At 43.3% G+C, this 144179-nt stretch overlaps 3 protein-coding genes and 1 long non-coding RNA gene across 8 annotated transcripts in view; 1 reads left to right on the forward strand and 3 right to left on the reverse strand.

Moving 5' to 3' along the window:
- Nucleotides 1-543: 543 nt before the first annotated feature.
- Nucleotides 544-75103, reverse strand: Kdm2a (lysine demethylase 2A). Of its 5 annotated transcripts, XM_034495672.2 has the most exons (22): nt 74485-75103; nt 71361-71461; nt 66948-67089; nt 48329-48467; nt 47516-47594; nt 47074-47120; nt 41809-41987; nt 37857-37963; nt 37321-37414; nt 36156-36309; nt 34527-34642; nt 30888-31014; nt 27781-28175; nt 15148-15231; nt 12726-12995; nt 12264-12395; nt 10942-11031; nt 8545-9257; nt 6563-6726; nt 5238-5396; nt 4564-4779; nt 544-3766 (listed from the first exon to the last, which is right to left on the reverse strand). In XM_034495672.2, exons 1-22 carry the CDS (start codon nt 74629-74631, stop codon nt 3585-3587), a joined length of 3837 nt encoding a protein of 1278 aa, XP_034351563.2. In that variant the 5' UTR covers nt 74632-75103; the 3' UTR covers nt 544-3584. The 5 variants fall into 5 exon arrangements, with proteins under 5 accessions (XP_034351563.2, XP_076771244.1, XP_076771240.1 ...); XM_076915129.1 differs by lacking the exon at nt 66948-67089 and having other exon boundaries at nt 74485-74600; XM_076915125.1 differs by lacking the exons at nt 66948-67089; nt 74485-75103 and adding an exon at nt 73778-73866.
- A 24386-nt stretch (nt 75104-99489) lies between these two features.
- On the reverse strand, nt 99490-113763 carry Rhod (ras homolog family member D). Its single transcript, XM_034507714.2, has 5 exons — nt 113541-113763; nt 106210-106297; nt 105462-105571; nt 100435-100569; nt 99490-100033 (listed from the first exon to the last, which is right to left on the reverse strand). The coding sequence occupies exons 1-5, from the start codon at nt 113670-113672 to the stop codon at nt 99866-99868; spliced, it is 633 nt and encodes a 210-aa protein (XP_034363605.1). The 5' UTR covers nt 113673-113763; the 3' UTR covers nt 99490-99865.
- Nucleotides 113764-113857: 94 nt separating this feature from the next.
- LOC143434853 (uncharacterized) lies at nt 113858-119801 on the forward strand. Its single transcript, XR_013104666.1, has 3 exons — nt 113858-114114; nt 118426-118472; nt 119507-119801. It is a non-coding gene; the product is annotated as an uncharacterized LOC143434853 (long non-coding RNA).
- Nucleotides 119802-120589: 788 nt separating this feature from the next.
- Syt12 (synaptotagmin 12) overlaps nt 120590-144179 on the reverse strand; it is a 28057-nt gene continuing 4467 nt past the window's right edge. Inside the window, exons 2-8 of the mRNA XM_034507692.2 lie at nt 143520-143576; nt 136785-136978; nt 131681-132073; nt 128024-128239; nt 126357-126477; nt 125020-125153; nt 120590-122393 (exon numbers count right to left, since the gene is read on the reverse strand). Of these exons, the coding sequence (XP_034363583.1) occupies nt 122220-122393; nt 125020-125153; nt 126357-126477; nt 128024-128239; nt 131681-132073; nt 136785-136978; nt 143520-143553 (1266 nt within the window). The 5' untranslated portion in view covers nt 143554-143576 and the 3' untranslated portion in view covers nt 120590-122219. The remainder of the gene's footprint in view (nt 122394-125019; nt 125154-126356; nt 126478-128023; nt 128240-131680; nt 132074-136784; nt 136979-143519; nt 143577-144179) is intronic.

Here is a 144179-nt window from a genome sequence, read left to right on the forward strand (position 1 = left end):
ACATCCATTAAAAAGTTTGCTTTTGGGGTGGGGATGGGGGGGGGGGGTTGTATAGATGGCTCACTGGTTAAGAGCACTGGCTGCTCTTCCAGAGGTCCCGAGTTCAATTCCCAGCAACCACATGGTGGCTCACAACCATCTATAATATGATCAGTGCCCTCATCTGGCATGCGAATATGACAGAACACTCATATACATAAAAGTGTCAAAAACAGATGCCTCCAAGCTGCTCTCTGACTTTTACAGGGATAGAACCCCACATGGTTACAAAAGCAGACTCCTCCAAGCTGCCCTCTGACCTCTTCAGGTCAGAGGTATACCATGGTATATGTACATGCCTGCAATCACATTTTAAGTTAAACTTCATGGAGCAAGTGAGTGTTGCTTTCTGACATTAAGAAAGCTAGTAAGTATTCAAACTGGTACCACAGATGATTCTCAGAGAGTGGGGCCAGCACTCCCTGGTTCTAGCTAGATACCAGCATGTCTGTATGACCTTCTGACATCATCTTAGACATAGACATACACCAAAGGAGAAAGGGGTTAGTTTTTGTTTTTAAAGTCTTTTTATTTAAAAACAAAAACAAAAAAGAAAACCAAATCAAAATATTTCCCATTGGAGGCTATTTCTTTTTTTGTCTTTTAAAAATTTTATTACACAAATATCTCCCATTCCCAAGTGTCAGAAGAAAGACATCTTTGCGCTTTCTAAAACCAAGTGGGGAATTTTTAGAAAACAAAGTCCAACTAGCTTTCTTCCTTCCCTGACCCAGAATAATGCCAATGTGTCAGCTGGTGCCTAAGACTCATTCCCTTAATGCTTACATTTAATTTAAAAATCTTAGCACAACATTGGAGATCGACTCTAAATAAGCAACAAAAAATATATATTTACAATATTTCCCACCCCCCCCCAAAAAACCAAACCCTTTAAACATAGTGACTTTAGGAGTTTTATTTATTGAGCAGTTATTTTTTAATCACCAAGTGATTTTATATTATATATATATAATTATATATATATAATTTTCTTCCTTTCCTTTGTGGTTTTTTTGCCCCAGTACGTGGAAAGATGAAGGCAGAGGTCTGGTCCTGCAGTCTGAGGCCAGGCTCTGGCAAGACCACAGCTAAGAGTAGATGCAGGACTATGAACTTGCATGTTCTATGTCCTCAGAGACACTTCTCTCTTTTGCAAGGACCAACTCTCACCTCTAAAAACCATTCTCCCTCATAGTCCTAAAGAAAAGTAAGACCCAGCAAAGGCTTCAGTCCATCTGCCACCATCCTGAGCTCCCTTTTCAATCGACAAATTTCTGTGCGGTAAAACGCTGTTTCTTCTAAATCCAAATGCAAAGACCAAAGCCCAGACAAGCCATCAGCTTAGAAATTTCTGTGGATGAACTGTCCCAAAGGTCAGAGGCACTCTCCCGGCACAATCCCTGCTCTGAAAGGGTCTCTCCACCTCCCCTTTCATAAAAAGACAACAAACAAAACTTAGTAATTTTAGTAATTTCCACAGGAGCAACCAAAAAGAAAAAAAAAGTCAGGAAGCTTCTAATTATAGGTCATTAATAGTATTAATAAGGTTTTTGCTCAACACCCAGGGTTCTTTACAGAAGTTCCCCCAACTGAGGCACTCTGGAATAAGTCACTGGCGTTTCCTCAACATTTCAGTCCCAGAATTTTGGGACCCGAAGACCAATGGAATGGCAGAGGGTCAAGGGAGCAGACTGCCGTTTTTAAGGTGCAGCCAAGAGAAATCAGTAGATTGGAAGAAACAATGCCACCCCTTGCTAGAAACCCAGTTTTCCTGGAAAAAGTCTGGTTACTGCCAGGGTCAAAGCTGGGTGAGTGGCAGAGGGGACACTTCTGCCTCTATTGCTTTGGCAGTGGCAAGGGTACAGTTAGCATCTCTCCTTGGGCGGTCACACTTCAAACTCAAATGGTGCCCGGGATCTGTCCCCTTTTGATGGAGTTTAGGAAAGTCTGAGGCTAGATTACAGGAAATGGGGTGGGAAGTTGGAAGGGGTATGTTTCAGGTTAAGAGAAGGCGGGGCAAGGCTGTGCTATCAATTATCAATCTCCTATAGATGGGGAGCAGAGTGCAAATTTGCATGTCTCACTGACAAACTCTGGCCACAGGCCTCTGCTGAGCATCTCCTCATACTCTAAATATTGACCCAGAATAGCTCCGACCGCTTTCTTCTTCCTTTTTTCTTTCTTTCTTTCTTTCCTTCTTTCTTTCTTTCCTTCTTTCTTTCTTTCTTTCTTTCCTTTTCTTTTTTCTTTCTTCTTTTTTTTTTTTTTAAAGTGCAAAAAGCTCTCTGCTGCCCTAGAGAGAGGATCTTTGGACAGGCCGTTCAATGCAAAGTAAAAGGGGGCAGCTGATGGGGCTTTTAGAAGGGCAATGGAGGAGTGGGAGACATCACGCTCCCCTCCTTCCCTGCACGTATGTGCAGCACACTTACTCACACACACACAGAGGCACATGCACACACACTTCCAAGGTTGCAGGCAGAGGGTAGGTTTTCAATCAGGACTCCCCTTAAAAGGCACCAGGTCAGTGAGCTGCTAGGTTATACACAGGCCTGGGCTCAGAGGGCCATGCTAAACCAGAGCCCAGAAAAGCCTGGCTTGGAGGCAGGTGGGGATTTGAGCAGTCTCCCGTTTCCCCCACCTGGAGAAACATGCTGCTCCTTCTTTCTGAGGACACAAATTCTGGAAAAGCCCTGCTCAGGCAGGAAAAAGGACAAATGGAAAAGGGCAGTTGGTGGGCAGCAATGGGAAGGAAGGGGTAATGATGCCTGTCTTAGAATATGCCTGGGTAGCAATGATATGGGCATTTCTGGGGGCAGAGTCCCAGCTCCTCCAAAGAGCTTTTGATAACCCCAAGTAAGTGCAACAATGGGCAAGTGGGTGACTAGTGGAAAAGTTTAGGAGGTGATGGCAGAATGGGGACTGTATTATATGAATGAGTGTTAGACAGCATCAAGCTCAGGGACAAGAAAAAAGGGCTATCACAGACATGGAACAAAGCTTCAGACAACTCACAGCACCATTGAGACCTGCCAGGCCTGGTGTTTCTAGAGCCGTTGGCTCTTCCTGCAGAAGCCGGGAGAGTTTAACGGAGGAGAGATGCGCAACGGACACCATGAGGAGAATCTGGCCATGGAGGCAAGGACGCTTTCCTCCCTAGAGTTTGCTCAGAACCAGGCACTGCTGGGGACTATGGGTGAGAAGGGAGGGTTCTTGGCCCAGTGCAGGTGAAAGATGCACAAATTCCCCCAAACTGAGAGCCCAGCTTCCTAGCTGGCAGACAAGCAAGCAAGCAGGTACTGGGATAGCACAGCCTGTGCTTTCTCCTTGATCAACCTCTCCTCTCTTTTCCTTGGGAGGGAGAAGAGCAGGCAATAACCTTGGTGTCCACCAACCTCTCTGCCCCACCTGTGGGAGAAGGGCTCAGAGAAAAGAGAGCAGAGAGGGAATGTGTCGTTGGCTTCAGAGCCTGCGCAGGGTCAGGGAGAGACTCTCCTTGGTGGGAAGGCAGGGGAAGATTTTCCTGTTCAGTCCGGGCTAAGCATGTCTTAGCTAATCTTCTGAATCAGTTTCTCATCAGACAGGCAGTAGAGGCTGTTGATGGACAAGTCTGAGATGAAGTGCTCACAGGCTTTTCTTGTGATCTGTTTGCATCCTCGAAGGTCAATCAAGGTGACATTAGCAATTCGCCTTAGGAAGAACAGGGTCTGGTCTGTCAATTTATTGCAACCTGTAGGCAACATGGCCGAGAGAACAAAGATCACAGAGATCACAAACAGCCACAGAGGCCCATTTCTGCTACTCTGTTATCTCAGTATCCTTCTCAGTGTTCTTTCTGTCACCATGCAGAGATACCAGGGTTGCCATTAGTACTGTGGCCTCTTACTGCCTGCCTCTAAGGACCATAGGCAAGTGAGCAGCATGAGGGCCATTTGGCTGACCAAACTACAGCTGGACAGCAGCCAAACATGCAGGCACCTGAGTTTACTTCCCACCTCAGAGCTCTTTGGTTAGAAAAAGAATAGAAAAAAAGTCTCTTATTCTCATGTAGATACAACTTTCTGATTTTGAGAAAGTCTCTCTATGAAGTTCTGGCTGGCCTTGATCTTACAGAGATATGCCTACATCTGCATCTCAAGTGCTGGATTAAAAAAGGTGTCTGCCATCACAACTGGCCAGACATAAATTTTTAAAATTTATTCTATGTATTTTTTTTTGAGGCAGGATCTCACTCATAGCCCTGGTTGACTTCAAACTCAAGAAATCTACCTTCCACTGCTTCCAAAACACTGGGATTAAAGGTGTTTGTCACCATGCCCAGCTGCAAATCTAAAAAAAAAAAAAAAAAAAAAAAAAAAAAAAAGTTGTTTTGTATTCATGTGCGTGCATGCTGACATTAGATAGTGTCAGTCAGATCCTTAGGCACTAGAGTCACAGATGTTTATGACCCAGCTCTCTATCCCCATGCAGATACGGACATGGTTCAGAAATCAGGGACATCACCTCATATAAACAAAGACAGCATACCTGCCATATTGAGCTCTGTAAGGGAGTATCGAGTGGAAGACCCCACAGCAGTTAGTAGGTTGGAGGACTGATCTGTAAGGTGGCTGCAGTGACTGAGGTCAAGTCGAGACAAAAGGGGCATGTGGCGAATGATGAGTCGGAGAGTAGCATCTGTGATGTCAAGGCCTGCCAGCCGGAAGTCAGTCATGTTCCGGAGTTTGCTTCGATTGTCTTGACCTGTACAGGCAAGAAAAAAACTTAGATCAAAACTTTGAATTCTCTACTAAAGCCCAAGTGGCAGCAGCTATGCACTGGTTAGGACCCCCTTGACAGGGTTAAGTAGAAGTGCCCACACTCAACCCTTCCCAGTAGGGAGTGAACAAAGTATAGGGATGTTTCTAGGAAACAAGTTTTCAGTCTTCTTAGTGCCAGAGTGTAGCCTCACTTCCAAAGTGATGTGTGGAACGGGTCCTCTTTCCTCACAGTCCTGACTCTGGTAACATCCAGCATTACTTTTTCCTGTTTGTTTGCCGAGTTATTTGCTTGTACACAGCCAGCTCTTATACATGGACTGCCACTGCATTTTAGCCTTATATACTTCCACTCTTTCATAGTTTAATTCTGAGACCTTAAGTTTCAAGCTCCATCTAAAAAGAAAGGTCAAGACAGGTAAGTGAGGCAGGCCCAGAGCATACCTGGTTTATCTGTGGGTGGAGTCAGCAAGTCTCGAATTTGTGGGTCTTTAATTCCTACTGCCCACCGAAGATCAAGGGTCCTGAGAAGGGGGCAGCTGGAGGTGCTGAGGGCAGATACTGCAGACCAGGAACAGCCTGCTAGGAGGAGGTCTTTTAATCCTGCAACAAATGGAAAAAGACGTACAACATACTCTACTTATAAAGAATTCCAATCCTCAGTTACCAGATGTTCTGAGCAAAACGAATGGATCTCTAGCCTATTGGGAGAGGACTATGTTCTAATCTAGTATCCAAGTCTAAAGATTCTCATGGTGTCAAAGCCTCCAATTTATAACTTTTACTTTGGTGTTAAAACCAATCTGGAACACCAGATGGTAGTATCCCACACCTTTAATTCCAGCATTCAGGAGGCAGAGACAGGCAGAAAACCTAGTCTACAGAGTGAGTTCCTGGACAGCTACACAGAGAAACGCTGTCTGGAAAAGACAAACAGACACACAAACACAACAAAAAACCCAAATGCTGGAATTGAGTGTGGTGGCACACACTCAAACCCAGCACTCAGAAACAATAGGAAGGCTGATCTCTTTTGAGTTCTGAAGAGATCAAGGCCACAAAATGAGACCATCTTGAAACAATACACACACACACACACACGCACAACTGCCAGGCACTTTAGGGAGATGGCTAAGAAATTATAAGTATTTACATTCACTGAAAAGACCAGAATTCATATCCCCAGAAACCATATAATGCCAGGTGGATGTGGCATCCTGCCAGTAATTACAGCATTGAAAGGAAGAACAGGGGATCTTCACAAGCTGGATAGTAAGACTAGCCATATCAGATGCAAATTCCGTGGTGCCTGATAGACCCTGCCTCAACTTTTGAAGTAGAAGGTCCCTAGTATATAAAATGCACACTCGCCTACATTCATACACATGAAAAGAAGGAAAATAAAGACCCGGTCACTAAGTTTCTACTAAAGCATTAGATGCTGTGTAGCTTTTGTCTTTCCAAGACCTTAAGATGCTGAAGGGCTAACAAAGAGCTAATGAAAGCAAAATCTGACTCAAATTTCCTCTTCTATGCTCAGGAAATGTGCAGGGCTGGCAGCAGCAACCTAACCTCATTCTCTCTGTATCTAATGTAGTCACCAATCCAGTAATGCCTTACATACTGGCAGTCACAATGGCCAGCCATGGTACAGGACTACTTCCCCAAACTGTACTGCATCAGTTCTAAGCAGTACTGATAATAGCTTATAGTGTTTCCTGCTGGTCCTCTGGGCCCTAGGATAGTAGCAGGTCTGGCTGTTCACCTACCTGGCAGCCTATTGACCAGCCAAGTCAGCTGCTTTTTGGAGATGTTAGTCCAACTAAGGTCGAGGCTCACTGGCTGCCGCTTGATGATGCCACTGAGAGCTTGGGGTACGATGGCCTTACACCTACTCAAGTCAATTTTTGTCCAAAGTCGTTTATCACAGCACCTGTAAGAGGGGAAAAAATTTAACTAACTTGATATTCCTGTCAAAGATGCTCCCCAAGGCACCCTGCTACAAGGTTTCTGGTAAAGGTTCAATACCTGAAGGTCATTCTTCTAAGTTCTCTTATGAAAACCAGAAATCATTGTCACCTTTTTTTTTTACCTCAGAGTCAGGCAAAAACTGCCCCTCCCCCTTAAAATAACTAGACACTTGGCAAATCAAGGCTAGGTTGGGCATGGTTTGGCAAGTCTACACAACAGTATCCTATATTCTCTTCCTTTGTACTAAAATGGTATGGTTCCTATTATACAGTGTACAGAAACATTTAAACAATTTTTAGAAATTGACTTTAATCTTTAACTTGGTTTTAAGATTTTGACTTCTTACTGCCTAGAATTTCTTAGCTTGCTTTTTTCCCTTGTTAGTTATAGTTACAGAGAGCTAAAGGAGATGAAGGATGCTACCCATCACCCAATCTTGCCTTGAGCCCATTACTGTCTCAGGGCAAGTGCAGCTCTGTATCAGTCCAGACAGCTCTCTTCCACCCTCAGGCATTTGATTCCCTGCTAGCTTAACATCTAGCCAGTCCATCCAAAACTGAGAAGCCTCTCCACCACACTCTATAATGTTATTGTCTCTACCCCTGAGCTCAGCCTGCCTTGCAGGACTCAAGGAAATATGTATTGGGAGTCTTATATACCTTAGCCTGGAAACCAAGGATCAGAGACTAGGAAGCCTACTTGCTTGACAAAAACAAATTAACATAATCTGGGTAGATCACATAAATTCTAAGTCAAAAAGTAAGATTTGTACTGGCAAAGGTATTACAATTGACAAAAATCTGATAGCACACCAAATGTGGATGGTAGGAGTCCTTAAATAAAACAAACAAACAAACAAACAAACAAACATATTACATCTCACAGTACACTGCTAGACCCATCCCAGAGGCTCTGATTTAGTAGGCCTGGGGATCTGCTTTTCTTTTCTTCTCATGCTTTAGCACAGATTGGTCTGGAGCTACACAACCTTTGCTCACCCCAAACTGTAGATCTTCCTGTGTCTCTTGAATGCTGGTATCATACATGTAACACCACACTCTGGTGTTAACATACTCTGACAAGTTTCCAGACATATACTGCTAGTCAAGATGCCAAGTTTTGGGAACAATAGTAATACTGTGTAACCAAAATAAAAATTATACAGCCTTATAGAAAACCTCACAATGCTCCATAGCAATCTCTCCATTCATTAGCTCTAGGGAATTTCCCACTAAATGTCTGTTGAACTGGAGGAGTAATGTTCCATTAGGAAAGATAATTAAGTCTCAGCTTCAGGACTGGGCTCTGCTTGTTGAATAAAGGAATAATTCAAGTTTGGGGGATAATTAAAACTGGAAGCTAACACTGAAGGGGAAACCAGAGTACTAGAACTGGAATATTAGGAGCATCTTCAAATTCATTTTGGAAAGTTTGCCCACTCCTCTTGGTGCAATCATAGCTTGTCACAGACTCTTCACCAGCAAATGGTAAGTCAGGGGAGGGAAGACAAGCTTACAACCTATAAGACCCTAAGTTTTAGCACAAATTGTACAAATCCATCCCTTAAATTGGTTCCCTTCCCCCAAGCTGAGACAGGGAAACAAAGGGCAGGCAGAAGAGGCAAAGGCTCCAATTCACCTAACATCTGCAGGTACAACAAACTACATCTTTAACAGCACCCAAAGAGCAGGTCTATTTATGCCTGCCAATATCAAGGTGCACACAGGAGCCCTGTCACCTACCCCCTGCCCCTGTTCCTGACCCCTGCATCCCTGCTCACCATTTATACCATGTCTTGCACACTCGCATACATTCACAAAGTTCTCTGCGGCTGAGGTAGCGGAAGACAGACATCCAGACCTCCCGCTGCATCCAGCTTTCGTCTCCATCCTGAGCCCAACTGCCCCGGCCATTCAGCCTGGCCGCACCCCCCTCCTCTGCACTGTCATCTTCCTCCTCCTCCTCCTCCTCTTCCTCCTCCTCTCCCCCGAGCCCCTCCTCGTCCCCACGCTGGGGGTTTCGGGCTGGGCAGTGCTGCACCAGCACTCGGGGGTTAGGGCGAAGGTTGGCAGAGGAGGCCGTGATGGCCTGCAGCTTGGGCACAATGGATGTCCCGTGGAGCTCTTTGGTGGGCCTCTGTAGCGTGACAGTGAGGTACGATCCCCGGATCTTGGCTTTTTCAACTTCAGACAGCTCCTTTTTGCCGCTGGGATTGTTCTCCTTTTCCCGTACCATGGTGCGCTCTGTGGCTTGTAGCCGCAGCAACTGCCGCCGTTTGAAGCGTTCATCACGGCTGGCACTGTGGTGGTCGCTGGGGCCAGCCCCAGGGGATGACCGAGTCACCATACCCCGGGGAGAAACCGGGTCGTGGATGAGCTGCAGCATGGAAGTAGGTGAGTGAGGCGGCGGTGTGAGGGGCTCCTCACAGCTCCTCAGGGGCCTTAGGACTTTGGCTTGTACAGCTTCTTCATCACTCTCTTCTATTTTCCGCTTCTGCAAAATGCATAGAAAAGAAACACCAATGCTTTTTTTTCCCTAAACCCTTTAAAATAATAAGTAGACCTGAGAGAAGCCAGGCCACTGCTGCCTAAGGGGGCTGTTTCCTCAAAGCTGGTGATTCAGACTGCCAAGAAAGGTTTGTGGCCGTGTACAAAGAAATAAAATCTAGAATACAAGGCTCCTTGATTCTACATTCTATCATTTTCATTGCAACTCAAATTTTGGGTAACTCTTTGGTATAAAGGCTATTTTAGCATTACAATTCTACCACTTGTGTAAACTCTGCAGTATCTCAATCCAGTTTGGTGTCAGGAGCCATGCCACTGTAGAGACCTCATTATGATTATGGGTGAAGAATCCTGCAAGGCCTAGACCTCATCCTGTAATACCTGTGCTTTCCAGAAACGTCTCCTTTCCTGGGACTACCCTTGGCTATGCTGAGACTCAGTCAACATATGCACTAAATATCCTATTAGTAAGTCAGGTTTTCCATAAGGAGATATCCCATCACCAACAACACTCTTGGTCTGTGTTTCTTTTGTTCTTTACACTCTTGGTTAATATTGAGGCAATGACCATCTTTGTACTGGAGGCTATTTTGCACAGAATATTAAAATGTAGCAAAACCACAGCATCTGCCATTCTTAACAGCACCAGTAAAGACAAATTAAAAAGTTGCTAGTCCAAGAATGTAGAATGAGAACTCTGGTAGTAGTCATCTCCACTAACCCTCATTCTCAAAAATTTTTCAACTGGCTAGGCATGCATGGTACACACACCATCAGCACTGGGGAGGCAGAGGCAGATCTCTTCGAATGGCAGGCTGATCTACATAGTTGAACTGAGTTCCAGACCAGCCAAAGTTACACAGAGTTTGTCTCAAAATAGCAAACAAGAAATCTTAACTAAAAATTCAACTGCCCCAGAGCCCAAGTGGAAGAAATTAAGAAGATAAGCAATTTCCTTTAGGCTTCTTCCTCATGCCTGTACAGGGTCCTTGAACTGACAGGAGACAACCATCTCCTGGGTCTGTGCTCTTAGCAGATCTATCCTTGCCAGCTTGAGTAACCAGAGTCCTTTTGGCATACTGATGCTGCTGGTGACCATTAGGGCAACAACCTTAGCTGTCCTGGGCTAAGGTCATGAAGCTGGTCTCCACTCTCGTAGAATGGCTGCTTCTGAATTGCACATTTGGGTGAGTGGGGCAAGTAAGGACAAAGAACTAAAGTTGACCAAAAAAAAAAAAAAAAAAAAAAAAGGTAAACCTGCTTAACTGGAAACTCTAGTATATGAATCCAGTAAGTAGCAGCACCACAGGCCACGGCTGGCTCCCCTCTAGTTACATTCCTCAGGATAAAGTTGCATACCTAATTCTCCAACTCAATAGCCCAGGGATGGTTCCTGCCTTTCTACCCTAAAGAATAAAAAGGACATCAGGACTCCCAACAGTTATTTAGTAATATAAAAATCAAAACTAACGACAAAACAAAAATACAAAAGCAAAACAAACAAACAAACAAAACCCCAACAAACTGAAGGGGGAAAGGGAATAACCAAAATGGGAGGATAAAAATGTCAAATAAACAAAACCAAAATAATCTTGGGTCAGAGAAAGCCCTTGGATACAAATTGTAAAGGCCAGTGCACAGCAACCTACCAGACTGAACATTTCCCTTACCTGGGCTTTTTCCGAGCTGTCTTCCTGATAACACTTTGGACACTCCCAGCAATTTGGCAATTCCTCGTTAAGCAACCCCTCTCCATCCATCTATAGGCAAGATAGAGATGGTTTAAAAAATTAGTTTCTTCTGCCTCCTACATTACACAGTAAAACAGGAAAAAATTGAAGACTCATCCATTTCTAAACATGGGGTCTACATGGGGAATTAAAGACTAAGAGCTAATGAGCAACAAACAGTGCTAACACTGACTTTCAGCCACCTTGATTCTTGGCTGCTTGACCAAAGCTAGGCTCCCTGAAGAGACTTTTCAGGGTCTGGGCCAGTTTAGATTTGAGTTTCTTCTCCTAAATATCCCATGTTAATGAACCAGACCTGACCTTGCTATTTGGGTAAATTAATGGGATTCAGAGATCAATATTTCGTAGTTCAGTGTTCTCAACTGTAAAAATGTAAATTCATGCAATAAGGTATCAACTCAATTGCTTGACATATAATAACACAAACCCTGGTTTGTGGTAAGGACTAAGTTCAAAGTGTTTATGGCTAGACACAGTGGCATTTGCTTGTAATTCAACACTTGGGAGACAGAGGCAGGATTATCTCAGTAAATTTAAGGGCAGCCTAATTTACAAACTGAGTTCTGAATGAGCCAGAACTACACAGGGAGAATGTCTCAATATAAAAGCATATGCACACACCCACCCAACAACCTACCCACCTTTGAGATGGGGGTGGTGGTGGTCTTACTTACTATGTTACCAAAGCTGATTTCAAACTAAAGGTATTTTTTTCCCTCAGAGTAACTGGAATACAGGCATGTCATGTCAGTCACTCATGTACCTGAGACCTAAATTTGACAGATCCAATTTCACAGGCATGTTCCACCTGGGGCACTTTAGGAATATATAATTTAAGCCCTATCATATGATTCCACCTTTGAGGTTGCTTCTAACCAACCCCCACCCCAACCACCTGTGCCACCAACCCTTTAAGCTTATATACAATGAGGGATGTAGCAGACACCCCTAGAAGCTTGAAGCATCCTCAAGCACGTCTTCATTACAAGTTTCATTACAGTGGCCTGGAGACTTCCAACACACTGTCCAGGGCCCTCTGGGACATGTCCCATGGTCTATTTTGTATACCATTCTCTCCTTAAAAATTATTAGACAGTCTGATACACAGGAGACACCTGAACAATGGGCTACTACTGTTCTCCTCTGTGACTAGGCAGCTGAAACTCCATAGTAGGGATAGTAACAGCCTCTATTGACAGGTACTCCACTCTCTTGTCAAGGGCCTTTAGGCGACTATTTACCTGGAGGCAGCCAGGATGAACGATCTCGTTGCAGATGCAGCATTCCATGAGTTTCTTTTCGAAGTCCTGTGTCTCTTCATTCTGATCTACTTCTCCACAGAGAGAACACGTAACTGAATGAGGCAGTCTGGGCTACAAGAAGACAAAGATCAGAAGACCACATTTTGAACCTTTAAATTTCATAGTCCCTTTTAATGAAGATAGGAGATTTGGTTCACTTGGGATGTACAAAGACAAGGTAGTAAGCAGAGGGGGTTTTGGTGCAGAAATGACTGACAAAGACTTAACTGCCTAGGAACTACAGCATCAGAGGCAATTAATTCACTCTTGGCTGGCTTGTCTTTTCTTATTAAGGTAACTTCTTTCTAAACCCATCTTAGCTGAGTCTCCCTTACTTTACATATACACAATTTCTCTGGCACCAATACCATTCCCTGCAAAGTTTTTACCCAGCTCACTTACTGCTAAGCACTGTCGGAGGACACAGGATTGCTTCATTCGTCCAGGCCCACCAAATTTCTTCATGTCCCTGCAGTAGTGGCAGACTCCACATTCTCCTTGCACACACGCTTTGCATTTCCTACAGCGCACTCTTCTCCGCCTGGCTCCTGACACAATGGGGGAGGCTGCAGCAGGCCTTACTGGTGTTAAGCGTGGAGCTGGCTTCATGGTGTGAGGCTTTGTGATGGGAATTGTAGGAACTCTCACTTTAGGCCTGGTAGGGAATTTAAGCTGAAAAAAAAGTAGTGAGGTCAACCATATTCAGTTGCTCTAAAACTGAAGAGGGCAGATCACATGGTAATGTACCTGGCCTAGGACTTAGCAAAGAGATGTCTGTAGGCAAAACTAGTCACAGTAGATTTTTTTTGTTTTGTTTTGTTTTGTTTTGTTTTTCGAGACAGGATTTCTCTGTGTAGCCCTGGCTGTCCTGGAACTCACTCTGTAGACCAGGCTGGCCTCGAACTCAGAAATCCGCCTGCCTCTGCCTCCCAAGTGCTGGGATTAAAGGCATGCACTGCCCGGCTCACAGTAGACTTTTATAAATAATTCTTTATAAATAAATTTTTATTGGAACAAAGCCATGCTCATTTACTTATGTTATCTAAGGCCATTTTCAAATGCTATAGAACTATGGACAATTTGACTGTGTGGAATACAAACATACAGAATCTCAACACTGACAGCAAAATTATCTCTTTTAATTTACAGAGCTTGCTCCTCCCCAAAGTTTTCTGGGTTAAGTGTTGATGGTACTGATGGTAACTCAGAATAAGCCCCTAAACAGGATGACAAAAATCCTAGCAGGTGAAACTAGTCTTATTCATTTATCATTCTAAATAGAAGCACACATGACTTGTTATATTGCATCTAATAAATTTAAGTGTAGAATAAATTTCAATGTTTATGATTTTAACATGTGTTTATTTACCTTGTTAGAAACCTTTTCAAGGATATGAACCACACCATATTATTTTTTTAGTTTCTTATTATTTCTTTTTTTCTTCTTCTTCTTCTTTTTTTTTTTTGGTTTTTCGAGACAGGGTTTCTCTGTGTAGTCCTGGCTGTCCTGGAACTCACTCTGTAGACCAGGCTGGCCTTGAACTCAGAAATCCGCCTGCCTCTGCCTCCCAAGTGCTGGGATTAAAGGCGTGCGCCACCACCGCCCGGCTTCTTATTATTTCTTAAATAATTTTCTAAGATGAAATACCCAACAGCCATAAATAACTGAATTGTTCTGAGACAGTCCCTCATGACAAGTGAGATTCCTTCTCCCAGGAAGAGGGAGGTGGCTCTTTAAAGATACTATTCAAGCTAAATAGGTGGTGGGGGCCCAGAGGCAAGTGGATCTTTTGAATTCAAGGACATCCTGGTCTACAGAGTGAGCTCCATGACAGCCAGGGCTACACAGAAAAATCCTATTTCAAAAAACCAAGAAGATATTCAACCCAACACTTTTAACATTCTGTCTAAATACCCCCAGAATGTTAAGGCTTCGTAACTTTCAGGTAGGAAACATTGAAGAAAAGCCTTATTTGGCTAATGGTCACAGACAGCAAGGTAAAAAGTTATACAGGAAGTAAACTACGAAGGTATGTGAAAAAAGGAACAGACATTTTATTTGCTGATGGAATTTCTTTTTAATCTTAGCTGGGTGTGATAGCAATCTACCTGTAATCCTAGCACATAGGAGGTAGAGGCAGGTCATGAGTTCAAGGGCAACTCTGTAAACTTAATGAGACCCTGTTTCTTACCATAATAATAACAACAACAACAAAAACCTTCTAGTATTAGATACATATGTACAGGTTTAAACTAGCTTTCAATCATATTTAGCTAAGTTTCTGGGTCAGAAGAATAACAATATCTACTTTGGTCAACAATGTATACCAAAGCATCTGAACCTGATGAGAACTCCAGCATGATAGTTTTGTTAAGTCAACTTCAAAGAGAGACAATTACCCTGAACTATGAGTCAGAACAAAACCAAGTAATGATTAACCATTGGTATTTTATTTATTTCCTCATTTATTGAGATAGGGTTTTGCTATGCAGCCCTGACTCTAGCCTGGAACTTTTAACAATCTTCCTCCCTCTATTTTCTGAGTGCTGGGATCAAAGAAAGGCCTGTACCATCCATATGCAGGCCTATTAAGTTTTTGTGAGACAGGGTCTCACTCTGTAGCTCTGGCTGCCCTAGAGTCACAATATAGATCAGGATACTCTCAAATTCACAGAGATCTACCAGCCTCTGCACAACCTTTCCTGACTATCAAGGCATCAACCAAAGCCCATCTGTGTCTAGCTGTCTTTTAATTTTAGAATGGTAATGATAAATTGGCAATAAACTTAAGTGGCTTGAAGATCAAGCAGAGGATTCTCTTACCTTATCCCTTTTTGGCCACTGTACTATAGGGACTCCAGTGAGGGCTAACTTGGGATCACTACTGGCAAGTTCTTCCAGCAAAATCTAAGGATCAAAGAGAAGAAGAAGCTGAGTATGGTCAACACAAAAGCCAAGCACTCTCAACAACATTCAGACTCGGCCTTACCCTTGCCCTGTGAACACAAGATGGACAGGTTGGCTGCATTTCCCCCCTTCATACAGACTTAAGGCAAATCACATACATCAACAATGAAAAGAGAAACTTCAGACTACTGCTATCTGCTATTGAAACTTTAAACTTCAAACAACAATGATTCTAGGTTGGAGGAAACAGATCTAGTCAGCTCCAGGCCAGCCTGGGCTACACAGTGAGGCTTTATCTCTAACAATGATAGAGATTTCTTTGCTCTCAACACAGTATCTATGTATTTCTAAGAAAAGGAAGCAACCAGATACTATAGTGTTACAGTGTTACTTGTCAAGCAATTCTATACAGGTACAGGATAGTAAAACTTTTCATTACTTCTGTACTTTTCTGGGTTTTTGTTTGTGTTTTGCTTTGTGTTTCAAGACAAAGTTTCTCCACATAATTCTGGCTGTCTCGGAAGTCTCTCTGTAGACCAGCCTCAACCTCGTAGAGATTCTATTTGTGCCTCCCTGTTTATGCTGGAATTAGAGTGCAGCTTCTTCTGCACTTTTCCATAGCAGCAGTTATCAGTTTTTGTTTTTATTTTGTAGGTGTGGGCAAAGGGGCATCAAAATGAATGGCTAATATTAAATTAGTAGGACAGTATAACCTTAACGTCCTGGTTCAACAGAAGACTTACTTCTGGGGGAGAAGAGGAAGCAGTACTGGGGAGTAAACCCACAATCTCACACATGCACATTCTAGGCTAATGCTCTACCAATGGGCTATATATCCCCAGATACAGACTTGTTCCAATGCTGATTACAGCTGCATGCCCTCTGGGAGTTGACAGTACACGCGCACACACACACACACACACACACACACACACACACACACACACACGCACACACACGCAGTTTGCTTTGCATTTATAACTACTGATAGGAAAGAAACAGTCTTAGATCAATGGTTCTTATGACTTTTTAAATAAAAAGTTTGATGGCTTAGGAATAATGTGACGGCACAATGCTTCCAGTGAATCACATTTGGTTGGCTTTATTTTGAGACATTTTATGTCTGAAAGAGATTCTGAACCACAAACCACCTTATAGAATAAACATCCCCTTTGACTACAAGAACCACAAAGCAATGAATGCTACAGCAAAGGAACATAACAGAAAGGTTGGCCTTTTGAGTGTATATGCTAACTTTCAGCAAATACTAAATTTTGACCTAGAAGGATTAGTGCTTGGGTCATCTTTAACAAGCATTTTCAAAATCAGAACTTTTAATTATTTTTATCCTTAACCTACAGATTATGCTCTAAATTCCAAAATTAGGGCTCATAAAACCTCTTTACATTCTGAAAGATTCCTCTATTAAGATTCCCTTTTACCAAATCTCCAGATGCCTCACACCTTCCCCCAAACCGATCTCATTTTCAGTCATTTTATTTACTTCAAGTTGCTATGGCACCCTATTCTAGAGCCTCATGCTAGCACCATACTGTGTGGGGGTGAAGAGGCAGGGTGTGGTACCATGTGGGACAAGGTTCTGGTCCCAGCTCCTAATCTCCCTAGGGTGAAAAATTCAGGTCCATTCAAAATGTGCACTGAGGAGTGTATGGCTCCCCTCCCCCACTTTGCATACTGGAGGAGTAGGACTCTGCCCATTTCCTCTGCGGGAGAGAACTGAGCTGTCCACAAACAGGGACTTTCCACTTTCAGCAAAGCAGACTGCACAGAAAGACCTATGATTAAAAGTAGAAAAGGAACTTAAGTTCACTGGAACAGTTTAATTCCACCTGCAAGACTTTTGTAGGGGGCACGGAGAAGGGCAGAGACAAACTGTGTGGGCTGTGTTGGGTGGGGGCAGCTAACATACACACCACTCAATTACTGGGGTATGTGTGGGTGTGGAGGGAAATGCAGATTTCCTTTCCAGCCTAATTCGGTGGGGCCAAGTCCGCAACGATTTCATTTTAAAAACAACAACAACAAAAAAACTGTAGCTAAGGTCCTAGGAGTAACCATAAAAAAGCCACCACCACTCCCCAGTGGGGATTTAGGATCAGGGAGGGGGGGTGGGGTGGGTGTGGGTGGAGTGCGGAAAGGCTCTGCCTATCTAGGTTCCAGGCATTTGGGAGAACATTCAAACACAGGCCCACACCCCAGAGAACACAGGAAGGGAAAGAGAACGGAGGGCCTCTGACCAAACAGTAAGTACTCCCCAAAGCCAAGCAACCCAGTTTCAAAGCACATCCCACCAGCTAGAGAACAAGTGTTAACAACGGCTCAAACAACACAAGTAACACACACATTGTCCTGGACTCGCCCAACAAGCAGTTCTGCCTTTTGCAAGAGACAAAGTCTCTACAGTTATACACACCCCAAACCAGAAAGGGCTTGCCAACCGACCGCCTGACCTTGCATTTCTTGTTGCTCTGGAGCTGCAGAGGCTCTTGGGTGAAGTTTCCCCAGCGCCTTTGTTTTGTTTTCTGTGTTGAAGTTGTGCGGCAGGAGTTAGCTTTTCTGCTTCTAGGAAAATCCTGATTTTCGTGAAAATCCTGAATCTCCCAGAGCATGTAAGGTAGGACAGTCCTGTTGTAACCTTTCAGGATACTCAGAACAGCGTGGAGCACTCTGAGCTCCTTCTAAAGCCCTTCAGCTCAGCCGCGGCTTCCTGTGCCTGCGAACAATGCTGCTGCGTCACCCACATGCAGCTCCCAGAAATGCTTTGCAACGGAAGATGGCAGGAGGGGGAGCGCAGCTCGAGTGAGCCAGCTAGGCAGAGGGCCTGGCCGTTCTGCTGCAGCACCCGGAGGGGAGGTGTTTGGCAGCCGCTCACCTCCTCGTGATTGGAGGAAGCACAGCCGGGGAGGGAGCTTGGCCAGCTCCGGCCCCAGATCCTTCCCTCTAACACTGCAACAGGAGAACCCATGGCCAGCACAGGGAGAGCTCTTGGTAGCAGACTTCAGGAGGCGCCCGTGGAAGAAAAGGCTTTAACCAGATCCACAGACTATATGTCTTCGTACCCGTACAGTAGCCCCACATCATTTCCACTCATTGTCACTTATTGTTATAACTAGGGCTCTCATACTGATGGTTCACAGATTTCTTTCCTCTCTGGGATCCCAACAAGAGTCCTGCCTGAGGAGGAAGCTGGCAGCAGCGTGCTTTTCCCCAGCCCTTCCTGAGTCAACTGTCTCACACCTGTCCACACTCACATAGCTCCATCCCACCAGCAAGTATTTCTATCAACACCTTCAGAAATACCATATTACAGGTAACATAGAGGTAAAATATGGCTGTTCCCATCAACCACACATACAGTACATGCCCACTTTCGGTTGTGCAAGGAACCATCAGCACATTAGAACTCTATATGCAACAGTCTTTTAGCAATTCCACTGTGAACAAATCAAGCTACTCCGGTGCAACCTAAGGTCAGAACACTTTATCCTCTTGACTCTATAAAAGGTATAGGGAGGGAGTCAGGGAATAGGCCTTCCTCCCAGCTGCACTAGACTCCTCTGCTCATCAGAATGCCTCACACTCTGCCAGATTTCTGTTTCTAAATGAGCTCTGCCTGCTTCATTCACAACCCTACTGCCTGAGTTTTTTGGTGCAGGAAATATAGGTGTGACTATCTTATCTTCTTATTGATATTCTCTATAAAGCAAACAGCCCTTTATCCTATTGACACTTCAGTGTCATCTATTCCGTCTAGAGGTTCTTGAGCCAAGGTGAAGCTCAAAATTTGCTCATATATTCATTAGGCTACTGTGGAATGGGTAGATTCACCCAGATCAGAGGCCTACAGGTGTATCAGCATAGGAAGAGAAGCTGAGCAGGAAAAGAAGGCTAAGGAGCAACAGAATTTGCATTTTCCAGATCCTCCTAATATAATTGTTGATGCTGCTTTGGCATAAACATCTGGCTTTCACTACCATTCTGTTTTTTTTTAATTAAACTTATTTATGTGTGCATGTGGATGTCAGAGGACAACTTTTATCATATGGGTCCCTGAATGGAGGTTGTCAAGCTGGGCAGTAGGCACCATAATCCTGAGTTTCTGGAATAGATATAGTAGCCTAATAGGCTTTCTTGGATCTGAGCTGGTGTCAAGGGCTGTGTTTGTAAATACGCTTTCTGCCAGACTATTTCCCTCCCTATGTTGCCTACCCAGGCTTAGCTCTAACCTGTGGGGGCTTAAAGTGATCCTCCTGGATTCTGAACATGTGGCATGTACTTATTTTCATAGTAGCTTACAGAATGAGACACTTCTGTGTTCTTGACAGTTCTTCCAGGAAATGCTTACATAGTCGTCCTGACCTCAGATTGCTCCTCTGCACTTCTATTTTAAGATTTCAGGACCAAGTATATTCAGTTTATTTCATATGAGAAGTTTTGTTTAACAGTTATCTAGCTGGGTCTAGAGAGGTGGCTCAGAGGTTAAGAGCACTGACTGTTCTTCCAGAGGCCCTGAGTTCAATTCCCAGCAACCACATGGTGGCTCACAACCATCTGAAATGGGATCCAATGCCCTCGTCTGGTGTATCTGAAGACAGCTACAGTGTGCTCATATACATAAAATAAATAAATTCTAAAAAACAAAAAGCAAACAAAAAACCCCCAGTGATCTAGCTATTGAGAAGTTTCTTTAAAAATGCTTATCCTCAGTGCTCTCTATCCTAGAGTACTTTAGAAAAACACATTACCTCAAGGAAAATTGGTTATTAGCAAAATCTACCAAAAACAAAACAAAACAAAAAAAAAGAAGAAAAAAAGAAAAGAAACAAGAAACAAGATATGCCACTAATATATTTTCAAGTTACATATTAAATGGCCTAATTTGACCTCTCCTTTAATTAACTATAAACCTTGGCTGACAAAAAAAAAAAAAAAAAGTAAACTGGACACGGTGGCAAACACCTGCAATGCTAGTATTTAAGAAGATGAGACAAGAGAACATAACTTCAGAACCTACTTAGACTTCACAATGAGACCCTATCTCAAAAGTCAAGGAGGAGCCAGCAGTAGTGGCTCACATCTTTAATCTCAATACTTGTGAGGCAGAGGCAGGTGGATCTCTATGAGTTCAAGGCCAGCCTGGTCTACCTCGCTGAATTCTAGAACAGCCAGGACCACATAGAAAAACCCTGTCTTGGAAACAACCACAACCACAACCACTGCCACCATAGTCGTCGTCGTCACCGTCACCACCACCACCACCACCACCACCACCACCACCACCACCAAAAGCCAAGAAGAATATGACCTTTTTATAACACAGCAAACCTGCAAGAATCTCATACTTTAAAACATAACCTTATTTGACTTAAAATTGAGTTATTGAAAATTTCCTATTATTCAGTTATAATGTGGAGAAATGTGAGCCAAGTCTGGTTAGTAGCACCAGTATCAAGTGGCTCACAGGTTGCTTTAACTCCAGCTCCATCTTATGGCCTTTGAGGGAACCCTCAGACATATGGATAACACATACATAAACACAAACGCACAAGTTTAAGTAAAAATAAAAAGAAGACAAGGCATGGACTTCATACCTTTAATTTCAAGCATTCAGAAAGCAGAGGCAGTGGATCTTTATGATTCGCCTGGCCAACCTGGTCTACATAGCCAAATTCTAGGACAGCCAAGGCTATGTACTGAGATCCTGTCTCAACAAACAAACATACATCAAAATAATCTTTTACAATCCTAGGGGCTGGGGAGTAAAGTGCTTGCCTTGCAAGGATGAGGACTCAAGCTCAGTTTCTGGCACCCATGCTGGGTAGCTTACTCCAGCTCCACAGGATCTGCTATCTCTGGACTCAAAGGGCACCTGTACTCTCACATCCATATAGACAAATAGTCTCAAAAAACAAAAACAAACAAACAAACAAAAAACCAAAAAAACCAAAAACACAACTTTATCTGGGAAGTTGGTGGTGGGTGCCTTTAATCCCAATATTTGGGAGGCAGAGGTAGGCAGGTCTCTTTGAGTTCCAGGCCAGCCTGGTATACAGAGTGAGTTCCGAGACAGCCAGGGCTACACAGAGAAACTATGTCTCAAAAAATCAAACCAACTAACCAACAAAAACAAACTCCCCAAATCTTTTTAAAAAAACACCCAGGTCAATAGATAAAGTCAGTAAGCACTGAGCAAAACCAACAGCCTGATTTTGATCCCTGGAATTCACAAAAAGGTTTAAGGAGAGAACCTATTTCACAAAGTTGTCCTCTGTACCATGGTAGGCATGTACCCACTTAGGATACTAATCAAAAGCATTGTTTTCAAAGTGGGGGGCATCTGACAGTCCAATACCTGAGGGCCATCTTCTGGGCTTACATACGTGCATGCATCCAAACACCACATAGTATCTTGTTAGTAAAAACTGCAAATGAAAATTTATTGTATGTTGTTTATTTTTATTTTGTGTTTGCATGCTTTCCCTGCATGTATATGCACCAACTGCATGCCTGGTAACTGAGGTAAATAGAAGTAAATTAGATTCCCTGGAATTGGAATTATAAGTGGTTGTAAGTTGCTTTAAGGGTGCTGGTACTGGAACCTGGGTTATCTGAAAGAGCAACCAGTGCTCTTAAAAAGTGAGCCATCTCTTTAACCCCAGATAACTACTATTTCTATGCTTATTTGCTACCACAACTCTGATTCAGTACTATTATACTTCTGGGGTGGAACTTAGTGCAAATTTTTAGGTAAAAGATAACATTTTAAAAGCTTAGAGCATGGATTTATCGCACTACAAAGAATGATTTCCCAATTAATAAACTGAAAGCTGTTAGCATTTATAGAATGCTATTATAATAAATTTGTTTCATCTAACAGGACAGTTTTAGCTGGTGAAAATGAGAAGACTGGCACATTCTCCTTACTTAGGATAAACTCTCTCATTTTCTCTCAGAGTTTGCTGAGCCCTGTGCATAGGAAATGCACAATGTATGTACTTACTTAGTCTACTTCAATGCCCATTCTACAAATGGACTCAAAGGTCCTAGAGACCAAGACTAATAATGGAGTAAATGAATTTCATATATTTGTGACTAGCTACTATGTTACCACTTCTTAATGACTAACAGTAAGATTTAAATTTTTTGGTGCTAATATGGAAATACATTCTCTGTCACTGAACTCCACTTCTAGCCCTTATTATAACAATTTGACATATATAAATGCATATACACATATATGCATATATATGAGGAAAGTATAAGCTTTCATGTTTCTAGTAACTTAATGTTGCAAAGTATGATTGGTTCATAAGTGTATATACACTAAGGATTCTTTATCAGCGAAATAAACCAAAAGAGATATAAACAAAGCAATAAAGTCCAATTAAATTCTTCCAGTTGATTGTCATCACTTTTATAGTATCCTGTTCACAACAGCTCAGAATGTCCTTTCAAGAACCAGTTGCAATGAGCTACTTCTATGAATGGAACTATACTATACACAGTTCACCTTCTGCCTTTCTATTCAATATATATTAAGTTGCAACTCTTCTACTTGAGAAACTAAGAATATCCTATAGTAGAAATACTATCTTTATTACATTTTCTTAAGCAGTCAAGGTTACTCAAATGTTTCCAGTATTATCCATGATGATTCACTTTATCAATAAACTCATACTCTTTAAATGCTTTATTTTTACTTAATTGCATTCTAATTTTATATTCTGATTCTTCAACACTGTAAAACTTAACATTTTAAAATGTTGAAAGTTCTTTATCACAGCACTAAAATGGACTTTTCTTTAAGGAAATATGTAGTTATGGCTATGTCATCTCATCATTTTTTTTTATCTGTCCTGCTCACTATTTCTTTTTTTTTCTTTTTCTTTTTTCTTTTTTTGGTTTTTCGAGACAGGGTTTCTCTATGTAGCCCTGGCTGTCCTGGAACTCACTCTGTAGACCAGGCTGGCCTCGAACTCAGAAATCCGCCTGCCTCTGCCTCCCAAGTGCTGGGATTAAAGGTGCTCGCCACCACTGCCCGGCTCACTATTTCTGAGAAGCAGATAGACTGTAACAATATATATAATTCCTTTCTGCATAAAAGAATAACCTCCTTCCTTTTGTCCCCCAACTGCAACTTAGCCACCAGCACATAAGTGCTAAGTTCTCCAGTGTTCAGAGTTCCCATCTGTGTAGTGATCTGACACCTACCAACCTAATTGTTCTAATTTTGTTAGTAGTGTTGTTTGAGACAAGGTCTCACTCCAGCGCAGACTGGTCTCAAATTCGACATTATTCCAGCCTTCTGAGTGCTTGGTATTTATAGGCAGGAGCTATCACCTTGCCTTAAAAAGAAAGGGGTGAGGGATGGGGGCACTTTACTTTTAATTATGTGTCTAGGGGCATGTGCACGAGTAGTAGAGCGTTTAGGCCAGAAGAGGGCACCAAACTGCTAGAGTCATCATTAGCGTGAGCAGGAGTGAGCCAATCAACATGGATGTTGACTACCAAACTTGGATCCTCTTGAAAGAGTGGTGAGTGCTTTTAACTGCTGGGTCACCAATCTAGCCCTTTACAATGCCTTAAGAAAGGGAGGGTTAGACTAAAACTCTGCCAGGCTGTTCTTAAACTCACAGAAAAAGACCAGGCCCAATGCTTTTTTTGTTGTTACTATTGTTCTTGATGCTCAGATTCTTAAATTTAAGCTCTGAACTTTGTAAAACTCTCATTACACATAACTGATGGAATGTAGCTGTTCTCTAAGACTAGATTCAAGCATTTTATTTTTATTTTTGAGAGGGATCCTATTTTGTTGACCAGGCTGATCTGGAACTCCTAGGCTCAACTGATCCTTCAGCCTCTATCTACCTTTTGAGTAGATGGTGCACGCCTTTGATCCCAGCACTTGAGAGGCAGGCAGATTTCTGAGTTCGAGGTCAGCCTGGTCTACAGAGTGAGTTCCAGGACAGCCAGGACTATACAGAGAAACCCTGTCTAGAAAAACCAAAAAACCCAAAACCCAAAACCCAAAGCAAAACAAAACAGAGAGAGAGAGAGAGAGAGAGAGAGAGAGAGAGAGAGACAGAGACAGAGACAGAGACAGAGAGACAGAGAGAGAGAGAGAAGGTATGAATGAAGTTCTGAAACAAGAATCTAAACACTGTTGTCTATTCAGTCATAGGCCACTAGGTTCCTCATGTTCCAACCTGTGCCACAATGTCTTAGCTAGTAATTCTTGATAAATAGAAGTTCTGTGTGATTTTCATACGGTTAGAGTCCTTTGGAAGCCTCCCCTTAACTCATCTGCCTGCCTTACTGCTGCTTCCTTTTCTTTTTTTTTCTACATTCTCTCCTGGTAATCTCTTGGACCACTTTTTTCTTTAATCTCCGTATAGAGGCCAAGCATGGCAGCTGGTACACACTTGTGATCCTAGTACTTGGGAGACTCAAGTAGGAAGATTCCTAATTTGAGGTCAGTCTGAGTTCCCCAGCAAGATTGCCTAAAAACCAAACCAAACAATTTTTCTTTATTTAAGCTACATTAAATTGCTTACTTAAGCAAGTTTTTGTATTTCTAGCAGAAATTTTGACCTTGAACAATAAAATATTACAGTATAATAGGGCATCTACAACTGGATTTAGTTAAAATTAGATATATAGACATACTTAGATATACTTAGAACTGAAAAAGACACTCATTTTTATGAACTAGAAACACACAGACCAAAGAATGTTGTAAGATAATCTTACGAATTGTTTCTTGTATAGATTTTCTAAAGACAATTATTCAAATTAAACAAGTCTCAAAAGTCAAAATTTATTGTTTCCCACATGAACTTGTGATGGAATAGCTGCAAAAAAGAGGTTGTTGTAGATACAGGTACAGACACCTAATTTCTGACAAAGGCATTAAAATATACATTGGAAAAAGACAGCTCCACCAAGTGATGTTTGGAAAACTAGCTTAGACTATATCTATGTAAAAGGTTAGACTTTTTTACTCTAAACAAAAATCAATTCAAAATGGGTCAAAAATCTGTAACATCAAAATTGATAGAAGAAAACATGGATGAGGGCTAGTGAGACCATTCCGTGGGAAAAGAGCACCTGCTGCTAAGTCTGGAGACCTGAGTTTGATCCCTGGAACCCATGTCATGAAAAGAGAGAAGTAATTCCACACTAAAACAGTATGTTGTTTGCTTTTTTTAAATGGAAGCTGAGTTTACCAGCAGATACCTTTAATCCCAGAACACAGGAGGAAGAGGCAGAGGTAGATAGCTATCTGTGAGTTTGAGGCCAGCTTGGTCTACATAGTCAGTTCCGGGATAGCTAGAGCTATGTAGAGAGATCCAGTCTCAAAACCAAATATACCCCTGAACAACAGGGAAGGGCCTGGGGGCTACAGAGATGGGTCAGTGGTTACAAGCTCCTGTGGCTCCTTCAGGACAGCAGTTTGGTTGTTCAGCCCATTGGACATGGCTCAGAAACACCCGTAACTCCAGTTCCTCTGGCCTTAATAGGCACACACATATAAAGTAACATTTTATTTTATTTTATTTCATTTCATTTTGAGACAGGGTATCTAAAGTAGCCTTACAGCTACTTTTTGTCCTGTGATCAAGCTAGCCTGGAAAGGTGCTGAGTCATCAACATCACCCGGCTAAAATACAACATAACACACTTCAAGATATATTTGTAAGTCAGGTATGGTAGCATAAACCTTTAATCCCAACAACTAAAGAGGCAGAAGCAGGAGAATATCTGTGAGTTTAAGGCTAACCAGGTCTACACAGGGAAGTCTAAGATAGCCAAGGCAACATAGAAAGACCTGGTCTAGAGAGATAACTCTGTGGTTGAGAGCATGTATCACTCTCCAGAGGACCAGAATTCAAGTCCCAGCATCTGTATTAGGCAACTCAAAATACAAAAACTTCAGCTTTAAGAGAATCTGATACCTCTGGCCTCTTTAAGCACTTGTACTCATGATGTACATACCCCACACAAATACACACATTATCATTTATTAAAAAATGAAACAAAGCCAGCCAGGTGGTGATGGGGCTCATGCCTTTCATTCCAGTGCTTGTGAGGCAGAGGCAGGCGGCTCTCTATGAGTTTGAGGCTGCTTTGGTCTACAGAGTGAGTTCTAGGACAGCAAGAAATACATAGAGAGACCCAATCTCAAAATACAAAACAAAACAAAAGAAATACAAATGCTCAATGACTATCTGAAAAGGTGTATTTAGTCATCAATACCAAGTAAACTAAAGCTGCTGTGAGATTTCATCTCACTCTGGTTCAAATAATTACAGACGACCAATGACTGGAGAAGGCTGTAATAAAGAGTTTGCTGTGCAACTCTAAGAACCTGAGTTCAATCTCCATCTCACTGCAACACATATGTCTCTGTCCAATGATAATAATGATAATAAAGGAAAAAAAAAAGAAAAAAAAATCCAGTGATAATGCTAGTGAGAACCTGTGTAAAAAGAAATTTTTATACATTTCTGGTGGAAATGCAATTTGGTACAGGAACTGTCAAAGTCAGAAAGACAGTTCCTCAAAAAACTAAAAGACAAAGCTACTACATAATCCACCTACAATACTGGGTATATACCTGAAAGATTCCAATTCACCATACCACAGATATTTGGATAGACATTTTTATTGCTGGACTATTCATAATAGCTAAGAAAGGTAACCAGCTGAGGAGCCTATTAAGATAAATGGATAATGAAAATATGGCACATACTATACAATAATAATTGTAAATAATAATTTCAAAATGGTTTTGAAAAGTAAAACCATGGCATTTCAAGAAAATGGGTGGAACTACAGGATATTATGTAGAATCTATATTTGTGTAGGGGAGGGAGGATGGGATAAAAAAGAAACCATAAGAGGAAAGAAAAAAAAAGAGGAAAAAACACAGGGTAAAGAAATATATGTGACATACAGGCAGAAAGGGAGACTATTTGGGGTAGGAAGGGAACCACAGAGAATATGGTTAGGAAGGACAGAATCAGCTTCTGGCCAGTTTCCTATCTCCTATCTCATGGTAGGGATGTTAGGATGGACACCACTGCATTAAGTTTTGCCTTATTTATTTATTTATTTTTGTTCTCTCTTTTTTTTTTTCTTTTTTCTTTTTTTTTTTGGCTTAAAAATAAATACAGGCCCTGGAAAGTAAATCAAGGTCCTCATGCTTATGCAGCAAGGAAATGCACCTGCTATACCATCTCCAGGAATCATACTCAGGTCATCAGGTCTACTCACTGAGCCATCTTACCTGTTCCCCTCACCCCTCACCATTTTTAGTGGTAAGCTTCAAGTTTTTGTCAACACTAAATACACTTATGTTCCTATTTTCAAAATGGTGACTTAATGTTACTCTAGAAATTGAAATACTGGGCAGTACTGACACAGGTACATATTAACTTTCCTGGAGTTGAAATATCCATAATTCCTGTACTTTCTCCCTCCAAATCAAGAAACTTGACTTTCCTACTCATATCAATGGCTGCTTACCTTTACATCAGCAATCAGAGCATCTTCATCTTCTATCCCTGTGGGGACACACTTCTTGTGCAGTGGCAGTGACTCTAACTTATCTACAAGACATCGAAGACCTTCAAGTTCAAAGTGGGTCAGATGTACTTGCCTATCCTTTCTAGGGCTAGGCTGGGGATCCCAAACTTGGCCATTGTGGGATCCCCGGCTAGAATCTGAAGATGAGTCTCCAGACAAAGTTTTCTTCAGACTTGGAAGACTTCGGCAGGCTTTGCCAAGTGTATCATAATCCAGGTTGACTCCATTAGCAACAGGGCTGGTAAGCACGGATCGCTTACTGTTCATGCGTTGGGCTTCTCTATCCACCCCTTCTTCATCACCATTTCCAGACTCCAACTCATTTAATTCCATATCTACCAATGCAAAGGAAATAAATGCTAGTTGGCTAGTTTATCAACAAGAGAAATAGCACAGTACGTTCAAGTTTATAAATGATAAGGCCAATGTTTCTGAAAATCATAGTTACAAACAGAAATAGCCCTATATGAATTGGGTGGAGTGGTGTACACCTTTACTCCCAGTGTACTGACAAGGAGAGTAGAAGGATCTCAGTGAGTTCCAGGCTAGACTGGTCTACATAGTGAGTTCCAGACCAGCTGGAGTGAGACCCTGCCTCAAAGAAGAAAAAGAAAAATGTCTATGAAACTACCATGTCGAGGCTGGAGAAATGGCTCAATGGTTAAGAACACTTGGACCTGCAAAGGATCCAGGTTCGATTCCTAGTAACCACAGATGGTCCACAACAATTTAGAACTCTAGTTCCATGGGATCTGATACCCTCTTCTAACCACTGCAGGCACCAAGCACATATGTGGTACAAATACATTCATACATTCCCATAATAAAAAAATTTTAGAAAGAAGATACTACCACTGATACAATTAAGCATTTCTTTTGATAACAGGTAAATGTTAAGGCACAGAACTTAAACACAAAGAGATTAGAGTCTCATCAGACTAGTCTAAGGGGTCGCTTTATCAGTTATTAACTATAATATCATAAAAAAATTTTTTAAAATCTTGAAGGTTCAAACTCGCATTTGTGCCAGGTGATGGTGGCACATGCCTTTAATCCCAGCATTTGAGAGGCAGGTGTAGGGGACTCTGAGGATTCTCTCATTTGTGCCAGGATCAGAAAAATAAACAAACAAAAAGACAAAGCTTTAAAAAAAAGGTTTCTCATTTGTAAAATCAGGCTAATTATATCTACTCACAGGAATATGGTTATATTACACATGCATGTATCATATGTAATAAGAATTTAAACTATATAAACTACTTATTAACAGAAGATTTTGACTACTTGTATATAATAAAACATATTTAACTGGTCAAAGGTTTGAATGTTCAGCCCTAAATGGGAATCTATATATCACGTCTTCCAAGGCTCAAGAACCAGAGAGACAGAAAGAATATAGTGGCTGAAAGAAGGGATGGTGTACTAGTCAATGCTACATTCCAGGAATAAAACAGGAATCTTGAATTTTTGCTTTAATTGTTTATGATGCACAAAAACTGCATAAAATTGGGCCATCAATTCCCATCATAGATGGGAGGGCATCATAAGACCCTGAGCCTCACATAAGTCTATGGACAGTTAGGTACTACTAGGCAAGTATTGCTCATAAGTCCTTTTCCTCCCTGGATCTTTTGGAAGTTCCTGGTTGTAGGGAGAGGGAAAGAAATTTTCTTCAGTGCTGTAGCCACTTATTGCCCATGTCTATAAATATCCTTTATACAGGATTCTATGGTAACTCTAACTGTATTTATTAGTTGATAATCCACTAAAAGAATTATAGAGATAGCTCAACAGTTAAGAAAATTAGCTGCTGTTCCACATGACTTGTGCCCCCCCCCAGACACGAACACGCGTGCACACACACACAGTCTATAGCTTCAGTCCCAGAGGCTCTTCTAACACCCTCACATAGATATGCATGTATGCACCAATGCATATAAAATAAAAATGAATTAATTAAATTCTCTATTAAAAAAAAAAAAAAAGAAAAAGGAAGAAAACCTCCCTTTAAGAAAATCAAAGTAGCCGGGCGGTGGTGGCGCACGCCTTTAATCCCAGCACTTGGGAGGTAGAGGCAGGCAAATTTCTGAGTTGGAGGCCAGCCTGGTCTACAGAGTGAGTTCCAGGACAGCCAGGGCTACACAGAGAAACCCTGTCCCGGAAAAAAAAAAAAAAAGAAGAAAAAAAAAAAGAAAGAAAGAAAGAAAAAAGAAAATCAAAGTAGACAGGGACTAGATAGGAAAAAGAAAGAAGATCTGTATGCAGGAGAGATAAGACTTGAGAGTGATGAAAGACAGAAGTTTGAATATATCATAAGAAAAAAAAAATATATATATACACACACACACACACACACACACACACACACACACACACATACATATATATATGTTTTTTTGTTGTTGTTGTTTTTTCGAGACAGGGTTTCTCTGTGTAGTCCTGGCTGTCCTGGAACTCACTTTGTAGACCAGGCTGGCCTCCAACTCAGAAATCCACCTGCCTCTACCTCCCAAGTGCTGGGATTAAAGGCGTGCACCACCACCACCCGGCCAATATATATATGTTAATAAAAAACCAAAAACAATGTATCACTTATCTTGAGGAGATGAATATAGCAACCTAATCAAGGATTAGATCACAATATTTCATTCAGCCCCATAATTCATATCTGTTTGTGTATTCATATATGTTTGTGATTTGTTCAATCACAGTAAATGAATTTGGAATTTTCAAACAGACAAGTACCAAAACAAACCAAAAAAGCCCAAACTATAACTACAGTATATTGTCAGCTCTAGTGTGTCTTAAATGTTCATGGAATCAGGGCTAGAGAGATGGCTTAGCGGTTAAGAGCACTGACTGCTTTTCCAGAGGTCCCAAGTTCAATTCCCAGCAACCACATGGTGGCTCACAATCATCTGTAATGCCCTCTTCTGGTGTGTCTGAAGACATCTGCAGTGTACTCATATAAATAAATAAATAAATAAATAAATAAATAAATAAATCTATCTTTAAAAAAAAAAAGTTCATGGAATCAAGATACTTACCCATGCTAAGGGATTCTTTCTGAAATTCCTTAGTTAGGTGGGATCGGTTGGTTATGCAGTATACATAGCGCTCCAACACATACCAGCACATTTCATAGTAAAATGGGTAACGGAATTTATTTGGAACCTACACAGAAAAAGAATAATGAGAAAACAAGGCAATGACAATTTTCAAGGGAAGAGAATATGAAAAACAATCTCTATAACTACAATAATCAAGACAGGAAAAATTCTTTGTTAGTCAATCTACAAATTCAAGCTGGCACCTGAGGCCAGAACTCAAGTCAATCTCTCAATTTTGAGAGACAGGAATGGAGTTTGTAACTGAAATCCCAGTACTCAAGAGGCAAGAAGCAAGGTCAAGGCAGGCTTGGACTACACAGAGAGACCCTGTCTCAAAAAGGAAAAAAAAAAAAAAAAAATACTGCCTTAGAGTTAAAAGTATGAAGGCATTCCACCCTTGGCTCTGTTTTTTTTCTGACTCCAGGAAACTGGACATCTTTTGAACTCTATGGGCATCAGACACGTATGTGGTGCACATATATATATGCGGGCAAAATACTCATACATATATAATAAGCTAAAAATTTTTAAATGAATATATTTTTTAAGAGTATGGCCTGGACGGGCGGTGGTGGCGCACGCCTTTAATCCCAGCACTTGGGAGGCAGAGGCAGGAGGATTTCTGAGTTCGAGGCCAGCCTGGTCTACAGAGTGAGTTCCAGGACAGCCAGGGCTACCCTGTCTCAAAAAACCAAAAAAAACCCCAACAACAACAACAACAAAAGAGTATGCCTGGAGATGACTCAGAGGTTAAGAGCACTGCTGCTCTTCCAGAGGATCATAGCACCTACACAGTGGTTTATAACTGCCTATAACCCCTGTCCCAGGGGATCTGATGTCCTCTTCTGGCCTCCACAGGCATAGTGTGCATGTGGTACACAGACAAAACATCCACACATATTAAAAAAGAAAAGAAAAAAGAAAGAAAGAAAAAAGCCCGGCAGTGGTGGCGCGCGCCTTTAATCCTAGTACTTAGGAGGCAGAGGCAGGTGGATTTCTGAGTTCGAGGTCAGCTGGTCTTCAAAGTGAGTTCCAGGACAGCCAGGGCTACACAGAGAAACCCTGTCCCGAAAAACCAAAAAAAAACCAAAAAAAAACCAAAAAAAAAAAAAAAAAAAAAAAAAAAAAAAAAAAAAAAAAAAAAAAAAAAAACCAAAAAAAAACAAAAAACCCACAGGATAAAGAACCAAAGAATGATAAACAGGGCATAAAGTTACACTTATAGTAAGTCTATCCCTGTATGTATGAAATTATAATTTTAAACCATTCTCAAACAGTATGATGTTTAGAAGACTGAGCCTTTGTCCAACATCTACCTTGAGTTTCCCTGGGTTGTGCTTTGTAGTACACCCTCCAATCAGACTAATCTGTGTGGTTTTATCTGTCACTATCTTTGTAGCGTGAGCACTCTTTCTAATTCAAAGCATCTTAAAAATTATTTCAGAAATATAAAGAATGCCCCTTAGATATATCATTGTCAAGGATAAAATAAATTACAATTATCATAAATCAATGAACAAGGAAGATGAATGCCAGATGCCATTCTAAAATATATCTGCTACCCTCTGGCTAATATCTCTAATCCTAGAACCCAAGGAGCAGGGACAAACAGATTTCTGTGAGTTTGAGGCCAGCCTAGTCTACATAGTAAGTTTCAGAACATCCAGAATTACATAGAGAAATCCTGTCTTTTTTTTTTTTTTTAAATACTATTTATTTATTTATATGAGTACACTGTAGCTGTCTTCAGACACACCAGAAGAGGACATTGGATCCCATTACAGATGGTTGTGAGCCACCATGTGGTTGCTGGGAATTGAACTCAGGACCTCTGGAAGAACAGTCAGTGCTCTTAACCTCTGAGCCATCTTTCCAGCCCGAGAAACCCTTTCTTAAAAGATAAAATTAAACTAGGCATGATGGCCCACACCTTTAATCCCAGCAGCAGGGTCCCAGAGGCAAGTGGATCTCTGAGTTTAAGACCAGCCAGGGTTGTTTTTGTTTATTTTGGTTTTAGTTTTTTCCAGCCAAGGCTTCATGTAGCCTTGGCTGTCCTGGAATGCTCTCTCTGTAGACCAAGCTAGCCTCAAAGTCATCTGCCTTTGGGATTAAAGGCATGAACCAGTACCAGCCGACAGCCAGGGCTGTTATACACAAGAGAAACCCTGTCTTAAAAAAAAAAAATTGACATCCATCCATCCATCCATCCATCCATCCATCTATCTATCTGTCATTCTCTTTTTAGAAAAGCTACATATTAAGGCCAAAATCCACACTCCTATGATGTGCTGCTGTCTTTGTGATTTTAAAATGAAAAGGGATTCCTTTTCAAATCCTTTTCCCAGGTCACAGGGTATCATTATGAAGCGAAGAAATCACTTTATCATTAGACAAGAAGCATACAACCAATGAAGCATATGACCAGACCTGGGTCTCTTATATGATTATGGCTTTAACCAGAAGTTTCTTCTTTCTCATTTAAAAGCCAATTTCTTTCTGGCAAAAGAGTAGAGAGCTAAGAAATAACAGGCATTGGGTCTCCTTTTTTTTGGGGGGGTTGGGGGGTGGGGTGGGGGGAGGGGGGTTTCCTTAAACTAAGTACAATATACTATGCTTCTCCATTAGCCTTTGAAATATATTAATACTTTTTGGGAAAGTTCTTGAGGAGTTGAGATCAAGTATAAATTATATTTTAAAAAATCTCAATAAATTTGATGAGAGCTGATTAATATTGACACTTATGATGGGGAGGAAAGGGCTCAACAAGATGGCCTTTGCCAATGGTTAAAGATGAATGCTGTCAAGCTGGATGACCTCAATTACATTCCTGGGACATGGTGAAAATAAGAGAATCTGACTTCTACAAGTTGTCTTTTAACCTCCACTCATGTAACTTGACATAGCAAAACAAAATACAATGTACACAATAAATAAAATTTAGTTTTAAAAAGATGCTTGTATTTTTACAATGGGAAAGTGAAGAAAGGGAAGACTGGTAATCAAAATAAAGGCAGAAAACCTCAAAGTTGTGGTCTGAAGTGATCATCCCCATTCCACAAATTATTCATGAGCATAGAAATAAAAACATGTTTCAAGGGATTATACAAATATCCAGAAAGCAGCTTCACAGACTTAGAAGTCCCTCAAAACAAGAGTCAAGTGTCTAGTAAATTTTTTTATTATGTTCTCAATACATGAAAACTTAATGAAAAAACAATGTGAAAATGTGACAAGTTATCCATAAATCCCTGATTCATTTAGTGATTTGTGGGGGTGGAAGATAGCAGTGTATGCATATGAAGGTTAGAAGGTCTGCCCTCACACCATGTTCATCCTGGGGCTTGAACTCTGTCATCCAATAGCATCAGTGTCTTTACCTGCTGAGCCATCCCATCCCATCTCTTTATTAAACCTGTCTTTTTCTTTGATCTTGCTACATAGGGCAGGCTGACTACTTAAACTCACAGTCTTCCTATCCCTGAGTGCTACAAAGATGAGAGGCATGTGTTACTAAGTTCACCTAACATCTATCTTAAATGGGGAAACATCTTCACATATAATTGTTACATTACTCACCCGTGTTCGATCTTCAATGCTATATATCTTTAATTGCATGGGGATGTTGAAGCTATGCAAAAAATTGCCTCCAAACACTAATGTGTCTGTAGGAGTATACACAGCATGAATCCAACCTGGAAGACAGGGAATAGAGTCAGGATTGAAAGCACATACTGCAATATAGTTTCTTCAGAATAGTACAAGACTTGTAGATTATATTCTTCTCTTTTTTTTTTAAGAAACAAGTCCTTGATGCATAGCCCAGGCTCCTTTAATGGTTGGTCAAGTTACTTATCTCTCAAAGCTTCAATTTTCTCTTTAAAATTAGAATAAGTTGTATTTTATATGGTAGTGAGCTTTGAATGAATATATGTATCTAAGGAACAAGTTTTTTTTTTTTTAAGACAGGGTCTTAAAATGCTGTCCATGCTAGTCTCAAACACATGCAAATAGCTAAAACTGTAAGTGTATGATCCCACACTCAGTAAAAGATGTGTGGCTTTTTAAATTTTTTATTGCTAGAGATAAAGCCCAGGGTATTATGCATGCTAAGCAAGTACTCTACCATCATGTTACTTCCCCAGTGCAAAAAACTTTTAATAAATGCTGTTACCATTTTTTTTTTTTTTTTTTTTTTTTTTTTTTTGGTTTTTTGAGACAGGGTTTCTTTGTAGTCCTAGCTGTCCTCAAACTCACTCTGTAGACCAGGCGGGCCTTGAACTCTGCTTCTGCCTCCCAAGTGCTGGGATTAAAGGCGTGCGCCACCACTGGCCAGCTGCTGCTACCATTTTTTGAAGCACCAATTATGTGCCAGGTCCATACAGGATAGTTTAATATTCTTATGTAGTTTTCTTAAATAAAAACAGATTTAAGTATTTGACCAAAGTAGTACTGAGTAGGAAAATGCATAGCCAGAATTCTCAAAAAGATAGGGACTCCAAAATTTATACTTTTTATATGCATTTATTTTACAATTAAGATGCAATGAAAATATTCACAGTTTAGTCATGCTTGGTGGCATACATCGTTAATTACAGCACTCAAGAGGCAAGGGCAGAGGCCAGCCTGTTCTACACAAGAAGCTCCAGGACAGCTGGGGCTACACAGAGAAACCCTAGCTAGAAAACAAAACTGCTGATTCAGCATTCCCCACTCAGGTGAGGAAAGTTGGCTCTCCTCACTAGAGAGGACACATCACAAAGTTCTGAATTACTGGGACTAGTATATTGTCTAAATGTATATACTTGAGAAGCGTTGTACCAGTATTAAGCACTGCTTTCATTATTTTTCAAGATTTACTTATTTATATGAGTACAGTGTAGCTGTTTTCGGATATACCAGATGAGGGCATTGGATCCCATAACAGATGGTTGTGAGCTACCATGTGGTTGTTGAGAATTGAACCCAGGACCTCTAGAAAAGCAGTCTGGGCTCTTAACCACTGAGCCATCTCTCCAGCTCTTCTTATGTTTTTAAATACATATTCTCTCTGTGTACTCCATAAAAACAGGAAAACACTATTGTCTGCTGCTGACTGTATACTCATGCACATCCATGCCTTGCTGGACATTGAATTCAGAGCCTTGTGCATAATCAGCTTTCTTTAAGAAGCCTAGAAAGCAACCGACTTTCCCCCACTTCGCTTACCTGAGGGAATAACGAAGGTATAGCCCTGCTTGAGCTCAATTCGTTGGCAATCTGACACCCGGTCACCCAGAAAGATGTCTCCCTGTTTCCCTGATAGCAGCCAATTCTCGTACAGCTCCAGGTTGTGGGCTGTAGGGGGGATGAGCCAGAAGACCTGTGAGTTAAAAAACTTCAGTCTGTTAACAGCTATTGACATGATCCAGTCGTCTCCCTCAACTGATAAATAGGCACAAAGAGGATTGGAAGGTAGATTTGACTATCTGGGTAGTTCAGGACCCAAACAACTTTCTTGCCAATCACTTGGTCTGACTGAATCTAGATTTCCTGGGATTGTGGCAGTAGAAGAACCCTGAACACTAAGAGAAAGAGGCTTATTATGTGGGTAATTCCTTAATAACTAGCTAGAGGCTTAAACAGCCCAGTTATTTAGATGTAATTAATCAACTCTAAGATATTGCTCTAGGCTGCTTTGTCTCAAGGTAGTAACTAAGATCAATAGGACAAAATTATGATCCCATCTATACAAATATAAATAAACAAAAGAACTTTGGATACAGAGGTATCCAAAGCTGTTTCCATCCCAGCTCTGTTTCTGTTAATAGATATAGTTCCTCCAAGTGGAGGAATGGCTAACACTACAAACCTCTGCTTTTAATTCTAGACTGCAATTCTAATATACTATTTAAAAAAAATCATGAAAAGATGAAATATATTTTATTATTATTAGAATACAACTCTTTTATGATTGAAAGTACTTTTTCCAATCCTCAAAAAGACTTAATATTCCCTTTGGTCACATTTCAGAACAGTATCTCTAGACAGGGAGAGCTGCATTTACTGGACTTTTGGTTAATAGATCCAAAACTTATGTTCCCTTTCTCTACGTTACTTTTCTTACAGATACAAAAATGCTATTGTCCTCCTAAAATTACCTCTTCAACTTCACCTAGAAAATTCCTGCTTTAAGAATTGGCCAAAGATTGGTAGAATGACACTGACCTACATAAATACTAAAACTCCAACGGAATAGCTACAAAAGTTAACAGAATCTATAATTCTCTTCAGATATGAATGATGTTTCTTAATATTATATTACTAAGTTTCCAGATTATATTAAACATGCAAATCATATAATTTCTAATTCCAATCCTAACTATGACCATACCTTTCCACCTTGGTGGATGTGATACCAAACAGAAGTACCTCCAAAATCCACATGGAAGTCAGTATAGCAGCCTCGAACACTCATTAGACAGTACCTGAACCAAAGAGAAGCAGCAGCTTTAATTAGTACACTAATAAAGAGAAACTACCCACTAAAAGGACATTCTCTTCCCTAGTGAACCCTTTGGCAACTAATAAACTTCTAGTAGGTTTTCTTTCTTTCCTTTTTGAAGGGTTTGAGGCAAGGTTTCTTGGCTGTCCTGGAATTTGCTACTTAGAGCAGGCTGGCCTTGAAACTCTGCATCAAGTCATGGAACATCATATCTTGCTAAAGGAATGCAGTTCTATGTCACATTTCCAGGATCATATAGTCTTTCCCTTTATTATTAGATCATGCGCTATCTAATTTCTCACATATTCTTCCTTATCAATTTGATGATTTAAAACAGCAAAGCTAGAAAAGGGATGGACTGTTCTTGTTGTCAATATTAAACCTCACAGGACACTGAGGAAAGTATACAAGAACAAGGAACTTACTTTTGCACCTTAGGGTACTGCATCTCTAAGATGGCATTTGTTGATTCAGTCTGACTTTCTTTCAAGTGCCTTGGCCACATGTTATCTACCCAGTCAATGAAATCCACCTTTTAAAAAAAAGAGAGAGAGACATTTAGGGTCCAAGAAAAGCAGTGGGGTTACAAAGAATTTTAAGGTCAAGAAAGTAACTCCTTTATAAATGTACACTGCACAAAATAAAATTTAAAAATCTGTGAGCTTTAGAGTCAAAAGACAAACATTCTGTAAACAGATAAAAAAGAGAAGTGGTTCCAATAACATAACTGTACAGCTAGCTCTGGTCAAAATGGATTCATTAAAGACATTTTACAACTAGAAACCTTCTTCTGTCAATATTGGTACAGTAGAGGTTGAAAACGTGTTTATGTGTAAAATTTTTAAGAGGTAGTCTCTGAAGATACAAAGTTGATAGTTTGATCCCTATGTCTTACATAGTGGAAAAGACAACCAATTCCCTTACACGTGTACCACGATGTGCATATGCACACACACTTATAAAATAAATGTTTCAAAAAATGATATATCAAAAAAGAAAGAAAAGAAATTCAGTACGTGGCATAGAAACTACTGAGTTCCTGATTTATCAAAAATTTGAGATCAAAAGGACAGTTTGGTGATTAGCTCTATTCTTTGAAATGGCTGGGTGTGTTAGTGCACACATTAATCCCAGCACTCAGGAGGTAGAGGCAGGAGGATCTGAGTTCCAAGTCAGTCAACCAGGTATACATAATGATTCTTTAAAAAAAAAGAAAGAAAAAAGAAAAAGAAAAAAAGAAAAAGAAAACAGAAAAGTCAAAGAAAAAAGAGGAGGGGAAGAACAATGAAGGATGGACAGACAGAAAACACAATAGACTGTATAATGGTTAAGGGCACTAGGTGTTCTATACCTAGCACCCATATTGCAGCTCACAACCACCACAACACAAAACACTTGGACCAAACACCCATACACATAAAAATAAAATAATTAAAACAAAACAACAGTAACAATAAAAAATAAGAGCCAGACAGTGGTGGTGCTCACCTTTAATCCCAGCACTCTAGGAGGCAGAAGCAGGTGGATCTCTGTGAGTTTGAGGCCAGCTTGGACTACATACAGAGTTAGTTTCAGGACAAGGCTATGCAGAGAAATCCTGTCTCCAAAAAAACCACACCAACCAACCAACCAAACAAACAAAAAAAACTAAAAAAGCCAAACCTAGGGATACTCAGAATAGTACAAGGTAGACTTCATATATGGTTTTAATGTTCCATATTTTTAATAATCAAGCTCTATATTTATAGCAATCATCTTTAAATTACAATTTTAGAACTATTATAGAATACATTTATAAAAAACGTAACTGTAATTCTCATGTTTTCTGATGTTTTTTGAGACAAAGCTTACTCTGTCTAAAGGCAATCCTCTTGTCTCTACCTCCTAATGTTTTTGTTTTGTTTTGTTTTAAGATTTATTTATTGTGAGTACACTGTTGCTATCTTCAGACACACCAGAAGAGGGCACCGGATCTTGTTACAGATGGTTATTGAACTCAGGACCTCTGGAAGAGCAGTCAGGGCTCTTAACCGCTGAGCCATCTCTCCAGCCCCCTTGTCTCTACCTCCTAAATGCTGGGAATAACACACAAGGACCATCAGGCTTTGGCTTCATGTTTCCTTTTACTGAATTCTTTATTAAAAATGAACATTATTAAAAATGATTAGTGGCATAAACCATTATCTTAGCACCTGGGGTAGGTGTATTTATGGTAACTAATATAGGAAAGATTCTTGTCATTCTTGTGGGAAAGAAGCCTATTTTCATGAAAATCTCTGCCTTTAGCTGAATATCTGGTCCAATAATACACAATGACAAAAGCTGGGCATAGTGGCACATACCTTTAATACCAGCACTTGGGAAACAGAGCAAGCAGATCTCTGAGTTTGAGGCCAGCCTGATCAACATAGTGAGTTCCAAGAAAGCCATAGCTACACAGAGAGAACCTCCAAAAACCTAAAGAAAAAACTAAAAACAACAACAAAAAATATACACTGACTCATCAAACTAGCAAAATACTGAGTTATTTTTCTCTTTGCTATATAGACCAATAAACTATAGTCATAATACTGGAAATTACCAGCTGTACTCTATGTAGAGTGAACATATTACTAGCAAATACCACATATTAATTTTAGAAAGCAAAGATCTTCTTTAGACTTCCATGTAGCTGGAATCACCATACCTGGCTAGAATTCATATTCAGGAATTAAGGGAGAAGAGACTTCAAAAGATATAGGTACATGTCAAAAGTGAAGCCAACTCCACTTCCTGAACAGCTTTCCTAACAGAGTAGACAGCCAGTACTTTACCCAAAAGATAGATAAAATGAAAATTAACTTTAGGATAGTAGGGTATCAAAAACCAATGAAACCAACCCATTCATCACTACTATTTACCTACTAAAATCTACAACATATTACATAAAATTCTCATCTAGCGAAGTGGATAGATTGGGGGTGCAAAAATTCACCTTGCCCTAAACAAAATTTACCTTAATTTTTGTTCTTTATTTTATTTTTTGCTCGGGTATCTTTTATACAGCTCAGGCTGTCTTGGAACTAGCTATGCAGACCATGCTGTCCCAAAACTCAAGAGATTCCCCTACTTCTGTCTTCTGTGTACTAGGATTGAAGACTTATGCCACCAAACAAAGCACACATTCCCAAACCTAACCCAATTAATTCCCTTAAGTTCCTTAGCAAGCACAAATCCATAGGACAGAAATTCTTTTAAGGCAGTTTCCCAGTAACATTTTAAGATTCTTATCTATCATTGAAAGACCAAGTTCCCAATTGAGTTCTTGGTGGTATGAATCAAAATGATTCCAATGAAAATGAAATGATTTTGGAAAATGAATTCTTCTAAAAATGAAAGTTACTGTTATCCAATGCTCTTTCCCACATTTAGCTTAATCTTGGCATGTACAAAGCTATAAAAAATTTTCCAATATAAAGACCTTCTATTAAAAATGAGAATGTAGCTCCCTGCCCTGACCACCTACAACAGTAAAGAGAGTTGGCTATGTCCCTTGCCAGCTCCAGAGATCAGGCCCTGCACTTCATCAATGCCTGTGGTTACCTGCAGTAGTCAGTAATTAGGAGAGTTGAACCCAAGGGCTTGAGATCAAGGACTAGCCCTGCTTCCTCACTGACAGGTGAGCCAGCCCTGAGGATATGAGTGAGAGAGCTGATCTATTCTCTCACGGGCTGCAGCATTTGGGAGAATGGGCTCCTCACCCTGACTGGGCAGAGCAGGCCAAGGGCATGAGAGCAGGAAAGCTGACCCTGCTTCCTGATGACAGCATTGGGTGGTCTAGCTAGAGCAGTGCTAGAGAAAGCCTGCACACTGACGAACTCAGCTACCACCCAAGACCAGATTCAGGGCTCTGAGATGGCCCAAAATCTTTACCATCTGCTAACAGATGGGATTCATAAAAGGGCCAGTCCTGCTGATTTAATGGTGCAGGATCTCTATGACACAGGGAGACAACAAGATAGCTGGGAGAAGTCCTGGTGAAGATCCAATATTGATGGTGTCACAGAAGCCGGAGATCTTGAAACAGACAAATGACTTATTGCAATGAACATTTGTAAGTGAAAATGTGTGGACAGAGGAATATACTATAGAACACACTGTGGCTGTGACATACTACAGGTTCCACAATAAGTTTTCTTTGTCATATTTTGTTTTTTTTTAGAAGGGAGGTTGCAAGGGTGAAGGGCAGATATGAGGAGATGGAGAGATGAGTAAGACTGGGGTTCATGATGGGAAGCACACACACACAAATCAGTAAGTTTAAGAACGGAGGGAGGGAGGGAGGGAGGGAGGGAGGGAGGGAGGATAGATGTATGTGGGAAAATGATAAAGACTAACCGTAGAAGGCCGCTGCACCATATTCTCAAGCCTGGTATGGCTAAACTCTAGGCTGATAACATTATAGAGTTTTTCTCGCTCTTCCTCTGGAGTCTCATAGTATCGTGTCCATTGTGCCATGGTCATTTCAATCCCCTTCTGTGTGTTCACATCCATGACATCCACCATCCGACGACTCCCTACATGAAAAGGAGTTTGATTAAGCCAAATTACTCTTAAATATATTAAGTAAACAAACCACAAGTCCAAATTAAGAAACTATCCTTTCTTAAGATAATTAGTAATACTCAAGGAAATTACTTGAGAAGGATAATCATAATCACATCAGAGAATGAAAAGGACAACAGGTGCAGTTAAAAATACTCATCAGTCCCTAGGCCATGTTTACTATACTATCAAGTGCTGGTTCTCTTATTCAGTACCTCACTTAACCCTACAATTCTACATGATAAATGTCAGTATTTATTTCATACATGATATAACAGGTATAACTTGCAAAACAAAAGACTTACTGAGATACACTGTTTCAGTAAAGGTTTAAAGACTGATCTAATCTGTCTCAAGAGTATGAATTAAGAGTTGTGCATGGTGGCATACGCCTTCAATCCCAGCACTTGGCAGGCAGAGGCAGGTGGATCTCAAGTCCAGCCTTGTCTACAAAGCAAGTTCCAGGACAGCCATGCCTCTGTTACACAGAGAAACTCTGTCTTAAAAAACCAAAAATAGGGGAAGGAAAAAATAAAATAGAAAAGAAATGTGAGTTAGTGAATACCAGTTTAAACTTCTCTATTTTCAGTTCGTTTCTCCTATCAATAATTTTTAATATAAAACTTCTTTACATTTAATCCATATTTACAGTCTGATAAAATTACTATGTAAACACAGTGTCAGTCTTCTTCAAACATAATAACAACAAAACACAGTATGCTGCTGAGTGTGTTGGTGCATACCTTTAATCTCAGCACTCAGTAGGGTGGGGCAGGAGAATCTCTATAAATCTGAGGCAAACTGCTCTCTCTACACAGTTCCAAGCCTATGACACACAGTGAGATCCTGACAAGAGAGGCAATGAGCAAGTGCTGCCCAATGTTTAAGACTAAAGCTTACTAAATAAATATACCAGGTAGCAGAAGGAACAAAGCTATATGCTAAAAGGTTAAAATAGTTCCAATTCCATCACTAGATGAATGAATAAACAAAATATGGTAAATTATACAATAAATGGATATAAAAAGAATGAAATCACACAAACGAACATGGAAAGTATGCTATGTGAGAGAAGTCACAGATGAAAGGCTACTATTATATAATTCTAGATATGTGAAACACAGATTAGATAAATCCTGATCTAGAAAACATGAGATCAGTGGTTGCCAGAGGCTACAGGGAAGAATGAGAAATGAATGATTGCTTAACAGACTTTTGGGGGATAAACTCTAATAGTAGATAGTGGTAATAGCTGTACAGTGAACAGGAATTAAGGTCAGGTTGTCAGGTTTTTTGGCAAGTACTTTTAGACACTGAGCCATCATCCCAGAGAATTAACTGTCCATATATTTACCTCTATTAAGTTTTTTTTTCCTACTCTCTCCCTTCCTCTCTTTCTTCTAATATTCCCAAAATATCATTAGTCTACTTGATGCTATCTATCCTTGTCATCTCTTGTTTGTGTAATGTTGCTGTAACAAAATATTAGTCTCATGGTCCAGGGTGCCTGAAACTCATGTTCATCTTGCCTCTCAAATGCTGGGATTTTTTAAGAATGTAAGCCATACTTGGTATATATTTACGACAGCTTCTTTTTAATCTTACTGCTTTCTCTGTGTGGGCATTCTCTGAATGTATGCCATTGTACCACTATGCCATTTTAGTTTTTTTTTTTGTTTATCTGGAATTTTTTTGGGGGGTGGGGCGGTGGGTTTCAAGACAGTGTTTCTCTATGTAGCCCTAGTTATACAGGAACTCATTCTGTAGACTAGGCTATCCTCAAAAAACTCAAAGATCCAACTTCCTCTGTCTCTATCTCTGCCTCTAGAGTGCTAGGATTAAAGGTGTGTGCAGCCACCATAACCACCAGGCACCTACCAGTCCGTTGTGTTTGTTTTTTGAGATAGGGTTTCTCTATTATGTTCTCCCTGTGCCACCACATCTGGCCTTTTAGCAGCCTTTTAAGTCCTACGAAGTCACTGGGATCAAATATAAGGTCACTATAACAGCTTAGAGAGACAGTATAAAAACAGCCCCCTGCTCTTTTGTCATACATTTTGATAGAATCAGAAATCTGCAATCATAGCACAAGTGTCAAATATTTAAATGACAAGACTTATCCTGGCTCCTTAAAGCTATGTGTTATGCTTTTGAAAAAACATGCACATCTGCATGGTGAGGACTGGAGTATGTAGAAAAGTGGTTATTACTATAGTAAAACCTGAAATTAACTTTATTGTCTGAATCTTTCCTTGGAAGTTACAAGCCTTCAACAGAATTCCACAATAGTTATGTCAGATAGACTCTGTCAGGGCAATAATCAAGTAAATGGAGAATGTTCTCATCATCTTCCCAGAATCCTCTCTTACATGAGTCTGTACTTTAAAGTCATCATAGATGACTCTTGCGGAGGTCACTGGTGAACCACAACCAATAAGAATATAAGAATATCTAAGAAGGGAGCTAGAGAGAGTTTTGGCAGTAAAGAACAGGGGCTCCTCTTTCAGAGACCCAAGTCTACTTTCAGTACCTGCAGCCTGAGCCACCCCACGTTTGGGGGCCAGAAATGTTGAGAACTGCACTACCCCACGTTTGGGGGCCAAAATGTTCTGGGCCGCTCTGTCAATGTTTGAACCCGCACTGCCAAAAGCCTTGGGGGCTAAATTGTTAGAGCCTGCACTGACCCAAGCTGCTCCAGTCCACAGATCGGGGTTTAGCAATTGAGAGAGTGAGGACACCAGAGTGTGATTCAATCCTGTTTATTCTTCAGTCTCTCTTCTTCTCTCCAACTCCCAAGTCTTGAGTTCCTAGTCCCTAGTTCCTAGTCCCTAGTGCCAAGTTCCATGTTACTTCTTTTAAGTGCTAAGTGCCTAATGTCTAAATCTAAGTTCTTCCTCCAAGTGCCTAATATCTAATAATCCTTTTTCCAAGTTTTCTAGTCCAAGTGTCTTCTTCCTCAATGCCTAATTCCTGACTCCAAGTTGTACTCCAAGTTGTACCCTCCTAATGCCTAATTCCTACTTCCAAGTTGTACTGCCCAAGTTCTTCCTCCAAATTGTACTTCCGAGTGCCTAATAATCTGTTCCCAAGTTGTACTCTAAATTGTTCTGTCCTGAAGTGTCTGATTCTCTGTTCTCCAAATTGTTCTGAACTCTCCTGTCTGCCTCTCGCCTTTTATATGTCTCACTTCTAAGCCACGCCTCTAAGTCATGCCTTTAATCATGCCCTTAGGTCTTGTCTCTAAATCTGATCTCTAAGTCACACCCTTAAGCCACACACCCAAGGGAAAATCCTGGGTATCTAAAGCAAGATGTTATCAGAGTGTGCTCAGCTGTTGCAGGCTAATGTAATCAAGTCTCTTATCAGGGTATATGGCTCAAGATGGCTGCAAGGATGATAGCCACCTTCTGTCGGCTCCCCACAAGTACCCATGTGAGGTGGCTCACAACTACCTGTAACTCCAGAGGATCCAACCCTTCTTACTCTGTGAGCACGTGTATTCATGGAAACATAAACACACGCACATACATGTATCACTAAAAAATAAGTCTGCTAGGTGTGGTGGTGGCCCACAACTTTAATCCCAACACTCAGTAGATCTGAGTTTGAGGCTGGCCTGGTCTACAGAGGGAATTCAAGGACAGCAGCCAGGGCTACACAGAGAAACCCTGTCTTATGAAACAAATAAAATAATCTTAAATACCAACACAGGAAGCTCTGGCTGTCTACTGCCTTATGGATCTAGGAAATTACGTTACTGAAGGTTGACTAAGAAAGAAATGAAAGTCTGAAGACATAACCCAGTTGCTAAAAGAAGTTACCTAGCGTAGATCCCTGGATATGATCCCAGCTCGACATAAGCTGGGTATGGTGACAAATGCTTGTAGCTGAAGCACTCAAAAGGTGGGGACAGGGGCTGGAGAGATGGCTCAGTGAGTTAAAAGCACTGGCTGCTCTTCTGAAGGTCTTGAGTTCAATTCCCAGCAACCACATGGTGGCTCACAACCATCTGTAATTTGATCCTATGCCCTCTTCTGGTGTGTTAAGGGTCATATACATAAAATAAATAAAATTAATCTTAAAAAAAAAAAAAAAAAAAGGCAGGGAGAGGTAGGTAATTAATTTTAAGGTCATCCTTGGCTACACAGTGAGTTTGAGATTAGCTTAATATACTTGAACCTCTCTGTCTAGAAACAACAACAAAAATAAGTGATAAGTAAACTTTTTAAAACAATAATGTATTTATTTTTATTTTATGTACATTGCTGTTTTTACTGGAATAGGAGTTACAGACAGTTGTGAGCTGACATATGGGTGTTGAAAATTGAACCCAGGTCCTCTGGAAGAACAGTCAGTGCTCTTGACTGCTAAGCCATCTCTTTCCAGCCTGTTAAGTGACGTTCTACAATGTTGAGTACTCACAAATGATCTATCCTAAAAGAGTAAGGATTTTGATCACTCAATAGATTTACTGATCACGTAGTCCACAAGTTATGCTAGGTACCAAGAAATACATGTATCTAGGTGCTTAGAATGTAACACAAGAGCATTAGGGCATGAGTAATACTGGGATCAGAGAATTAAGACTGTCAGTGACTTTCACCTCTCAAAATTGAGCAAGATTATCCAGCAGTCTAATAGGGATTGAAGTGGCCAAAAGGTGGTGCTGTCCAAAGTAAGAAATAAAACTATTGTATTCCATAGAAGAGTCAGAAGAGCTCCTTTTGCTCATGTTTGTTGGAAACACAGAAGACTTTATACCATTTTACTGTATTTTCACAGAATATAACAGTTATCTTCCATGCCTAGGCTTTAGATGAACTAAATTAAAAAGAAACTTTTGCTTTTTTTTTTTATTTCCCCTGAATATATATAGTAATTTCCTATCTCCTGCTTATAGAGTTGTTTTTAAATGTCCTTTGAGGAAAATTCTGAGCAATTCTAAATAAATAAATAAATAAATAAATAAATAAAAAATCAAACAATTCTAATAAAACATATACTTTAAGGTTCTTAAACCTCAAAGATGAAGAGGCAGACCAAAAGTTTGTTACTTACCCACACACATTTTGACATCATTCACTGTGAAGTCTGGATCTGGCATCCTATGAAATAAACACCAGTAAATGAAAAGCACTACTTCTCTAGTCAGTGTGGATCTGGAAAGTATGAAACACTTTACAAAAACATCAATTTTCATGTTTAGGTTTAAATACTTTTTGAATATAAATGATTGTATTTTACATAGGAATAAATCCGAAAATGTTAGCAGCAATTATATCAGACTGATAGATTCAAGAGACTTAAACTTCTTTTAAGCTCATGTACATTTTTCATTTCTAGGTATATGAATCACTTGTGAAAGAAACATATTTTCACAAAGTAACTAGAAGTTATTTTCAATTACCTACTGTTCTGGGTTCTCAAGATTGCCACTGTCTGAATCCCTGAGTATAAAAGCCATTTTGCAACCATCTCAGGCTAGGATCAGAGCACTTACTTTATTCCAAGTCCATCAGAATTCTTGAAAATGAGAGGGTCTCTCAAGCCACCCCGCTGGATATACTCTACATTAAAATCTGAAACCATGGGGAAAAAAATTAGAAAAAAAAAATCATTGAAAAACAATTATAAAAAGAATTTTAAGTAAAAAAGTGCTTATTGTGTTTGTTACTCCGTGCATACAATGTTTATATTTCTTAGTAAATATGGAAAGTATATTGAAAATCAGGGCTTGTAGGCAGTTGTGTTAACAAGTCACTTCATACATCCTAATTAGAAATTATGTCTCTTAACAGGTAAAATAATCTAAATATTATACATCCAATTTTTCTATAGTTTCCTAAGGGCCAAGGCCACCTAACACATAAGGAATCCAACATCATAAAAGAGATTTCATTGTACTTTTTTTTGTTTTGATATCTTTCTCCCTCTCCTTCTATCCAAAGTCTCATGTAGCCCAGCTGGCCTTTAACTTACCATTACATGTACTTATACATACATTATAACTTATACAGATTATTCCTGATCCTCCTGTTTCTGTCTCCAAAGTGTAATGATTACAAGTATGTGCCACCATACCTATGCCATTTATAATTAGACCCAAGCCAAGAAATCAGAAAAAAGAAAAAGGTCTTTTTCCCAGTAATATTCTTATTCTAATAAAAGATTACTTCAAATTTGGCAGAGAATGAGCATTGTGAGACAAAATAAATATCCTCAACAGGTAATATCTTAACATTGTACAGATGCTAAAATCTCAAGTTAATGACTCTTACAAGGAGTTCAGGGTCTGAATCAAAATGATACTAACCTTTTCCCTCCATAAAAGTAACAAAATTGGCATTATATTTGTTAGTATGAAGCTTCTCTTCCAAGTCAAAAGTTCTTTTCCCTTCAATTTCATCATCTGAAATGCCATCATCTTCATAGCGACGTCGCATGGTACCACGCTGGGGGGAGGGGGGGAGGAAGAGGATATAAACATAAAATCATGCATTTTGTTCTTCTTCTCCACCAAGCAGTCAGTGCTCCCTATGTGGAGAATGTGATGTCCAGTCTTAGTTGCTAGTTCAAAGCATCCACTTTCCTTTCTCCAAGATCAAGATTAGCTGATATTCTCAAAATGCACAAAATAGAACAAAGTTGTAATAAACCACCGGGCTTCCAACCTGTGAAGTTTATAAGTTTTTTTGTTTGTTTTTGAGATAGGGTTTTTCTGTGTAGCCCTGTCTATCCTGAAATTCTTTAGATCATAGTGGCCTAAAACTCAGCTGAATTTTATTTCTGCTACCTCTTTAAGCCTAAAGATATAAATTCACAATAAAAAAAAAAAAAAACAAAAACAAAAAAACAAAAAAAAACCAACTCAGACCTATAAATACCTATCATAGCCCCTGAGAGTGAGGACATTTAAAGACATTCAAATAAGGTCTGGAAAACTAGATCAGTGCTTTAAAGTTGCATACTACTCTTTCAGTTTCTAGTACCCATTTTTGACAGCTCACAATTGCCTGTAACTCTAGCTCAGAGTCTGATGGGATGCCACTGTTGTTGTAGAATAGCACTCACATGCACAAATTCATATGTATACACACACCTCACCTCCATATAACTAAAAGTAAAAATATTTTGAAAATGAATACATCATATTAAAGAAACATTCAAATATAAAGACAAATTTTTTCATTGAAAGGAAATTTAAATTTATAAAATAATCTCAATAGTAGCCTAAATTAGAGGTAGGTGAGATGGCTCAGCATTTAAAGAGCAAGCACAGGGGACCCAATACCCTATTCTAGAGGCACATGCAGAAACCTATGCTCATAGACAATTAAAAGTAAAATTCCTTTATAAAAATAGCATAAATTAAACACTTAAATTAATAGACCAACCCTATTTTTCTTCATATCAAGAAGGCTAAACAACAAAATGCTAACTAGAAGGCTATCAATAGAGCTCTAAAAATGTCTATCCAAAGACAATATACAAATTGAAAGGAACTCATGAAAAGATGTTCAGTAGAACAACAGATGCAAACACACCAAACTATTTTATACACACCATGATAGAGGTCATCATCATGAAAGGCAATGTAAGTATGGAAAAATCCATCTCTATACATCACCTATTATTACTTAGCAACAAATGACATGTGCCACAATGAGAAGACCTAAAGCTAAGTAAAAGAATCCAGATATGATTTCATTTATATGAAATGGATGAAACTGGTAAATCCATTCAGCAGATTAGTTGTCAAAGGTCAGTTAGGTCAAGTGACTTTTAATAGTATGCTAGAATTAGTATTGGTGTTCACACTCAGATAAGCAGGGCCAGCCCCAATGTTGAAGAAGATGGCGAGTCAGTACAAGACAGACATGTAAAATTATTGTATTAAAATTAACAGGAATTGTCAAAGGCTACACATAAACCAAGTAGGAGAACATGCTCATTCACTCAGTACAACTTTATCATCTGTTAGGTTCCAAGGACTATGTGCAACAGATTGTTACTTGGCTGCAAATGTTTTCTCCCCCTCAACTACTGGAATTTTTAGTTTGTGTGTGTGTGTGTGTGTGTGTGTGTGTGTGTGTGTGTGTGTGTGTGTAGTTTGTGTATGCATATATGTGTGTGTATACATACATACATACATACAGACATGAATACAGGCCTAGCTGGCCTCAAACTCAAGATACTCTTTTCTGTCTCTGCCAATATTGCATTTGTTCTATTAAAGTTTGGTCAAGTCAACCTGAAACAAGTTAGATCAAACCCTGCAGCAGACACTGACAGTATGACAGCATGGCCCTGGGTTCCATCCCAAGCATGGTTTAGGAAAAGTCAGTGATGCAAGTACACTTCCATACAACATACTAATCTTCCTAATCTATAACCTAAGCAAAATTATATACAACCTATAATCTATAATCTACAAACTGAAAACTAAGTATTGAAGAAGTCAGTCATCATGCTGTTATCACAATGAGCACTTTAATATTTTCTGCCACCTTGGAGCTGGCATTAGGATTACTGTCCTTACCATGAATTTACAGACTATCTTGGGTCACGGAACATTTAAGGGCCAGGCATGGCAGAACATGTATATAATCAATACCCAACTTTTCACAGGCAGAGCACATCAAGTATTAGAGCAGCCTCAGCTACACAGTGAATACAATGCCAGCCAGATAGACACATCAAGACCATACTTGTTTTTTTCTTAAAGCAATATTTAAACAATGGCTCAAGTTGTAGATCTCTTGTTCTATTGGCACAAACATGTTGGCCCACATCAGAAAAACTGAAACAGAAACTGCACGTGGTAAATAAAGGCTGCATGTGGTAAAAGGCAAAACCTGTCTTCACCAGCAGTTAAATCCACATAGCTGAGGATACCCAGAGAGCTCAACAACAGTCTCCCAGAACGTGTACATACACACACACATACACACACGGGACGGGGCGGGGCGGGGCGGGGCGGGGGCACATGCTGAGACTATAGAGTTAAAAAAGACCAATACCTGCTGGAGAGTGGAAGGGAACTTAATTTGAGTACAGCAGATTCTTAAGAAGTGAAGTAACTCTGTATAGTACTATAGTAATAAATTGGTTAAAAGCCACAGAACTCTATATAATAAATACTTGCTGTGAACTTTAGTTAGTAACTTGTTATCAGGGTTGGAGAGATAGTCCAGCTGGTAAAATGTTTTCAGTATAAACATGAGGACTGAAGCCATGAACACAGAAGAAAGATAGGCATAGTGGTGTGAATCTGTAATCTCACACAGGTGACCTCTGGAGCTATTTACCCAACCAGTGAGTTAGTTCTAGCCAGTGAGGTACTCTTGTCTCAAATACAAAAATGATGGTCCCTGAAGAGTAACAACCAAGGGAAACTTCTGACTTCTACACATACACATATACAAACCCACATAAAATGGAACACACATACACAATTTATTCTTATTAGCCTATCAATTCTAACAAATGTACCAAAGGAATGGAAGAATCTTACTAAGGATAACAGAATGGGGAAACTGTACTTCCTGCTCCATTATTCAACATGCCTGTAGTCCCAGCATTTGAAAGGCTAAAAAATAAAAATTAAGAGTTCAAAGTCAGACACTGGGGTCCAAAGGACCTGGGTTTAAAATTCCAGCACCTACATGATGGAAGCTAACAACTGTCTGTCTAACTCTGGTTATAGAGGATCTGACACCCTCTTCTGGCTTCCTGAGGTACCATAAATGAGCAATGTATATACACACATACAAGACTAACAGCCATAATTATAATAAAAATAAATTGAAAAAAAATTAAAATAATAAGCTTCACAAACAAAACCAAAAAACAACTTGGGGTCTGAGGGTATGACTCAATGGTATATCAACTTGCCTACCATGCACAAAACCCTGGGCTCCATTTCCAGCAACACAGCAAATAGGGTTTATTAATTTGAAAAAGTCAGTGGCAAGGGAAGGAGACACAAGTATGAAACATTTTAAGCTTCACTGTCTGTGTAATATCTATCAAAACACTTCAACTCTGCCACTGTACAAGAAAGCAACACAGACATCATACCAATTAAAGAACATAGCTTATATTTATTGGATGTTGAGATTTCAATGTCTATCAGTTTTCATGCCACAAAATACTAATTTTCCCACAACCATTTCAAAACCTAAGAAAGAATTTAAATATATGTACAAACATTTGTGGTGGCATTAAACAGAATCATTAAAGGAGAGAAACCACCCAAATACCCATCAGCGGATGCATAAATAAACAAGATGTGGTTTAGCTGTACAGCAAGTATTCAATCAAAAAAAAAAAAAGGAATGATACTCCTAAGTGAGCCACAAACTCCCGCGGCGTCAAAGAAACTAGGCTCTAAATATAAATGATATAATTCTACTGATCTACTGATATAAAATATCTGTACTAAATATCCTAATAAAGGGAGTTATCCAAGATACTAAGTTTCTTTTCAAGATGCTTAGAAATTGATGGTTAGTTTTGTTTGTGAAGTTTTTGTTGTTGTTGTTGTTCTGGAGACAAGGTTTATACACTTTATAGATTTGTATGTAGACCATACCATACACTAGCCTCCAATTCAAGAAATCTGCCTCCCTCTGCTCCTGAGTGTTAGAATTAAAGACATGTATCACCACACCTGCACTACAAAATATTTTGAATTTACAAAAACATTACTGAGTTATACTGTTAAAAATAGTTGTGACTTTTACTTCTATTTTTTTCTTGTTTGCTTGTTTTTCTTTTCTTTTAGGGTGGGGATGGGGTACATTGAGACAGGATTTCTCTATGTAACCTTGGCTGTTCTGGAATGCTGTTGACCAGGGACCCCTGAGCACTGGGATTAAAAGCACACATTATCATGGCCATCACAACTGCTAATGCTTACCTACTTTCAAAATTCTGATTTCAAGGCCAAACTAGTTTGCATAACAAGCTGCAGCTCAGCCAAGACTATATATAGCAAAATAAAAAGATAAGAAAAAACTTATTTTAAAAAATCATTCTATTTGGTTGGCTTCACAAAAATCAAATGCCTAGCCAGTTTTGTTTTGATTTAATGGTTGAAGCTTCCACTATGATAGATTATAAGAACCTAGAGTCAATAGTCAAATGTAGTGCAAAAGCCTGGACTGAAGGGGTTTGGGGGATAAGAGCTTTAAATTTTTATTTAGGCCATATGTAGTAGTAAACACCTGAATCTCAAGAGTTGGAGGCCAGCTTGGTCTATGTAATTGAGACCTTTTCTCAAAAAACAACAAAGACTTATTTATATTTAGTACATTGAAAAATTCTGATCATTAGTTATTATAAAATGGCAATTCCCTTAGTTATGACAAAATTTCTGGCAAGATTATAACCTCATTCTTTGGCAAGAAATTCTGTAATAAGCCATGCATAGTGGTATACACCTGTAATACCAGCACTTGGGAAGCTGAGGCAAGGGATCAAGAGTCACTAAGTGAGAATTAGAGTAATGGCTCAGTGGTTAAAGAGGGGTGCTGCTTTGTAGAGGACTTGAGTTTAGAGCCCCTACACCAACATGGTAGCTTACAATCATCTGTAACTACAATTATACCTTTAATCCTAACACTTGGGAGGCAGAAGCAGGTAGATCTCTGAGTTCAAGGTTAGCCTGGTGTACACAGCAAGTTTCAAGACTATGTAGAGACCTCCTGTCTCAAAAAACCAAAAAACAAGAAATATTTAAATACATTGTTCCCCTAACACTTGAAAACTCAAGGTAAAGCATATACAACCACTGACCTTTGCTATATAGATGTAAGAGTAAAAAACTGAGAGGGTACAACATTACACAAATTTGGATCTGGACTCTTCTTTCTACAGCAAAGCACCAAGTTTGATGATAAGATAAGTGGTAGTGCCTATAATCCCAGCACTTGGGAGGGAAAAACAAAGAGGATCAGGATGTTAAGGGTCAGCCTTGGCAACATAAGAGCCTTGGTTGGTTACAAAGGAAATTGATTAAAGTTGAGGTTTCATGCATCCATATATATGCATATATATGCATATATATATATATATATATATATATATATATATATATATGCATGCTTTTGTATTCTGAGACACAGTTTCTTTCATGTAGACTCAAATTCTTTATATTCTTGTCCTCCTGCCCCATCTACCAAAATCTGGAGCTAGTGAAATATATAGTGAACAGCACAACTCTAAACTGTTCAAACAAGCAACAGAACCAAAACTGAAAAAAAAAAAAAAACAAAAAAAAAAAAAAAAAACAAAAGTAAATACGACAAGCAATTTCGGCCGGGCAGTGGTGGCACACACCTTTAATCCCAGCACTTAGGAGGCAGAGGCAGGTGGATTTCTGAGTTCGAGGCTAGCCTGGTCTACAGAGTGAGTTCCAGGACAGCCAGGGCTACACGGAGAAACCCCTGTCGAGAGAGAGAGAGAGAGAGAGAGAGAGAGAAGCAATTTAATTATATGAAATCTTCCAAGGAGATATACTGAAGTCATTCTCCATTTTCAATATAGTAATTCAGTCAAACCTTTACTGAATTACTTTACTTTACTGAATTACAAATTAACCTCAACCCCTACTTCTGTATCCTCCAAAGGAAATCATCACTGGATAAGATGCTACCTCACATTCCTTTCACTCATGCTAAGTGTGGGAGTTTTGCCCTCTAGGCTTTGGTTCAGCTACAAAAACCAACTGAATCTTTTGTTCCACACAGCACTGGCTGTGGTTGTCCTAGAACTCACTCTGTAAACCAGGCTGGCCTCAAACTCAGAGATCCACCTGCCTCTGCCTCCTGAGTTCTGGGATTTAAAGCTTTCTCCACCATGCCCAGCTTCAACCAGCTTCATCTTGATATTCCCTTATTTAAATGAAAATTTTGACAGAGCTAGCTTAGAAAAAGTAATGTCACTTCAAAATCAATCTCCTTTGCTAAATAAAAGGCTGGGACTCATTTCCTAATGTGTACATCAGAAGTAAACAAAATACTAAACTGCTATAGGTAACTATTAAAAAAACATAAATAATACACTTAAGAATCAAGGAAATGAAAAGAACAATTTCAACTACTATCTTCCCCTCAAATCTTTCCAGGCCCAAAAGGTAGTAAGGAAATGTTTTGTTTTGTTGACTATTATATGGCATCTCTAACCTAACTACTCCTAGAACTTAAGACAAACTAACATGATAGTGAATTTCCTTAAGCTCTCATCTATTAATTGGGGACTGTGAACAAATGTGTGGCTGGGAAATCAGTTGTTAGAGTGCCTGCTTACACAGTTTTGGATTTGATCCCCAACACTGTAGAAACCAGATACAGTGGCACATTCCTGTAATCCCCAATCAGAGTTAGAAGTCAGATGATCAGAATACATGAGACTTTGTAACAAATGTATACACACACACACACACACACACACACACACACACCCCACATTTACTAGTTGAAGCTTTGTTTCTTCTTTCTAGTTTTCCTTTCTTATATAATTTGGTAAAAGAGATGTCAATACATAACAATTATTGAATTCTGCTATTCTCTGATTACTAAATATATAAAATATAGAGTCTAAGACCCAGTAATTATAGTATTTACAAAATTTCTATAAAATTATATCTTTTAGTCCTGATATGATATAAAAAAATCTCTGGCTGTGTATGTGTACATATAAAAAGGCAATGAGAGACATGGAATAAAAACACAAACTAACAGAACAGATAAAAATTAAAGAAACTAAGCTCTTTAACCTTATCCATATTATATACATTACATATTTATATGTATAGTTAAAAATCAATTCAATTTTGTAAGGCATGGTGGCATGTACCTTTAAACCCAGCACTCTTACAGAAGACTAGGGTTCAGTTCCCAACACCCACATTCAGCAGTTTACAATTCCCTTCTTACTTACTCTAGGGGATATAATGCTAGCCATCAGGACACACATGGACACATATACATACACAGGCAAACATATATATTTAAAAAAAGAGCTGAGGAATGACACCCAAGATTGACTTCTAACATGCCTAACCTGTCTTGAAAAACACACACAGGCACACACACACACTGTCTTGAAAAACACACACAGGCACACACACACTCCCCAAAGTTTAAGGTCACATAAATGTGGCCTGAGATGAATTATACCAGCTAGATTGTACAGTACTGCTAAGTAAATATGCATTTAATTCAGGAAAGGAATATTCATTTGATTCATAAGAAAAATTAAAAATAACTTTAAGAAATATGAGATGGGGCTGCACAGGCCTTTAATCCCACCTGTGGGATTATGTGATGGATCTTTTTGAGTTCAAGACCAGCCTGGTCTACATTGTTCTAGGACAGATAGAGCTACGTAACAGAGATACCCTGGCTCAAAAAAAAAAAAAAAAACAACTAAAAAGTGGTTTATGTTTGTGAATTAACCAGCCACAAAGGAAAGTAAAGGAAGTAAAAATTAAAAATTTGAGATAAGCCTTGATTGATTCATTACACGTTGTATATAGCATGCCAAACCTATTAAAAAAAATTTAGAGATTTAAGCATATCAAGTATGGAACCATGTACAAGTCGTTATCTCATGGGAAGTTGCTAGGGATAACCATGAGCTGACTCTGTAGTCCAGGCAGGAACTGAACTTGTGATCTCTTCTGTTGCAGCATCTTGCATAGCTAGGGATTACAGGTTTGCAATAATACCAAATCCAGATCAACTCCTCCACCCTAAAACAAACCAGGGTCTGATTATGTATCCTTGGCTGGCTTAGAACTGACAGTACCAGAGATCTGCCAGTGTGCATCACTCTAACTAACTAGCTTTTTCTGTCTTTTAGAAAAGACTCACTCTGTAGCCCAGGCTGACCTGAAACTCTACATATAGTATAAGATGGCCTAGACTCATGGCAATACCACCCCACCACCATCTTACCATCCCTGTCTCAGCCTTCCAGGTGCTGGAATTTTAGGGGTGAGCCTCCATGCCCAGAATAGTATTATTCTTTGTGGAAAGATACAAATTATGAACCAAGTACAACGGGGGGGGGGGGGGGGGGAAATATATATATATATATATATATATATCATATATATATATGATACACAATTGTGAAACCCACTACATTGCACACTTACTAAAAAATTACTGCACACTTATTGTGTGTGCACAATTATTGCACACTTACTAAAAACCCACTACATTGCACACTTACTAAAAACCCACTACATTGCACACTTACTAAAAAAATGTTAATGGATAAAAAACTTTAAGACACTTTTCTGAGGTCTGGCAAGATGTCTCAATGGGTTAAAAATACTTTCTGTGCAATCTTGATAACCAGAGATAAATACCTAGAACCCATTATGGAGAAAAAACCTAATTCAAAACGGTTGTCCTCTGGCCTGAACACAGCATGACATGCATGCTACTATACTCATAACACACACACACACACAAAACCTCTTTTTTTTTTTCATAAAAAATATTATCTGGGTCAAGTAGATGTAGCATGAAAAGCAAAACAACTCTCAGAACTATATAAAGTAGGCATGATAATTCATGCCTTTAATTCCAGCACTCAGGAAGTAAAAGGCAAAAGGATAAAATATTCCTGGTCGTCCTGGGCTACATAACAAGTTCAAGATCTACTTGAACTATATGTGACTGTCTCGAAGATGGAACAACAAAAACTACCACAAATGGAACATCATGATGTTATATAGAAATTCTAAAGTTAAATACACTATGGGACCTAAGTATATAATACCAAAAATACCTATCAAAAGTAGGTAGGGCCAGAATTACAAAAACTTAAAAAAATATGCAACTTTTTGTTTTGGTTTTTTAACATCTGCCACGTACAAGGCATTGTTACTACTTTGATCAGTAAGACTCATGGTTCTTATCCTCCAAATCTAGAAAGAGCAGCCAGGTGTGGTGTTACATGCCTTTAATCCCAGCATTTCAGAGGCAGAAGCAGGTGGATATGTGAATTTGAGGCCTGCATGGTCAACAGATGCATTCTAGGATATCCAGGGCTACAGAGTAAAACCCTGTCTTTTTTTTGTTGTTGTTGTTGTTTTTTTGTTTTTTTCAAGACAGGGTTTCTCTGTGTAGCCCTGGCTGTCCTGGAACTCGCTCTGTAGACCAGGCTGCCTGCCTCTGCCTCTGCCTCCCAAGTGCTGGGATTAAAGGCGTGTGCCACCACCGCCCGGTGAAACCCTGTCTTGAAAGAACCAAAAAAAAAAAAGGAAAAAAAAAATCTAGAAAGAGCAAGTGGAACAATAGTATTATTATTTTACTCTGACAATAGAAAACCCAAGTATTAAAATAATAGAAGAGAAACCTTTATCTAACAGGAATGAAGATGTTAAAACCTACAAGAGGCTATTGTAACATTTTAGCTAAGGCCTGATGCATAAGTTGAAAGAAACAAATATGGTCAACTGAGTGCTATATCATTTTCAGTTAGTAGGGAAGAGAACAGGATAATATGGTATAATGGAGAGAAACTCAATCTCAAATAAAATAACCTCGTTTCTCATCTCTGCCATTCGATAGGTGTTTAACTTCCAGACAAGTCATCATACTTCTATGAGCCATTTTCTGGTGAGCAAAATGGGAATACTATCATGTTTCTCCTCAAAAAGGGAGCTTGCCTGCGGTGGTGGCGCACGCCTTTAATCCCAGCACTTGGGAGGCAGAGGCAGGTGGATTTCTGAGTTCGAGGCCAGCCTGGTCTACAGAGTGAGTTCCAGGACAGCCAGGGCTACACAGAGAAACCCTGTCTTGAAACCCCCCGCCCCCAAAAAAAAGGGAGCTCTATGATCTAGTAGTAGTAGTAGTAGTAACAGTAACTACTACTGCTGCTATTGTTTTTCTGAGATAGTGTTTCCCTGTGCAGCCCTGGCTGTCCTACAACTCCTTATTTATAGACCAGGCTGCTCTTGAACTCAGGCCTCTGTTTCCAGAGTGCTGGGATTAAAGGCATGTGCCACTACCACCAGGCTAATATTAATTTTTTAAAAACCCATGATAAACCATGATAAAAAGAAAACACAATTTTACAATTCTCCTTATCACAGCTAGAAATGATGGCATATACCCATAATCACAGCACCCAGAAGGCTAAAAAGCAGGAGGATCACCATTAGTTGAATACCAACCAGGGCTACATAGTGATACTGAGATGCTATCTCAAAATTTAAAAGTAAACAAAAATAAACCACCATGGATATGTAGTCAACAAAATCCAAAAGAGTAAATTCTATGAACGTGATTACTTATCTATACACAGGAACAAAGAGGTAATCTATGGGTTAAGAGAGACTTGGGCATTTATCAACCACACATATTAAGTAGATAGACCCTGACTCCTGATTTGAACCAATTAATCACTTCAAAGTGGCATCCGGAGGGATTTGAGCAATGGAGATATTTTAAACTATTCTGTTTTCCAATGTTCCCCCCCCCCCCCAGTGTTAATAGAAATAGAATAGTTTTAAAATCATTTTTAATTATTCTTTTATGCGTATTTCACCTATATAGTATGTCTGTATATCATGTGTATGTCTGGTACTCTCAGAAGCCAGAAGAAACCAGAAGGTGGCTCCAGATGCTCTGTAACTGTAGTTACAGATGGATGTAACCCATCTGAGTTATGGGAAAAGAACTCAGGTTCTCTGGAAGAACAGCCAGGGCTCTCAACTACTGAGCCAATCCTCCAGCCCCATAGAAGCAGACATAGAGAAACATATGAAAAGCATTCAGTGTTGCCAATGAAATAAAAGTACGTAGAATTGATTTTAAAATAAATAACTGAAATGAAACAGAAAACATAGATGAAAGAAGTTCTTTGTATTTGAGCAGGTGATGAAATATACTTTTTAGGTATGTTTGAAATTTTCCATAGGTGGTTTTCAGAGTATTCACAACTCTAGTAGTGCACTTATAATATTAGGGATATAAGGTTTAAAAAAACACACACATAGTAATATTAACCTCACTGCCATTAAAATTTCTTTTCTCCCCCTCCCCCCACCTCCAGACAGATTCTCACTATGGGTTATCAGACTGGCCTAGACTGCTTCCTTCAACTTTCTAGTTAGGCCAACTAGGTCCCAGAATTACCACTGTGTGACACCATGCCCACTTACATTTTGTTTTTGTCCTGTGAAAAGTAAATATAATCTAATGTTTAGTAACAAGGAAAAACCTCTAGGTAATGGCAGTAAAACTTTTACAAGATTTCATATGTGTTTTTAATGATATGAAAAATTACTATAAACTGTAAAGGATAGTATGAAACTGTTATTAAGTACAAACTCATTTGTATGTATAGAAAGCAACTGGAAGGAAATAGGCTAAAATAGTAATGATGACAGAGTCTAGGATTTATTTTATTTAACTTTCATGTAACTTGGAGTAGCAGGACATACTTAGGGTCTACCTTTCAGGAGGTTGAGACAAAAAGGAGAAAAAATTACAACCTGGTCTACGTAAGTTTCAGGATAGCCAAAGCTATCAGAAGATACACAGAGATCCTATCTCCCTGGTCCCAACAACTACAAGAAATTCTAGGCCAACCTAAGGTATCCATCAAGAACCTACCCCTTAAAACCAAAACGTTCTAGTATTTATACAGCCAATATGTTTATTTTCTACTACTGAGGATGCAGGAAACAGGAAATTCTTTTACTTTCTTCAAGTCAATTTGCCAGAACATTTTGTTTATTTGTTTGTTTATTTATTTATTATGTTTTACCAAATTGATGAGTGAGGTAAAATAAGAAAACCAACAAAAACCACTCATCTTAAATTTTTTGAGTCAGGGTTTCATATATCCCAGGCTAGCCTTGAATTTACTCATTAGCTAAGGATACCCAAAAACAAACAAACAAACACCTGATCCCCTGGCTTTTACCTCCTAAGTACTGAGATTATAGGGTGTATCATATGCCCCATTCCCAAACGTTTGGCGATTTACATTACTACTATGAAGACCAAAATGACCTCCCAGAGATCTAACAGAAATTCAGTTCATGAATCTTGGTGGTGCTAAACAACTCTTATATTTTAAAATTCCCCTTTCTTTTTCTTTCCCTTCCCATGGTGTCCCCACATATTCAAATGGCTAAGACAGGCCTCAAATCTTATCCTTTGGCCACCACCTCCTCCCAGGTGCTAGGACTCCAAGAGTGTGACATTATACCCAGTTATTTTCAGTATATGGTCCATGACCACATTATCTGGGATACAGGTAGAAATAAAATGCTCAAATCTTGTGCCAGACCTAATCAGAAATTCTGAGAATGGGGAACCAGCAACCTGGATCAAGTTGCTTCCAGGTGGTTCTAATTTTTATAATTGTAAAAAAGTTCTTTCTTCTAAATAATTCCCTTTATGGGATCCATGTGGCCATTCTAATAATATATTCAGGAGAGCCCCTACTTTATGTCTGTGTTATACTCAGTCAAACTGGAACTTCCAATGGCTCACAGCACTTATGAACTAGGGAATTCCATCTACTCTGTGGCTCACAGTTAGCTGTTAAACTCCAGTTACAGCACATCCAACCAACGCCCTCTTCTGGTCTCTGCAAGCATATGCAGGCAAAACACCATACACATTAAATTTCTTTTTAAATGTTTATTAAAGTAGAATTTAAGCCAGGCAGTGGTGGCACATGCCTTTAATCCCAGCACTTGGGAGGCAGAGGCAGGCGGATTTCTGAGTTCAAGGCCAGCCTGGTCTACAGAGTGAGTTCCAGAACAGCCAGGACTACACAGAGAAACCCTGTCTCGAAAAACCAAAAAAAAAAAAAAAAAAAAAAAAAAAAAAAAAAAAGAAAAGAAAAGTAGAATTTAGGCAGGCTGCCAGGAGGTGGTACCACATACCTTTAATCCCAGCACTCTGGAGGCAAAGGTAGGTAATCTCTGAGTTCAAGGACAGCCTGGTCTACAGAGTGAGTTTCAGGACAGCCAAGCTACACAAGGAAACTGTCTTGAAGAAAAACAAGATTTTTATTTTTATTTTTTTATTTTTATTTTTTTTTTAATTTAGGCAGGCATGGTGGCTCATGCCTATAATCCCAGGACCAAAAAAGTTAAAACACAAAGTCTACCATGAGTACAAGCTTGGGCACTATTAAGAACTCTTATCTTAAAATTAAAAAAAAAAAAAAAAAGAAGGCAAGTAGGCCTGGTGCTGCTGCATGTTTTTAATCTCAGAGCTCCTGAGATATAGAGAAAGGAATGGTTAAGAGCACTGTTGGCAGATAACCTGAGTTTGTTTCCTCATGTTGAGTGTCTCACAAGACCCTGTAATTTAAGCTCCAGAGGGATTTGACAACTCTGGTCTCATCTGTGGGCTCCTGAACTCACATATACAAGGGGCTGATTTGGGTTGGAGAGATGGCTCAGCGGTTAAGAGCACTCACTGACTGTTCTTCCAGAGGTCCTGAGTTCAATTCCCAGCAACCACATGGTGGCTCACAACTATCTGTAATGGGATCTAATGCCCTCTTCTGGTGTGTCTGAAGACAGCAACAGCGACAGTGTACTTACATATATAAATAAATAAATCTTTCAAAACAAACAAACAAAAAGACCCCCAAAAAAACAAGGGGCTGATTTGAGAGAGGGTCTCTCTATGTATCGGGTCTCCCTATGTAGCTTGGCTATCTTGGAACTCTATGTAGACTAAGCTGGCCTCAAACTCAGAAAGCCACCTGCTTCTGCCTCCCCAGTGCTGACACTAAAGGCATATGCCACCACACCTGGTGTGAATATACTAAGCATCAAATGGCCATTATGTTCTTTTATATCTGTTAAAAATAAAAATAAGAGGGCTGAACAGAAGGCTGAGCTGTTAAGAGTTACTTGTTCTGATTAAAGAGGACCCAGTTCAGTTCCCAGGATCCACATGGTGCTTACAAAGGTCCCAACTCCAGTTCCAGGGGGTTTAGTGCCCTCTTCTGGCCTCTCAGGGCACCAGGCACTTACATACACGCAGGCCAAACTCTCGTACACATAAAGGAAAAATAAAAACTTTTTTAAAAACCTAATAAATAAAATACAGATTCTGGTAAGTCTAGGCACATGAAGTAGTCTATGCTATATAAACTTAACAGGAAGATCTGGCACCTGCCCACCCTACAAAAAAGCTTCCATAGGGCTGGAGAGATGGCTTGCTTAGTAGCTAAGTGTGAAGAGAGCAAATGAAGCCCTGAGTCAATGTGTACAAATAATTTAAGTCCTGAGTCAATGTGTATTGTTAACATGGCATTGCCATGTAAAGGACCCAATGCCTCAGACCCATGGGAACGACAAAGCTCCTCCTGACTCCCTAGTAAGGCTCAGAGGGATGGCAAAGGCTTCAAAGGGATGGCAAATGCAAATGTTGGTACAAACTAAAAAATGAAGCTCCCTCCTCCAATATTTACAGTCTGAGACTGCTCTCCTATACACATCTCCTACCAAGATAAGCTAACTTACCTTGCTTTGTACATTATAAAGGTGCTAAGGTTCTGGACTGTTGCATAGGTAGTGTCACTCCATCACAGGCCACCTGACTTCAACTTTTTGTGTACCTGTCCTTTCTTTATTTTATAGTAGTCCCAGTCCTGGTTCCAGGACCCAAGGCATGCTGGTATTGGTGGTCAAAAGTGTTTGCTTCTCGAAAAGTTGACCTGAGTTCAGTTTCTAGTGCTCATGCCAAGTAGCTCACAAGTGCCTTTAATACACCAGGGGATCTGATACCCTCTTCTGGCTTCTGAAAGCACATGCTCCCATGTATACATACACAAATAAATAATGCTAGAATTAATCTTAGAAATAAAGCTGTGCAGTGGTGGTGCATACCTTTCACCCCAGGCAAAAGTAGGTAGACAAGTTACACAGAGAAACCCTGTCTCGGAAAAACAAAAAAATACAAAAAAAAAAAAAAAACAAGAAAAGAAAAGAAACGAAAGAAAGAACGAAGACAACAAAAGAAAAGAAAAGAAAAGAAAAAAAATGCTTGTCAAGCATAGTGGCGTATGTCTTTAATTCTTTAGATACCTTTAAGCACCGGGAAGGCAAAGGCAGGCAGATCTCTGTAAATTCAAGGTCAACCTAGTTAATACAGTAAGTTCCAGGACAGCCACAGCTATATAATGAAGTCTTGTCTGGAAAAAAGTTCTTAAAATTAAAAATGAAATAATAATAGTACAATAAAATGCTTTCCAGAGGAAAAGTTGAATAAGCATAAGGATAATCCCTTAGCAGTCCATATACAAATTCAAATAGTCTTTGTGGAAATAGGGAGAATATGTGCATATAAGAGAAGTGTTTACAGGGGCTGGAGGGATGTCTCAGAGGTTAAGAGCACTGGCTGCTCTTCCACAGGTCCTGAGTTCAATTCCCAGGAACCTTATGGTGGCTCATAATCATCTATAATGAGATCTAGTGCCCTCTTCTGGCCTGCAGGCATATATGCAATACAGAATGCTGTATACATAATAAATAAATCTTTTTTTAAAATAAAAAAAAAAAAGAAGTGTTTACAGTTAAATTACTGTTAGGCTGAGATTGCTTTCTCCTTTAAAGTTCAAAGGAAAGATCTTGGTAGACTAGCATTCAGCTCTGCAAAACTAAAAGACTGCCAAATTAATGTCTTCAGGATGTCTTATACTTTAGTAATGCCTGTTGCTATCCAAGGAAACCATTTTCTAGTATCAAAGAACCAGGGGACCCAGACTAATTATGACAGTAAACTGGAGAACATAGCAACAGCGCAAAAGTAATGGTCTCAAGGAACATAAACACTCTCTGCCTTTCTCTAACTGAAGCCCAAAGACAGGACAAATTATCATTCCTTAGTACCCATTTCCCTTTGACCCTTTCCTGACTACCAGTTTCTTGATAAGTATAGCATTACCACCAGCACTTTACCACAGAAAAGATTACATTGTTACATTCTAGTTTGCTCTTATGTATTCAGTTAACCAGCCAGTAACATGAGCATTTCAATAGGAAGTGGTATGTATATGTATATATGTATATCATGCTATGTATATGCCATGGAAAAAGAATCATGCTTGGCTGCAGGAATATACTACCATCCTCACAGATAAAACTGTTCTTTCTATCTTGTATTGTTAGATATCAAGAGACACAAGAAAAATGAGGACTCAAAGGGTTTCCTTCAACATACAATTACTGCAAACTGAAGTACTGAAGACTGGGGTAGGCAGTGGTGGCACACACCTTTAATCTCAGCACTTGGAAGGCAGAAGCAGGTAGATCTCTGAGTTTGAGGGGGTCTACATAGTGAGTTCAAAGGCCAGTCAAGATTATATAGGGCTAGAAAGCCCATCTATAATAAAGAGACAGACAGAGAGAGAGAGAAAAAGACAGGAATCAGAAAACAATTATTACATAGAAATAGAAAAACATAAGCAGGTAACCTGGATTAAGAGTAAAATAAAAACAATATTGTGATAATTAGGGCATAAACACTAGGCTAGTAAATTTGCCCTAAAATGTTTAAAAGCTTTAAAAACTTACACTATTTCCAAAACATGATGCCCCCACCTTTGTTTTGTGGTGCTGTGGCTTGAGCCTAGAGCTGAGAAGAGGATAGAATACTGTACTACAACTCCAATATTTAATTATTCATTAGTTTTACTTTTACTCTTCAACAGATGAAAAAAATTAAAGTCTACCAAGGTTAATTAGGGTTGGGGATGTAGCTCAGTTAAAGGAGTGTTTGCTTAGCATACAGGAGTCCTATGTTTGATTACACATAAACCAAGCATTTACAAGTGGTAATCCACACTTGTAATACGAGCACTCAAGAGGTCAAGGCAAAGGATCAAAAGTTCAAGAACTGGGATGGAGACATGTTCAATCCCCAAAACCCAGAGATATGTAGTAAGACTGAAATTTGGATCTCCACCACCCACATAAAATTGGGTAGGCATAGTGGACATGATTTCAGTGCTCAGAGACCAGAGATGGAATCCCCAGGGCTAGCTGGCTATCTAGAGTAGCAATCAGGAAAGAACTGACTCAGTAAGAAAAGAGAAGAGCAAATGAGGGCCAATACCTAGTCTCTCCATACCCATATGCACATGTCCAACCAACTCCACACCCATGTACCCCAACATTTTAACAAGCCTCCTCAAATAACAAAAAGCTAGAGGTCAAAGTGGCAGCAGAGAAGATACCTATAATCTCAGTGCTGGAAAAGAAGAAACAGCTTCTTGCGATTTGCTGGCTAGCCAGTCTAGACTAATTGTTGGACTTCAGGTTTGTTAAGATGGTAGCCAAAGCTGACAATCTCAATTTGTAATCTCCAAAACCTAGGTAGTAGAAGGGAAGAACAAACTTTTCCAAGTTGTCTTATAGCCTCCATATATGCAACATGGAACAATAAATAAAATGCAATGAAAAAAAAAAGTGTGCTCCTCTGCTCAATCCCCAATGTGTTCTTCTTTTAAAAGTGTGCCCTATCTTAATGAACTATAAACCACACAGGAGGAAAACCTGGGAATCACATGTACATCTCCTTTACATGTCTCAAAATATCTCATGAAAAGTCTATGATGCTTTCTGTAAGTATTTTTCAAATTATTCCCTCTAATTTTCCTATCAGCTTTCAACAATCCAATGCCAATATACTACCTGAACCACCAAAAATCCATTCCTGCACTCTCCCAGGGATTATCTGGGATAATGTATTATATAATTCCAATTTGGTCACAGATACTGTAATCTAAACATAAGACTACTCTGTTGAATCTTCAGAGTCTTCAGTCTGCAATTTCTTCCCACTACATTTGTAATGCTTTATTTGACGAACCCTACTACTTTGACAATATTCTAACTCCTTCAATTACACCTCTATAATTATACTGACCTTTTTAGCTTTGTTGTTGTTGCTGTTGTTGTTGTTGTTGTAGTTTTGGCTTTTCAAGACAAAGTTTTTTATTCTGTAGATTTGGCTGTCCTGGATATGGCTCTGTAGATTACGCTGGCCTTGGGAAAGATCCACCTGAGTGCTGGGATTAAAAAGTGTAAGCCAAAATTGCCCAGCCTTTTTATAGTTTTAATTGTTTCAGAGGTCTCTCAAAAATGTCAAATCTTTTCCAGCTTTGGGGTTTTTGTATATACTAATCACTCCTCCATTCTGCCTCTTTCTCACCATATCCAGGTCTCAGTTTTGAACACTTTTATCAAGTGTCTTCTGATACCTCAGCCCCATTACTAAATGTAGACTAGACTAGATTAGGTCATTATTACACTGATTGCATGCTGTATTTCTCTGTAGGCCTTTGCTATTAGCCAGTAACAGTACGCGCTTTCCCCTATCACGGTGTGGTATTTTCTATTATCTATATAACTTTTTAAAAAAATTCTAAACTCCCATTTTTAAAAAAGATTTATTTATTTTATTTATATGAATACACTGTAGCTGTCTTCAGACACACCAGAAAAGGACATCAGACCCCATTACAGATGGTTGTGAGCCACCATGTGGTTACTGGGAACTGAATTCAAGACTTCTGGAAGTCAGCGCTCTTAACCCCTGAGCCATCTCTCCAGCCCTATCTGTAACTCTTTAAGAACCACTCCCCTGCCCCCGCCCCCCAAAAAAAAGAGAGAGAGAGAGAGACAAGGTTTCTAAGTGTTGTCCAGGTTTGTCTTTGGGTGTGTGTGGGGGTGGGGAGTGGGAAGGTGTCTAGCACAAACAGGCAAGAGCCCATGGAGATCTGAAGAGGGCAACAGAATCCCTGGAACCAGAGTTATAAGCAGTTAGGAGGTTGGGATGGCTTCATATGAGTCTTAAAACTCACTAAAAATATAGTATCGTACTAAACCCAGGTATGGTGCCTACAATCCCAGTATTCAAGATGGAGGGAGAAGCAGGATCACTACAAGCTTTAGGCCAGCCTTATTTATCTACATGGGAAACCCTTTTTTTTTTTTTTTTTTTTTTTTTTTTTTTTTTTTTTTTTAGGACAAATGTTAAAAGTGTGTGTGTGTGTATTTTTTTTATTTTATTTTAAAAGGTTATGTTATGGGGCCTGGAGAAATGGCCCAGATGGTAAAGTATTTGCCCTATAATCATAAGGATCTCAGTTTGATCCTTAGCAGCCTGGTAAAAAGCTGAGCATTGTGAATCATGTCTATAATCCTAGCACTTAGAGGTAGAAGGATCATTAAGTTCAAAGTCATCCTCAGCTATATAAAAAAATACAAAAGGCCAGCCTGGGCTATATGAGACCCTATTGCAAAAAAATAAAATTAAAATTAAAAAAGTAGATGGCTGAAAAGATGGCTCTAACGTTAAAGCTGAATAGCTAAATGTGGTCATGAACAACTGTAACCCCAAAGCTCAGAGGAGTATAAAGAGGTAGGTTCTTGGACTTGCTGGCCAGTCAGTACAGCTAAAATCCAAGTCTCAGGGGTCAGTGAAAACCTCTTTCAAAAACATTTCAAAAATACAGTGAGGGCAATAGAAAAGGACATTTAACTGTCAACCTGTGGCCTGAATAAACACTCCAAGTGAACACAAATATAGGTAAACAGAAAACAGAGAAGGTGACCTGATCAAGGAAGATGATTACCATAGCTGTTTTCCGGACCCAACATGCAAGCATATACATATACACAAGCAAAAATATACACACATATAAAAAAGTTCTTTATGGAAGGTATTTATAATTCATTCATTCATATACATACATACACACACACACTTGTTTGTTTTGTTTTTTGAGACAGGATTTCCTGACTCTCCTAGAACCTGATTTATAGACCAGGCTGGCCTGGAACTCAGAGACTACTAGCTTGCCTCTCCCTCCCAAGTACTGGAAAGGTGTGTGCCTGGCTGAGATAAAAACTTTGAAATTGACTTAGAAAGGAAGCGCCATCAGACACTCTAAGCCTCAAAATTATTATTCAAAATGCTAAGACTGTCCTAAAACATACAGTATATTATTTTACACACCTGTTCAATAGTCCATTAACTAAGAAGAAATATGCTAGAAAAGGTGGCCAGATAGAAATTACCTAATACCCTAACATGTTAAAAAAAAAATCTTATCAGGACAAAGGTCACAAAAATTCTAGATATCCTTTATGATAAGACTTTGCTAAAAATGTAAAGTTTTGTTTGCTGAAAAAGCTACTCCTCTTAAACACTAGACTCTAAGACCTTCTAGGTGTCTATTAAAACAGTTCAACAATTCTATAAACTTGAAAAATTAATTCCAGAGGTTACAGAGATGCCTCAGCAGTTAAGTGTACTTGCTGTTCTTGCAGGATTAATACCCTGCACCCACATAGTAGCTCACAAAAATCTAACTCCAACTCCAGGGGATCCAATAACCTTTTCTAGCCTCTGTGGCATTTGAATGTATATGGTACACGTTCATAGATGTAGGTAGACACTCATACGCATAAAATAAGAAATAAATCTTTAAACAATAATAAATTCCACTCATCAATGGCTAAGTTTCTGTACCATTCTCTTTCCTGTTCCCAAAGAAATTCAAGAAATATCAAGATCCAGGCAATGTGGCACACAACTTTAATCCAAGCTCTGGGGACATAGAGGAAGGGAGATCTCTGAGTTAGAAAGAAGCCAGCCTGATCTACCTAGACCTAGTCCCTGTCTAAAATAAATAAATAAATGGTCATTTTAAGTATTTAAATTTACAGTCATTAGAAAATATTTGGCTAGGCATGGTAGTGCACACCTTCTGTCTCGGTGCTTGGGAGGTAGAGGCAGGTAGATTTCCCAGTTGATGCCAACCTGGTCTAAGAACTGGGAGATCTGCCTATCTCAGCCCTCCAAATGCTAGATTAAAGGAGTGTAGCATCACTGCCCTAGGATAAAATCTTATAAACGGACATGAATTTAGGAATACAAAACAAGTCCCTAAAATAAGGCTAACCAGAACATATGCATGTTAAACATACTTGTCAATTCATATCAATCTTAATTTTTTTTTAATTAGACATTTTATGTGAGTTTTGCCTGCATGTATGTCAGTGCACTATGTCTGGTACCCAGGAGGTCAGGAGAGGATATTAGATTCTCTAGAACTAGAGTTACAGATAGTTGTGAGCCTCCATGTAATACTAGGAATTGAACAAAGTCCTGTGGAAGAGCAGCAAGTGCTCTTAACCACGGAGACATCTCTTCAATCCTCCACTTCAAATTTCTATAACAAGCACATTAACAAAAGAAAAAGCCAAAAGAAAGCAAGTAAGGTAGTTCACACCTGCAATTCTAGCATTTATGAGTTTGAAACAGAAAGACTACCACAAATTCCAGGCCACTAAAGGCTACAGTGAGAACCTATCTCAAAAAAAACAAAAACAAAAACAAAAACAAAAAAAACACAAATAAATCTATAGCCTTTTCTCTAAGAGTGAAGATCATCAGACAATAGATCAGAGAACTATGTTTCTCACTTTTCTTCAAAACGGTGCCAAATGAAACCACATGAAATCTTCAGCAATATTCTAGGTCTAGAATTCACATACTACATACAATTCTGTGTCTCTCCTACCCTACTCTACAAACACAAATTCAAATGTTCAAAATGAATGCATAGTTAACAATACTAATAATTCTCTGACTAAGGAGAAACCAAGATCATTAAACTCCAACAGAGTAACCTTAAAAGAAAAACATAACTAAAAGTATTCAAACCCATGTACAAACTAATGTCTAAACTATAAAGTTTTCTTTCAGTAACATGTCTCATAAATTCCTTCCAAAATATTAAAAGACAAAGAACTTTATCAACATCCAGTATTGTCCTCAAATCAGTCATAGCAATGCTCCAAACATACCAAGCTGTTAACTTATTAAAATAACCACACTGTTAACTTACCAAAACCATCCACAGCTAATTAACTCCCCAGCTCAGAAACTACAATTGTTAAATAGTCAAATAACACTAATACTAAAATATGAAATAAAACTATCCTTCCTTGGTTTGTTCTTAAAATTTACATTTTAATATAACTTACTCAATTAGATTTACTACAATGTCACTATTGCTAAGTTAGGAATCTTTGTCTCATTACAATCCACAAAATCCTTTAATTTTCAGAACTGCAATTATTTCTAAAAAAAAAAAAAAAAAAAAAAAAAAACTTATGGCTTTAACTCCATTTCCAAACACTATAAATTAAGATTCTAACTACTTGACAAAACAAAAAACAAGTGAGATATTAATATACTTTCACCCATCCTCTGGTACACAGAAACATCATCTAAAATTTTTTAAAGGAGAGAATTGAAAATACTAACCAATCTCTGGCTGTACCGAATCCTTTCTTCTTCAGGTTCCATCTCTCACTCTTCTGATGGAAGTATTGTAAAGAAACCACTCCGGGAATGCCTTCCTCTTCCTAAGGATCCAAATTTACAAAGGAAATGAAGAGAAATAAGAACTCATTCTGGAACTTATACCTCCTCACTGAGTTAAAGGCTCTTTGAGAATCCTTCATCCTCTTGGACAAATGGTGCCACGTCTTATCAATATTAATCACATCACAACTATAAAAGACCTAAGCAAAAGGAGACTTTGGTTTCAATTCCTTAGGACCAGCCACATCACTTGTTTCTACTCCTGGGATTGCAATGGGAAAACTCTTCCTGCTAACATTGGCAGTAAGTAGGTAAGTAGGTAAGTAGGTAGGTAGGTACATACATAGACAGATTGATTGTTAGATAGAGATGGAGAGATGGAGAGGAGACTGAAGACATGGATCAGTGCTTGAGAGCACTGGCTGCTTTTCAAGAGGGTCCGAGTTCAATTCCCAGCAACCACAGGCAACTCACTGATTCCAGTTCCAAGGGATCCAACACCCTTACACTGATACACAATGCAGGTGAAAAGCCTCAGGACTTTTATTTTTCTTCTTGTTACTGTTGTTCTAGGATCTCTCTACATAGCCTTGGTGGTCTTGGAACTCACAAGGTAGACCAGACTTGCCTCCAACTCACAAGAGATCCGACTGCCTCTGCTTGCCCAGTGCTGGCAAAGGTGTGTAGCAGCAAACCCACGAAGGGCTTTTATTTCTAAAGTGCTGAATGACCAGGTGAAGTACACAAAACTAATCTAGATCCTAAACCAATGAATTCTCAAACAGGTAATGACAAATTATGAGCAAAACGGGCAGGTTACTTTCATAAAAAAAAGAGGGCAAGAAAAATTAGGTTTTACAGTAAGAAAGATTCCAAACCAATGCCCCATATCCTTCTAGTAAGGAATCACTGCCTTCCCAAAACTACCATCCACCTCAAAGTGTACAACTATGGAACAAATTTGAGAGTTGCAAACGGAGGCGAAAATACAATCTAATCTTGATGAGTAAATAATAAATGAAACGTCTCGATCTATGGATACGGGTGAAATATCCATTAAATAAAGCCCGGTTGGCACGTCAATCAATCCACAACACCAAGCAAGGATTTTCATTTTTCTAAATAATGTTTCTCATGAATAATGGCTTCCATTTGGATATACAAATGTTTTTTTTTCTCTCGAATAACTATATTACGGCCACGTTAACAGAATCCTTTCAGAGGACCCAATGACATAGTTTGCGAGAGCAGTTCGTGGCACTGCCCTCCTCGGCCTCGGTCGCAAGGGACACAGTCTGCACCCACTGGACGAGTGCCGCCAGGGCAGGACAGCAAAGCGGTAAACCTCGACTGCTCCCCTAGGGAAAAGGCGTTTCTATGCCTCACCCCTTGCAAAGAAATAAAAACTTTACATTAAGTCTTTAGATAAGACCGGGAACCAAACTTCCCAGGGCGGGGGAGGGGGGAGGGGAAATCTCACCGAGGATTTTGTTCTTGAGTTCTTGTCCAAGACAGAAGTAAAATTCCAAACACAGAAAAAAAATAAAATCCCAAACGTCGTCTTCGGTATTTCTGTGAATTAACCCAGTATCCAGAGAAGGGTCAGAGCGACCCGGAAAAGAGGAAACAGTTACTGAATCAAACCTCCTCTTCTGGCTTTACAGACTCCGCGTCCGAGGCGTCAGGAAAGCAAGACCACTCGGCTACTCCCCCAAGCTGGCGGTCAGCAGCCCCAGCCGAGACCCGGGCCAACCCGGCCGCGGGAAACACCCTCTTCTCGGTACCCTCAGCCGGCCACAGCTGCTTCCGAAGCCCAGGAACCGCGGCCGATCAGCTGAGACCCGCCCGGCCGACGCTCCCCGCGCCGCCCGGCCCCCCGGAACGCGGGCCCCGGCCCCGGGGGGCGGAGAGGGCGGGAGCAGCGAAGCGCCCTGACTGGGGGCCCTCGGCTGCCTTTACGTCGTCCCCTAAGCCGGGGCTCCGCGCTGCGGGACGATCCCCCTTAGACCCCCCAGCTACTCCCCAGTAGCAGAGGAGGGACTCCGGGGGATGGGCCCCCTGACGTTGCCCTTCCACACGAAGAGCTCACTGCCCGGGAAGGAAACAGCCGCGACAGGCCCAGGAGCTGGAAAGGTGTTCTGCGGCCCGCCGCCGCCGCCGCCGCCGCCGGGGAGGGGTGTTGTTTCCCTCACACAGGAGGATCCGCTGAAGCAGCCGCCGCCATTTTGAACCCGTCAGATTCTCACATACACACAGCTCCTCCGGGCTTACTGCGCAGGCGCCCTCTCTTCACCACCACCCCCTCCTCCCGTTCCCTCTCCACCCCCACCTCCTTCAAGCCTCCCTGCGCGTCTTACCGCTCTCCGGGACACACGTGAACGCGCACGCGTCACTCCCCCTCTAACGCGGACACACTGCCGGAGCGCGCACGCGCGGATGCGTCGGCCTCGAATCGCCCGCGCCCCGCGACGCCGACGCGGTTCCCCGCCCTCCCCCCCGCGTCAGCCCGCACGCCCTCTGGCCGGCCTACCGCCCCAGCTCCCTGCCCGCCTCCTTTCAGGTCTTCGGCAAGGCCGGATGCCTGCGCCTGCGCGCAAGTCGCGAGCCTCCTCCGCGCGCTGTCTCCCCCACACCCGCACTCTCAACATACGCACTCACAGACACACACCCGCGCACACACACGCACGCACACACACACAAAACTTCGCCTGTGACCCCGCCCATCGCCGGCCAGCTGCGCCAGCCGCCCTCCCCCACTACTCTAGGGAGGGTTGTGACCCCCGACCCCGACAAAACACATCATCTTACCCCAAGCAGTAGGAAGCATCTCCCCTTCCCCTACAGCCACCTCTGCTAGGTGGTCAGTCACACAAATGAGGGCCAGGCGGCCCGGGTCAGGGCAGCCGTTGGCCGCCTCAACGCGGGGTCCCCCGGGGTCATGCCACGGGAATGGGCCAGACCCCGGCGCTTCGCTCGGGCCTTCTCAGACCCAGGGGGTGCACAGCAGCAGCGCACTCCCGCCGGGCGCCCTCCCTCACGCGCCGGCCGTGGGGCCAAGGCCCACCTGCTCGCCATCCCGAAGTAGGCCCCTGCGCCCCCGCTGCAGGGCCTGGCCGCCCTTAACACGGGGGGGCTCCTCTGTGCAGCGAACCGGTTTCGCCTCACCCACTCCTCGCCGCTCCGAAGGGGCAGGAAACGGTAGTAGTAGCATGTCTATCCTGAGCTCTGTTCCCTCAGGGCAGCTCCAGACGCTTGACAAGGGAGTCCACAGGTGCTGTGCGCGAGAGTGGGAGCCACGACGGCTCAGGGTGGCAGCGGCTAGCGCACCCACGGCGGGCCGCAGGCTCCCAGGGAGGTGGCCCAGGAAGCCCCTGCTGTTGGCCACGCTCAGGTTTCCGTAGCGCCGGTGCCCTCGGCGGCCCGGGTGGGACGTGACCCCGCCCCCGGCGAGTCGGGGCACCCCCCCCCCACGGAGAGGGGCGCGGGCCGCCCCTAACCCCAGGGCCGCGGCTTGCGAGGGAGGCCCAGCCGGGAAAATGTCTCCAGTCTGTGTGCGTAGCTTCGCGCGAGGGTCAGCGATGGGGCAGCGACAGCCCAAGCTGCTCGGCCCTGCCTACGAACCGGCTCCTGCGGCTCGACAGCTGCCCGACGGGCTCGCAGGCTCCGGACGTCGACGGAGCCCAGCCAGAGGTAACAGCAATGCCATGCGAGCAGCTCAACTGCGCTCAGGGCAGTTCCCCAGCCAATCTCGTGCTTTGAGGCCCGTTTAAATTGTAAATCCCACAAAGGACGGTGGCCTGGACGCTACACATTCAAGTGCTTGAGGTTGGCACTTTCCCCTTGCTGACTGGTGTCACATCTTTTTCTCCCTGCCTTGGTTTCTAACTCTTCAGTTTGATCCTGAAGAGTCTAGACTGGAAGAGGAAGATCCCGCGGTATAGCTATCAAATAACGTTCATAAACAGCCTTCTAGGTCTTTTAGGAAGACGTTAGTGATTGACAGTTGGAAAAATGATACTTTCTTTTGCTATCACAGTTCGAACTGGGGTAAAGATACTCCTTAAACCCAAAGTCTTACTTAATACAGTGAAAAGTTTTGCTAAAGCACACAAGATTTTTACAGACATTCTTTGCTGCTTTTCACATCTTTAGTAGACAAGAGAAAGAGCTTTGTGTTTCTAAACTCGTTTTAAAACTAAACAATTGGAATATAAGATGAAACAAGTGCATATTACTGGGATAGAGGTTCACAGTTCTGCAACTACCAACAGAAACATCTCACAACAAAACTGACTGGTTTGTATGGTCGCATCATCTTGCAGCCAGTCACTGAGCAAAATCACTTTATTCTGATACCAGTTACTTTTCAAACTTTAGAGCATTGCTTCAAAGAAACGATATCAGAAATTTCATCAGATTGAAGGCCTCTTCTGGTGTTCCAGGCTATAGTAAAATGTCTTAAACTAGTACTTTTATATATGTGTGGTGACTCATACTTGGAAAGTAAACCTAGGACTCCACAGAGGCTGAGGCAGGAATATTCCCATAAATTAAAAGCAAACCTGTGTCAGCTTGGCCTGCAGAGTGCAACCCTGTCTCAAAAAAAAAAAAAAAAAAAAAAAAAAAAAAAAAAAAAAAAAAAAGGCAATAGTCTTTTACATCCAATGCCAGGCGTGGCTCTAAAGTGCTTTTTGTAGTTACAAAACAAAAATCTCAACTGGTTTTAAAGAAAATTTTACTTCGTTCAGACTAGTTGAGTGTTGGAGCTCCTAGCTATTTGCAAAATAAACAGCTTTATTTAGTTCTCTTTATCCAGAAAAAAACTTGGTGGGGCTGGGGTTGGATACAAAAGGCCTCAACACATGGTGCATAAACCTGTAATTTCAATACTGGGAAAGGATTGATGCAGAAGAAGCAGGTAGTGAGTTCAAGACCAACATGGGTTGTTTAGCAAGACCCTGCTCAGAGGAAGGTAGGGTCTTCAGCTGGAACTCAGCTTCATCTTGCCCTTTGTGAGTTTAATTCAGAAAACAAACAAACAAACAAACAAGGCTCCAGAACAAATTCAATCCATAGTATTTATTTTGAACAGTATTGTAAATGGAACAAGGTTTGCCAAACTGTATCCCAATTCTTTCCAGTTGAAAACCACTTGCTAACTACCCTGCAGCAGGGGAACTGACCAAATAAATGCACCCAATACTGACTCTACAGGCTGGCTTTGTAACTATACAAAATCAGATGGCTTGTCATATTACCCCAAATCATAGTGGCTCTGATGGGTAGGGGCAGATCTGTGAGGACTACTGTTGCCTTTAGAGAACCTTTAAAGACTTCCAGAAAGTCTTGAACTGGGGCAATTTTCCAAGAAGGCCACTAGACCTTTGAACTATGGAGCTAAAGGGAGAGGAGATAAGTGGTTTATGAGAAAGAAGAAAAAAAAAATCCTAGAAGCCTTGATAAAATGGTCCCTATCTGGAATAATCTGGTGTCTTAAAAAGCTGTTAAGTTCATTTCATCTTTTTATGCACATGTGTCAGTGTCTGTGTCTGCATGCCCTCAAAGAAAGTGCATACATACACAAATATGTGAGCCTATGTATGGATGCAAGTTGCATATAGGCTAGAGAACAACCTTGGGTATCATTCCTCAGGGATTATCTACCATGTTCTTGTTTTAGAGACAAAGTCTCCCACTGACCTGGAACTCCCAAGTAGGTAAGATGGCTGGCCAGGGAACTCTAAGGAAATACTAGTCAATGCCTTTCCACCACTAAGATTGCAAGTATTCTATGAATACCCATCTCTTTTTACATGGATTCTGGGGCTCAAACTCAATCAGGCACTTTACCAACTGGGCCATTTTACCAGCCCCAATATCTATCTATCTTTGTTGTTGTTGATTTGTTTTTTTTTTGTTTGTTTGTTTTTTTTTTTTTTTTCTTTTTGACATAGGATTTTTCTGTGTAGCAGAGCCCTGGGTGTCCTGTAACTTTGTAAACTAGGCTGGCTTTGAATTCACAGAGGTCTACTGTATTAGTCAGGGTTCTTGAGTCACAGAACTTATGGAATATCTATGTTAAGGGAATTTATTGGAATGACTTACAGTCCAACTAACCCAACAATGGGCAGGTATGAATGAGAAGTCCAAGAATCTAATAGTTGCTCAGTCACACAAGGCTAGAGGTTTTAGACAGTCTTCTATATAGGCTGGAATCCTGAAGAAATAGGTTCTAGCTGATATGCTGCCAGGTAAGTGCAAGCAGGTAAAGAAGAACGAACCCTTCCTTTCCCCATTGTCCTTATGTAGGACATATGTAGCAGATGGTATGGCCAACATTAAAAGTGTGTATAACCATGCTTGGATCTAAGCTTTTCTTTTTTTGGTTTTTTGAGACAGGGTTTCTCTGTGTAGCCCTGGCTGTCCTGGAACTCACTCTGTAGACCAGGCTGGCCTTGAACTCAGAAATCCGCCTGCCTCTGCCTCCCAAGTGCTGGGATTAAAGGCGTGTGCCACCACTGCCAGGCTAAGCTTTCCTTTACATGGAACTTGCTCTGTCCCAGGCTGGACTCGAACTCAGAGATCTGCTTGCCTCTGTTTCTGGCACCACCTTGCCTGAACCTGAGCATTTAATGGCTACTAAGCCTCAATATCTGGATCAAAAGCATGTGTCACCTCATGTCAAGATCCAAATGAAAAGCCTATGTCAAGATCACAGGTGTGCCCTCCATTTCTGGATTGTAGTTCATTCCAGATGAAGTCAAGTTGACAACCAGGAATAGCCATCTGGCTACCTCTGCCTCCCTAAGTGCTAAAACTAAAGGCAAGTGCTACCATACCCAGCTTCTGTCTTTCTCTCTCTCTCTCTCTCTCTCTCTCTCTCTCTCTCTCTCTCTCTCTCTCTCTCTCTTTTGTTTGTTTGTTTTGTTTTTCATTTGAGACAAGGTCTCACTTGTGCAGTTGTAAATGGTTAAGAAGTTGCTTTGTAGACCAAGGTGGCCTAAAGTCAGACACCTGATTGTCTCTGTCTCTGACATTGATATTACAGGGGGGGTATCACCACACAGTTTTGTTTTCACAAAAGTAACACCCAATAAATGCTGGCCAGAGCATGTACTGCTCTTGCAGAGGACCTGAGTTTGGTTCTCAACACCTTTGTAGGCTGGCCCGTACCAACCTGCAACTACAGCTTCAGGGAATCTTGACAACCACTTTTGGCTTCTACCAGTAACTGCACTCATATACACATACTGTCCCCTACTCCAAGACATATAGGCATCCAGGGAATTTTTAAATCTATTTTTTCAAATGGTGTTTTAAAAAAGTATCCGTATCACTCACTTTCTTTGTATATTTGGGGGAATGGAGGATGAAACAAAAGCTTTGTTTTTAACCACATTAAACTATTTCCAGTTTGTTTTTAAATGTTAAAGAGGAAATAAGAATGTCCCTAAAATTGCAGATCAGAACCAGAACAGAGAAGGTGGTCTTGAGGATTTCCCAGGAGGCAGCATACTCAGTAGCTCTGAAATCAGAGACAGCATGGTTTCCAATACTCCTTCCTAAGGAGCTCTTCAAGGTCTCAGTTGTGAAATGAATAATCTCTTAAAGTTTAGTGTCTGTGACATAGTAGCCAATGCTTATGATCTCTCTCTTTCAGTGATAGTCTCACTGTGTTACCAAAGCTAATCCCAAAGTCCTTGGTTCAAAAGCTCTTCCTGTCTCAGCTTCCTGAGCAACTAGGATAACAGGCATGTGCTTTAAAAAATTAGATTTTATTTATTTGTGTATGTCCAGGCATACGTATGGAGACCAAAGGACAACATGTGGAAGAGGATTCTTTTCTTCCCCACCATGTGAGTCCCAAGTATAGAACTCAGGTTGTCAGGCTTGACAGCAAACACTTTTATCCACTTAGCCATCTGGTAGGTGCTATATTTCTGACATCTAAATTTAAGAATAGGCTGGAAACTGTTGGCAGATTACTTGCCTAGTAAGAGCAAAGTTCAAGATTCCATACTAGCACTTCATAGAACAGGGCATGATATTGCACAGCTATAATCCCAGCACATGGGAGGTATAAGCAGGAGGATCAGAAGTTCAGGGTTGTATTGCCTATACATAGGCAACCTAGACTACAGGAGACCTTATCTCTAAACAAAACTAGCAGAAAAACAGCTTTGAGTAAAGATGCTTGGTATTTAAGCAAGTGAAGACGGTTCACATGATGCACAAGTCTTCTAGAGCTCAGGTTGTGACTTATTCATAGCTGCTCTCCTCAGTCAGGGTGGTCTCTCCTTCCCGCTCTGTGTCTGTGGGCTCCATTTTTTTCTCTCCCCTGCCGTCCTTCTCTCCGTAATTCTTTACTATCCCTACCTTCTGTGTCCATGTTTTTTCTTACTTTTTTGACTCACCATCTGACAAACCTGTGTGCCTACTCTCTTTTGCTATCTGGTGCACTTAAACAAATCTTCTTTAGATTTGTTACTTAGTGAGCATCTCCCTCTATCTTGTTCCATGAGACAAGCTCTTTGTGGAGATGAACTGAGCCACAAGGGTATCATCCAAAAGCATCAGAAATCAGCATTACTATTAATACTAGGAATAAAACCTGCATGTTTTATGATCATGATGTAAAAGAATAATAAATGATTTTCTTTTGCATCTGGAAAAAGAATCTAGATGGATTGGGGAAGAAGAAAGCCAAAAATGCCCTGTAAATTCTTCTGTCGTCAAAGATGGATGACACAGTGTAGTGGTTTGAATGAGATTAGTTCCCAGTTGGTAAACTGTCTGAGAAGGAGTTAATCCATTGTCGTCTTGGTGGAGATCATAGCCATGGCAGCAGACGAGGCATTGTGCTGAGATATAGCTGAGACGTAGCTACATCCTGATCACCAGGCAAAGAAAGGGGCTCTGGGCCTGGGGAGGACTTCAAACCTCACAGCCTACTCCTAATAAGGCCACTTGAAACTTATAAATTACATGGAATTGTAATTGGCCATTTCCCTGAGATCATGAAACTTCAGTTTTCCCTGACCTAGTGCTTCTCTACTACCATCTTCTGGCATTTGGCGTTTTCCTACAGACTAGTCTCTCCTGGGTAGTGGTTTGACTTTGGCTGTTGGAGTAGCTGGGACAGCATGTGATCTACATATTATTTCTACATCTACAGTCTTAGTATTGCTAAGCTACTCTCTGCCACAGACCAGAACTGAGAAATTCCTGATTGAACCATAGCCCCTAAAGGCTGCTTTCACAAGTACTTATCTGTATCCAGAAGCTCCTAGCTGGTCAGGCCATTGTTTACCTTCTTCAAGGACACGTACCATCTCCTCAGCTTCTGCTAAGACTGCTTCAGCTGCTTTTGGAATGCCTACCAGTTTTGTGTTTGTGTTTGTTTGTTTGTTTGTTTGTTTGTTTGTTTGTTTTTCAAGACAGGGTTTCTCAGGAACTCACTCTGTAGACCAGGCTAACCTAAGAACTCAGAAATCCACCTGCTTCTGCCTCCCAAGTGCTGGGATTAAAGGTGTGAACCACCACTGCCCAGCCCAGTTTTCTGTTTTTAACCTCCTACCTTAGCTTTAGTCCTCTTGAGTAAAACAGATACGAATACTTGCCCATTTCCTTTTGGTATCATTGTAGAGTCAGGAAACAAAGACATGACTGTCCCTTGGAATCTGAGACACAACATATTTTAAAGGGTTGCCTGTTCTTTTCTATTTTTTTTTTCCTTTTGGAGCTGGGTAGTTGTGCTAAAGATCTTAACAAACTTTCTTTTTTTCTTCCTTCTTTCCTTATTTATTTATTTCTTTATTCATTTATTTGAGGCAGAAATGGAAATAGAAGGAGATGCAATTCACCAAGAAGACAACTATATCTAAAATGAAGGCCAAGTCAGAACATGAAATCGCATATAATTTCAAAAACTGTAACATGAAAATCTCACCTGAAACACAGTCGACTGTCTTGCAGTCCCTTCCAGGGAGTGGGGAAGACAGACTGAGCTAGAAAGTGAAGTTTAAAAACATTTCAGACTTGGAACATTTAGCAAGCAAGTGTGTGTGTGTGTGTGTGTGTGTGTGTGTGTGTGTGTATAACTTAAAATTTATATACCTCAAGGATAATAATTATTATTGAAGAGGTATTTTGGGGGGAAATGATTGCAGAGATATTAAATCTTTATTGCCACAACAAAAGCCATGCTCTGAGCTTGGAATGGAACTCAATTGGTAAGAGTGCTTATCTGACATGCACAAAGCCCCTGTGTTCCAACTTTGCACCTTATGAAACCTGGTGTAGTCGCACATGCTTATCATCTCTACACTCAGGACATTCAAGATCATCCTCAACTATGGGTTGAGTTTGATATTAGACTAGGGTATATGATGCCCTGTCTCAAAAAGTAAAAATAAAATAAAATAAAATAAAATAAAATCCAGTGATGGTACATGCCTTTAATCCCAGCAGAAGCAGGAGGATCTCTGTGAGTTCCAAGGTCAGCCTGGTCTCTACAGAGCAAGTTCTAGGATGGCCAGGATTATACAAAGAAACCCTGTCTCAAAACAACAACAAAACAAGATTGGGCAAGGTGATGCATGCCTTTAAATCCCAATACTAAGGAGGCAGAAACAGGTGACTCTCTGAGGTTCAAAGCCAGCCTGGTCTACATAGACAGTTACAGACTGATCAGGGCTACATAGTGGGACTTTGTTTCAAACAAAAAATTAACAAAAGCTGTACTCTGAGGGACTGCGGCATAGCTTAGTGGTAGAACACCGGTAGTATACTTGAGCTATTGCATAGACGATGTGGCGGTTCACATCTATATTATTAGCAGGAAGATCTTAAATTCAAGGCCATCCTCCTTCACTGACCAGTTTGAGGCCAACCACAAAAGTCACATAAAATCTTATTTTAAAAATCAGAAATATGCCCCTCCTGTTGGCACAAGCCATTAATCCTAGAACACAGGAAGCAGAGGCAGTCAAATCTCTGGGAATTTAAGGCCATCCTGGTCTACTGAGTGAGTTCCAGGTCAGTCAGGCCTATACAGAGAAACTCTTACCTTGAAAACAAAACAAGCTGGGCAGTGGTGGCACATGCCTTTAATCCCAGCACTTGGGAGGCAGAGGCAGGCGGATTTCTGAGTTCAAGGCCAGCCTGGTCTACAGAGTGAGCTCCAGGACAGCCAGGGCTACACAGAGAAACCCTGTCTTAAAAAACAAAAACAAAAACAAAACAAACAAACAAAAAAAACAAAGCTGAGCCTGTACTGGGATCTGTCTTGCATGCCTGAGGCCTTGGGTTTAATCCCCGGATATGTAGAAGGCAAAAGGGCTTTGGAGCAGACTCTTAAAGATTGACATTTTAAGACTAGATCAGGAGAAAAGCTGCGATAGAATGACAGTGCATAGCTTGGCCTGGGGCTAGAGGAATGGCTTGGTGGTTAAACCATTGTTCTTGCAGAGGACCCAGATTAGATTACCAGCAACCACAAGGTGGCTAACAATCATTCTTAAATACAGTTCTGACCTCCTAGGGAACCAGGCAAGCACATGGTCCATGGGCATACTTGCTCATCACCTCCCATGAAAAGGCAAAAGCATCAGCCTCTATGAGGCACTACACTTGGCACTTGGTTGCAAGATGAGCACTATGAGACTTGAGGGATATATGGTCGAGGGGCAAGTCAAGTGATCAAATAAATCAGCCTCACAACTGAGACCTTTGGAAAAAGAGCAGGTCCAATAATTGTATGTACACATTTGGTGTAAATCAGACTGGGTAGGTGATGGACACCAGCTCTTCTTCATAGGATATATACATGGTCTACAACTCGTACTATTGAAGGCACAGTGGTGGGAGGGGCCAGCACTGCTATGGTAGAAAGACTTCTACTCAGAGGAGGTGTCAGTATGGAATTCTTGAGCTGAATTTCAAACTAGTGGCTATGGGGAAGACAATAGAAGGTCCTCTGCTCTGGGCTCAGCTGGTCAGTGACAGCCTAGAGCTGACCCTGCAGAGGGAAGGGAAGAGGGGCCTATCCTAAAGAATCACTCAACATACTCAGCAAGTGAAAATCTTTCATAATGGAGGGGCACCTAATCATCCAGGCAACTTTGTGTTTGGTTGGTTGGTTTGTGTTTTTGAGATAGGGTCTCATTTTGTGGCATTGGCTGTCCTAGAGCTCACTATGTAGACCAGGATGGCCTGGAACTCACAGAATCTCCTTCCTCTGCCTCCTCATGGGATTAAAGGTGTACACCACCACATCCAGTCCTCCAATTGACTATTTTAAAATCTTATATTTATTTGTTGTAGGGAGGAGCACTTCTGGAAGTCAGAGGACAACTGTGGGAGTCAGTTTTCTCCTGCCATGTGTGGTCCCAAAGGTCAAATTCACGTGTCAAGCTTGAAAAGTGCTCTGCCAGCTAAGCCTCCTCCCTAGCCCACAGCAAATACTTTTTGAGAGTTCCTGGCAACTACAGCTGTACTTAGAATACTGAACCAGGACATAAAACTGCCGAGACACAGTGCAATGTAATATGATCCTAGTGACACAAGCATATCCTTCACCTTTCTGCACCATGTAATAAGAATGGCACTTTGTTCTAAATATTCCTTAAGATTTCAGTTTTGTCAAAATAGAGACAGGAATTTCTTCACACAGGTATTTGATAGGAGAACTAAAGGGTTAATAGTCCCTGTAATCAGATGGTTCTTGAATGAAGTGAGTGTTAAACTTTCACAAATTGGTAAAATAAAACTGATCTTAGTTAACTTGGGGAAACTACAACAAATGGCTGGGTCTGTAAATCTACGGAGAAAACTGACAATTTATCTGAGGCAGAAACATTTGGAGTTAGAACTGGAAGACAAAAAAAGAAATATTATGGGTAGAGAAAAGACATACACTCAAAAAGCAGCAGGCCTTGCAGTGGGAGTTACATGGTGAAAGTGAATAGTCCTGTGAGCTGCAGTGTGGTCTGACCAGTTCACATGTGTCCTGAAGCCAGCTAAGAGTACCACCAAGATGGAACCACCTATGTTCTTAGATACAAGGAAATGACAAAGACAAGTTCAAGTCTCAGAACTCCCATACGAAAGCAGGATGCTAGCAAGAAAGATCTTCTATTCTTTCCCCAAGGAAAGCAAGAAAGTAACCCCACACAGAAGAGTAAGATGAGAAGGGGAGAAATAGGAGCCTGGCACAAACCAGTGCCAGGAGGATCGTTGAGTTCAGGCATTTGGGGTCAACCTAGGCAACATGGTACGATCCCTTCTTTTACAAAGAGAGACAAGAGAGGTAAAGGAAGAGGACTCAACAAGATTTGTCCACACATTCCTGTATAGAATGTGAGAGGACAAGGGTGACTGTTTCTACTCAAAGGACAGGGTCACATCTGCATATCTGAGGGATTCTGAAACACCTGCTGGTTTTATAAGGATTGGAAGAGAATAATCTGTGATAGAGTAGGAGGTTGGAGACAACATCAGCTGATCAAATCACAAGAGAAATGTGCCCTGCATGGATAGAAGAGGGAAGCCAGAATCCTTGGGCAGGGCTGCAAAGCCCATTGTAGGTGCCCTGTAACTTCTTGAGGAGTTAACTGACATACAAAATGACCACCAACTTAAGAGGAGCCTGTGAAACAGCTAAGAAGGAATGACCAGGGAGTCAGGAGAGACAAAAGCACCTAGAGGACAGTATGAGGAAGAGAAGAGTCAGGGTAGATAAAGCAGGACCAAGACTGGGTGTGTAACTATTGTGACATCACTTGTGAAATCTCCCAGGAAACTGGAGGAACAGGGTGTGGTAAGTAGGATCTGGTGTCAGATGCCTTTAATCCCAGCACTCTGAAAGCAGATGCAAGTGGATCTCTGAGTTCAAGGACAGCCTGGTCTACATTACTAGTTCCAGGACATCCAGAGTTACTTACTTAGACCCTGTGTCAATAGAAGAGAAAAAGAGGAAGAAGGTTGTTGCGGGGGGGGGGGGGGGGGGGGGGAATTGCAGGTGTGGCAGCAGCATGAGGAAGTCTGAATAGAATGACTGGACAGAGGGAGTACATCAACTCCCCTTTGAGGAGATTGGTTGTGAAGAGCAGAGGGAAGAAAAAAGTATGTGGTTTGAGAAGAGGGCAGAACCTAGGGTCAGGGATAGGACAGGAGCTATTCACTGCTGCAGCACACAGGAGAGTTGGTGGCCAAGAGCAGCATCAGCTAAGAATGGACAAACTGTCCTAGCTTGAGAGTAGGTTGCCACAGCTAGCATAGGAAGCTCATTTTGCAGATGATGACATGGGAGACTGAGGGAGTTTATACTTGAAAGCCTCTGTCTGGAATATTCCTACATCTGTGTACTTAGTAAGGGAGTAAACTGACTGACTCTTTCCCCCTGTTCTGCCATGGAGAGACATAGCAAGAAGGTCTTTATCAGGTGTTGGTGTCTTGATCTTGGACTTCGTATTTCTAGAGCTGGGAGGAAATAACTTTCTGTTCTTTATAAATCAGCATGAAAAGACTGAGATAGAAAGAGAACACAGTTTTTTGGTTTGTTTTTCAAGACAGAATTTCTCTGTGTAGCCCTGACCACCCTGGAACTTTACTCTGTAGACAAGATACATCCTACCAAGCATTGGGATTAAAGGAATGGGCCACCACGTCCAGTTGAGAATGCCATTCTATTTTTTTTTTTTTTTTTTTTTTTCGAGACAGGGTTTCTCTGTGTAGCCCTGGCTGTCCTGGAGCTCACTCTGTAGACCAGGCTGGTCTCGAACTCACTGTTCTATTTTTTAAAAAATTCCTTATATATACCTGAGTGTGTGTGTACCATGTACCTGTAGATAGCCTGAGGAGGTCAGAAGAAAGCCCAGGTCTCCTGGAACTGTAGATGTGAGTACTGGAAATCAAATCCAGAATTCTCCAAGAGCAGCACACTAACTGCTAAGCCATTTCTCCAGCCCTAGAAATTCTATTCTCTACAGCCCCTGTCATCAACACTCTTGGAACTCCCTACTTTCTCTCCATTGTATGTGGACCCTATTGAAGTGAAAGGCATGGGTAGGTTTGAAACTCAGTGTGAGGAATCACAGCAAGCTGCCTTAGTGTCTCTTATGCTTATGTAAGAAGTGCAGGAAGGCCTTTAATCCCAGTACTTGAGAGGCAGAGGCAGGTGGATTTCTGAGTTCGAGGCTAGCCTGGTCTACAGAGTGAGTTCCAGAACAGTCAGGGCTATACAGAGAAACCCTGTCTTGAAAAAACAAAACAGAACAAAACAAAACAAAACAAAGAGAAGGGGCAGGAAGGGGCTGGGATGGCTCAATGGTTAAGAGCACTGAGTGCTCTTCCGGAGGTCATGAGTTCAAATCCCAGCAACCATCCTCCTCTGCAGCATTTACTGCATGCTTTCTCTAAGTGCTTTGCTTGCATGTACTTCTGTACACCATGTGTATGCAATGCCCATGGAGGCCAAACAGGTTGTGGGACCCCTTGGAACCAGAGTTACAGATAGTTCTAAGCCTCCATGTGGGTGCTGAAAATTAAACCCTGGTTCTCTGGAAAAGCAGCTAGTGCTCTTAACTGCTGAACCATCTCTCCAGCCCTCTCTTGTTTTTCAAAGTCTCATATGTCCCATACCAAGTATTTGCATCTAGGCAATGTTGGGCAGCTGGAACAGTTCACTTTGGAAGGCTCCTGGGAAGGGCCAACCAGTAGGAATAAAGCTGGAGAAAAAAAAAAGAAAAGGTTGAGAAGGAGTTAGTGGTGAGTTGAAGCTCAGGTTGGAAACAGATTGGTCACTGATGGCCTCCACAGTCTCTAGAAGGGATAGTACCATAAACTGAAGTCAAGAAGTAACTATCTTGGCCCAGTGTTAGCCACCTGGCAGGCCTTTGCTGGGCTGCAAGAGGCAATGAGCAGGGTTGAAAGAGTATTGATGGGGAGATGAGAAGAACCTACAAGTGAGGCAGACTCATGATGGACACAAGAGACAGAAGGACAGGTGATAAGTTAGTATTAGCTTTGTCCTGTGATCAAAAGAAAAGGGTAGGGCTGAAGAAATAGCTCAGCTGTTAAAAGCACTGGCTACTCTTCCAGAATATTCACATTCCTTTCCCAGCATCCACGTAGTAGCTCACAACTTTAACTTAAGTCTCAGGGAATCCAACACCCTTTTCTGGCCTCCAGGGGCATCAGGCAAATACATGGTACACAGACAGACTGACATGCAAGCAAAACAAGCACAGAAACTTTTCGAAGGTGCTCAGTCTCTCTCTTGGAAATGCATCTAAGATGATCCCAGGAGAATTTAGAGTCACCTTCCTCTGGATGTTAGGAAGCCAGCTCCACCTGGCCTTACCTGGTACAGGCTGTGTGACCTTGTTTTGACTCAGCAGCCCCTTCTTTCTGGCCATTAAAACTCCCAAGTAGGTGAACTGAGAGGGAGTACAGAACAATGATCCTACCCATCTAATAATCAGGTTGATCCTACTAAGCCATTAGCTGTGGAACCACAGAGCCCCCTGGCTAGAAAGGTTCCTGCCTATCCCAAGTCTGATGTTCCCACCACAACCACCACCAACCACTAGTACTGTAGTTTTCCCACATCTCAGAGACTGAGATACTGAGAGGTTACCAAGGGCCTAAGACCATGTAGCTTTTTTTTTTTCTTTTTCTTTTTTTTTTTTGAAACAGGGTTTCTCTGTGTAGTCCTGGCTGTCCTGGAACTCACTTTGTAGACCAGGCTGGCCTCGAACTCAGAAATCTGCCTGTCTCTGCCTCCCAAGTGCTGGGATTAAAGGCGTGCGCCACCACTGCCCGGCTCCATGTAGCTTTTTTTAAAGGAAGAACCCGGCTTTGAGCCCAAGTAGTGTGGTTCCCAGGCCTGTGTTCCCTAGAAGGTTATTTAAACCACAGTTGGAGTGGTTGGGGACCCAGCTTGGCAGACTAGAGCACTTATCTTGCATGCAAAAAGTCTGGGATTCAATCCTCGGAACTGTATAATAAACACTGGGTATCATAGCCAGGCTTAGAAGCACATACCTTTAATCCCAGCATTAGGGAAGCAGAGGCCAACTTGGTCTACAGAGAGAGTTATTTACAGGACAAGCAGCCAGAGCTACACAGAAAAATCCTGTCTTGGAAAATCAAAAATAAATAAAATAAAAAATATAAGAAGAAAAGATTTCGCCGGACAGTGGTAGCACACGTCTTTAATCCCAGCACTTGGGAGGCAGAGGCAAGTGGATTTCTGAGTTTGAGGCCAGCCTGGTCTACAGAGTGAGTTCCAGGACAGAGCTACACAGAGAAACCTTGTCTTGAAAAACCAAAAGAAGAAGAAGAGGAAGAGGAAGAAGAAGAAGAAAAGAAAAGGAGAAGGAAGTGAAGGAGGAGGAGGAGGAGAAAAGGAGAAGAAGAAGAAGAAGAAGAAGAAGAAGAAGAAGAAGAAGAAGAAGAAGAAGAAGAGGAGGAGGAGGAGGAGGAGGAGGAGGAAGGGAGGAAGGAGGAAGAAAGAAGGAAGAAGGCGGCGGCAGCAGCAGCTCAATGGATAAAGATGCCTACCACCAAGCCTACTTATCTGAGTTTTATATTTGATACCAGAACCCACACAGTGGAAAGAACTGACAACCTCAAGTTGTCCTTTGATCTTCACACAGGTCCTGTGTCCTGTGTGCTTACATGTGTGCATGTGTGTGCTATAGCATAGCACACATGTGGAAGTCAGAGAACAACGTGGTTCTCTTGATGCACTATGTGGCTTTCTGGGAATGAAAGTCAGTTTATCTGGCTGAGCTATCTCATATGTTTTCTAGCAAGCTTTTAATACCTGTCATAATTATTTCAGATAATGACAGGATGTGATAAGAGGACCACTTCTCTTGGAAGGCCTTGGGAACAGCTGTGCCAGCAGCCCAGAAACCCTGGGCTCTATCTAAACTGTCAGGCCATGCAGGACAGTGCCCCAGGGCTCCACATTAAGCTCTTTTGAATAAAGTGCTCTGTTTGAAATCCTGGGTGTTTACTAAATTAGACAGCCTCCTGTTAATCCAGGAGAAAGGAACCAGGATGGAGAATGGGTGAACTCTGAGGTCATTTACATCTCTATTATTTGTTTACATCCCTGTGAATCCTCCCCTACCCTAGCTCCCTGTTGGTAGCAACCTCTCCAGGATTATACTCCCTCACAAAGGTGTGACTTGCTTAGTTCTGTTGACTGTGGGGAATTGGGAATGACAGTCATACAGCCACTAGGCATTTAGTGTTTGTTTTCTATTTGTTTCTGGGATCCTTGGTTGTTTGGGTTTCTTGTTTTGTTTTAGACCAGGGTAGGTTCATAGAAATCAACACCTATCTTTGCCTCTCCAATTCAAGAATTAAAGGTCGGTGTTACCAAACCCAACCCCAAAATGGTTATTTTTGAAAATTTAACCATATTAGTCAGGAGAAATCTGTGTAGTAGTCAGAGGAAATCCTTAGGGTTGGTTGGTTCTCTAGGTCTTTTTTTTTTTTTTTTTTTTTTTTTTTTTTTTTTTTTTTTTTTTTTTTTTTTTTTTTTTGCCTGTTGGTTGGCATTAATGTTTCTATCCTGGACTGGGCCTTATGGCTGAGCTGCCACACCCATAAAGAAGGACTTCCACAAGATCAGGTGGCTAATGTGCTTGCCTAGCATGTTTGAGGACCTAGGTTTTATTCCTAGCACTGTTAAAAAAAAAAAAAAAAAAAAAAAAAAAAAAGGAAAGGAAAAAAAGTAAATGATAGTTGTATTTGTTGTTCATTGTGTACAGGCACACATTGGAGGAAGTATGGTAAATGATAGTTGTATTTGTGTGTTCATTGTGTGTAGGCACACATTGGAGGAAGTATGGAGGTCGAAGCACAGTTTGTGGGAATAGATCCTCACCTTGTACTAAGTTTGCCCTAAATCATTAGGCTTGACAATAAGCATCACTAGCTGAGCCAGCTCACCAACCTTGTGGCCTATTTTTGGTTTGTCTTGGCTGGCCTGGAACGCATTGTGTAGACCAGTCTACTTGAAAACTCACCGAGATGGAGACCCACTAATCTTTTCCCAGAACTTCCCTCAAATTCTGGTATGGGTTGGGAGCTGGCTAACTAGTGGCTCTCAGCCACTGCTTCCCTTATTTACACTGACAAATGAGACTGATCTGGGTTACCTGGACTGTCTGTAGTAGTACAGGGTTCAGATTCAAATGCAGAGGGACTGTAGGTTTGGGGCAGCACCGTGTTCAATCTAGGTTCATTCTATACTGACCAAATAGGCAACTCATAGAACCACTCTGGACCTTGGGTAGTTTTCTTCAGTAAAGTGTTGGTGTAGTAAGCCTCACCTCCCTGATGACAACCAGAGGGAATAGTATGCTATGAAATGCTAGGGCAAATCACAGGCTGGCCTCCTGTAACCAGGTAAGGTTGCTCTTCCTGGGCCCTGCTGCCCTCTACTGGTAGAGATCCAGCTACAATGAGACTCACTGTCCAGAGTCCAAACACTAAACCTTGCACTAGCCCACATTGCCTTCGATACTGTTCTTCGTCCCCCTGAACTTTGGTTTCCTCATCTGTATTTCTTTCTTTCTTTCTTTCTTTCTTTCTTTCTTTCTTTCTTTCTTTCTTTCTTTCTTCCTTTCTTTCTTTCTTTCTTCTTTCTTTTTTTTTTTTTTTTTTTTTTTTTTTGGTTTTTTGGTTTTTCAAGACAGGGTTTCTCTGTGTAGCCTTGGCTGTCCTGGAACTCACTCTGTAGACCAAGCTGGCCTCAAACTCAGAAGGTTTCCTCATCTGTAAAGTGAAGAATTGTGGGTATCATTGGAGGCAGGAAGGCAAAATGTCACAGAGGTTGTCCAGAGAGATACAACTATAATACATTTCTTGAGATAAACAGGAACAGGCGTCCCAGAGCAGCCCTGTTGCAGATGAAAGGTCTTTTATTCTATAGGAAGTACCTTTCCCCCCTTCCCTTCTCTCCGACCCAAAGGTTTTTATTTATTATATGTAAGTACACTGCCTTCAGTGTACATAAGAAGGCATCAGATCTCATTACGGATGGTTGTGAGCCACCATGTGGATTTGAACTCATGACCTCCAGAAGAGCAGTCAGTGCTCTTAACTGCTGAGCCATCTCACCAGCCCCTGTAGGAAGTACCTTTAATCCATCCTCTTGATATCAGAGGCCAGCTGTGCTGTCAGCTGTAGAGCAAATGTCATATCATATGCCAATCTGCTGATTGTGACCTTGTCCACAAAGCTCTCATGCAGGATTAAAGACAAGACTTGGAGGACAAGGGACACATGCTGTCCCCAACATAGTATTCAGTAGCCATCAGTGCCTATAGCAGGAAGGAAGGTTAACATCCTCAAGTCCTCTTCTCACAGAGGCTCCTGGAGGGTCTGAGTGCCCTGCCCTCTCTCTTAGATTGAGATGAAAGGACCTGCCTTGGATACACTCATATGCTTGCTCTGGTTTCTGGCTAGCAGAGGCAGCAGCAACCCTGCACAATAAATAGTTACTTTTATTTCATATTTCACAGCTAGTTAGCAGTGTATACAAGTGAATAAGTGAACAAATACCATTAGCATTAATTTATATATTTTAATGTATATGGGTGTTTTGGCTGCATTCATGTATGTGCCCCACATGTGTATGGCCTACAGAGGTCAGAAGAAAGTGTTTAATACTCTAGAACTGGAGTTACAAATGGTGGTAAGCCTCCTTATGGATGCTGGGAATTGAACCTGGGTCCTCTGGAAGAGCAACCAGTGTTCTTCACTGCTGAACCATCTCTCCAGCCCACATTAACTTCTTAAGAGATAGGGTGTCTCTGTAAGCTAGGCTGATATTGAACTCCAGATTCTCCTGCCTCAGCTTACCAAGTGCTGGCATTACAGGTATATGCTATGCAACCAAGTAGTGTTAACTCTTAATTCAACTAGCCTTTAAAATAAAAGCTACTATTCTTATCTGCGTTTGGGAATAAGGGAACTGACTACTAAAAGCTATAGATAAGGAAGCCGAAGAGAGACTGGAAGATCTTTGGAGTTCAGGACCATTCTGAGCTACACATAGTGAGACTTTGTCTCAAAACACACACACACACACACACACACACACACACACACACACACACACACACCTGTGACCCCAGCTCCAAGAGGGGACAAGAGACAAGAGATTATCTGGGACTTGCTAGCTTCTACTTACCTGAAAAATTGTAAGCCCTAAGTTTAAGGGTAGATAATTCCTGAATGGAAGAGATGGAAAGTCATAGAGATGGACTCCTGATGTCCTCTTCTGGCCTCAGGCATGTACATTCAACATATGGACACATATGCACATATAAGTGAATACATCTTTTAAAACACAGAAAAGTCCTGAAAACAAAAATGAAATAACACCAGCAAGGCTACACAGTTGGACAACTATGCAGCTACGACTTTTTAAATTTTTGTATTTATTTATGTGCATCCCACATGTATCGATCAGAGGACAACTGGGATTCTGGGGTTGTTAGCCTTGGTGGCAAGTGTCTTTATCATCTTTCTGGCTTTTCCTTTTATTTTGAGACAAGGTCTCACTACATAGCTCCAATTAGCCTCCAGTTTGCTTCGTAGGTAAATAGACAAGGCTGTCTTTGAACTTGTAGCAGTCTTCTTGCTTCTGCCTCTCATGTACTAGGATTACAGTCCTGTTACCATTGTTACCATGCTTTGCTCCGAAGTCAGTATTTGAAGCTAGGAAAGTCTTTCTTTCACCTAGCTAACCTATTCCTCAGAAGCATCTAACTGGAAAATCAACATCCACATCCCCCACCCTGCCATTGCGGAGTGTATAGTAGTTACTCCCACTTTAGATCTCACTGTTCTCTGGGATAGTTACATACAGGGTGCCTTCCTGGGACTGAGTGCTCATCCTAGGATGTAATTGGAGAGCGGCCTTCAGTGGCCTGATCTGCAGCTTTTACTTTCAGCCTGGGCAAAGAGCTTTATGACTCAGAGTAGGCTCCGCCTCTCCACCCTGAGGATGCCAGGGAGTGGCCTGTCTTGAAGAAGATGATTTGAGTTCTCCACCCATGCCCCCTGTCTTCCAACAGACAACCCAAAAGCTGGGCTGAGCAGCTGTGGTTGGTGGTTCTTGGCAGCCAGGCCTGGCTTCTGGGCAGTGTCTTCCCAGGTTGGGTCACACTGCCAGGCCCCACCTACCCTGCCAGCTGGTTGTAAGGAACTATCTGAAGTCAGGGGATTTGGGTGAGGAGGTAGTGCTTCCACATATCTGTATCCCATTCTTCCTGAACCCTGCTTCACATACAGGATGCCTGCGCGCTGTCTGTGCTTAGAGAGCTGAAATGTAGGGGAATAAAGGGGAACTGTCCCCACAATGAGGCATGCTGGGTTGTTTTTGGTATCTCTCACCCCAGGGGAGGCCACATTCTTCCTTCACTCACTCTCACTACTCTCACCCTTCTCACAGTCCACTGTCATACATGGCTTCCCAGCCCAGAAGCCACCAAGTCTTGACTTGTGGTGACTTGTTCCTTGTGTCTGGATGGCTGCAGTTGCCCAACTGGTCTCCTGGCATCTACCTCCACCCACCCAGACATTCTGCCTTGTCCTACTGCCAGAGCTGTCACCTTAGGGAATTCAGCATGGGAAGAGGCCCAGAATCCTTAGCAAAGGAGTGTACAGAGACCAGACCAAGTTTGGGCCGTGAGTGTGTGCTCACTGAGAAGGGAGTAAGCAGCCAGGCGCTGACTTCTTGGAGAAGATGGTGTCTGAAAACCGTAAAGAATTTGGTGGCAGAGGGAACTTAGGGACTTGGTACCTCATGACTCGGGGCAGCCTGGTCAAAGGCTTAGAGGGCAATGCCCTGTGGGTCTTGCCCTGTGTGTGTAACTGGAGTAGGCATGGTAAGGTGTTCTTGGGATAAAGCCAGAGGGAAATAGGCTGAAGCCAGATCCAGGACAGCTCAAGGCACAGATGGGACTTTGGGTCTTCTCTGAGTGAGAAGGCTGTGCAGAGCTTGGTGCCGTGTGACTTCTCGTCTGGATTTTGTGCTGCAGAAGGTAGAGTTTTGAGGAAGATAAGGCAGGTGAGACCCTGGAGGTTGGGGACTTGGCATGCCCCAGGGCTAGGAGGATGCTGCTCCACAGCACCCCTCATGATTGTCATGCGTCACACAGTAGGCCTTAGTGATGGATTCACAACACAGTAGGCGTTAGTGATGGAGACACACCTGGGTACAGTGGCACAGCAGCAGTAAAGAACATTGACTGACTGCTCTTCCAGGAGACCCAGGCTTGATTCCCAGAATCCACATGGCAACTTACAACCATCTATAATTCCAGTTCCTGGGATCCAGTGGCCTCTGTGGCATCAGGGAAGTACATGGTACACAGCCATGTATGCACTCCCCCCCAACACACACACACAAAATTAAAAAAAAAAATTTTTTTTTTTTAATCTTAAAAACAAACCAACCAGGACTGAAAAGATGGCTTAGCAGTTACAAGCACTGGTTGCTCTTCCAGAGGGCCTGGGTTTGGTTCCCAGCACCCATATGGTGGCTCACAACTGTAACTTCAGTTCCAGAGGATCTGATACTATCACACAGACATACATAGGCAAAACTGCAATGCACATAAACCCTCCAGAGTTGGGGGTTGTAGCTGTTGGTGGGTGGAATGCTTGCCCAACATACTAAACCCTGGGTTTGATGTCCAGCAAAGCATAAACCAGGCATGATAGTGGATATTTTTAGTCCCAACACTCTGGGTACAGAGACAGAAAGATCAATAAGCTAGAGAAACAAGATGGCTCAGTGGTTGAGAGCCCCAGCTGCCCTTCCAGAGGACGCAGGTTCAGTTCTCAGCACCTCCATGGCAGCTCACAAACTGAACTCCAGTTCTCGGGTTCCAACTCCCTCTAGCCTCTTCAGGAAGAGCAACACCCCCACTCATAAAGTACTAAAAATATATTTTCAAAAAGTAATATATCAGGTCTGGAGAGGTGGCTCAGCAGTTAAGAGCACTGACTGCTATTCCAGAGGTCCTGAGTTCAATTCCAAACAACCACATGGTGGCTCCTAAGCGTTTATAATGGGATCTGATGCCCTCTTCTTGTGCGTCTGCAGACAGCTACAGTGTGCTCATATAAATAAATAAATCTTTAAAAAAAAAAAAAGAGTAATATATCTCAGGCGTGCTTTGAAGCCCAAGGAATCCAAATAGCCTAGTTTGATGTTCTCTGGCTCCAAGACCCTGGAGAGGTCATTCTCCCTTTCTTTTCTGAGGTAAGTAGATAAAACAAGCTACCTCATTGGTCCTGAGCCTGGGGTTCAGTAAAAACCTGCTAAATTCCAGCCCACTCACACCCCATCCCCTAGGCTCCTTGGGCATAGTTAGGACTGCTTAGTATTTTGGGTTTCTTTGGTTTTGCTTGTTTAGTGTTGTGTTTTCTGGCTTTGTGTTTCTGTTTTTTTTTTGTTTTTTTTTCTGTTTTTTTTTTTTTTTTTTTTTTTTTTTTTTTCAAGACAGGGTTACTCTGCATCCTTTGCTGCCCTGGAGCTTACTTTATAGACTAGGCTGACCTCAAACTCACAGAGATCTTCCTGCCTCTGCCTCTGGAGTACTGAGATTAAAGGCGTGTGCACCGACTGATTGGTGGTCTGTTTGTTTTTTAATTACATTCGTCGTGTGTCTATGTGTTTATTGGGGGCAAGCAGAAGGCATAGCATGCATGGGGTGGTCAAAGGAGTCAGTTCTCTCTGTCTTCCATGTGGGTCCAGGGATTGGACTCAAGTAGACAGGCTTGGTGGCAAGCCTCTCTACTACTGAACCATCTAGATGGGTCTCGATTTTTGTTTGTTTTGTTTGGATCTTGCCCCATAGCCCACTTTAGTCTCTGGCCCATCTACATTTTTGGTTTGAAGCTTCTCATGCTTGAAGTCTTTTTCTGAATCAATCATGAAACAGTAGCCATAGGGACAATGATCTATTTTCTGCCCAGGTGCTCTAGACTGAAATCTGAATTTCTTCAGTTGTAATTTGAATACAGTCAAAGCTTTTGGTAAGCTCCATCGGCTAAATCCAAGTATGTATTTCTTAATGCTGCCAAGCTGTGAGCCTGAACAAACACGGAATATCACATTATGTCATGAACCTGGACCAGCCCATTCCTTTGATTGACACATATGATACTCAATGAGAACAGGCACCCACCATCCAGCCCGGCAGCTCCATTCTAAAGACCTCCAGGTGAGGGACCACAGCTCAGATGACAGGGCTGAGCCACAGTGGGGGTGGAGGGATAGTGTTGGGCTCACGTGGAAAAGTCCACTGGGGTGACTAGCTCCACTTTCGGTTCTTAGTCCAAGCTGCTCTACTTTCAAGGCTAAGCCTAAAGCTCAATAGTAGAAGAATGCCTTGAGTGCTCAGACATTCAAGTCCACACACAATCCCCCCAGAATGCACTGTCAGGCTGTGAACACAGCTCCTCTTCTTGCTTTAGCCTCCCAAGTACTTGTGACCATGAGCATGACATCATGCCTGCAGAATTTAATAATACAAAAATAACATACAAGCTGGTGAGATGGCTTCTCTCTCTCTCTCTCTCTCTTTTTTTTTTTTTTTTTTTTTTTTTTTTCTTTTTTTGGTTTTTCGAGACAGGGTTTCTCTGTGTAGCTCTGGCTGTCCTGGACCTCACTCTGTAGACCAGGCTAGCCTCGAACTCAGAAATCCGCCTGCCTCTGCCTCCCGAGTGCTGGGATTAAAGGCATGCGCCACTGCCGCCCGGTAAGATGGCTTCTCAAATAAAGGCACTTGCCTTACAAGTGTGATGACCTGAATTTGGTCTCCAGAATGCACATAAAAGTAGGAGAAAACTGATTCCACAGAATTGACCTCCAACTTCCACACCTTTGTCATGGCAATATGTGCCCCCCACACACATGTACACACAGTGTTAACAATTAACTTGATAAAAAGCATATACAGAATAAAAAACAAAAAGGTGTAGGGTAGAAAGTTGGCTCAGTGGTTAAGAGCACTGGCTGCTCTTGCAGAGGACCTGGGTTCATTCCTAGCACCCACAGGGCAGCTCACAGCCATCTGTAAGCCCAGTCTCAGCATCTGACAGTCTTCTGGCTTCTGTGGGCATCAGGCATGCATATAGTACACAGACATGCATGCAGGCAAAACACTCACACACATAAAAATAATTAAAATTAAAGGCAGGTGAGCTACGGAGTGAATTTCAGAACAGCCTAGGCTACACAAAGGACCCCTGTTTCAAACAAAACCAAAAAAAATTTAAATTAAAAAAACAAAATTCATTTCTATTAAAAAGAAAGAATAGATGTGATTATGTTTAAACTGTTAGACTTTGGGGGCCAGTGAGATGACTCAGTAGGAGAGGACACTTGCCACCAAGCCTGACAACCTGAGTTTGATCTCTGTGACCCACATAGTGAAAGGAGAGAACTGACTCTTGAGGATTTTCTGCTCGCTTCCACATGTGTGTCATGGCATGTCCCACAGCCCTACAAATAAATACACGAGAAAAGCATTTTAAATTGGTAGTCTTTGAATAAAGCAGGTGGCACTCAGTATGTGTGGGCCTCTTATTTTCCTGAGGAATTCTGCCTCAAGTGTAGCAATCCAAAAACCCTGAGTTTCCAGCCAAGGCCTGGCCCTGCAAATTCAAATGCTGGATGTCAACACCACCTCATTGCATTACAAGGATCACCCTTGCCAGACCCCACAAGAATCACACTGGCATGAGCAGGCTCCTTTCTTACATTAAACTCTGTGTGTGTGTGTGTGTGTGTGTGTGTGTGTGTGTGTGTGTGTGTGTGTTTGTGTGTGTACTCCACATTGCACATGTAGAGGTCAGAGGAACTTTCAGGAATCAGTTCTTTTCACTTTGTTGAGGCAGTCTCTCTTGTTTCTGTAGCGCCGCACACACACACACACATACACACACACACACACACACACATACATACATACACACATACATATCAAGGCTAGTAAGCCTTTGAGCTTCTAAGAGATTGGGAGATTTTCCTGTCTCTGCCACCTATCTTCACATGAGTGCTGAGATGTAGCTTACATTTTATTTATTGAGACAGGTAGAATTTCTCTGTGTAGCGCTGACTGTCCTGGAACTTACTCTGTAGACCAGGCTGATCATGAACTCAGAGTTCCTCTGCCTCCAGAGTGCTGGGGTTAAAGGCTTGGGCCACCACCACTGGCTTGATTTTATATTTGATGGTTTGTATGTTTTGCCTGATTTTTTTGTGCCTAGTGCCTATGGAGGCCAAAAGAGGGCATTGAGTCCCACAGAAAAGAAATGACAGGTGATTGTGTGATACCGTGTAGGTGCTGGGAACCAAACCTAGGTCCTTTAGAAGACAAGCCAGAACTCTTGATCACTAGCCACCAGCCTAAACAAAAATTTTAAGTTACACTTTAGTTTTATTGTGTATGTGTTTGGGTGGGCTTATACCAAGGCATGTACATGGAAGTCAGGGGTCAATGCAGGACTCAGTTTTCTACTACTATATGGGTCCCAAGGAACTCAAGTCGTCGTGGCAAATACCCTTTTCTGCTGAGTCACCTCACCAACCCCACATCTTGCTTTTTGTGTGTCACTGGTTCTGTGTCTGGAGAAGTCTATTGACATAGTAGACAAATAAAAGTGCACATCTTTCATGCCAGGCACCTGCTAAGCTCTTTGCATGTTAGTCCTCATGACTTTCACTCATGCTTGATGTAATTTCTGATTGGCTAGTTTACAGATGAGGAGGCTGAGGCCTAGAACTTTCTCCATGTCTTAGAATCGATAAAGTAAAAAAAAAAAAAAAAAAAAAAAAAAAAAAGTGATAAAGTCAGATTTGGGTGCTAGCAGTTCCCCCTGGGGTCTAGGTGGGTGGGCTCTTTCCTACCTAGTAGTATGTGAAGCAAGAGCCAGGACACTAGTAACAAGTGAGGCCATTTTAGTTGTTACACTTATCAATGGGATGAATAGGACGATGGGGGCCGGGGGGGGGGGGGGGGGGGGGGGGGGGGAGGGTGAGGGTGTTAGCCCAGGCAGGATGGTCTCAGGAACCAGGTCTAGGTCCTGTAAGTATAACTCAAGAGAATAGCCAGAAGGTGGCGCCAAATCAGATCACACAGACCCTATTCAGGATGCTGGTCCAGGACTAGGCACAGGCAGTCTATTATTGGTTCCAGAGCTAAGGGTCTGGAAACCCTCTTCCTCAATCCAGGATTCCTTGGTCCAGGGGCCTGGCCTCATTGGAGCCCATCTGTGGATGTGTGGTTCTACCAGCTCAGCCTGGGGACTAGGTCCATCCCAGTCAACAGAGTAGAAGGTCTGCTCCTGGGTCTTTGTCCAGCTGAGTAAACCAGAAAGCAAGGTGGGTTCCAAACCAGTCAGGTGACCACGCAAAAATTCTGGGTAATCCGCCGCCAGAAGTTATGACTGCGACTGCTGAGAGCCACTTCAGCTGCTTCCTGGAAGACGGCTTCCACGTTGTCATGGAGCCGAGCTGAACACTCAAGATAGGCCACTGCTCCCACAGACCTTGCCATATCATGGCCCTGTCAAGGAGCAATAGAAGCTACTGTGAGTTTGGGATGCAGGGTGAAACTCACATCTGGTCTTGCTGCATCCCTTTCAGCTATGACAAGAGTCTTGAGGACAGTAGTGGGAAGTGGGGCTTTTCTAGGGCACCGTCAATGGGCAACTAATCTGCGTGTCTAAAAGAGGAGTCTAAAATCAAATACCATGGACCTCAGGGGTCTCATTTGTGCTATACATATTACCTATCTGCCCTGTCAGAACCTCCTTGAGTATTCTGGGTTCTGTTTCCAGGAGCTGATTCTTCCCGACTGCCGACATCCTCCAAGACCCCGAGTGTGCTACACATGTAGCACAATAGAGAAGTATTCTGAGGTTCCCTCCCCAGATGCCTTTCACCCAGGGCTAGCTCCCTACCTACCCTATGGTAGGTCACGGGCTCCAGTCCTTTCTTCCGAAGCTTGTTCACCAGCACCTTGTCCTTACGCAGGTCTATCTTGCAGCCCACAACAATAATGGGCACTCCCTTGCAGAAATGTGTCACCTCTGGGTACCACTGCAGGGAAAAGGGTTGTGTGTGAATCACTGGGAGTTCTGACCTTTAGTGGGAAACTCTTTGCTCTATCAGTGTACTCAGTACAGGTTCTCATTTTAAATTTCCCATGCCCTGGTTTGGGATGTAGCTCAGTTGGGTAGAGTGCTTAGCATGCCCGAAGCCCTGGATTAGATCCATGCACTGCATAAACCAGACCTGTAATTGTAGCCCTTAGGAAGTGGAGGCAGGACGATGAGAAATGCAAGATCATCTTCAGCTACAGAAGGTTCGAGACCTAAGACATTGTCTCAAGGAAACAGGAATACAGGAATGCATAAATAATTTAATTTTCTTTCTTTTTTTTTTTTTTTTTTTTTTTTTGGTTTTTCGAGACAGGGTTTCTCTGTGTAGCCCTGGCTGTCCTGGAACTCACTCTGTAGACCAGGCTGGCCTCGAACTCAGAAATCCACCTGCCTCTGCCTCCCAAGTGCTGGGATTAAAGGTGTGCGCCACCACCGCCCGGCCTAATTTTCTTTTTTATTTTTTCCTCTCCTCCCTCTCTCGCTCGCTCTCTCTCTTTTTTCTTTTTTTCGGTTTTTTGAGACAGGGTTTCTCTGTGTAGCCCTGGCTGTCCTGGAACTCACTCTGTAGAGCAGGCTGGCCTCAAACTCAGAAATCCACAAGTGCTGGGATTAAAGTTGTACATCACTACCACCCAGCATCTTTCTTTCTCCTTTTCTTTTTTCTGGAGACAGGGTCTTTCTACATATCCCTGGCTGTCCTGGAATTCACTGTGTGGACTGGAATGGCCTCAAACTCAGATCCACCTGCCTCTGCTTCCCAGTGCTGGGATTAAAGTGTGTGTCACCATGCCTGACTATAATTTTCTTTTTATAACAAGATCGATGTGCACGAGCCTTTTGTTGGCATGTATATCTGTGCAACATCTGTGCCTGGTTCCCTTGGAGGTAGAAATGGGCTTCTGATGCCCTAGGACTGGGTTTATAGGCATCTGCGAGCTGCTATGTGGGTGTTGGGAGTCAAACCCAGTAGAAGAGCAGCCAATGCTCTTAACCGCAGAGCCTTCTCTCCAGCCCCCATGTGAATTTTCATGCCCTTCTGGCAGATTCTGTAGTTAAACTCATTATAGATGTAGTCAGTAAGACATAGAGGATTTTATAACTTATTGTTGGTCACACAACTGGAAATGGAGGGATTTCAGCTCAGTAGGTGGGGCTCAGAGTCCAGCTTCTCCCTCTATCACCAGCAAAGTAAAGGCTTCTTTGGCTACCTTTCAAAATGGGCCAAACATGCATTTATTTAAAAGTAACTAAGCCAGTTATGGTGGCACAGAGCTTTAATACCATAACTTGGGAGGCAGAAGTAGGGGGATCGCTGAGTTTAAGGTTAGCCTGGTTTGCTAGCCTGGTCTACACAGTGAATTCCAGGATAGCCAGGGTTAGTCAAAAAGATCCTGTCGAGAGAGAGAGAGAGAGAGAGAGAGAGAGAGAGAGAGAGAGAGAGAGAGAGAGAAGAGTGGAAAGAGGAGAAGAGAGGAGAGAGGGAGAGAGAGAGGAAAGAAAGCTTAATATACCTTTAAACCCTATTAACGCAGGTACTCAGGAGTCAAAGACAGGCAGATCTCTCAGTTCAAAGCCAGCCAGGGCTACATAGAAGACCTTGTGTTTGCCTCAAAAGAAAGGAGGACCCCCCAGAAGAACATTATGGATGAGTTATTTTAGCCTTGACCACACATCTGGGGCACCAGAGATACAGAGTATCTTCAAGAGTACATGGCTGTCTGGTGAGCCACTCAGGAAAAGCTAGTAAAATTCTCTGGATCCTGGAACTAAATGGAGCCCAGGTAGTCTCTTCATATTCACTATTCACCAAGTCTGTCCTTGGGAAGGGGCTGCTGGGTGGCTCCACTAAACCCAACTGTGAGACTTGAGCTGGGCCAAGCCTGTGAGAACCTAGACACCAGGATCACTTCCTTTAGAGCAGCCTGCACTGGATTCAGGACCTGCTCTTCTGGCTCTCCCAGTTGTCCCCATTCTGCCCCTCCTCTCCCATTGGCTCTCCTCTTCACCAGCTGGTCTGGTTCCCTTGGTGGCCTCCTCAGGTCCTTTGGCTGTACACTACCCAATTGGTAGCTCCTCAATGGTTTCTCCAGGCCAGCCTCACACTCCCTACAAGGGACCTGCAGATTCCAGCTACCATAGGCCTGTTCAACTTGACCCCATCCCAGGCTGCTCCTCACTCTGGGGAAGAAGTAACTGCCTTCTGCTTGCTGTGGTCCAGCTTCTCTCTTATCTGCCTGTAATTGATCAGCAAATCCTGGTGCTCTGCCTTATTGGAGAATTCAGAATCTACCCACTGTTTCCACTGCATCATAGGCACCATTTTCCCCCACCTCCATCCCTAATGCCCATAAGGGCTTGGTGTAGAGGTATGTACTGAGGAATGCATGTAACTGACTGCCCAGGCTCCAACTCCAGAGGTGCCACTTTAATAGAAATTGATCCAAGAAGTACAGCATCTTGACTCTGTATAGTTGTCAGGATGATAAGTTAGCAAATACTCAGGTAAATACTAGAACAGTCCACACTACATGGCACGTTCTTTTTACTTTTTTGAAGCAGGGTTTCAGTGTATCCCTGGCTAGTTGGAAGAACTTACTATGTTGACAGGGGTGGCTTCAAACTCACAGAGATCCTCTTGCCTGTCCTTGAGTTCTGAGATTGTTGCCATGCCTGGCATGGCAAGTTTTTTGTTTTTGTTTTGTTTTTCTTTTTTGAATGCTATTCTCTTTTCCCTCTTTTATTGAAAACACGACACATTCTTAAATGTTGTTACCATATCCTTACTGTCATCTTTCCCAATGCTGTCACTGCCAAAGGGAATCTGGCAATGCATATGTAGACGCCTTGGTAAGCAGTGGGTGAGGGGCTGTGCCATGGCTGGGCAAAAGAACTCAAAGGATTGCCTCTTTGATCCTTGAGGGTAGCCTTGGGAAGCCCTCTTGATTTTAGGTCATCACGAGATGTCACTGGCTACCAGCAATGGAAGAAATGGAGTGGACTGGTGAAGGCTGCTAGGATTGGACTTCATAGTGCACATGGCCTCCAGCAGGCCCAGGCTGGGAGACAGCCTCCGACTCACCCAGCATTCTCAGCAGTCAGAAGGGAAAAAACCAGGGTAGTAACCTGTAGCTGAGGACAGCAAGGGGCCACTGGAGTGAGAGGCAGAGCAGAGACCCAGCTGCCACTTTTTTGTTTGTTTGTTTGTTTGTTTGTTTTTTGAGACAGGGTTTCTCTGTGTAGCCCTGGTTGTCCTGGAACTCACTCTGTAGACCAGGCTAGTCTCGAACTCAGAAATCCACCTGCCTCTGCCTCCCAAGTGCTGGGATTAAAGGCGTGTGCCACCACTGCCCAGCAACTGCTGCCACACTTTTATGTGACCCCGAACAAGTTGCTGTCTTGTTCTGGGTCTCACGTTACCTATGTATCTATCAAACCTGGACACATCTAAGACCTGCCAAGCTTTTTTTGTTTGTTTGTTTGTTTTGTTTTTAGACAGGGTTTCACTATGAATCCCTGAATTCACTGTGACTAACTCACTGTGTAGACCAGGTTGGCCTCCTGGGTACTGGGATAAAAGGCATGTGCTACCATGCCTATCACTTTTCTTTTCTCTTTTCTTCTTTCTTCTTTCTTCTTCCTCTTCTTCTTCATTTTTGTTTTTTGAGACAGGGTTTCTCTGTGTAGCCCTGGCTGTCCTGGAACTCACTCTGAAGACCAGGCTGGCCTCGAACTCAGAAATCCGCCTGCCTCTGCCTCCCAAGTGCTGGGATTAAAGGTGTGCACCACCACTGCCCGGCTTTTTTCTTTCTTTCTTTTTTTAATATGTGTGGATGTTTTGTCTGTGTACCACATGCACACTATGCCTGTGGAGGCCAGAAGAGGACATCAGATCCCCTGGGACAGGGGTTATAGGCAGTTATAAACCACTGTGTAGGTGCTAGGATCCTCTGGAAGAGCAGCAGTGCTCTTAACCTCTGAGTCATCTCCAGGCCATACTCTTTTTTTTTTTTTTTTTTTTTTTTTTTTTTGGTTTTTTGAGACAGGGTTTCCCTGTGTAGCCCTGGCTGTCCTGCAGCTCACTCTGTAGACCAGGCTGGCCTTGAACTCAGAAATCCGCCTGCCTCTGCCTCCCAAGTGCTGGGATTAAAGGCGTGCGCCACCACCGCCCGGCCAGGCCATACTCTTAAAAAATATATTCATTTAAAAATTTTTAGCTTATTATATATGTATGAGTATTTTGCCCGCATATATATATATATATATATATATATATATATATATATGCACCACATACATATCTGATGCCCATGGAGTTCAAAAGATGTCCAGTCTCCTGGAGCTGGAGTTATGTATGGTTGTGAACTACCACATGGGTGCTGAAAACTGAGCCTTGGTCCTCTCCAAGAGCAACAAGTGCCCTTAACTACTGAGCCACCTCTTCAAACCCTTTATTATTTTTAAAAATAATGTGCATATGTATTTGCCTGTAGAGTTCAGAAGATGGTGTCGGAATCCCTGTAGATGAAGTTAGCTCTCCCATGTAGGTGCCTGTTCTCTCTCTCTCTCTCTCTCTCTGTGATATCATTGTGTATCTGTGACTGGCCTGGAACTCACTATGTAAACCAGGCTAGCCTCAAACTCACAGAAATACCCATGCCTCTGCCTCTCTGGTGCTGAGATTAAAGGCCCATGCCCAGCTCAGTATGCCCTCTTAACTGCTGAGCCATCAGCCCAGCCCCAGGCCTGCCAAGCTTTGACAGCTGACAGGGTAAAGAGTGATGAGCAGTGGCCTGGGATTGATGTTATGCCCTCCATCACCCCAGCACCTACCCGGTTGGAGACGTTGTCAAAGCTGTTTGGATTGGTCACGTCAAAGCAGAGGAGCAAGACATTGGCATCAGGATAGAACAAGGGCCGAAGGCGGTCGTAGTCATCTTGCCCTAGGCAAAGGAGAGGAGTCACTGCCTCTGGTCCTCCTGCCTGCTCTCAGTGTCTCTCCAACACCAGAGAGGTCACCTTAGCAGTCCTGGGCTTTTAGAGGGTAGGGTCAAGTTTTGTATCTCATGTGGATGTCTCCTTGGGGTGGCTCTTACTTGGCTTGCTTGTGGTTTGTGGCAGCCTTGGCCTGGAGAAGCCATGGCTGGAAGATCCTATTCAAAGGTTGAGTGTGCAGAAAGGCCAGGCTTGGGAACCCACTTTGCTCTTGCTTGTGCAGTGAGGGCAAGGGCAGATAGGATACCAACAAAGGGGTCTGAGCAGGTTGAATATAAGGGGGCTTCTGAGTCCCACTGAGTTTAGTTTTGAGCTAACCCAAGTATGGGCCAGGCCAGAAGCCTGGGGGACACAGGACCAAGGTCAGGAGGTATTAGAGAAGCTAAAATTCAGGGCACAAAGCTTAGGAGGCCAGGACTTTGAGCTGCCCTGGGCAGGGGATATAGACACATGCAGGCGAGGGGTTGAGTTCCCTAGGGTCCCTCCTGCTGCCAGTGCTGTTCTCTGGAGACTGGCTGGCCTCCTGGTTCAGAAGCCACTGGGGCTCCCCTTCTCTTTCCTGCCTCCCCTAAAGCCCCACACCTACCAGCTGTGTCCCAGATTTGGAGGCGCACAGGTTTACCCTTCATTTGCAGAGTGGCATTATAGCGCTCAAACACTGTGGGACTGTAGCTCTGAAGAAGAAAGAGGACAGAGTTAAGCTTTTGAAGGTTCTGGGGCAAGCCAGACCCCTAAGAATGCCTACACACCCCTCACTGTAGTTGTTTCTGAGAAGATCCCTGGTGTCTTAGGGACCAGTCTCAGGGAAAGGCTTAGAGCTTGATGCCAGGAAGGTCCCCATCCTCCTCGGTCATGTTTGCCTTGATTATAAACGGGAAGACTGAAGTCCCTCTAGTCTAGTAGAACATTACAGTAAGGAGTCAGGCGCTTGGCACACAGCTTGGTACAAAACAAGCATGCCAGACATGCTGGCAACTGGCATTAGCTTTGTCCAGTACCCACTTGTGAGCTTTCACCTGAGATCTCCCCTCTTCTGGGACGACATTAACTTACACCCGCTTCTTCCCTTGTTTATTCATATGTTCATGTAGCAAACATTCGCCTTTCTCCAGGCCGAGCTCTGGGCACTGAGGAGCCTGTACTGAAGAAGACTCACCCTGTCTTGGGGAGCTCAGGCTTCCAATTTCTGAGGTCTCTTTTACTTCCCTCCTTCTATTTTAGATAGATTCTCATAAACCCTGGGCTGGTTTTGATTCCTGATTCTTCTGTCGCCAGCCCCTATGTGGTAGGGTTAAAGGTGTGGAACATCCCACACTCCTGACTTTTTTTCCTTTGAGTTGGGGTTTTGCTAGCCTAGACTACACCTTAATGGCCGTCCTCCATCCTGAGCCTCTTTAGTAGTGAGATTACAAGCAAGTATGACCAGGCCTGTTTGTTGTTCTTGCTGCCTGCAGATCTGGATGTAGAAGTCTCAGTTATTTCTCCAGCGCCATGTCTGCCTATGCACAGCCATGCTCCCTGCCATGATGAGAATGGACTGAATCTCAGAAACTGTAAGCCAGCTCCAATTAAATGCTTTGCTTTATAAGAGTTGCCTTGGTCAGCCTAGTGGTGGTGGCACAAGACTGTCTCTGTGACTTTAAGGCCAGCGTGGTCCACAAAGCTTGTTTCAGGATAATGAGCTTCACAAAGAAACACTGTCCCAAAACAACAACAAAAACACTTGCCTTGGTTGTGGTGTCTCTTTACAGCAATAGAACAGGTTTTGTTTTGTTTGTTTGTTGGATTTTTTTGTTTTGTTTTTTGAGACAGAGTTTTTCTGTGTAGCCCTGGCTGTCCTGGAACTCACTCTGTAGACCAGGCTGACCTCGAACTCAGAAATCCACCTGCTTCTGCCTCCCAAGTGCTGGGATTAAAGATGTGCACCACTACTGCCTGGCTGAACAGTTTTTTTCTAAAACTGATCTATTTCTTTTGAGATGGTCTCTCTCTATAGCTCTGGCTGCCCTGGAACTCACTCTGTAAATCCACCTGCTTCTACCTCTCAAGTATTGAGACCAACACACCCAGCGCTCGCTCGCTCTCTCTCTCTCTCTCTCTCTCTCTCTCTCTCTCTCTCTCCTTCCTTCCTTCTTTCCTTTTTCTTTTCTGTTTTGCCTGCATGAATGTGTGGGTACTATGTGTGTACCATGTACCCAGGAAGTCAGACGAAAGCAGATCCAGATCTCCTGGAACTGGAGTTATCACAGTTGGATCCACCATGTGGATCTTGGGTCTTCTGCAAGAGTGTCAGGCACTGAGCCATCTCTCCAGACACACACATTTTTTTTTTTTTTTTTTTTTTTTTTTTTTTTTTTTGAGTTTTTGAGACATGGTCTCACTGTGTAATTTGACTGGCCTGGAACTTTCCATATAGACCTGACTGGCCTAGAACATATAGAAATCCACTTGCCTCTGCCTCTTCAATGCTGGCTTTTTTTTCTTTTTGTAGTGGGGAGGCTTCTTTTTGAGATGGGGTTTTGCTATGTAGCCTAGTCTTAACTAGAGCTTACAGTCCTCTTGGGCTTTCACTTTCTGAATACTGGAATTAGAAACATAGATCACCATGTATGGCTCCTCTCAACCTCATAAATCTGAAGATTCCTGTCACATACTCCCTGTCTCAGCCTGCCTTTCATGATCCTCCCTGGCAGGCAGGCAGGCAGGCAGGCACGCACACACACACACACACACACACACACACACACACACACGCCCCTGTTGTTGCCTCTCCAGAATGGGTTACTCAGGGCACAATCCCTATGCTGACTGGTCTTATGTCAATTGGCAACTGGACCATAATCTATTATCTGAAAGGAGGGAACCTTAATGCCTCCATAAGATCCAGCTGTAGGGCATTTTCTTAATTAGTGATTGATAGGGGAGGGCCCAGCCCATTGTGGGTGGTACCATCCCTGGGTTGGTGGTCCTGGGTTCTATAAGGTAGGTTGCGCAAGCCAAGGGAAGGCACCCAGTAAGCTGTACCCCCTCCGCGGCTTCTGTATCAGCTCCTGCTTCCACATTTCTGCCCTCTTTGACTTCCTTTGATGATGAACAGCATTATGGAAGTATAAGCCGAATAAACCCTTTCCTTCCCAACTTGCTTTTTGGTCATGGTGTTTCATAGCAGCAATAGAAACCTTAACTAAGATAGTCCCCTATCCCACCTCAGACTGGTCCACTGGAGACTGGCTGACCTCCCTGGCTCAGAAAGAATTGGGGTTCTCTTTTCTGCCCCTCCCTAGGCCCCATACCTACTTGCTTGTGTCGCAGATTTGGAGGTACACCCTCTCTACAATGGTTGAAGAGTGAGCGTGACAGGTTTGATAGCTAGATCAAAAGCTAGGAACCTTTGCCGAATAGGGCCTGAGCCACAGGTAATGAGGTCTGCTGCAGCCTTTGCTGTGAGCAGCTCTCGACCTGGTCTTGTCATTGGTTTATTATTTGAATCAGGGCCTCATGTAGCTAAGGAACATCTCAAACTTTCAATCCTCCTGGTCCCATCTCCTGCATCCTGCAAACACAGACAGGCGCTGCCACACCTGGTTTATGTTATGGTGGAGACTGAACCAGGACTTGATGTATGCCAGCTGAGCACTCTGCCATCTAAACTCTGTCCCCAGCCCCCATTGGTTTGTTTTTCATTACATTTATTGGCGGTGGGCACACATGCCAGAGCACCCATGTAGAGAGAGGTCGGAGAACAACCCTCAGGGATCTGTGATCTCCTACTATGTGTGTCCTGTGGATGGAACTCAGGTTGCCAGGTTAGTGGGGAGTGCTTTTACCTGCTGGGCCATCTCCTCCACCTCCCCCCCCCTTTTTTTGTTAAATTAGTTCTAACTATAGCTCAGGATGGCCTGCAACTTAACTGCAGTTTTCCTGCCTCAGCCTTCTGAGTGCTAGGATGACAGGCTTGAGCGAACATTCCAGGCTCAACCTCCTGTATTCTGGGCCCCCTTGGCTTTCATCACTTGGCCAGGCCTGGCTTGTAAGGTCATAGTGTGGGGATCCTTAGTTTCTTCCATTCTTATGTCAGGCAGGGTTCCTACTTGCCTATGACTCAGGAGGACTTTATGCCTGCCTGTCTGATAGCCAGACTGCCTGTCAGCCCTCTGAGTCATGCCCTGGCCAGCTGGGAGGGGCAATCATAGAGATGGGTCAGATGTTCTCTAGGGCACCTGAGGCATGCAGTAGAGGAAGAGCAGGCATCTGGAGAAAGATGAAGAGAAAGACTGCATGGGGCATGGATATTTTGTTCCCCCATGGATAGGAACAGACAAGGGCTTAGGCAGCCTTCCTGTCCCTCTGTACTTCCTCTGCCCTTGGGCATTTTTTTTCTACTGGGTAGTGCAAGGATAGCACTGGCTTTGAGGTCAAATGAGCATGGCTTAGGACCCAATTCTGACAACCACCAGCCATATGTGGCCTTAGGCCTGTACCATCACTAGTTAAGAGTAAGAGTGTCACCCCAGGATGCAAAGTGAAAACCTGGTCCAGCATTTATGGTCACTACTCACCTGCTTGACATTGTCCACACCAGCCCTGTCCATCCCTCTGGATATTTCCTTTTCCATCCCCACCTGTGGTGGTTTGAATAGGTTTGGCCCCACAGACTTGTGTATTTGAATGCTTGGCTCATAGGAAGTGGCACTATTAGGAGGTGTGGCCTTGTTGGAGGAAGTGTGTCACTGTGGGGGTGGGCTTTGAGGTCTCCTATGCTCAAGCTACACCCAGTGTAGCACAGTCTCTCCTGCTGCTATCTGCAGATCAAGCTGTAGAACTCTCAGCTCCTTTTCAAGCACCAAGCCTGCCTTTACACTGCCATGCTTCCCACCATGACCACAATGGACTAAACCTCTGAAGCTAAGCCAGCCCCAATTAAATGTTTTCCTTTGTAAGAGTTGCCATAGTCATGGGGTCTCTTTACAGCAATAAAACCCTAATTAAGACACTAACTGTAGTCTCTGTCCTCTGTCCTAGAGCAAGGACTGTCACAGTAAAGATACTGACCTCTGCATTAGAGACCCCATTATGGCCACCCACATACCAGTTAAGGGCCTAGAAGAAGCTCTTGGGAGACACAGGCCAGTGTCTCACAAGCGCCTGTGAAGTGGTCCCAGCTCTCTAAACTCTTCTCCTGACTCCCACAACCTCAGTAACATCAAGAGGCTCTGAGGGAAGTGGGCTAGCAGAAGTAGAACTGATGCTGTGTGTCTCCAGAAGCCACTCCAAAAACCTGCCTCTTCTGAGGTCACCAATTCCTGTTCCTGACACCAGACAGACCTGAGGTGAGCTGGAAGGGGCTGTGTTGGCTGCATCACTGAGAAGTGTCACTGCCCCACCTCTTACTTTGGAATGTGACTCTATACCTTTTGTGGTGTTCTTTATCCCCACACCCTAGGCCGAAATACCTAATCTTATCTGTTTTGTTCAGCAAGAGACACAAGGCCTGGCTTGGGTTAACCCAGGACAGAGATGACTCAGCCTTGGTCCTGCCTTCTTGGGGTTCACAGATAGGTGACCATTACAGAATGAGGACAGGATTCTCCAGGTAGGACCCCTGTGGAAACTGGAGCAGTCTGAGGACTTCAGACTTGAGAAATTCTGCAGGTGGGTTGCTCTCGCCCACCTCCTGTCCCTGTCTTGTAAGCCACTAAGAATGGCTGTGTTCTCAATGCCACCTGAGACTTCTTGGAGAGTGAGGTCTCTCCTTGCCCCATAAGCTGTATTTTGCCCCTTTGGCCGTAAACTTGGAGTTGGACTACAGCCAGTGAAGATCACAGAGGCTTCTCCAACTACTCTTTCCTCTGGCCTTTGCTGTAGGCAGAAAGCCTGGAAACCAGGCTGAGGCAGAAGAGGCTGAGACTGGGTCAACAGACAGCAGAGGTGGCTTCAGATGTCATGGAGTGCCCCAGGGAGGGGGCATGGTGACCTGAGTGCCTGATCAGAGCTACCCTCATATTCTTCTCAAAAGGCTCTGCCTGCAGTCACAACACTTGGGAGGTGGAGGCAAGGAGGTAAGACGGTATCCTTGGCTACATAATGACTCTGAGGTTAGCCTGGACTACTTAAGACCGAGACCTTGTCTCAACAAACAGCCAGGCAGTGGCAGCACACACCTGTAATCCCAGGCAGAGGCAGGTGAACCTCTGCATTTGAGGCTAGCCTGGCCTACAGAGCAAATTCCAGGACAGCTAGGGCTACACACACAGAGAAACCCTGTCTCTAATAGTGGTGTTTCACAACTGTAGTCCCAGCACAATGGAAGCAGAGGCAGGAGGATCATTGATTTGAGATGAATGTAGACTACATACAGAGACTTTGTCTCAAAAAGAAAACTAACTCGCTAACTAAAATATAATTTAAAAGAGCCTCTCTCATGCCAGGGACTTCCTAGACAAAGGAAGACTAAGGGCAAGGTTAACCCCCCTGGTCTTCTGTCACTCCAGTGTACCCTGTAAAACATGTATAGCTCAGGAGCCTCTCCAGTGGTGGTGGCACGAACCTTTAATCCCAGCACTTAGGAGGTAGAGGCCAGCCTGGTCTACAGAGTGAGTTCTGGGGCATCCAGGACTACACAGAGAAACCTGTCTTGAAAAACACACATAAAAAAACCTAAAGTACCTAAAGACCTAGAAAATATCTCCTATACTTAAACAAAGCAAAACAAACTGTGTAACAGCTCAAATGACGTGACATCAGCTTTGCAAACCACAGAACCAAAGGCTCTGAGATGGGTATGGTGGCACATACATGTAATCTCAGCAATCCTTGGGTGGTGAGACAGGAGGACTGAGTATTCATGAGGCCTCCACAGTAATATCCTGTCTCAAAAACAAAACAGAAACCACTAAAGTAAAAATACAAAAACCCAAACCCATAAACACCAGTAGCTCACTGGTGTAGAGCGGCAAAGCAGACTGACCTATTTGCCAAATCAGCCGCTCTGGCCTCCTCCATCAGACTAGCCACCTCTGCACACTCCCAGAGACGGCAAGGATGTAGGGCCAGGAAAAGAAGACACGTTGCTGAAGGCAAACCCACAGACACCCAGGACACCCACTCCTTGTATAGGCACAGAAAGAGCTCAGCCACTGTCCTGGTCATGGGCTGTATTGAGCTGTCTGGACAGTCTGTCCTTGAGGACTCACAGTGACAAGCCTAGAGAGCCAGGATGCACCAGGCACTGCACTGAGCTGTCCGTCAGCCTTCAGCCTCACTGTCCCAACTCCCCTTTCCCTATCAGGTTGCTCTGAGAAACTGAGACTTAGAGTCGAGGCAAAGCATAAGAAGAATCGGGCCCTTCAGAAAAGGGCCTGTGTTCCACAGTTTTCCTCTTAAGGTGAAGCATGGGGACCTGCACCATAGTGGCTAGGGTTGGAGAAGAGGTGGTGTCGCCCAACAAACATCATTTATCAACTTTCAACGAATCCTCGCATGCGGACTCTATCCACGGACTCTTCTATAAGCTTGGGTAATAGCTGTCAATCCTATCGTGCAGTTAAGGAAACGGGCACAGAGAGGGTAAGGGACATGCCCAAAGGCACACAGCTGTGAGGCAAAGAGCTTGATTTTACTGCTGCCAGTTTAGCTCCAAAGTCCTCACTCACTCTCTTAGCCAAGTAGTGACAACAACTGCTCTTTTAGGATTTGCTATTTCCCCAGGTGGCCTAATTCGGTCTCTGTGACACCCCTCCTCCTAAGTGCCATTAGTCCCACTTCGTTCCTACTGGCTAAATCTGAAAAACTCTGCCTTCGATCCCAGGCCCTGCTGAGATTCCCCCTAGGAGGCTAGAGTTGGGTACTTTCAGGCAGTTCTCAGCAGACCCGATCATGGGGGAGTCTCAGCGCAGGGCCAAGGGTGAGGGCACTCACCTCTGGGAAGGCCCCGTTGGCGAAGACCATCATCAGTGACGTCTTCCCGCAGCCCCCATCGCCCACCAGGACCACCTTGACCGAGCGCCCGCTGTGCGGCGCCTCGTCTCCGGCAGCCTGGGACGCGTTCATCCCGGGCTGGCGGACGGCGGTGCGCGGACAGCAGGCGGTACACAGAGGGCTGGCTGCGGCGGGCACAGGGCTGGCCCGGCGGGACAGGAATGTGGAAGGGGCGGGGCGGCGGGAGGAAGTGGGAGCGGGGCGGTCGGGACAGAAGGCGGACCGGGGGGCGGAGGACACCCAGCTCAGGTGAGAAGCCTTGGACAAGATGGGGGTGCGGCGCCCGGCCAGGGGTGGACGCTCCTGGGGTCTGGTCTCCCGGCGTCCTGTCTAGGCACTCAAGAAAGACTTTTGCAGCACCTCCTGCGTGTGGTCACTGAGGCTGCAGGGGTGGGCGGAGACCTACGCCTCCAGAGGGATCCCAGGGCTCGTGGGAGAGAAGTAGACAAGTACTTGAAGAGAGGCTGGGAACAGGGAAGGAGGAAGCATCTGGACTATCTGCTATGGGTGGCAGGTGATTTTTATGAATGAATGAATGAATGAATGAATATGAATTTCTGCTATTTGCGGACCTCCTCCAGATGTTATAGGCCAGATGAGAAGGGAGTGGCCCGGGCATACCCTTGTGGGTCACTTCAGGATCTCTTCAACCAGCACTAGGAAGCTTCGATGAAGGTAAATTACCAGGCGCCTCACCCAGGCAGCCAGTGATCTAAGGAAAACTATGGAACCTTCCATCTGTAGAGCTCAGAGCTGGCTCTGGCACATGGCTGATGCATGAATGGTTCATATTATATAGTATGATGACCTTATAGTATATGGTATATTTATTTTTAAGTTTTATTTTTTACGTGTGTGGGCGTTTTATTTGCATGTATGTTTGTGCACCCTGGTGCCCTCTGTACTCGGAAGCCCTGGAACTTCAGTTACAGACATTATGAGCCACCATGTGGATGGACCTGGGTCCTCTTGAAGAGAAGCCAGTGTTTTTATTTTAACCTCTGAGCCATGTCTCCAGTTCTTTGGTATAATGTTTAATCAATGCAGATGGTCCTTAGTTTCTTAGAGTCTGGGGACCCTGCACTGTTCCGATCAAAACCTCTACTGTGAGAAGCTTAGAATGGGAGATGTCAGGGGACAGGAGAAAGGAAAAGGGGCTCTTCATCTGGGGTAGATAAGGAGGACCTTCAGACAGGAGAGGCAGAGTTTTGAGGAAAAAGCTACAGAGGTGTTTCAAACAGAAGAACATCGAAGAAGCTGGAGCAAGGTAGCCACGCCCCCGACTTCTTAGCGACAGGACAGAGGGCGGGACTTGGCTGAGTCGCTAGTATCTGGATGGTGAGTGGAGCACTTTGGATTTCAGGAGTAAATCTTACTGTTCTCTAAGTCTCCTCATCCTTTGTGATCAGATTTTTCTTTTTTAACTTTTGTGAGCATAAGTGGGCTGGAAATGAGGCTGTGTTGCTAGAATGATTAACTAGCGTGCACGAAAGTCTAGGGTCCGTTCCCAGTTCCACGTAAGCTGGACTAGAAGAGTCTAACTAACTCCAATACTGGTGAGGTGAAGGCAGGAGGATCTGAAGTTCAGTGTCAGCTTGGCTGTTCAAGTGAGTTCAAGGCCTGCCTAGGCTAGATAGTCTGTCTTAAAAAAGAGAGGAGAAAGGTCTCACCTGTCTCCCCAGACCTCAGACTGGGTGTTTATATGGCAGCTAAGTGGAACATGGTCAGAAGTCTTTGGGTTTCGCCTCCCACCTCCACACTGGTCATGACTTCATCCCCCATTGTATTCAAAATCAGGCAGGTGACAATGACCTTCAGCCAGATTTGATCCTACTGTATCTCAAGGAGGCAGTTTCCAGTTTCCCTCGGGGCCGGAGGTCAGCTGCACGGAAGGAGCCTCTCCCAGAGCCTCCCCAGCTCCACCTTTTGGATGCCCCTTTCCTGAAACTGCCACAGGGCTGGGCAGGACTTGCATGAAGCTGGGTGTGTAGTTCAGTGTCAGCTTGGCTGTATAGTGATGCCCAATAAAAGGAGTGGTGAGGAGGGGCCCTACCCCCACCCCCAACACTCTAGTCAGCTGTCAGCCTAGTCATCCCTGCTGCTGTCATCAGGCCAGCCTGGAAGGCAGGTGGAGCTAGACCAAGGGTGGAGGGAGCTGAGAGTCAGGCAGAGGCGGCCTTGGTTGCTATAGGGATAATCACTCTAATGATACACTTGACAATTGTCACACTTTACAGCACATACTAATGGGTGATAGCTGCTATTCCGGGACTGTCCACCAGGAGACAGGATTTGCTAGCTCCATTTTACAGAGAAAGAAACTGAGGCCTAGAAAGGGTGACTTCTTAAGAAAGACCCTAAGACAAAACAAAACAAAACAAAACAAAACAAAACAAAAAACCGCTGGGCAGTGGTGGCGCACGCCTTTAATCCCAGCACTTGGGAGGCAGAGGTAGGCGGATTTCTGAGTTTGAGGCCAGCCTGGTCTACGGAGTGAGTTCCAGGACAGCCAGGACTACACAGAGAAACCCTGTCTCAAAAAACCAACCAACCAACCAACCAACCAACCAAACAAACAAACAAACAAAAAAGAAGTACCCTAAGGCTGTCCCCAAATCTCACTTCTTGTACATTATTACTCTCAGCCCCCACACTGTGAGGTAGGCTTCTGCTTCTTGTTTTGGAGACTTGGGGATTGAATCCCAGAGGGAGGCTGCTGCTTGGATTGGGCCAATAAGACCCAGAGCTAGGACTTGGTCTAACCATGTTCAGTCCAGCCTCATTAACACTCTTATGTTCAGGGTTCTGTGAGAGGCATATCAGTCAGTCACTGACCCATGGCCATCTGCCCTGGTAGCCAGGAATTTCCCCAAATCTGACATTGCTGGACTCTGGACTACACTGTTTTCCCGAAGTTTATTTTTGGAGTGGGGTGGAGTGGCCACACAGTTGGCCTCACTGGGGTGCTGTTTGCTGTTTTTCTGTTTACTGTGGCTGCTGCTGACTTCCGGCCTGTGACTCAGCCCCCTCCAGGCCCCATCAATTCCAAGGCGAAAATCCTTTATGAACCCATGTAGCATGTGACTGCCCTGAAGGCCTCAGAATGGCAGGGGAGGTGGGGCCAGCTTTGTCTGGAATGTTGTTATTGGTGCTGCAGGTCTCCAGCAGAGCCATGACCACCTCGAGAGCAGGGACCACAGCTGACCCATTTCTGTACCCCAGACTATCTCAGACTGGCGCCAGCTGTGGTTCCGGATACTATGTCTAAATGACAGGCTAGCTGGACAAACATAGCAAGAGAAAGAAAAGGATAAATGAAGGAAAGAGGGAGGACAGGCCAGGGGAAACAGAGGGAGCAGGAAGGAAGGGAGAAGGGAAGGAAGAAAAAAGGGGTTTGAAAGAACAAAACTGGCCAAATGGCAGAGTGTTGTGGTGGTACATGCCTGTAACCCCAGCACTCAGTAGGCAGCTATTCTCTGTGAGTTCAAGGCCAGCCTAGTCTACATAGCAAGTTCCAGGCCAACCAAGGTTTTGTAGTAAGACCCTGCCTCAAAAATAAATAAGTACATAAATAAACAAACAGACGAGATGAAGTGCACATAACACTTGACAGGTGAGTTGTGCTCTGCAGAGAAGTCTACCTTCCACCATCTACTTGCTCCAAGGACAAACCTAACTTTCTGCCCCATTTTCTGCCCCCTCTCTATTTCCCTGCAGCTAGACAGCGCAGGCTGTTCTGGTTCTTTACTGCCACTGTGTGGCCACTCTGCTCTCTGCAGGTCATTACTTGGGCTTTTCCCTGGGGTTCCTGGTCTGGGGTACTGGGTGTTTGTGTGGATATGGTCTTGCCTTTGGAAAGGCTTAGCAGGGCACACTTGATCTGTGGTGCATTTCCCTAAGCCTTTGTGTGTGCACATCATAGCTTCGCTCTTTAGTTCCAACCATCAGATTCTGGAAGCCCTTGGGCTCAGCAGAGACTGTGCTACTCAAAGCTTTGCCCTCAGATAAACCTAGCATCTATTGTGTGCCAGGCACTGGGCACATGACATTTTATTCTGTCCTTTGATGTACATATGACTTCTATGCACATATGACTTCTATGCACCTTTGAAAAATGAAGAAACAAGGGGCTCGAAGAGGATAGTTTGACTAAGGTCCAGTTGACAGTTGGAGGAGCTAAGCCTCAAATCCAATCATTGAGTTCCACAGTTTGTTCATACAGAATCTTCAAAAATTATGCCAGGGTGGTGACAGATGTCTTTAATCACAGCATGTGGGAAGCAGAGGCAGGAGAAATAGGAGTTTTGTGTTATCCTTATCTACATTTTTGTTGTTGTTTTTGTGTTTTTTTAAGACAAGTTCTCTCTGTAGCCCTGGCTATCCTAGAACTCACTCTGTAGACCAGGCTGGCCTCCAACTCAGAGATCTGCGGCCTCTGCCTCCCAAATGCTGGGATTAAAGGTGTGTGCCACTGTGCTTGGTTTATATAGTGAATTTGAGGCCAGTGCCAGATCTGTGAGTCTCTGTATCTAAAAAAAAAAGGGGTGTGTGTGTGTGGAGAGACAGCTCAGTGGCTAAGAGCTCTTGTTGCTCTTGCAGAGGACCTGAGTTCAGTTCCCAGCACCAGGTAGTAGCACACAACCAGTAACTCCAGTTCCAGGGTATTCTATGCTCTCTTCTGGCCTCTGTGGACCCAGGGAAGACACATGGTGCACATACATTCAAATAAAAATATAAAATAAAAATCTTTAAAATTTAAAAACATAAAGTCAGGGGTGTGAGGAGCTTTTAATAAGCTAACTTGTCCAACACGCTTCATTTTCAGTTGTAGAAACTGAGGCCCTGAGAGTGCAGTAACTTCTCACACAACAGGTAAGCAGACCCAGGCCTTTGTCCTGCAAGACAGGACCTGGAAGATGGCCCCTCCTAAGCAGCTCCCCCGCTGCATGGACCTCCTCTTTGGCCTCCCTTCCTTGCCTTGCTACTTACTGCTGGGCTCTCCCAGCGGGCGCACTGAACAGCACTCACTCTTCTAATTAACTTGTTACTTTGGGTATCTGCAGACACAGATGGGTGGGCTCAGACAGAAGATGGGAGGAAAGGATAAGAGATGCCTTCATCGGTGGGTGCTAAAGGGACTCATCTTACTCTTGGTATGGGCAGGCCTGCCCCTGGCAATACTGGGTTAGTTATTGACCTCCACACCTTTCCTTTTGGGTTCTTAGAGAGAACCCAGGCGGGAGGAGTAGGAAAGAAGAAAGGGTGGGGAAGGATGGGAGCTTAGGAAAGGGGTCAGGAGTGGGAAGAGACAGGTGAAGGGGATCATGAAAGAAGATGGGGTTGTGGGTAATTCACCTCAGCCATCCTGCTTTCTCTCTAGTAGCGCCTCTGATTATTTAGAAAAAGATTTGGTTGGTACTTTATGTGTTATATGTATTAGTGCTTTGCCTGCATGTCTGTAAGTGAATCACAAGCATGACCTAGAGGGCACCAGATCCTCTGGAACTGGAATTCCAGACTTGGGAGCCACCATGTGGGTGCTTGAAACTAAACCTGGGTCCTCAGCTAGGGCAGCCAGTGCTCTCAGCCTCTGAGCCATCTCTCCAGCTCTGAGTATCCTTACCTCTTTTTTGTTTGTTTTGTTTTATGGTTTTCAAGACAAAGTTTCTCTGACAGCTTTGGCTGTCCTGGAACTCACCCTGTAAACCAGGCTGACCTTAATTTACAGAGATCTGCCTGCCTCTGCCTCCCAAGTGCTGACTGGGATTAAAGGTGTGCCACCACTGCCCGGAGAATACCTCATATTTTGAGTTCTCTTTAATGAACTCCAAACCTAGAAATTGTTTAGTGATCTGCCCTGCTCACCCCTTTCTGCCTACAACTGTGCTTGTTCACTTCTCTTACAGGTCTTCAACTCCTCACTGAGCCCTTCCCTGGTTCCCTCTTGTCAGCAGACAAAGACCTTCTGCTTCATCTGGGAAGCTGGTGCCTTCAAAGCCCATCTCCCTCAACCTCTCAAGTGTCTGCCAGGTTATGGTTCTCCAGATACGGGACACTAACTAGTCTGTGGTCTCTGACCTGTGACCTACCCGGATGCTGGGAATTTAACAATTTCTTTGTTCTTAAGCCAGGCAGTGGTAGTGCACATCCTGGCACTCAGGAGGCAGAGTCAGGCACAGCCAGGGCTACACAGAGAAGCCCTGTCTTGGGGAAAAATTGATTCTTGAGAATTCCATACATGCATACAATGAATATGATCAGATCCGCACCATTTGCCCCTTACCGAGACACTGAGAATTCTTACCTTGCTTATGAGCTCCCAGGGAAAGAAAAGGAGAGGAAGAAGTATTTGGGATCCAGAAGTTTCTCAGCTGGGCTTCAGGGATTTTTGAGGAATTGGAAAAAGATCAATAGGCTCTCCAACCATAAAGCCTGAACTTGATCATAAATCTGTGATTTTCTTGTTGTGTGATCTTAGGTGTGTTACTTCTCTGAGCTCTGGTTTCTACATCTCTATAAGGGGAGTGGCATAGTTCCCTGCCTTTAAGTGCTTCTGGTCTGCAGCCCAAGCACCGACTCTCAGTGTCCTTGTAAAGCCCTTTCCCATCCCTGGTCTATGTTTTGCCCCCACCCCCACCCCCATCCCCTGGATCCCCATTCCCTCCCAATGTGGTAGCAAGGCAAAGAACTCTGCCCAATGTTTGTCACTTCCTGTACTCTTGTGATGTTTTGTTACTAGGATGCTTTTTCTGCCTTACATATTGAATATTCTTCAGTGTCACCACCTGAAAGCCTTCTTTGACTTCCCCATACCCTCCTTCCCCAACCAGGGCTGATACTGGGATCCCTCCTTAGAACTACCCTTGTAGATTGAAGATGGCCACCCCCCCCCCACCAGCAATGAAGGAAGGCCCCAGTACCCCTGTGTAGCTCAGGGTTTAGACAGGTTCCCAGTGAAGATAGTAAAATGACTCAAGGCTGAGCAGGGCTCCCTGTAAGCCTCCTTCCTGCCCCAGTTTTATTTTGTTTCAAGAATCATCCCAGGCAGCATTCCTGGCTGCCACCACAGCCATCTGGGCACACTGTCAACGTTTCATGCAGTATAGAAGGAAGGAACAAGGGGATGGAGGGTGGGAGGTGTGGTCTGCCCTGCAAAGCCATTGGATTAGTCTGGGCTTCCAGATGACAAGGCCTGGCCCAACCACCACTATCCCTGGCCCGTTTTTCACCTCTTGATATCGGCCACAAGGTGAGAGCCTTCAGTGGGTCCAGCTGTGGCTGGTGTCCTGTTGACCTGTGTCACTGTCCTAGCTGCCCTTCTCCTTGTCACTGACCATAATGATTAGACCTGCTTCCATCTGGGCCTCCATGATTCATTAGAGCCAAGGACCAGAACCCTCTTCCTACCACTCCCATGCCCACTACCCTTTTAAACCTTTAGGTGCCAGAGAGAAGGAGCCAAAAGCCACCATTTCTCTGGGAGAACTGCCTTTCTCAAGTGACAGCCAGCACCTCACTTATGATATGGTCCCCTCACTAACTCTGACCAGATGGGAGTCAAAGAACGATTCTGGTAGTGGTGCACATCCCAGTCCTTTGCATATAAACACCATTTCTCCAGAGTTCCTATTGGCTCAAAACTAAGGCTAGATATCCCTGTAGTCTCTGTTTTAGGGAACTTGACCTAAAATTCCTAGGGTTGGATTTAGATCGACCTGACATCTTTCTTTCAAGAGAAACCTGGCCTGGAAGGACACCAGCCAACACTGGTGAATCTGTGCTGATTTGCTTTGGATCCACACAAGGACCTGGATCTAGGCCACTGGGGACTTCTGGTTCCCTCAGGCGTGGATGGTCAGGGGAACCTTCATGTGGCCTACTGGTTTCTGTTGGGCCTGGTCTCCTGGCCTCTTCCTGTGTTCACTGCAGTGGGCAGAGTCTGTGTTTGGGATGGACTAGTTTGTGTCTCTTCTATTGTTTGACTGCTCACCATGATCCCCACGACCCCCATGGTAAATCTGGGGTGCATTTTTTCCAACCCTCAAAGTGAAGCTCCTTTCTTGTCTGAGAGATCCCCACTGTTACCCTAGACCTCAGGGCTCCTTCCCAAGTCCATCTGTTTGGGTTGTTACTTGGCACTGAACCGAACAACCAGGATGGGAGAGGGGCGTCTTTAGTTCCTGGCATCCTGAGTGCTATGTCTTGTTAATATTAGCCCTGTCACTACCGGAACTGTCCCCTCAAGACTTACTAACACCTGTCCTCTAGGAGAATGGCAGAAGGGGAGTTGGCCAGTTCTGAAACCCACATCCCTCTGCAGGCCAAGGGACATACTTCCTAAGGCTCTTCAATACACAGTTGGTCATTCTGGTAGGTCCCCAGCCAGCTACAGGTAGTCCTCAGTGGAGAAATTACCATGGGTGCCCAGATGAAGAGCCACACCCACTTTTCCATGACAGTCTGGACAGAGGATCCAAGATGGCTGATGAGGATCCCCTGGGAGGTGGGGCAGCTCAGGTGTTCACAGCTCCAGCTGACTATGGAGACGGCATTGCTGGACAGAACTGAGATAGTGCCAGGCTCTGGAGGCTCTGGTGCCCACCCGGCCTGCCCTGGCTGTTAGTTTCGCCGGACTGGATGCCACATGGACACAGGCCTGCGCAGTGTGGCCAGCATCTGGTTCCAGTGTGTGGTGCCCATGCCACTGGCCCCTGGCCCAATGATGACATGGCCCACATTGTCTCCACGGCCGTCGCTGCTGCTCTCAGCCACTGTCACTCGGAGAGACAGGTCCTGGAGAGAAGGTGACATGAAAGATTGGGACCAGGAGCAGCTGAAGGGTTCTCCCTGGCTCTCAGGCTCCAAGGCCCTGTGAGGTCTGAGAGCTGTGAGGTCTGTGAGGTCTGTGAGGTCAGATACAGCTCTGAGTCTTCCCATCTGACTTGGAAGAAGAGACTTGTCCTAGTTACTTCCAGATGGATAGCCAGCTGTGATGTGACCTTGCTAAGTGCTAAAAAGTGACAGTCCAAGCAGGATTCAAATCTATCTCTCACTTCTCTGTCTCCCAATATTTTTAAGATTTATTTTATTTTTGAGTTTGAAAAGATGGGTGAGCAGTTAAATACTTGCTGTTCTTGCAGAAGACCTTGGTTTGAGTCCCAGCCCCCACATGCTGACTCAGTAACTCCAGGGTATCTGAACTCTCTTTGTGGTTATCTGGCATGCATGTTATGCACAGACATACATGCAAGCAAAATACCCATACCCATAAAATAATAAAAACCTTAAAAAGATTTTATTTTAAATGATGTATGTCTGTAATGGGGATATGTGTATGTGAGTACAGGTACCCACAGTGGCCAGAAGAGGGCGCTGGATCTTCTGGAGTTGAGATTATAAGCACTTGTGAACCATTTGATGTGGGTGCTGGGAACTGAACTTGGGTCCTTTGCTAGAGAAATATGTCTCTTAACCACTGAGCCATATCTCCATCCCTGCTTGTTCTTGAGATAGGGTCTGATAGTCCAGGCTGGCTTTGAACTTGTTATGTAGCTGAGGCTGTATTTGGATTCCTGATCTTCCTGCCTTGGCATCTGAAGTACTAAGATAACAAATGTATGCTACTATATCTGGCTTAGAACTCAGGCTGTTTGTTTGTTTTGGTCTGTTTTGGTTTTTAAAAAATATCTTTTAAATGTATAAGTGTTTTCCTGCATGTATGTATATGCATTACATGCATACAATGCCCAGAGAGGACAGAGGAAGGTGCTGGATCCCCTGGAATTGGAGTTACAGGTGGTTGTGAGCCACCATGTGGTTGCTGGGAACTGAACCCAGGTCCTCTGGAAGAGCAGCCAGTGCTCTTAACTGTAGACATCACTCTAGTCCTTTCCTTTTGTTTGTGAGGCAGAGCCCTGGTTAGTCTGCAGTTTACTATGTAGACCAAGATGGCCTCAAACACAAAGAGATCTTTTTCTCCTGAGCTGGAACTAAAGGCCTGTGCTACCACTGCCTCGTTGTTACTAGTTCAGGCTGGCCTCAAATTCCCTATAGAGTGGAGGATGACCTTGAACTTCTGATATCCCTGCTTCTGCTTCCTGAGTGCTCCACCATGCCTGGTTTATGAGGTGGTGTGGTGTGGTGTGGTGTGTGTGTGTGTGTGTGTGTGTGTGTGTGTGTGTGTGTGTTGGCAACCCAGGATCTTTTATGTGTTAAGCAAGTGTTCTGCATCTGGCTACACCCCAGCCAGGACTTGGGCCTTTGCTACCTGCTTCTTGGTCTTTAAAATGTGACAGTGACAGCATTTCCTACCTCACAGGGCTGTTCTAGGAAGAAAACTAATCAAACATGTAGGTGGAGGGGGGCATAAAAACAGAGAGGACAATTAGAACATGTAAAGCGGCTTCGAGGTCACTGGCACAGTCTTGTCAGATCACAGCTGAGGGTCAGAGTTCAGTAAGAACATACTTGAGAACAGCTAAAACTGTTCTTACCTAGTCCCCAACAGCTTCAGGTTTTGGAGACCGGAGGGAAGTGGCATTGTGGTAAACACAACAAAAGCAGAAATCAAATGGGTAGACTGTCTAATAAGGAATAAGGTTATGATCCCTGGACCAGCCAGACATGCTGGGGTGTTGCCTGGATTCCTAGATTTGAGACACCCAAAGTGAGGCTGACATCCAGCTTTCAAACTATAGGGGCTGACAGGGTGGCTCGGAGGTAAACTGATCACTTAGCACACACAAAGCCTTGGGTTCATCAGCAGCACTGAGAAACAGAAGAAACCCCCAAGAGCATCTCCAAGGGGGGCAGGCCTCGCACAGTTCCTGGCTGCATACCAGACTTTAGCTCAAGGACTAAAGGACTTTCTTTGTTGTTGTTTTGAGACAGATTTCTTCTTGTAGCTCTGCCTATCCTGGAACTTTCTCTTTAGACCAGGTTGTCCTCAAACTCACAGAGATCTGGCTGCCTCTGTCTCCTGAGTTCTGAGATTCAAGGTGTGCATCACCAACTGGTGGTGGTGAGGAGGCCTCAGCAGGGTCCTTGCAGTAGGAACTCTGAAGGTGCAGGCCTACAGCCTGGGCCTGGGGTTGCCTCTAGCTCACCTTCAAGCAGTGCAGGTCCAGTACTGGGAGCTCTCTTCCTCAGAGCTCAGCTTAGTTGTCCCCTCATGCAGAAAGCCTCCCCTGACACTAATCCTGAGGAAGCTCCCATTGGGGATTACAAAGTGGGGACTCCCCTGTCTGTCCTTCATAGGCATCAAGAAAATAGTGCTTGGTCCCCACCCCTCACCATAAGGCTGACACCTAGTCTCAGTCAGGGATTAACTAGAAGGAGGTTGGCTTGAGGTCCCAAGAGGCAACACTGAAGGGGTGCAGTGGCCCAGTCCTGTGCACAGTCCAGTACCAGCCCACCTCACCTGTAGCACAATGGCTGGTACTGAGAAGATCATGGCTTCATTGAACACTGGGTTGGGGTCATCCCTCTTCACAGCAGTCTTCTTCTTGCTCATCTTCCTCCCATCCTGCAGCAGGTATACTTTGACGAAGGGGTCTACAGGCAGGTAGGGGCGAGGGTCAGTGACCCTGGCTACTCTGGCTCCACCCACTGCCTCTAATTCCCTGAATTGGCTACTGGGGCAATCTCTAAAGCCCACTGTTTTGTGTTTAATTATTTATATTAAGAAATGGGAGGTACTCAGGGGAGAGGAGGGAGGTGAAGCTGGATCGGGATCTAAAGTAATAGCAGCTCTCGACTCAGGCAGCACACTGCATATTCTCATTCTATTAGTAACCTGAGTGCAGACAGCAGACCTGAGTCACTGAGTGCAGAGCCTAACTAACAGTGTGCAGCTCTGAGATACCAAGTCTCCCTACTGTTGCAGGATATTTGATCATACTGTGAACCATGAGATAGTGTTAGTTACTGGAAAAAAAAAAACAAACAAAACCTTTTTTTAGTTGTGGTGTGGCTCAACCCTAGCGCACACCTTGAATCCATGAACTTTCTGGCTATTGTAAACAGGATTAAATTAAGTCAACTAACTATAGGTTAAGATCTTGGTGGAGCAAGCAACCAGTTAACAGGAAGTGAATAGGGGATTATAAGAAATGAAGAGAGAGAGAGAGTAAGAGGGAGTCGGGAAGACAGATAGAGAGATGCACAGGAAGTCAAAGGGAGGGACACTGAGTTTGAAGGAGGTTGAGAGGTTTGTTGAGGGAGGGAGGGGAGAGAATTCCTAGTGGGATGTTGGCTGAGGAGGAAGGGCAGCTGGGTGCTTTCTCTGCCTCTTGGAACCAGCATGCTTTCTTCCCAGCTTCTGGCTCCTAAGTCTTCATTGGTAAAATCAAATGATTCAGATTTTGTTAAAAAACAAAAACAAAACACTCTATTGCCTGAGGCCCTAGGCTGTCAAGTCCAATAGGTCCCTGGCATCTAGGGTCTTTAGGCTGCTTCCTCATCTCTGAGCTCAAGTTCTGACGAATGGATGCTCACCCTCCATTTCTTGCCCAGTGCCACAGCCCAGAGCGCTCAGGTTCCATCAGTTTCCCCTTTACTCTACCCTACACGACCTAGGCTGCTGTCACCCTCCAGGGTTCTACTATTTCTGTAGCTGAATTAACCTTTCCACTGTGCCTGGCTCCTGAGCTTAGCTAAAGCCAAGCCACAGGGGCTCTGGCACTGTCCCCCATACCTGCTCAGAACATGACAGCTCCCCCTGAGCCTCATGGAAGAGCTGAGTACACAGGCCCTCACCTGCTGTGGTCTTCTCATTGGTCCAGATGAGATTCTTGGCTTTCACCACAACCACAGTCAGACGCTCAGCTGTGGGCAGGTAACTGAGAGACAGCAGGATCTCCCCCACAGCATCAGCAGCCTGTGGAGATAGGAATGGCTCAGAAGTCTTCTGCCCTCCAGGCTTCAAGAGGTCTGGGGCAGGGGTGGGCAGGAGGTGGATGGTTCCTTCTCCATTGGAAAATCGCTGCTTTTGGGGTAACTCTTAAACCTAGACATCAGGCTGACAGGATTGAGAAAAGGACAACCCATCCACACAAGGGAGCATACATAGACCCTCCTTACACTGAGTGGGGAGCATGTCCTGGAAAGAGGCCCAGAGGCTGCCTGTCAACTGCATCAATCAGATGCAGTTCTGTTCCCTCATTGTGAGCTGAGGAAAACATTCTATGACTAGTGCATAGAGATCCAAGCTGACAACATTTGCTTAAGTAATAATGTTCCCTGGCATTATTACAAGGCTAAAAGTAAGCTTCAGCTTGGCCTCTGTCTGAAATAACCCACTATCAGGCCAGTAGCTTATAGGCGTAAAGCCTCTGATGACTTGGTAGTAACCACTGAGATGAGGCCTGGAGAGATGGCTCAGCAGCTGAGTACTGCATGCTCTTCAGAGGGCTCAGGTTCACTCCCAGCACCCACAGGGCAGCTCACACACATCTGTAACTCCAGTTCCAGGGAACAGGGCGTCCTCTTCCGACTCCCTTAGGCATGAGATGTGCACATGGACACATATATACATTCAGGCAACACACTCATAAAGTAAAACAAATAAATAAAGTATAGAGGGTTGGAGAGATGGCTCAGAGGTTAAGAACACTGACTGTTCTTCCAGAGGTCCTGAGTTCAATTCCCAGCAACCACATGGTGGCTCACAGCCATCTGTAATGGGATCCAATGCACTCTTCTGGTGTGTCTGAAGAAAGTGTACTCATATACATTAAATAAATAAATAATTCTTTAAAAAATAAAATATAGAATGAAAATAAATAGTTGGGAGGTGGTGGTGCAGGCCTTCAATCCTAGCACTCCGAAGGCAAAGGCAAACAGATATTCGTGAGTTTGAGTCCACCCTGGGCTGTAGAGAGAGTTCCAGGACAGCCATGGCTACACAGAGAAACCCTGCCTCAAAAACCCAATAGAATAAAATAAGGACGAGAAATAAATAAATGTTAAAAGAAAAAAAAAAAAAAAAAAAGAACTGAGAAGAGGGCTGGGGATGGTGCAGTGGGTAAAAGCATTTGCCATTAACCCCAGTGATCTAAGTTCAATACCAACCACACACATGGTGAAGGAGAAAACCAACTTGTAGAAGACAAGTGGTCTTTCAACTTCCACATGCATCCTCTGTGTGCATATGCATGCCTGTACACGTATACACACAGAAAGCACAGTAAGTACATAAGTACAGCAAAGTAAAAAGGAAAGGAAGAGCCGCAAACAGTGGTGTCTGTGGGATGTTTTTGTCAGCACATGCAGTGAGTGGCTTCCCTGGGGTGTGGCTTGCGACCCTTTCTCTATTTTGATGCTGTCATGGTCTTGGTTGAGGGACAGGATACTGGCATCTCTCCGAGGACGTGGGTGAGGGTACTTCCTTCCTGAGTGAACCAGTAGGCCAAAGCAAGTGATACCTTATTCTGGTCCTGTAGGTACAGCCAGCCGCTGAAGGGTTGCAGGGGGAGGTCCAGAACAGACAGCTTCAGCTCCACCACACCAGTGCTCACGTTCCGCTCGTCCTCATCGATGCCAAACACGGAAAACCTGAGACTTTTCTCCTCCAGGGCTGTAGGATCCAGGGGGACAGAGAACCTCTCATCGAAGTAGATGGAATAGGCATTCCTCTGGATCTATAGAGAGAAGGGGCCGTGGAAGGGGCTTCCTGGTACCCACCATTTCAGCTCTGGTCCTCTTTTTGCGGCTCAGCCTAGGTTTGTTTGTTTAATTTTGTTGTCAGACTGGATCTCACATAGGTCAGGATGAACTCCTGATCTTCCTGCCGTTAACTCCCAAATGCTAGGATTACAAGCACAAGCCTCCAAACTTCACCTCCCCTTTTCCTTTTCCAAGACAGGGTCTCACTGTGTAGCCCTGTCTTTCCTGGAACTCATTGTATAGACCAGGCTGGCTTTGAACTCACAGAAACCTCCCTTTTCCAGCCAGGGTCTTACTATGCAGCTCTGGCTGGTCTGGAACTCACTATTTTGCCCAGACTAGTCTTGAATTTAGCCATCTTCCTCCTTCAGCCTCCAGAGCTGAAGTATAAGTCTACCATGCCTGGTAGTCCTGGAAAGTTTTGGTTGTTGGTGGTGTTTGACTGGAGTTTGGTTGCTTTGAGACAGGATCCCACATAGGCCTAGATGGCCCTAAATTCATTACGAAGCCAAGGACAACCTTGAGTTCCTTATCTTGCTGCCTCTATCTCCCAAAGGTTGAAGTTACTGTGAGGGTTTAAAAGCCCCAGTGTCTAGAGGCAGGCGGATTTTTTCTGAGTTCAAGGCCAGCCTGGTCTACAGAGTGAGTTCCAGGACAGCCAGGGCTATACAGAGAAACCCTGTCTCAAAAAAACAAAAACAAAAACAAAACAAAACAAAAAAAAGCCCTAGTGTCTTCTCCTTGGTTATAGTCAACCCATTGGCCTCGCAATAGAAGCATCCATAATGGAACCCCAGTAATCCTCATCCTCACAAGATGCTGTGGCAGACCTTTCTCTCTCCTGTCTGTCTGACTCAGCACAGCCTTGGGGGCAGGCATGCAGTGGGAGCTAGACAGTTGTCTGTAAACAGCTGTTAATGCCACAGTGCCCTGCAGAGCCTGGCAAAGCCTTTCTGATTGTCACAGGATGGATGGATGAGTGGACATATAGACAGATGGATGGAGTGACTAGGCAGGGCTAGGCATGCTTCATTTCCCATCTTTTGGATGCCTTTGGCCTCCTCCCAGGAAGCTGTGGGCAGTCCTCAGGAAGGTGCATGGGAGGCTCTGCTTGCCCTTCCGTGGGGGGCCGCCTGAGTCACTGCACTGTGGTATTTAGAGAGTGGCGCTCATCCCTGGCACATTCTCTGAAGCTGAGGGGGTTGCTTGGCCTGGAGGCAACACTCCATCCCCACAGTCTACTGTTGGGCTGTGATGTCATGAAGCCTGTCATCCTAGGAACAAACTCTGCTTAGCTTCTAGCTACTTTGATCTCACTGGGCTCTGCCAGGCTCTGGGAAGGTTCTTCCTACAGCAACTGAATCCCCCAAACAAATATGGAGCCGTGTTGTCCACACAGTGGTCTGCCTCAGACCAAGCTTCTGCCCACAATGTCCCTCCTCAAAGGGCATATCCTGAGTCACCCAAAATCCTTCATATGGCTCAGGCCAAGAGCAACATAATGTGTGTCAGGCTTGATAGCAGCAATTCATGGTCCTGAGAACGGCTCCAGATTATCTACTGAAGACCTTAAGCACTGTGCATGTATACACCGAGCTCTGTTTCACAATTGTGATACTTATTTGACAAACTGAAGGCAGCTGACTTGTTCAAGGTCATACTGCCAGGCCAAGGTGGAACTTAGTTTTTTTTTTTTTTTTCTTGATTTTTGGTTTTTGGTTTTTCGAGACAGGGTTTCTCTGTATAGCCCTGGCTGTCCTGGAACTCACTCTGTAGACCAGGCGGGCCTCGAACTCAGAAATCCGCCTGCCTCTGCCTCCCAAGTGCTGGGATGAAAGGCGTACACCACCACTGCCCGGCGGAACTTAGATTTTAACCTGTCTTCTAACCACCCACTGCTGTATGACCAGTAGGAAGCTGGGTCACCCCCTTGGTGCCCCATGTACAGAGAGCTCATTCTAGAGTCTTCTAGAGTTATAGGAGTGGTGGTATGTGGAATATCTACTACTGAAAGCCAGCTAATGTTCAGTGTGGTAAAAATGACTGGGCACAGAAGACCCTTGGTCCTGCAGGGCACAGATCACTGACGATTCACCTGTCCCATCTCAGTCAGAGGGCTCAGGATCTGGACTCCTACCAGCCTGCTACAGGGAAGTGGGGTTTGGCTGTCAAGATAAGGCACCTTGGAAGCATTCTGTGACCTTCTTGTTGAGTCCAACCTCTCCTTTCCTGTTGATTGCTGACCATCAATGAAAGGACTCTGGCCAGTTTGAATGTGGCGAGCATAGCTCTGGCAGGCCTTGCCCTTCTCCCCCTGCCCCTCTCCCTTGCTAAACACTGTCAGATCATATTCCTAAAGCTAACTGCCATGGTCTAGTCCCTTATTTGGCCACTTCCTCTTCCTGAGGCTGACTACCAAGGTCTAGCTGTCAAAAGATTGTCCAGCAATCAAAAGCCCTCTTTGGCTCACCTAAATTAACATGTCCAATTAAAACTAAACACGTCAGCCTAACTCAGGGTTTCCCCTTGTAGCTTGATGAAATACTATTGTGTTCCTGTGTACCTCATCCGTCTCCTCTCCAGAGGCAGTCCTTCCTGCTCTGGGACAAATACTCCTCCCCTCCCTCTTCCCCTCCCCTTGTTCTCTTCCCCCTTCTCCTTCATCCTCTAGCTCCTGTATTTGCCTCTTATTCCCTGCCCTCTGTCAAATAACTGGGCAAATAAATCTCCTTTGTGCTGAGAACTTGGTCTTGAGGGTCCTGGTCCAGTACAAATCCCAATAGTCACAGGCCATGTCAGCATGCTCCCTTGGTCTCCAGCTTCCAGCAGGGTGAGCCACCAGAGTCACCAGAAGAAAATAGAGATCAGAGAGAGGAAACAGAGACTGGAGGGAGGTTCAAGTGTTTATCTTGCAAAGCTTGTCTTCAGTTTCTCTGGAGGGCTGACCACACCTCTCACAACTCCTATAAAGGTGGCCCCTTTAATTTGGGGTCCAGAAACTCACTTTCCTCTCATGCTTTTTTCAATCCCTGGGGTGGGCCTCCCTTCTTGTGAACAAATTCATGGGACATTGAGGCCACCCCTCCTCCAAAGCAAGTAAGTCTGTCATCGAGCTCTCTCCCAGATCAGCCAGATGAGCAGGCCATCTTTTTTCCTGCCGAGACTCCATGTTGACAGATGTGGAGGTGGACGTTACCCACTGTCCTCAAGTGATAGGAAGATTGAAATCTATACACAGCAGGAACACAAAGCTGCCTCTATGCATGGCCATCCTACTCTGGATCCACATTCTGATCTGCTCTCTGGCGCCCCCGTCATCTTGTCTGGTACTGCAGATCTGCCCACCAGCCCAAATGTCAGCTTCCCAGAAGGGTTTCAGGGAGCCCAATGCACTGCTCTGTCCCCACCTCACTTACCCGGGAGATGCCCACGATCTGTTCGTCTGGCAGCAGACTGACACGCATGAAGCAGGACTCGAAGGTGGCCTCCTCGCGCTCCAGGAGGTCCTTTCCTTGAAGCACTGCCACGTGGAGGGTGTGGGAGGCTCCATCATAGTCCATGCTCACCTCCACCTGGCCCAGGGTGAAATCCTGCCCAAAGGTGTTGCTCACAGAGGAGATGGAATTCAGAGAGTCAGCCGACTGTGATTTGCGGAGAGTACCATAGGGGGCCAAGTCCAGTTCCCGGCCCATCAGCTCCAGGGGTCCCAGCTCACTGATGCTCTCAAAGGTGTCTTCTATACTGAGGCTGCCTTTGCGGCTGGGTGGTCCCCGAGAGGTTGTCCGCTGGGCATTCCAAGGAGGGACTCTCTGAGGGTGAACAAAAGGGACAGGGAAGCATCATATGGGTCGGAGGCACCATCTCTAGGAGACACCAAGGAGATACCCCAGGCTCTCCTTCCACAAAACCAGCACAGAGGGACCCGCACTTCAGACCACTTTGTTTCTCTATCTGTCTCTCAAACAAGAACTTACTAGTATCCTGGGCTAACCTGGAGCTCATGATCCTCCAACTTGAACTCCCTGAGTGCTGGGATTACAGTCATGCACCAACTAGATCTAGCTTGGTTTTCTCCCCTTAACCAGAATGGAGGAAGACATTTCCTCAAAGTGCTTATTATTGTGACAAAACTCCTTACATGAAAATGTCAACTGTAATGACACTTATAAAAAGGAAAAGCTGCTGGGTATGGAGGAACACGTATACAATCCTGTAAAAAACATAAATCTGATTTTTTTCCTCCTGGCCACTTAGTTCCCAACAGCAACAACTCAGAGACTAATTATTATTAAATGTGTTGGCCACAAGCTTTGCCTCATCCCTGACTGTTCTATGCCTATCACTTGGTTAGTTACCTGTCTTCAGTCCTGGCCTGCTTCTTTCTTAGCATCTCCCCAGTGTCCCCCCAGAGCTCTGAATCTTTCAGCATTTCTCTTTCCACTACCTTGGTCCATCCCCCACCTCATCTTTCCTCTTGTCCCCCATGACTCTCTTCATGTCTCTCTTTTATCTCTTACTATTTTCAAGAATCCTCTCTCTTCCTGCCAATGTCGCAGCTCCTCTCTGTAGCCTCGGCTCATTGGCCAGCAGCCTTTTCTCTACAGGTGGTGCTTATAAGAGATTCTCTCTATGGAATCCCAAAAATTGGGAGGTAGAAACAGAAGGATCAGGAGTTCAAGGTCAGCCTCAGGGACCTGAGATATGATCTCAAAACGAACAACAGCAATCTATGTGTTCAAAAGAAAAGGATGAGGTAAGTGTCCCGGGGTAGTGTCACTCCCTAGTGATTGAGTGGCCTCAAAAGATGACAGAAGACAAGGATGGGAGAGATGACTCAGTAAATATGGGTTCCTGCCACCAAGTCTGACGACCTCGGTTGGATTCCCAGTGACCACACAATGGGAGGAGAGAACTGTCTCCTACAAACTGGGGTCTGACCTCCACACATGCATGGTCACACATGTGCCCAAGCCCCCATTCAAATAAATAAACAAACAAACAAAAAAAACAAAACAAAACCCAAAACTCTTTAAAAAAAAAATACAAGAGCTGAGGAGATGGCTCAATGGTTAAGTCTGTTCTTCTAGAGGTCCTGAATTCAATTCCCAGCAACCACATGGTGGCTCACAACCACTTGTAATAGAATCTGATGCCCTCTTCTGGTGTGTCTGAAAACAACTACAGTGTACTCATATAAATAAATAAATAAAAATCTAAAAAAAAAAAAAATACAGCACAAGAAAACGTTCGTGTTGAGTGGTACTCCTCAGAGTATGTGAAATCGTCTTTTCTTTAAATTAACCCTGGGCTTTGAGAAAGCAGGCGCTTCCACACCAGTCTCCTGGTGCCTTTGCTACTGTATTGTTTGTTTAGTGAGTCACATGTTAATTGTAATTTATATCCATTATTCTCCTATTGGGCAGTTATGTTGTTTCTAAATTTTTTTTTTTGAGACAGAGTTTCTCTGTGTAGCCTTGGCTATCCTGGAACTCTCTTTGTAGGCTGGCCTCAAACTCAGAGATCCACCTGCCTCTGCTTCCCCAAAGCTGGGATCGGAAGCATGCACTACCATTGCAGCTGTTTTTAATTTTTCCACAAATACAAATAATTCAACATCAAATAACATGTTTTTGTAATTTGAAACAGGCTCTCATGTAGCTAAGGCTGGCTTTGAACTTGCTATACAGCCAAGGATAACTTGAATTCCTGATCCTTATGGCTTTGTCCCTTGAGTACTAAGGATGACAGGCTGTGTCTCCATGACCAGCCTCAATTAGCTTTCTTTTCTTTTCCTTTTTGGTTAGACAGTGTCTCTGTAAGGTCTCCTGGCTAGCTTGGAACTCAAGTGTGTAGACCAGGGTGTTCTAGAACTCACAAAGATCTGCCTGCCTCTGCTTCAGAGTGCCCGGACAAGCACCAAGATGAACAGCACTCAAAAAATGTCCTTAAACATCCGCCCAGAGGACAGTTTCCACGTGTGTTACCAAAATGCTTCTTGGAAAAGTTGTCCCAATTTACAGTCCCACAACAGACTACCGGGGGCTCACCAAAGGAGTGAACATGAGAGACTCTGCCCAGAATAGAGTTGTGCTGTACTCTCTGGAACTACATGTGACACCTGAACAATTTTCTGCCAAGTATGAAATGATTTTAGATTCAGCAGTATGTATGAGAACCTTAACCATACGCCTTAAGGCTAAGTGTACAGGCTGCTCTTCCAGGGGAACCAAGGTTCAATCCCAGCACCCAGTTAGTGACTCACAACCACTTGTAACTCCTGTTCCAGAGGACCTGGTGTCCCGTTCTGCTCTCCTCAGGCACCAAGTAAGCACACAGTACACAGAAATATAGGCAAAACCCTCATCTCAAAATGTTTTTTTTCAAAAAATCTTAAAAAAAAAAAAAAACCCAAAACCTAAACTAACAAAAAACAAAGAAAAATACAGTATCTCAAATGATGACCAAGTTTTACACATAACATACCCACTAAATCATTTATAGTGGCATTTAGTTAATACTAGTCCACATAAATTCCAGGCCAGGCAGGGCTACATAATGAGACCTTGTGTCAAAAATACAAATATGTTGGGCATGGTGACTTATAACTGTAACCCCAGTACTGGAGAGGCAGAGGCAAGATCACTACAAATTCAAGGCCAGCCTGGTCTACATAATGAGTTCCAGGCCAGTCAGGAAGACATAACAAAACTGTTAAAAAAACATAAATAAATAAGTAGTTAATAGTTAGACGGTAGTAGCATTTGTGAAAATGTTTTTATTTGTATTTTCTCTATTTTTCATGATTCTCTTAGAATTTTTGTTATCTTTTATTTATTTACTTATCTGTGTGTGTGAGAGGATGTGTGTGTACCACAGCTTGTGGGAAGAGTCAGTTCTCTCTTCAACCATGGGCCCCAGAGACTGAACTCAGGTCACCAGTCTTAGTGACAGGTCCCTTTATCCACTGAGCCATCTCCTGGGCCCACAGGATGAGACAGGACCTATCGTATGGCCTATAACTTGTGGCTGCCTGGGACTGAAGATACACCTGCTTTAGCCACCAAAGGTCTAGGTATGCACTGTTACATCCAGTCTCATGTAATAGCAGGGTTGTTTTTAAGATTCTTTTTTTCATTTAAGAAATTTTCATACAAGCCTTGGATGGTGGTGTAGGCCTTTAATCCAAGTAGGAGGCAGCAGGTGAATCTCTGAGCTCAGGGACAGCCTGGTCAACGGAGTGAGTTCCAAGACAGCCAGGGCTATGTAGAGAGACCCCTCTCAAACAAACAAACAAACAAACACAACACAACATTCTTTTATATGTCTGGTTGTTTAGCTTGCATGTATGTCTGTGTAGCTCATGTGTGCCTGCTACCCACCAAGGCCAGAAAAGAGTATCAGATCTCTGGAAACTGGAGTTATAGACAGTTGTACGACACCAAATGGATGTTAGTGATCAAATCTGGGTCCTCTTGAGGAACATCTAGTGCTCTTAATAGCTGAGCTGTCTCTCTAACTCCAAGATTTTTATTTATTTTTTAATGCCAGACACGGTGGCACATACCCTTAATCCCAGCACTTAGGAGGCAGAGGCAGGTGTATCTGAGTGGAGTCTAGCCTGGTCTACATAGCTATTTGTAGGCCAATTAGGGCTATACAGTAAAACTCTATTTCAAAAAAAATTTTTTTAAATTATATGTAGGTTTGTGTGTCTGCATGTAGGTATATGCATGTGAGTGCAGCTTCCTGCAAGAGGCTGGAGCCACCAGATGCCCTGGAGCTGGAGCTATAGAAGATTTTGAGCTGATAACAGAGGTGCTGGGAACCTAATTTGGGTCCTTCTGCCCACATAATAGCTTTTTTCCATCTGAGACAGGGCTTCTCTGTGTAGCCCTGGCTGTCCTGGAACTTCCTGTGTAGACCAGGCTAGCCTCAAACTTAGAGATCTGCCTGCCTCTTCCTCCCGAGTGCTGGAATTAAGGGCATGCCCCACTGCTACTTGGCTTTTTTTTTTTTAATCACATGATAACTTAAAAAAAATAATTTATTGGTTTAATGTGAATGTGGGCAGGCACTCACATTATAGTCGTGCCCCACTGCTACTTGGCTTTTTTTTTAATCGCATGGTAACTTTAAAAAAAATAATTTATTGGTTTAATGTGAATGTGGGCAGGCACTCACATTATAGTCTGCGCATGTGAGATCAGAGGACAACTTTCAGGAGCCAGTTTTCTCCTTCCACCATGTGGGCCCCCAGGATCAAACTCAGGTCATCAGCCTTGGTGGCCAATGCCCTCACTCACTGAGCCTTCTTACCAGCCCAGGTGATAGTGTTTTAAGACGTGATCATTCAATTATTCAACGTCAAACATTTACCCAAGGAGCAGTTGACGAACTGCAGGGGTCTAAGAGAGGCTGGATCCGCATTCATAGGGGGATATTAATCAAGAGGGGGCAGGCCAAGAGGCCGGCCCTCAGAATGGATGGTGGGATGTGGATCTGCAGGAGTGGAAGCCTCACCTTCAGCTTAGCCTCCGCATAGGCCTCTCCATACTTCTGCTGCAGGTACCTGTAGTCATAATTGGGGAACGGGGAGGGGCTGGGGAAGCTCCCCGATGTCCAGAGCTTCCACAGACTCACAGCTGCAATTCCCAGCAGAGCCAGGGCCCCGGCAGCATACACACCCACCTCCCAGCCCGGTGGGCTCTTGATGACTGCAAGACAAAAGCAGCCTGTCGTTAGTGTGTCAGTGGTCACATTCCACTCTACCTATGGTAAAAGTCCATTACCATTGGTACTTACATATCTACATGTTCTGTGTGCTTGGCTCTTTTTATTACGTGAGTATGCACCGGTGTGTGTGCATGGATGTGTGTGCATGTGGAGGCCAAAGGTCAACCTTAGGTAGTGTGTTCTTCAGAAGCCATCCACCGTGTTCTTGAGACAGGTTCTCTCATTGGGACCTCCTAGTGCTAGCTGACCAGTATGCCCCAGGGATCCTGTGTCTCTGCTTCCCCAGTGCTGGGAGTAGAAACCCATGCCATCCTGGTTTTCATACAGATGCTGGGGATAAAACTCAAGTCCTCATACTTATATGGCAGCCATTTTCCTGACTGAGACGCCTCCTAAGTCCATGGTTTCTGTTTTTTTGTTTGTTTGTTTTAACAGGGTTTCATGTAGCCCAGGCTGGCCTCAAACTTGCTATGTAGCTGAGATGATTTAGCTCCTTCCTAGTTCTCTCTTTTCTACCTTCTTTTTAGCATTTAAAAATGTAGACTTTAGTAAGTGTACAGGTCAGCTTGTGGGGAAGCTGACCAAGATACATAACATAGGAGATACAAGTGACCACCTGCAGTTTTTATCACGATTGCTCTGTAGTACAGCTTGAGGTCAGGGATGGTGATCCCCCAAGAAGTTCTTTTATTGTTGAGAATAGTTCTCGCTATCCTGTTTTTTTTGTTATTCCAAATGAATTTGAGAATTGCTTTTTCTAACTCCATGAAGAATTGAGTTGGGATTTTAATGGGGATTGCATTGAATCTGTAGATTGCTTTTGGCAAGATGGCCATTTTTGCTATATTAATCCTGCCAATCCATGAGCATGCGAGATCTTTCCATCTTCTGAGATCTTCTTTGATTTCTTTGTTTAGAGACTTGAAGTTCTTGTCATAGAGATCTTTCACTTGCTTGGTTAGATTCACACCAAGGTATTTTATATTATTTGTAATTATTGTGAAGGGTGTCATTTCCCTAATTTCTTTCTCAGCCTGTTTATCTTTCAAGTAGAGGAAGGCTACTGATTTGTTTGAGTTGATTTTATATCCAGCCACTTTGCTGAAGTTTTTTTTGTTTTGTTTTTGTTAGTTTGTTTTTTGTTTTTGTTTCTGTTTTTTAAAATCAGGTTTAGGAGTTCTCTAGTGGAAGTTTTGGGGTCACTTAAGTATACTATCATATCATCTGCAAATAGTGAAATTTTGACTTCTTCCTTTCCTATTTGTACCCCTTCGACCTCCTTTTGTTGTCTAACTGCTCTGGCTAGGACTTCCAGTACTATATTGAATAGGTAGGGTGAGAGTGGGCAGCCTTGTCTAGTCCCTGATCTTAGTGGGATTGCTTCAAGTTTCTTTCCATTTAGTTTGATGTTGGCTACTGGTTTGCTGTATATTGCTTTTACTATGTTTAGGTATGGGCCTTGAATTTAGTTAATAGTTTTTATTTTTATGCTTGTTACTACAAGACTTGGTATGAGATTCTCCAGATTCAGAGCTCAACAAGACATACTTCTCTCTCTCTCTCTCTCTCTCTCTCTCTCTCTCTCTCTCTCTCCCCTCCCTCCCCCTCTCTCCCTTCCTTCCTTTCTTTTTTTTTTTTAGACAGAGTCTTGCTATGTAGCCCAGGATGGCTTAAATTCTAGGCAATTCTCCTATCTCAGCCTTCCATTATAGGATTATAATATATATGCACATATATATGTATATATATATATATATATTTATAAATTATAAATTTTGGGATTATATCACATCCAATTTAAGCACACTGTCTTGAGCCCTTTGCTTCTGCCTCCTCTTCCACAAAAAACATACATTTCTGCCTGGAGACACCTGGCCAGAGCAGATGAAAAGCCTCACACGATGGTTAGATATCTCTCAGGCTTCAGTCTTAGGGAAGAGGAAAGAGAGGAGAAAAGGAAGTGACTTCATCTGTGATTTAAGCCCCACTCAGAACAACCCAATGTCCATCAGCTGATGAATGGTTAAACCAGAAAGTGACACACTCACCCATGGAATGTTACTTGGCAACAACAAGGCCAATACCAAAACAAGAGAAAGTAGATGAGCCCTGAGAACATCTGGTGGGCACTCGATGTTGGTCACAGAGACCACATGTTGCATAATTTTACTTCCAGTCAGCTTCTGTGCCTGTGGGTTCTGCCCACATGGCCTCAACTCATCTTGGATTGTGTACCATGCAGTCAGGCTGTGCCTGTCCACACTTCAGACAAACTTATTTTTCCTTGGTTTTTAGTTCCTTAATAGAGCAGGGTGACAAATATTACCACAGGATTGGCATTACCTTAAGTATTAGGAGTCACCTAGTGATGGCTTAAAGTACACAGGAGGATGTGTGTAGGTGCTGTGCGAACACTACATCACCAACTTGATCATCTGTGGATTTGGGTATTTAATTGGGGGTACATGGATGAAGTCCCTGGGGACACCAAGGGACAACTGTATAAGAACTGTTTAAGAGGCTGGAGAGATGGCACAGACAGTCAAGAACCTGTTGTACAAATATGAAGACCTGAGTTCAGATCCCCAGCACCCACATAAAAGCCAGGTGTGGTGGCTCATGTTTTGTAACCTAGCGCTGTAGGAGCAGAGACAGGTGGGTCTCTGGAGCTTGCAGGCCAGACAGTCTAGCCAATTGGCAAGGCTGGGGAGAGACTGTCTCAAGAAACAAGGCAGAGAGCAACTGATGGAGGAAGACACCTAACATCAAATGCTGGCCTATACACACACACAGACACACACAGAAACACACACACAGACACACACAGAGACACACAAAGACACATACACAAAGACACACAGAGACACACACACAGAGACACACAGAGAGACACACAAAGACACATACACAAAGACACACAGAGACACACACACAGAGACACAAAGAGAGACACACAAAGACACATATACAGAACACATAGACACACAAAGACACATACACAGAGACACACAGACACACAAACACATACACACACAGACACACACAGACATACACATATTCACAGACACACAGACACACACAGGGACACACGCACACACACAGAAACACAGACACATACACAGATACAGATATATGCACAGACACACACACAGGGACACACACAGACACACACTCCACATATACACATAAAAACAATAAAAAAAACTGTTTTGATTTGGTAAATGGAGGTGATTGAGTTCTTTTTGGGATGATGAAAATATTTTCAAAATGTATCAGCTGCTTATTAATCTAAAAGCCACTGCAATGTACATCTTAAAGGGGTGAATTTCATGGTGGGTCTGTCCCTCCCACCCAGGCTGGTCTAGAGCTTGTCACATAGCTGAGGGTGAACTTCTTATCATCCTGCCTCCACCTCCCACATGCTAGGATTATAGGCCTTTCCTGCCATGCTGTGCCCAGTTAATTGTATAGTAGCTGAATTTTGTTTTGTTTTGCTTTGAGACAGGGTGTCACTATGTAGCTCAGGCTAACCTCAGACTTGTGATCCTCCTGCCTCAGCCTCCTGAGTGTTGTTATTACAAGTGTGAGCCACAATCCTCAGCTTATGTTAGTGGAGTTTATCTCTCAGTAAATCTCTGAACCTGAAACAAACACACCAGCTCCTCTGAAGCAAGAGGTGGCGACAGGCTGTGCTTGGCCTGAAGAGAATTCAGAGTCTCTTTTCCTCCACTGCCCTGGGCATTGCTGTCCTCACAGGGATCTCTCTGTTCCCACACATAGTAATTTGCTTCCTCAACCATTTCCTGTGAATCCTTGCCTTGTACAGCGTATGGGCCATGACACATCTACATGTGCTAAAAGATTTGACCCCACTCTGCTCAGGAACCAGGGTCTGATGTCCTAAGGAAGCCACAGAGATACGAGGGTTCCTGTGGCAGGTGACATTGATGACAGATAGAACTCGAAAACCATTTCCAGTTCTATACTGATGGGAAAACTGAGGCTTGAGAAAGCTAAAGAACTTGCGCAAGGCCACAAAGCTGGAAATAAGTAGTGTTGGTTGCTACTCTGGCTGCCAGACTCCAGATAGAATCAGGGTAATAACCAGTGCCATACCTGGTCTTGATCTGGCTTAGCTCCCTTGCAGCAGCAAGGTGGAGATTGGTCCCTCCCAATGGAAACTGGGATATAATGGATATATTAAATTAAAGAAATAAGAAATAACACCCACTGCAGGGTAGAGATGATCACTAAACCTTGGGTGGTCAGACACACCAGCATCTTGTGGGCAGGGGGAGCCAGCACAGAGATCAGAGTGGGGCCAGGCAGGCACATAGACACATCAGACAGAATGCTGGAAATCGTGCTGGGAGTACAGGAAGGCTGAGGTGTGAGCAGGTACAGCAGGAGGCTGGGGGCGCATCGGTCACCAGCACCAGCTGCTCTTCCAGAGGATGCTGGTTTGAGTCTGAGCACTCACATGACGGCTCATAACCACCCTCGACTCTTGTCCCAGGGGATTTGATATCCTCTTCTGATCTCCAGTGCACCATATACACACAAGTAGTACAGACATATATGCAGGCAAAATATAAGATAAAATAAAGTAAAGGAAGTATGGGAGGCTGTGCAGCAGGGGCTGGGAGTTGCGGGCTGGCAGAAAGGAAGTGGTGATAGGGACCTGAGCCCCGTGGGAGGGAGGGAACAAAGTCCTATGGACCAGAGGGGCTCCTTACCCCTGCTCCCCAAAGTCCAACAGTGCAAAGGACCTACAGCCAGGCATTCCTCCAGCAAGGAGCACTGTCTGCTGTCAGAAAAAAAACAAGACTAACAAAGTCACACAACTGAGACATGGCAGCATCTGGGTTCAGGTACCTTGGCTGAAGGAATAGTACCATGCCACCAGCCTCTCTGTGAGAGTGGAGATGACAAACATCCCCCATTCAGTGGTCTCACCCCAGAGGATGTATTATTTGAAGGGGAAAAAAACCCAACACATGTTATGTCTAGTGAGTCACCCAGGCTTATTTATAACAGAGGAGATCTGAGAACATCCTGAAGGTCCCACTCAGGGAGCTAGTGGGAGCTGGCTGTCCTGTCATAGGCAGGAATATCATTGACCTTTTGCAAATGACAACTTAGGCCATTAGCATGGGGGTTGTAGGAGACATTACCCCTATTGTCAGCTTTAAGAAAAAAAAAGAAAATCACTCTCCAATATGAGATAGCGGCATGATTTCAATGTAAAAATCACACAGCAGAAAGACAAGGGCTCTGAAGATCAGGCTTATTTGGTTGCACACACTTGGAAATTGGAATCTCAGCACTTGGTAAACAGGGGCAAGACGATCAGGAGTTCAAGTCATCTTTAGTTTCATAGAGAGTTTGAAGGGACTGTAAGGATTCACCCCCTACTCATCATAGACTTCTCCTGTGATAGAATGGAATTTGGGAGCCAACTGAAGCCACATCCGACACATCTACAGAAGGCCCAGGCCCAGGTATGCCAATGTCCTTGGAGTCTACACACTGGGGGTGAGATAGGAAAATACCTGGCCAGCTAGGTCACAGCAGGCCAGGCAGGAGCTAGGGGCTGTCTAGAGTTCCAGAAGAGAAGTCCACAGTCTCAAGCAGGCTATGGACATATTCAGTGGCACAGCAGAATCAGGCACCTCTGCACATGAGGATGTAAATGCTGAGGACTAAATACCCAACGTTGATTGGCAGAATCAGAGAGCAGGGCTGGGGTGAGGGATATTCACTCTAGGCCTTATCTTTAAAAAAAAAAAAAAAATCCACCGATGAGGTCATTGCTGAGTTTACGGTTGGTAAGTGACCTGGACTGGTCTAGCCTACAATTACAACTCAATCATGGAAGGAAGTATCAGCCATTCAGAGAAGGGAATACTGCTGGCTGCGCTACTCGCTGGTCTGATATTTTTGTGGCTCTCTTGAGTCTGTTTTACAGAACCCATGTAAATACTGGTGTGGTGGGCTTTGCAAACGCCTTGGAAAGCGGAGACGGAGATTCCCTACAGCAAGCTGGTTGTTATTCAGACTAGACAGATCAGCAAGTTCTGGTTTCAGTGAACACACTGACTGCTTCAATGAGTAAGATGGAAGAGCAATGAAGGAAGATTCCTGATACCCACCTTGGCTACCACATGTACACCCGCACATATGATGGGTGTGCCTGCTATGTATGTCCACAGACATGCACACATGCACAGCATACACACACACACACACAATGCAGAAAAATATTTTTTGAAACCACCTTGGGCTACATGGGACCATGCCTAAGAAACAAACAGAAACACACAAACCAAAGCAAAGAAACAGAAACAATTCATTGTAGTGAAAAGACGAGGAGGCCCCAGATGGATCCCAGGATGATGTCCCCATGGTTATGTGACCTTAAGGACAAAGGCTGTTATTCAAGTCCCACTGACACCTCCCAGCCCAAGCTTGGTGAAATTGCCCGAAGCTGTGGTCCTTGGAGGTCTTATCTGGGAGACTCACCGCTCAGATGATATTCTGTCACGTCCACGGCCATGATGTCCCCTGCAGTGACAGGGACTGGAAGGGAGAGTAGTCAGCTGTGAGCAGGGTTCAGAGCATCACATTCCTAACTCAGGGGCATCTGTGTACCTGTCACTTAAGTTCACACTCAGCTGCTCAGGCAGACTTAGCCAAAATGGTTGCTCCTCTAGTGTATTTCTCCTTCCCTACTCTGCCCCTTCCTCTTCTTTTAAAATTTATCATTGAGGTGGATGTGGTGGCATATAATCCCAGCAGTCTGGAGGAGACAGGAGGACCTCTGTGTGTTCAAGGCCAATTTGGTCTACAAAGAAAGTTCCACACCAGCCAGGGATACACAGTGAGATGCATACATTCATTCTCTCTCTCTCTCTCTCTCTCTCTCTCTCTCTCTCTCTCTCTCTCTCCCTCTCCCTCTCCCTCTCCCTCCCCCTCCCCCCCCCCTCCTCCTCCCCTCCCCCCCCCCCAGGAAAAAAAAGTCTTAAACTTTATGTGCCTGGATGTTTTGCCTGCCTGTATGTCTGTGCCACAACTACATGCAGCACCCAAGGATGCCAGAAGAGGGCGTCAGATCCTCTGGAACTAGAGTTACAGATGATTGCTAGTTTCTGTTGAGATAGTCTCCTGTGTCGTGCTGGCCTC

The sequence above is a fragment of the Arvicanthis niloticus genome, chromosome 1 (genome assembly GCF_011762505.2).
Source record: "Arvicanthis niloticus isolate mArvNil1 chromosome 1, mArvNil1.pat.X, whole genome shotgun sequence".
Classification (NCBI taxonomy): Eukaryota; Metazoa; Chordata; class Mammalia; order Rodentia; family Muridae; genus Arvicanthis; species Arvicanthis niloticus.

What these genes read in the sequence shown, in the direction of transcription:
- Kdm2a (XM_034495672.2), bottom strand. Translation starts at nt 74,631, where the DNA reads ATGCTACTACTACCGTTTCCTGCCCCTTCGGAGCGGCGAGGAGTGGGT. An exon ending in TCTGATGGACTTGGAATAAA is followed by an intron (nt 47,121 to 47,515) that starts GTAAGTGCTCTG and finishes TTTATTTCATAG; the next exon opens with GATGCCAGATCCAGACTTCA. An exon ending in TTCATCCTGGCTGCCTCCAG is followed by an intron (nt 11,032 to 12,263) that starts GTAAATAGTCGC and finishes TCTTGCCTATAG; the next exon opens with ATGGATGGAGAGGGGTTGCT.
- Rhod (XM_034507714.2), bottom strand. Translation starts at nt 113,672, where the DNA reads ATGAACGCGTCCCAGGCTGCCGGAGACGAGGCGCCGCACAGCGGGCGC. An exon ending in TTGACAACGTCTCCAACCGG is followed by an intron (nt 100,570 to 105,461) that starts GTAGGTGCTGGG and finishes TTTTCCCTGCAG; the next exon opens with TGGTACCCAGAGGTGACACA. An exon ending in AGCCCGTGACCTACCATAGG is followed by an intron (nt 100,034 to 100,434) that starts GTAGGTAGGGAG and finishes GCTCCTTGACAG; the next exon opens with GGCCATGATATGGCAAGGTC.